Below are 121,896 nucleotides of genomic sequence, written 5' to 3' on the forward strand. Positions count from 1 at the left end.
CAAGTTAAGCGATTGAGTGCTGGACAACAATCAAGAAACGCATCATCATCCCAGCAATCTGAGTACTGACTTTCAAGCTACGCACACAACCGCCGCAGTTGCACGAGATAAAAAAAAACAAAAGAACACTCATCATGAGATTCCAGCATTGTGTATCTAGCTGGGCCATTACATCTAGCTATATATAATATATAATAACATATATAAAAGGTTACACAAAATCTTCACTTGCATTGCATGCAACCCATGAGAGAAGACACGCCTCACCTCTTTTTATTAGGTTTTCATAATGCACCCATCAACATCAACTTTTCCATCACCATGCATGCATTGCTGGTGTCATTATCGATGGATAAACCAGTCACACCAGATAGGGTTGCAAATCCTTGTAATTTAATGGGGACACGAAACCTTTGAAGAAACTGAGGAACAAAGGGTGTGTTTGGTTTGAGGACAAGGGTGGATGGGATAAGGCCATCTATGGATTTCGGGATATGGATATCCATGTTGTCTGTTTGGTTGGATGGATAGGACGAGTCATTTTTCTGTTTGATTGAATGGATGAGATTGCATGGGATGAGAATACTTGAGTAATTATATCTATTATTTAAAAATAAGAACAACTAATTATACAATAATAAATATACATCGACACTAATCTTGTCATTATAATCACTAATTAAAAATAAAATATGCTAATTAGCACTATACTACTCTAATTGTCACACAAAACATGCGCTAATCAACATGTGGATATCCTCATCCGTCAAATTTTTGAGAGCCAGGATATCCAGCATCTACCCAGAATATTCACTATTGTGGATATCCAGGTTCAACTTGTTCATCCAACCAAACACCCTATATCCATAGATATCCATGTCCCATGGATGCCATGCAACCAAACACACCCAAAAAGAACGGATATAGTAGAGGAGACAGCCAGAAACACATGCAACATGGGAAGGTAAGCACCTTAAAATTGACAGCTTACCGGATTACGCACTGCATTGTCATGGTGTCATTCAAAGACAAATGTAGCAGATATATAGCTTGGCTTACTCACAAGTTGTCGGCAGAGATATGAATTTATTTAATTTGTTCATTCCCTTTGCACGTTTTGATCTCTGTCTCCTTGCAGCAGCAAGAATGCAGTAATGCAAGACCGGCCTTCTGCCCGCACTACTCCAGATCGAAATGAATATACAGTGAGGTTTAATTTACTATGCATTTGTTTAGTTTGAGGGCATAGCGGGATGGGATGGCCCCATTCCGGTCTTTAGAAATGACTTGATTTCATCTCATGTTTGGTTGTGTGGTAGAGGACCGTCATTGTTTTGAGTTTGGTTTGGGGACTCCAAAAGGTGGGATATATAAGGCACCTAACTCATGGGACCCACATGTCAACCTCTCTTTTTCTCATTTTTTGTCTCTTTCCTCATCCTCTCTTCTCCCTCGAGCACTTCTATTCTTCCTCTCAATGGTTCCCCTATGCACCCGACGTCCAGTCCTCCACCCTTCCACACCCGGCACTTGTCCCTCCATCTAGGCCCTTTACCCCTCCATGTCGGCCATTCATCCCTCTGTGTTGGCCATCCGCCCCTCGGCACCTAACGCTCTTTCCTAGCGGTCAGCGCCCACAGATGCCCACCACTTCGTTCTTCCTCCACACCATAACATTTCCCTACTCAAAATATGGCGTGCTTTCAGGCAATTCACAGTCACCCATGTGTTGAGCCTTGCATCCACCAAATATATAGTATTTGTGCATAGGCCCTCTGAAAAACCGTTGTACTCATGGTGCCATTGTTAAATTATTTCAAGTTTGATGGATACCATGCATGGTGGCCACTTGAGCAAAATTCAAGTACGGTAGGTACGGTAGCATATCGAGTGGACAAGGTGAGCGCCCCTACTCCACTTCATTTAATGAGCTAGTAGGAGAGCTACTCGAGTGAACAACTTAGAGAAAGAGAGGGAGATGGCTTAGCTAAGCCCTTGTTTAGTTGGACCCCAACTTCCAAAAAAGTGCTATAGTACCTATCACATCGAATGTTTGCGGCCCGTGCATGGAGTATTAAATGTAGATGAAAAAAAAACTAATTGCACAGTTTGGTGGGAAATTGCGAGACGAACGTTTTGAGCCTAATTAGTCCATGTTTGAACACTAATTGCCAAATAAAAACGAAGGTGCTACAGTAGCCCCAAATTCCAACTTTCTGGAATTAAACAAGGGCTAAATGGGAGCGAAGAGATAAGACCTTTCATTCATTTATTCTTCCTCGTTGCTTTGTGCAATCTCGTGTTAAGATCAAACTTGAGTTATGGAGGTCATATGTGTATTTTAAACAACATGATCCAATGGACACACTAGTGGAGTGTGTGAAGCGCATCTCTAAGTATTACCAGGCCGGGTTTGTTTACTTAAGATAAGTTGGTGAAGAGGATGACACTTGGTTTATTTAGGTGGATTAACCTGGGCGTGTCCTCTCAGACCCATGGTTACTTATTTAAAATGTATGATTGATTTTTTTTTGCTTTGATTGACATCACGAGCGAAACTCTATGCATAATCTTATACTAGTAACATTTTGTTCAGGAAGGAGAGAGTTCTTAGGGCATGTTTGATTAGTAACTAACCTTTGCACACCTAATCTTAGATAAACTATGGCTGTACTTATGGCAAAGTTTGACAAAAATAAATAAATATAACATGTGGGACAGGATGCTAAGAATCAAAAGTGTGGGGTGTCGGTAATTAGAGCAGTGAACTAAACATGACTAATGTGTGACGTGGCAATTTTAGACATGAACTAGACATGCCATAGTTTGCACTTTTAAAAACCATTATTTACTGAATAATCAATAAAGACATTTAAAGGGGACACATGCATGGTGGATGGTGGAGAAATTTACTATTTTTTCAAATGTCGTCATCTTCTTTCTTTTCTTTTTTGAAGGAATAGGAAGGGACAAGACCCTATATAGTTTCGATATATTTGGCACTAATTTAGGTAGAATTTGTTCTCTTGGATACTTATTTGATTTTTAATTTTATTTTGCAACTCCCAACGTTTTTTTAGCTGCGGTGGCTGCATCACGTACGCATTCCGCTTTGTTTCTTTATTCGATGTTGCTTGTCCCTTACTACAGGTATCTGCGACGTTTTGTTTCATGCATGTGGAAGATACAGTTGAGTAGCTTGTACTCCTCTAGCAAGCAACGAGAAAACACTCTCCTATATTTTCTTCTCTCGAGCAACGAGAATACCCTAATTCCGATGTAGTCGGTCCATTATTATATATTAACATCAATCCATAAAAGAAGCCTATGGTATAGTGTGCTTAACCTTTTGTGAAAACAAACAAAATACTTCAGCATTGGATACTGCTAGGAGTAGCTAGGAGCCTCGAGCCTAGGAGTAATACTAGTAGTATTTTGGATCAAGTTGGGGAACATGTACCTTCCTCGGGTTTTTCACGGGGTAGAGATCTCTGTAGATGAATTGAAATATATCTGTGCCCCAACTTTAGAGCATCTAATTAAGGGTGAAGTACATTTTCCTCTCTGAAAAAACTTATACAGTAGTCAGATTTTTAACCTTAAACTATGAAAGCGGCTAACAAGCACCCTTAAATTGTCAAAACCGAACAAGTTTGCTCCTTATGTTGCTTTCAATGGTGGTTTTCTATTCTATAAAAAAAAACTTGATTTACTACCTAAAATTCATAATTAAACAATTTATTTTCAATCAGGAAAATATGAAACTAGTACCATTATTTTAAAAAAATATATATTCTCTACTTGTTTATGATATGTGTGTGTGTGTTTGGATTTAGTTTATTTGTATTCCTATTTCTTTATTGTTCATATAGTCGCGCTCGTTATTTATTTGAAACAAGTAATATCTAAATAACTCTAAATATATCATTAAGAGGCAGATGACATTTTTAGAAGAAAATTGGAACTAGTTTATATATTTTTATGACTTAAAATACAATTATAAATTCTTATAGATCAAATCAATTATATTATTTTTTAAAAATAGACAACCACTTTGAAGCAAATTTGTACCAGTTTCAACGGTTAGAAGGTCCGTGTAACTCGGTTTCATATATAGTTTAAGGTTGAAAAAATCGAACTACGCTGTGAGTTTTAGGTTGAAAAATATACTTTACTCTGTAATTAATCACCCATTCCGTTTTCTAATCCTTCTCAATTATTTTGATTGATTTTTGCTCTTATCCTATTATTATATTAATTTCCAGCTAAACAATTATTATCCACAAAATGTATCCAACCCATGGTCGCGCGCGTCAACCTTGTTGGAGCTGCACGCATGGCATACACTACTAGGAGGATATGTGAATCGATGAAATGACAAAAGCACACGTAGGCCGTCTCCTTACATGTACTACTAGTATCTAGGGTATGGGTGTGTTTTTGTACCAACACAGTAAAGCTGTACCTGTACGTAGTTGTGTCGCCTCGTCGGTACGTGCATACGGCTCTGGTACACTTTTACTCCTCGTCGTCATGTCATGTATTCATGTGACTAGGCCGTTGGTTGTTGTCCTGGGTCATCATCACGCTGGAGCGCGAGCGAACAGGTGAAAAGTGCAGTACGTGTAAGCTGGAGTCCTACTGCTTGACGATTTTTACGCCGCCCGTGAACCCTTAGCGCGTAGCACCGTACAAAACGCATATGCATGCGTTGGCGATGTGCGGCAAAAGGGGTGGCTCTCACTCACTAGCCTTCCAATCTTTTCCGCCAGCGCCACCAGCCACCAGTCGGCCTGTGTCCGCCGTCCGGTAGACACGCATGCACTGCGCTGCACGAGTCCGGCAAAATGATCATCATGGCGACGGTGAAAAGCGTCACTTACAGCAGGTCACGATGAATAGGATACACGTACACATGGAGGTACCAGTACTAGTACTACGTGTGTGCTTCCTGCACACGCATCAGCAGTCACCAGTGTTCGCCTAGTCAAAACAAACAGTGCGTGTGACCGTCAAATTCCACCTTCATGTTTTGTTTTTAGAGTATTTGCTTCATTGTCATCGATCGGCATGCACCGCCGGTCGTCGGTCTTGAGTAGAAGCAACGCTAGCTAGCGATTGTTTTAAACCCACATGCATGAGAGGGGGACTGTCTGTACAATTCATATCATGTAATTTTAGTATATTGATGTTTTATAGGCAATAAAAACCACACCGAGCACGACCTAGAATAAGTGAAGTCGATTGAACTACTTTAGCAGTATTTTTTAGCGAACGAACAATGTTTTCTTCTCGCAACAAATCGACATAAACATCAACATAAACCAAATTTCAGCGAAACGAATAGGTCCGCCTAAAATCTTTTGTCTATCATTTTTGTGCATGTTTCAAGAAATCTTATGTATATTTTACTTATTAAGTTAGAGGAGTCTTTGGCATGGCTCCGTGCGAGCGGCTCCGGCTTCGGACTCCTGCTCCTGCTGTTACTGTGCACGCCTGTGAAGAAAGGGCTCCGGCTCCCTGCTACATTTGCTTACACAGCAGGAGCAGGCGGAGATGTGTTTCCTAGGCTCCTAGCTCTGGGCTACAGTGCTACTACAGTATTGGAGCTGGAGCTACTGAAGAGCCCAGCCAAACCGGCTCTAAAACTCGTTGGTCATCGATGCATGCCGGCCTACTGTGTTTGACTAGCTATAATTAATGGGCTGACAGCTAGAATATTTATATAAAAATAAAATATATAATAACGGGCTAAAGTTAGTACAAACTAGCCCGCTTTAGCCAGCCATATAACATGCTAACAAATAAAATAGAGCTTTTTAATTGTATCACCCTGAAAAAAATGCATCTTCTTTCTATGGCTCTTTTTCTTCAGCTCCAAAACAAAATTTTGTTACTTGTATGACCTTCTGTCGAGTAAGGATATTCTATTCTACCTGTTTGGCCACTAATTAATACATGAAAGGTCTAAATTACCCTTATGCTCTTTCTCCCAATACCGCCGCATGCACGCATCTGAGCGAGACCGAGCGGAAAGACACCTAGACCGAGGCCACTCCCAGCGTTGGTCGCCGTGGGTGAGGCGCCGCCGCTGAGCTGTTGGAGCGCACGCGGCCCCGGCTGGTGGGCGGCGCGGCACCAGGCGGCCCCTCCGGCAGCCAGCCCGGCGCAGCCGCGACCTCCAGTGGGCAGCGCGGCTCGGCAGTAGGCGGCCTCCCCGCAGGCAGCCCGACGTGGCCAGCACCTCCAACGAGCACGAGCAGCCTGGCGCGGCTAGCCCATCCCCCGGCGCAGCACCAGGCGGCCCCTCCGACGGCTAGCCTAGCGCGACCGCCACCTCCATCGACAGATATCGGGCCCAACTCTACGGGCTCCGGTCGCTCGAACTCGTCGCAACCCTAGAACGGCGGCGGGCTCTCCTGGCGGCGGCGGCGGCGGTAAGAGCATCCATGGAGACTACAAATCGATCGGCTGCAGCAGGAGCGAGTGGATCTGCGCGCATCAGAGCGGCGAGTTGCGGGCGGCTGTGGCGAGTTCGTCCGGGGATGAGGCCGTATCGAGGGCCTCGTCGGGAAGGCGAGCTTAGCCAGTGGCGGTGAGCCTGTGTACTGTGCAGCAGGGGAGGCCCCGCGTGGACGGCAAGTGCGGCCGCACGTCCTAATCGGAGCAGCAAAGCGGGGCGAGCTTGCATCAGCGGCAGCCACAGGTTTACTGCTATGCGTTCCTTGCAGTGTTAGCTCCTCGATACTTCTCCCTGCAGAGAAGGAAGGAAATTTTGTTTCGGGGCCATAAAGATAAGTTTAAAAAAAAGACCATACAAAGAAGAGGTATTTTTTTCAGGGCAATACAGGTAAAAAGCTCAATAAAATATTGATGGCAAAAAGTTAGTTCTGCTATTAGCCTCACCTATGTGGATGGGCTAATGACTAATTTAAGCTGGAAAAAAAAAACAAAAAACCAAACTGTCACGGGCCACGGCCCACCCAGTCCTTTTGTGTTGAGGCCTTGTGGGTGAGCAAAAGGCAGGCGTGTCCCCTCCGGGTTCAGAGCCGAAAGCCCCGAGCCAGAGCTGGGCAGGCCTCGGTCACGCAAAGCCCAAAGGTGCCCCGCCGACTGCCATGGACACGAGACACTCTCAAACCCCAAGAAAACAAGTCCATAATATGACCTCCCTCAGTTATTACGTGATTTTGATTTGCTCCCTTTAATTAGAAAATTAGATTTTTAGACTTCTTTATCTTTTAAAACTGTTTGATTTATCTCTCTGAGTGGTTTTGGCTAACACGATGCCATGCCGATAGTTCTATATGACACTATGTTACGTGACATTTAACAGTTCATAAATGTCAATTAGACTTCGTCTAAAAAAATGTCAATTAGACTTTATAAAAAAATTATATATATAGAAATAACTTTTGGAAATTTTATCCAAATATTTTTCTAAAATCAATATGCGATTAAAAATAACTAAAATAAAATTTAATATTAGGAAATTCATAGAAAATTTTATTTAAATTAGGAAAATATCTAAAATTATGCTCTACCTTCTTGTTCCTTGCTTAGAATTACCTAAAAATTACATGGTTTCTTAAAATTTAAAACCGGGCCAAATATGAAACAAAGGACGTAGACCAAGACAAATCCTTGCTGACCACAGTATGGACCACCGCACAAATCGCCACGCAAAATGCACAAAAATGTTTCTGGGCAGCAATGTCTTACTTAACTATCGAGACAGGCATATTAAATTCTAAATAAAAATATAATTCAAACTCTATTTGAACATTAATAACAAGTATATTGTGGTTTCACTTTTTAGCACCGCTATCTTCTTCAGGAAACATCACCCCAGTGACATATACAGACTCAATAGACCATCAGCAACAGTGGCGTGCTGCTACGAACTGTTTAGCTAGTATTAAAGTCGGTTTAGCTGTTTTGTTATGAAAGAAAAATATTGTAGATTCTAGCTGATAAGCTGGCTGATAAGTTCAAACGAACATGTCAACAATATTACGATGGACGTGATTGCTTCCTTATTCGTTGTCACCATCATAGGTCTACGCGTGCATCACAAGCACGTGATCGAGCAAGAAGACAATTTGGACGGACCTGAGATGCCGAACTTCATGCATTTACAAAAGTCATGCTCTATATTATGGCTCCTAGCTAAGAAAAACAAAGAGCATGATTTTAGGAAAAAATGAAACCGGTTTCATATTTTCCTGAGTTAAAACAAGTTTTCTTTGGAATTTTCTAGTATTAAAACCAGAGTTTAGTATTCTTAATACATATTTACTCCATGACTTTTTAGAAAGTTTAATTGACCTCCCTAGATTATCGTGAAAGCCTGATTTACCTCTCTCGTGGCTACCGTGGCGCCACATAGGATGGCTGATGCGGGCAGCTAAAACAGCTAAGAAAGATAAATAAGACGATTTCAAGAGTTAGAGTAGTCTAAATAACTGATTTTCTAATCGAGGGAGGCAAATCGAACTCATGCAATAGTTGAGGGATCAAATGGACTTTTTCCAAGGCCAAAGGTGTCACTATCAGGCCCGGTGAGAGTGCAACATTGTAAGTGCGATTGGCTGTTGCTAATACTAATACTCCTCGGTAAGAATAAAATTATGGGATTTGTGCAAGTCAACACTAACTTAAATTTAACCAAGTTTATAGTAAATAGTATTAACATTTATGTCTCCAACTAGGTTTATTACGAAAATATATTTTATAGTAAATTTAATGATATTTTTATATCATAAATGTTAGTATCTATTTATATCTATATCTATATCTCTATATCTATATCTATATCTATACCTAATACTAAAGAGGCAAAATTTTCGGCCATCCATTTTTTTCATTCACCTCTCCCTAACTAACTCACCGCGAATGTGAAAATTTATCCCTGCTCGTTTAACTACAGCCCTCCTGATTTATATATGCACAGGGCTTTTTTAAGGTAATATGGATAGTTGAATCCTAATCATAATCCAAATAAATTCGTCCGATTTTGAGTAAGAATCCTAATCCGAATAGAAAATTGGATAACTAGGAATTCTAATCCAAACAGATTCTTCCGATCCTACTTAGTAACAATCCTTATCCGAATAGAAAAGAATAAGAGTAATAATAATTAATAATGGTATTACAAGTGGTTTCTTGGTCTCTGTCTGAACCTACGCATGAGTCGTCCTCAGTTTTTTTTTTTTTTTTTTTTTTTTCCTGCGCATCTGAGAGACCGAGACTAAGAAGAGTTTCCTCTTTTGTCCGTTTTTCTATTCCGTTGCCCTGTTTGATGGATTTTTGTCAGATTTAAATTCGTCTTGTATACGCGTACACTCATATTTGTGTGTATCACCGGGCATGCGAATTAAAAATACATAGAAAATGTACGTGCTCGACATGTGCATGCATGGGAAAGAAACAAGCCATGGCTGGAAGGTACGCATGCGTACAACGTGAGCTGGCCATGGTACACGTACATGTCTCAGGCTATTATTTTGTCAACACGAATTATGTTGAGCCTACAAGACAGTCTGCGCGACTCGGCGAATGGTCCGTAACATTCTACAGGCCTGGCCTTTGGTGTAAACGGATGGCAGATACGTTACCACCAGGCAGCGTATGTCTGTCGGCCGCAAGATGTTGAACCAAGTATACGTACATATTTTGGGTTTGCTTCACGTTATTATTATGCGATGGAACTCCATCTTGCTGGGTCCACGTGTCATGGCTGGACTGCATGGGAGGAGATCCAATTGAATTCGGCAATCACCACGTACCGTCCGGCCAGAAAACATCTCAGCTAATTGGCAAGTCGAGTCCGTTTTTTTATTGAAAAAAACGCGAGTTTTCTAGAAGCGTTATCGCAAGGGATAGTTGAAAGGAACCGGCTCCGGATATCTCTCAGGCCTTAACAAATTTTAGGCATTTAATTTTTTTTATGTGCATCACGAATTGTACTTTAGCTCATTGCATTAGTGTCCGTTTGTTATGGTTATGGAGTTAAAGGATATAAGTTATGGAATCCTGAAACTAAAAAGACTTTCATAAGCAGGAGTGTTATTTTCAATGAATCTGTTATGTTTAATGACAGCTTGTCCACAGATGTTTCTTCAGTTGGTTCTTATGAGGAGCAGCAACATGTTAGCGTGCAGGTGGAGCACGTACATGATCAGGAAACTGAAATTGTTGATAACAATATTCATGATATTGTTCAGCACTCACCTCCTGTTTTGCACCCTCAAAATCAGTCTATTGCAGATCGCAGAACAAAGAGAAATTATGGATCTCGTCCACATTTTATTGAGGAATGTGATATGGTTCATTATGCCTTTAGGCCTCGTTCGGCTTGCTGAAACTGGCTGAAAAACATTGTTTTGGCTGAATTATTGTGAGAGAAAAACACTGTTCCGGCTGAAAAAAGAAGCCGAAAAAGCCGGTTTTAAGGTAAGCCGAACAAGCCCTTAGTTGTGCTAAACAGGTGGAGAACATTCATGAGCCGGCTACGTACATTGAAGCTGTTGTTTCTGGTGACCGCGAGAAGTGGATTTCCGCTATGCAAGAGGAGATGTAGTCACTCGAGAAAAATAACACATGGGATGTTGTGTGCTTGCCTAAACAAAATAAAGCAATTCGTTGCAAATGGATCTTCAAGAGAAAGGAGGGTTTATCTCCCAGTGAGCCTCCAAGATTTAAGGCAATGTTAGTAGCAAAAGGTTTCAATCATATTTCTGGTGTTGATTATAATGATGTGTTCTCTCCAGTTGTAAAGCATAGTTCAATTGGTATATTTTTCGGTATTGTTTCTATGCGAGATCTTGAGCTTGAGCAGTTAGATGTAAAGACTGCGTTTCTACATGGAGAGCTCGAGAAGATATATATGGACCAGCTAGAAGGGTTCATAGTACCTGGTAAGAAGGATCATGTTTGTAAATTAAAGAGATCCTTATATGGTTTGAAACAGTCTCCTCGTCAATGGTATAAAAGGTTTGATTCTTTTATGATGTCACATGGTTTTAAGAGGTCTAAATTTGATAGCTGTGTGTACATTAAATTTGTTGATGGATCACCTATATACTTGCTGTTATATGTTGATGATATGTTGATTGCTGCCAAGAGCGAGAAAGAAATCACTACATTGAAGAAACCGTTGAGTAGTGAGTTTGAGATGAAGGATCTTGGTACTGCTAAGAAAATTCTAGGTATGGAGATTACAAGAGACAAAAATTCTGGTTTGTTATTTCTTAGTCAGCAAAGTTACATTAAGAAAGTTCTTCATTGTTTCAACATGCATGATGCAAAGTCTGTTAGTACTCCTATTGCTCCTTATTTTAAATTATCAGCTTTACAATGTGCCGGTACGAATGAGGATTTTGAGTACATGTCAAGAGTTCCATATTCTAGTGTTGTTGGTTCTTTGATGTATGTCATGGTTTGCTCTCGTCCTGATTTATCATATGCTATGAGTTTGGTTAGTAGATACATGGCTAATCCTGGTAAAGAATATTGGAAGGCTGTTCAGTGGATTTTTAGGTACCTTCGTGACACAACAAATGCCTATTTGAAGTTTGGCAAGACTGATAAGAGACTCACTGGCTACGTGGATTCAGATTTTGCTACCGATTTGGATATGAGGAGATCTCTCACAGGTTATGTGTTCACTATTGGTGGTTGTGCTGTGAGTTGGAGGGCAACATTGCAGCCCGTTGTTGCCCTGTCTACGACTGAAGTAGAATACATGGCTGTTGCTGAAGCATGTAAAGAATCGGTTTGGTTGAAATGTTTGTTTGCTGAGCTTTGTGGAGATGATTCTTGCATTAATTTATTTTGTGACAGTCAAAGTTCTATATGTCTCACTAAAGATCAGATGTTCCATGAGAGAACGAAGCACATTGATGTCAAATACCATTATGTTCGCGATGTTGTCGCGCAAGATAAGCACACATGATAATCCTGCTAATATGTTGACAAAGCCAGTTTCTGTTGCTAAGTTTGAGCTTTGCTCAAGCTTAGTTGGTATAACTGTTTAGTCCAAGAGTCTACTTGGCACCGGAAGTATTTCTTTGTTGTTTCAGGGTGAAGGTTCGTTTTATGCTACAAGAAGAAATTTGTCTCAAGGTGGAGTTTGTTGAGTTATGATCCAAATTCAATTATGTACAAGATAAATGCTAATTTCTGACGGAGCGAAGCGAGGCCCGTCGCCGGAAGGCTTGGGCCGATTTTTTCATATTTATATATACTTTCTGTAAGTAGTCGTCTTGGGATGAGAAAAGATATAAATCCCCGATGTTTGTAACCTCACCCGATATAATAAAGATTTGCTGGTTGGTGCCCGTGGTTTTTCCCTTCTTTATTGGGAGGGTTTTCCACGTTAAAATCTCGTGTCTCCTGTGTTTGACCTACTGTTCTTCGTCGTTTATAATGCTTGTCTGGAGAGGAAAACAAAAAAGAAACCTATTATCTTTGCCATCGTTCGGTAGCAAATTTCCCAAAGTTTCTTACAACGATCTAGCCAGAGCAACATGTGGGCTCTCAGCATCCAATTTGATTGGCAAAGGAAGATATTCTTCCGTGTATAAAGGAGAACTCTTCCAAGGTAGAACCTTGGTTGCTATCAAAGTTTTCCGTCTAGAGACAAGGGGAGCACAACAGAGCTTCATTGCAGAATGCAACGCTCTACGTAAGGTGCGGCACAGAAATCTAGTTCCTATAGTAACTGCATGCACCAGTATTGATTCCAGTGGAAATGATTTCAAAGCCTTAGTCTATGAGTTCATGGCACAAGGTGACTTGCATGAGCTACTGTACTCTACTAAATGTGATGGCAACACCTCAACTCAAATCCACGTCACAATGGCTCAAAGGTTAAGTATCGCAGTGGATGTGGCAGATGCATTGGAGTACCTCCACCATGGCAACCAAGGAACCATTCTCCATTGTGATCTGAAGCCTAGCAACATTCTTTTGGATGACAATATGACAGAACATGTTGGAGACTTTGGTCTTGCAAGGTTCAAGGTTGACTCAGCATCATCATCGTCCACTCACTCGATCTCGACTTCAGCCGCTATTATGGGTCCAGGTAATACGAAGTTTCATACTGCATAATTTTCTCATGTGCATATATATTTGGTGTAAGCAATTCTTTTTGTGCAATCTGCAGAGTGTGCTACAGGTGGAGCAGTTTCGAGTGCTGGAGATGTTTACAGCTTTGGGATTGTTCTACTTGAATTATTTTTGCGGAGGATGCCAACTGACGAAATGTTCGATGGTGGGATGAACATCACAAAATTTGTTGAGATGAACTTTCCTGACATGATACCACATATTATTGACCCTCAACTACTAGAAGAGCAACAAGATTTATCTCAAGAAACTTCATTTGCCATGAAGGAGAAAAGCTTGGAGTGTTTGCTTTCAGTTCTAAACATTGGGCTTCTCTGCACTAAGACGTCCCCGAATGAGCGCATCTGCATGCAGGAAGTGGCTGCAAGGTTGCACGAAACCAAGGCATATCCAAGAGAAAACTAAGGTAATACATGCAACGTCCTCTATACTTTGATATGGTATACTTCAAAAATTGTTCTAGCTGTACCTCACTCTTTTTTTTTTCCTCTTCCAGGTTGTGTCACTTTTACCCTACTGGCTACTGCTGATATAATAAGGCTTATCTCCCTGCACCATAACGGCAGTTCAAGAAGAAAAAAAAAACGTCACACTAGCATGCAAGTTCTTGAAGTTCTCATGTTTGATTTCTGGGAAGAAAGGATTTGTTGTACTGTTGCCAAATGTGATTCTGACATTTGGTGAATTTTCTTGTGTTTGCTTTTTGAAAAGAAGGGACTTGTAGTATTGCCATAGCAATACCAGTTGTGTTCTGACAGTTGGCACGTTAGAGTTGAAACCGTTGTGTGATAAAGCTTCTACCCATGGAGTTTAAAGTTTCATGAATCTATCCACCTTAATATGAACTGGCTGTCTGAAAAGATCACTACAGAATTTCTGAGGCTTCAGTTCAATCGTTCTGCAATAAGCTGACACGGAATAAACAGCAGGGCAAATTAAAGATCGAACTTGGCTGACCAGACACACTGAATAAAACAGCAGGGCAACCTAGGGGAGATTAACTCTAGGTTTCATAGTCACAGATGCACACATCGTAAATTCGTAATACAACATTCCAGACGATATTTTACTTGCAGCACCGCCACTTAATATGTGATGATCAATAAATAGTAGTAACAACCTCATATTTCACCAAATTAGTGTGAACTGCAAATTCTTGTGAAAAGTTGAAGACCAAAGAATCTCAACTCGGGATCTGATCACCACATAGGCGAGATTCATTCTTGGTTTTCTTGCTCAGAGATGCATATACATGGTTACAGGATTACTTGAGACATCACTGAATTCATGGTTACCAACCATGAGGGTTACATATTTCACCGCATCATGTAACTGCGGGTACTTGTCAAAAATGAACGGGAAATACCATATCATAGGCTTCCCTCCCACCATAAGAACTGACTTCAGTTAACTGGGGAACATGACATTCAGAGTCAGCGCATTTCTCTTGGACCAACAATGTAATCGAGTGTATATCGTCATCAGCCCATGATTACTTCACTATTACCCTTCTCATGAGCCAAAGTGTGTGATCCTTCTATGCGTATTAGTTGTATATATATAGCTTTGCAAAAGTCTTTGTTCTCCAGAAGTTCAACCTTTCGAGTGTCTCAAGTAAACCATCACAGCTACCCCTGTCAGAGCAATCACACAAGCCATCAATCCATAATGAACATGCATCGACTGACTTCCGTGGGATGATGATACCAGCTCTGGCAATGGCTGTGTTACTTCATTGCTGGAATCTGAGTCGTCAATATGCAACCTCAAGGCCTGAAATTGCAAATTTAATTACAGCAGTTAGGAAATGGAGGTAAACAATGCCAACTAGACTGTTACTGAGCAACCTGGACTGAGACTTTCCAGACTGACTCGTACAACCTGATAGGCCTGTTCCATGTGTCCATTAGCCTAGGCCAATTTAGCCCAAAGTATTGGTGTAAATAACATTTAATGTCTACACATACAGGGCATCAGCATTATTCTGTATAGAAAATGGATACAACTGAATGATCTACACATAAGTTGGCAAGTGTTTGGTTGGCAACTAAAAGTTAGGCAAGATTCCTTGGGCTCCACATGTCATCGTAGAGTAAAAAAAGTGTGGCAAGATTCCCTTAGTCATGGTAAAGTGTTGCTCCAAATTTCTTAGTCACACTTTCCTAAGGTTAGTTGCGCAAACTATGGTTACGAACTAAACAGCCCCACAGTATGATAAATACTCAAATGGTAGTTTTTTAAGCAAACAAAAGGGGGTCCACATCAGAGAAGTGAAAGACCTTCAATCCAGATGATTTCGCATACAACACAGCACTAGTAAGATCCGAATTAGTTGTCAACAGCACCTTGTCGCCTTCATCATCTTCATACTGCATAGAGCAACACATGGAATTTTAGGTGGTACAATTGTTCAGTATGCAGGGTATTCTAAATAAGCTAAGCTCACAGATAAATTCAACAGTGCTTGGCAACAACAGGATACTGAATGAGATACATGATTGTTCCATTAACATTAAAACAATATCTTCTATTTGAAGGTGATAACAGAACATCCAATTCTTACCATGAAATATAACTTCTAAAAGTTGGAAACAATGGGATGTCAAATTATTCAAGCTTACCAGCAGTTGAATCACACTCTTCTCATCACCCATGCCTAACCTTTGGATTACAGAAGACATCAGCTCATCTAAACTCTCAGAGTCTGAAATCGAACAAATAAGCTGTTAGCTGAAGCATTCAGCCACAGTCAACTCTCTGACTAACATCATATTCAGTACCTACCACAAGTAAATCTATGCATACGTCCCTTCTTGTCCTGAAGCTTAAAGACAAATGAATTATCAACAGCAGGAGGATAAATACTACTCCTGCCATCCCTGGCATCTGATGGCATCACTAAAGATAATTCACTGTACAATGCAATAATTCAGGCAAGCATTGCGTTTGAGAGGGAAGACAAATAAAAAGAACACAAAAGAAACATTAACTAAACCTGTGACTATCAAAATCCTCATCTTGAGGCTCTAGAGCAAGTGCAGAGTCCCAGAATTTCTGCATTATCGTGTTTGCCACATCATTTGCAGCACAAGGACCTCCTTCAACCTTCAGGGGGAAAAAACATTTCAGATGGACTAAGATTACTAGGATGGATTAAGAGATGGAGGGCATGGGCCATGGAGAGGGAGACCATTGAAATGGCAGCATGGGTAATTTGCAGAACGTCCAAACAAGCAGCAACCCGCCCATCTGTTCATGGAAAAGGAAAATCAGATACACAATAGAAGTATCAAAGGAGGCAACCATAGGCTGGAAGAATCAAAGTTTACCTCCATCAAGAACAGGAATATGCAAGAATCTGCCATCATGCATGATATGTAGTGCATCAAGGATTGTTGTATCCAATGTAGCACAGTCGGGGTGTGCAGTCATTACCTGGATCAAAATAGTAGCAGAAACTGTGTCTAGGATGAATACAAAATTCAACAACTTTTGGAATAGAGAATCATAAATCTCAAGAAGAAACCTTTTCTACTAGAGTTAACTCAGGAGAAAGATTTTGGGCCACAACACGCATCAGCACATCCTTTGAGCTGAAATTCACGACCATATATTCATTATTAAGTTCCAAAATATCTAAAAAATGGGAAAATTAAAGGGTACAAGGTTGGAATTCTTACGTAAAGATCCCATGAAGCGAATTTCCAGCAGTAACAATGACTGAATTAACTCGTAACTCACGCATTTTCCGTGTTGCTACGCAAACAGGATCCGAAAGGGAAACGGTTGCTACTCTGCAAGTAAATACAGACATAAGCATTCTTATCTAGATCAACTTTTGCTAAAAATTTACAGAAGAATAGCAATGAATAAAGGAAAAGTGACAACATACTTTGTGTTCTCTGTGATAATGGTTGACAAAGAAGGTTTAAACATCCGTTCTCTCAGAGTCTCTATGAGATTGTGTGGACCTGCATCCAAAAACAGTTAATTGATTCTCTAGGCAAGTGCATAAAGCAATAACTAGTTTAGTACATGTACATCCAACTGGAAAGACACATATACATTACAACATTCAAGTTCACAACAAAAGACTTGGCTTCAAGTGATTGCAAAGTTAAAACCTAACTTACTGATGAAAATTGGTGTATATGACTAAAATATGCATGCTCCAATGTTCAGTGAATTCTTGTGCATTGGTGAACATCTGGTGATAAAAAAGAAAAAGCAGGGATGAAGCAAGAGCTGACACAACAATATGGATACCTGAGAAGTTGCCACCCAACTGGTGCTCAACCCCTTCTACAGCAGCTGCTAGTGCACTTCCTTGCTCTGCTGCCTTTTCCAGTCTAGATATTGCATCATAGAGGCATTTTGCAATGTCCAGCATCGCAATAACCTCACCATTTTCCACAACTGGAAGGTGTCTAAATTTCCCTACAAATAAGAAAAATGCCATATTAACTTCAGAGAGAGGAATAACATATCTCAAAGTAAGTTTATTCAAGGAACATGGAAATAATGAGGGTTAGCCTATGCAGCACTAAATCTTATGATGCCATTAGGACGTTCAAGAAATTTGGATGCTGGACCACATTGAAAAATGCTGGTCCTCCTTTTCCTTATAAAACACAGGAGCAATGGAAGTTGTCATTACTTCGCCCCACTAGACTAATACAGTTGCTAAGATATAGCGTGATCTGTTAAAGTAAGTCCCAAGTCATTGCAGTAAGCAGGAACAAAATAATAACTTTCTACTATTAATAAAATAATATGTTCCTTTACCTGTAAAAACAAAATTAAATAAGGCATCTATATTTTCCATTATTTCTTTTCTTGAATGTGAAGTTATATTAACAGTAGTCCACATATACCTTGGACCATTTTCTGCAGTGCCTCAATAGCAGGTGTGTCCCCCGTGACATATAAAGGGTTCCTTGTCATAATCTTGGAGATGATTGTTTGCTCAACTCGCAGCCCCTCAGCAATGACCCTTGTAGCTATGTCCTATATCTCAGTTCAAAGGAAAAGAATGAAGCATGAGGTTATACTGACTAACAGTTAGATACTGCTGAGTCAGTGTCAGATTTGTTCAAACCAAATACAGATGAACACATAACAAGCCAACTGCATTACATTCAATGATTCAAGCAGTGATATCCATGTATACACAGTTTCAGGTCCAGAACAAATAAGGACATGCATAGTGGCATCAGCTGCAAATTTCAAGCATATAGTAATTTAAACAAAGAATATAGCATTAGCTAAAGTTGCAATGTTGCAAAGCGTCCAACACTAAAGAAATGCATTCTGTTCAGGCACTTGATTGAGACACAAGCAAGCTTTATTGGAGCGAGCGGAGTACAGTCCAAAGCAGCCACTACCATACTATGACATTTTTACATATAAAGATGATACCTTTTAAGCTCCAACCCACTTAACAGTCAATCATAAGACATCTGGCACCATTAGATTCGAAACTGATGTAACTGAAGGAACACGATACCTTGTCGGTGACGATGCCGGAGAGCAGGCCACCGGCGTCGGTGAGCAGCACGGCATCGACCCGCCTCGCCGCCATCCTTCGGCACGCCTCCGAGACCGTGGTCCCCTCCGGGATCGTCAGCGCCTTGGACAGCCGCAGCTTCTTGACCGTCCTCTCCCCTCTGACGAAACCAACCAACCCAGCACCCTTAGTGACAGCTGAGGCGGAGGGAGGAGAATCCGAAAGAGGAGAAAGCTTATGGCGGGCTTACGAGGCGTGGTCGGGGGAGGCGGGCTTGGTGGAGACTTTGCCGTTGCCGTTGGCGGTGGCGACGGCGGCGGCCGTGGGATCATCGGACCTGCTGCGGGAGGACGCGACCGACGGCGGCCGGCTGCGAGTGCGGCGATTAAGGGGCACAGCGGCGGTGGAGCTCATGACCGCGGCCGCGTAGGTGGCGGCGGATTCTCGACGGGGTAGGGAAGGGACGGCGGCGGCCGGGATTGTTGGAGGGGAACGATCGCTGGCTCTTTTGGGCTTCCTTGCCTGTGGGCCCCCTGTTACGCTTCGGTCCCTGCTATACTGCAAAACTGCAAATGATTTCCTTCCAGACTTTGCAACCGTGGTGAACTTGAACTTTGCAACCGTGGTGAACTTGAACATAGATTATACTCCAGTCTATTCAAAATTCTGGAATTTGAGAAAGAACTAAACTCATTCGTTTGTTTTAGATTATACTCCCTTCGTCCTAGAAAACAACACGTTACGGGGTACGTGCAGGTCAAACTTTATCTACTTTGACTAAATACATAGAAAATATGTGCAACATTATATCTTGTTTATTACAAAAATATATTCAACAATCTATCTAATGATACTAATTATATATTATGAGTATTAATATTCTTTTATATATAATTGGTCAAAGTTAAAAAAAGTTGACTTCTCGAGAAACGAAAACGTCTTCTATTTTAGGATAGAGGGAGTATGTCTCTCTAGTTTTGTCCTAAGTCAAACTTTTCTAACTGACTATCTTTTGAAAAAAAATGATTACATCTCCATAGAGAATTTAAAGAAACTAATTTAAATTTGAAGATGTTTACTCATTTTTATAAAAATAATCAAAATTAGAGAAGTTTGACTAAAATAACCTACAATTTAGAACAAAAGAGGGGGAAGTCATCCTTTCGATAGGAGAAAAAGCTTAAATCTACACTAAATTTTTCTAGCATTCATACTATAGACAATGATATGTGCTTTTTTTTATCATGTGTTTATGGCAATATAAGAGTTTGTTTCCTCAGTACCGAACGTCCAAACCCAAATCGTGCAAGACCAAAACAAGCCTAAAGCAAGCTATGCTATGTGAGATCTATAGGGGCTAGGCCCAGGGGCGGATCCAACGGTGGGGCAGGGGGCTCAAGCCCCCCCTACCCATATCGGAGCAGTGGAATCTCCTGTGGAGCTCTTATGAATTTTTAGGCAAAGTTCTATAGTGTAGGGGGGCTGAGACTTAAGATCGAGTAGCAGTGTTGTTCAGCTCCCCTGAAATATTTCCTGGCCGCTGGCTAGGCCCATACCAATTTACTAGAAAAATGCTGTGAAACACCCAATGCTTAGAGTATGTCTAAGAGTCTTTCTTAAGCTTACTCTTTAAATCATCACTTCAAAAGTCATTTGAACAAAACTCGCTTTCTTTCTTTCTTTTTTTTTTTTGCTATCCAACAACTTTTTAGTGTGCACTCCCAATTCCACACAACATCTTTGGCTATCTTTGTTAATAAAAGCCAGAACGGGGCAACCCCTCCCGTTTCCATAAAAAACATCTTTGGCTATAGAGAAATCTGAAATATCGGATAACAGTGTTTGCAGAACTAATAATTAACAAAAGAAGGTCTTTGGGACCATTTTTTTTTTCAAAATACCTATTTATATCAATAAGGAAGGATATAAAAAGATTATTGGAGTTGCGTTTCCTTTTCTTTTGTTCTTCTATTACTCTTGATGCAAACCATTATGGAAATGCGAGACCTAGTTACCCAAGTCTAGAACCAATTCATTTCGATGCATTTATGCTTGCTTGAGAATGAGGATTGATGAATACTATTACTACTAACTTAGGGTACGTTTTTTTTTTCAAAATAAAAAGGCCGAGCTTTTCCAAGGATAGGATGTTTTTCTCCGTTACGGAACTTGCCCTAGAAAACAACAAAAAATGGTTGTTGGTGATCACAATTCACAAAAGGACTCGTTTGGATTAACGTCATAACAGATGGGGTTAGACGAAATGTCCTACAGCGCGTTCTCCTCGTTCTTTCAACGCTGACTACGACTGCGGCCCGCGGCCGTGTCGATGTGGAGGTGACGCCGCTGGCAGGTGGGCCAAGTTCTCCGTGCGTGTGGGACCTTGGTCGCTCGTGCGCTGGCCGTTCCGGATTCGAATCTGCAATCTCGGCCACGGTCCTCGACATTCACGTGCGCGTGCCATCGTGTCGTCGCCACCTTCTGTAGTGGGATGCAACTGATGATGACGGGCTAAAAAAGGCCCGCCGACGAGTGCAGCCCGCCTGTAGCATCGACTGTGGACAACTCCCACATTGGGCCTCCTCACTTGGCCCCAACACGAACAAAAAGGCCTTGGAATACACTCCCCCGTCCCCCTGTGTGTGGATGAAAAGGCTGGATCACCATCCCAGGCATGGTAAAAAAGTTGAATGCTACCTCTCACAGAGCATCTCCAAGAGATTAACCAAATAATTTTCTAAAGATAAATTTAGTTATTATTAAAGGAAGAACATCAACAGACTCTGTAAATGACTCTAAATTTAGTAGCTCTCCATCCCACATCATTTGCTCTTTACTTTTAGATAACCTACCTCAATAGCCATCTAGCCTCTTGGTTTTACAGTCTGTTAAAGTAGTCTAGTATTTTTTTTGTCAAATCTATTTTAGAGTGTAGCTAAATTAGTAAATTTAGCTAGTCTTTTTTTTTTGCTAGTCTTTTGGAGATGCTCAATGTTCTGTAGTTGTACCGTCTAGGGGACAAACACTAGGGAATTACCTTGGCGAGTAAAAACCGCCGACGAAAATACCAAAAACATTAAAAAAAAAATAAACTTTGGCAGCCAACTGCCAAGAATAGAGCTCTTGTGTGAACCACATCAACATAATTTGGTGTGAAGAATAGAGTATTAATAGATAGATACGGACGCCTTAAAGACTTCCGTCTCTGTTAATGATTAATACAGGTGAGCCTTTTCTCTAGACGGCCTTCCAATTAACAGATGTGGCATCTACTTATGCCCATCTCTGTTAATCTAGAGGTCTGTCTTCTAAAATCCTTTTTGGTAGTGTCTTCTTCTTCTTTCTATCTTTCTTTCTTTTTCTTTCTTTTTTTGGGGAAGAAACTACTACCAACCTAGCAGGTTTGCAGGAATCTATAGAGAAACAAATCGCATACTACAAAAACAGCTCAAACTTCTGAACCAAGTTCTTATATATGTTCTGGCGCGTCTTGCTACCACACAATAATATTAAAACAGGGACAACACAACGCGGGCACAACTCATGTGACAATGATACAATCAGCAGTGGTTCGTCCAATCTTCAACGACACCTATCGGTTTCTGAAACAACTGAAGCATGAGCAACCCTGCAAGGAAGCAGCAGAACAGTGAATTCAACAAGGTCCTATATAATGTTTCTTTCAACATATGACAGTGTTTCATTCAACATAGTCAAATTCTAGAAAGTTACTTCTAAAAGCAGTTGTGAAATACAATGTAGTGGGTTTTTACTTGGAACTAAACAACAAAAAACAGTGGATAGTCAATACTAGTATAGCTACTATAGCACTGAACTTTATTGCTAACAAAAGGTAACAATGCTATCAGTAATAGTTTAACATTACTCTGTTTCTGCTTAGAACCTGTAGCACGCGCCATGTTTTGCTGGAGTGTATTACTCAAATTTCAATTATTGCTGAAGTAATCATGAGGCAATGAACGCTAAAACCAGTAATGGTGTGTTTAAGCAGTTGAATTAAGGTGGTGTTTAAATCCAGGGAGTAAAGTTTAGGGATGTCACATCGGGTGTCATATGGGGGTGTCGTATGAGGTGTTGAGATACTAATAAAAAAACAAATTACAGAATCCGTCAGTAATCCGCGAGACGAATTTAGTAAGCCTAATTTAATTAACCCGTCATTAGCACATGTTTACTGTAGCACCACGTTGTCAAATCATGAACTAATTAGGCTTAAAAAATTCGTCTCGCAAATTAGTCGCAATCTGTGCAATTAGTTATTTTTTTAATCTATATTTAATACTCCATGCATGTGTCCAAACATGCGATGCGATAGGAACTAAACAGGCCTAAGTGATTTTGCTACTTGGTGCTAATGAGGGTCAGTGCTCTGAAATCAATCGGCACCAATTTTCAGTTTTTTGGAAGGACATCAAACTGCAAGAAAAGTCAAAACTATAAGAAGCACATGCAAATAAATGCTTTAACCTCAATATTATATCAAGAAATAGTTTTTAAGTCAGAAGTGGACTCACTGAGGATTCGTGTTTGCGGATTCGTGCAAACTCGAAAGAACCATCGTCCGACCGTTTCTCCTTCCTCACTTTGGTAAATATGCCGGTGAAACCTTCACCTGTGGGCAAGACTGATCCTCTCTGTATGTGAAAGAAATAACAGTACATCTCTTCAGAAATCATACAGATAAGACAATTTCAAATGCAGTTTTAACTTAATTGCTTCAGTTGCCTTCACACTCAAAGTATCAATATATAATAAGCACATTACGAATTATGTTTTACTTAAAAGAGATTAAGATTATACCATTTCATCTCTGCGGCAACTTGATCTCATTTTGGACCGTCCAGGTGTGGTTGCAGTTCCATGGTTTTCTTCAGATGAATCCCTGCGTTCCCATGAAGGAGATTTATCCTTACGAGCATCTCCAAATTTAGGAACTCCTTGATGCTGGTACAATAGAATAAATAGATCCACATCAGACACTGGTTGGCAAATTGATCTAATACCTAGTACCATATTAGGTGAAGTCGTCTACACTGCCATAGTTCCATACTAAGAGAATCTATTGATCCATCAAGGCTGCAGGGAGCCACTGACAATACTAAATATAGGAGTGGAGTGGAGAACAAACCATTACTAGTTTTCCAGCACGTCATGGTTAAGGTTAACACAATCAAATGGAAACATACTACTAACATGCAGCCATCATTGAGATTGGGAAAATCCCAAACACATAGGTAAACAGACTCTATCACACCCCACATTTCACAAATATGGCACCCCTTTAGGCTTTATTAACTATCTCCCACATCAGTATGGAGGGCACACGATCACAGTTGATGCTACCACAGTCTGGTGCTAGCTGACGAAACATCATCAAAAGACAAAAAAATAAACATACATATAAGTTCTTAGTGATAAATCAACATCATTGACTGGGCTATGAGCCTATGACACCAAGCATTTTAAGGGCACACTATGACACCAAGCATTTTAAGGGCACACGTTCGGCGGCTATCACAGTCCGGAGCTAGTTGACGAAACATCATCAGCCTAATCATAATACATTTCCCAACAGCTATGGTGTGCCTAACAGTGCATATAGTATACGGTTGTTTTCAGACGGTGGAAACCAAAACAAATCAGTCTACCTGCATCAGCCAATCTGCTTCCTGTTCTCAGCATGTTCATCGTGCCTATGTCTGTACAGAGCAGTACATGTGGTGTGGAATGTGGATTGGCAGGAGCTGCAGGCAACAGTAAACTGCTGCTGCAAGGTCTGCTGACCGTACCCTGCCTGATTCTGCACCGTAAATCGTGTTGGAATATAATTGCTGATATGATGATGTGCTATAGTATATTCTAAGTTGAAAGTTCTTTTAAGGTCAGAATTGAAGAACGTGTGTGTGGCCAAGGCCAATGGAAACACAAGAGTCTAGGATCATCAACATCAAGAATTTTAAGAACTTATATGTACGTTTATTTTTTATCACAGTCGATGCTCACTCGATCCACGAGATGGATCCAGTCGATGCTGTCATCATTAACTGGGCTATGACAAAGAAACAAGATGTTCCAACATATATTGTCAAATTTACCAGGTTTGTTTGTATGTCTCGATCACTTGTCACATTGTCATCATTGAGTGGGGACACTTGTGGGACCGGAACCACTTCTATCTCACTCGATTGTCTGGTGACATCCACCGTAGTAGGCATATAAAGTAGGCCATCTGAAAAAAGTAACATAAAAGGAAATTTAGTTGTTTTCACTTAGAATTATTAAATTTTGTGAAACCAAAATATTTCAACACATAGGCGCACTGGATCTTATATTCATTACAAATAATAACAGAGTTTGGATAACTTTCTATATGTAGGAAGAAAGTGCAATTTGGTTAAATTTGTGTTTGTCATTGATTAAATAATTGTCTAAAGATGTAAAATCAAATATTTTTGTGTGCGAAATCCTATTGTACTCTTTCAGTTGTGAACGAGAGACAACATCCTAATTGCTTCAACAAATTGAACTAATTAGCAATGTTTGTAGTAGTAAAGAACAATATAAAGGACATTAGGACAACATGAAATTGATTATAATAAATATAAACAACAGTTACTGATCAATCCACAACAACAACATATCCCCATGTTTGATTAAGGGGAAAACAAAAATCACCAAAAAAAGAACTCTGAATCTACACCAGTTATTTTGGGGACATTGTACTTTTAACCATGTATATTAATTAGTGATAAATCTATTGTATATTAAATATTAATAAACACATATTTTCAAATGTTGGGGCCATAATTTTAAAGAAAATACATATTTAAAATAGATACGAAATTGTGTACTTTAAAGAAATACATTATCAGACGAATATAAAAACTGAAACTATATTTTAAGGACTCTTCTGGAACAACTATGTGCTCCATTTAGTTTTGTTATGTATCTGATTAATCTCTAAAATTAACCTTGCCTGTAAAATGTATTTTTAAACAAAACAAGACAAGTTTTTTTTGGAGTGAAGTATATGTACCTGAATGAGATGAAGTTGTAGCTAAACCAGGAGCTTGGGGAATCCTAAGAAAATAAAGTCAGTTCAATTAAAATAAGTAAAATAAAAAGAACAACAATTAAAAGCATCCCATGGTGTCTACCTCAATGTCAAATATACAAAATATAATCGAAGTAGTTGGCACTAGAAGTCCAAATCTACTAATCAATAATAATAATAAACTTAAATATATATATATATATATTATAAATCAAAATTGTGCACAAATTTTATGGTTTGGTTTATTTTTTTTGGTTAGTTATTGGATCGCCTCACCCTTGTACTATCTTTGATAAATTTATTTAGGACAAGCATATGTTCTATAGACACTTTTTGGTTAAATATCTGTCATAATGCAACTACTACTCTTTCTGGTTAAATATCTGTCATAATGTCTAGATTTTGGATAAGTCAATTTTTTCTAGGTTTGACCATGTTTATATGAAAAAGTATCATCATTTATGTCTCCAATTTGGTTTACTATTCTATAATCAATATAATAATATTTATTCAGAATCAGAAATATCAGTAAGTGTTTTGAATAAATTTGGTCAAACATAAAATTATTTGACTCCTTGGAAAGTGAGAATTGCATTCTTTTTAGGACCGAGTAAGTAACTAAAAGAAGATTGCAAAAAAAGGTAAATGGCAAATAATTTTTAAGACTTTAAAAGAGTTTTTGAATTAAATATAGGCACTTACTGATCTTCCTCAATGAAATCAGCCCTTTGTACGTTGAATCTCAGATGCCTCAAATGCTTGCTAATGATGTCCTTGAATACAGATTCTGCTGCCATCTTGTCAAAGTCCTGTGCACCAGGAGCTACCCCAATTCGTACATTAATCTCTTGGAGGCTTAACAAGTGATCAATGCCGGCAAGCATATCACTGTACTGCTCTCGACTGTGGGCATTGAATTCTAGCTTGAGCCTCCGGAGGTTTGGAATTGCTTCTGCCTGAAATGCAAGGCGTAGGACGGAACATCTTAATTTGAGATATTTCAGAAATGGGAACGACACGCTGTTGAAGATAATGCTTTCTGCAGTTGGTTGCCTGACGTCCAACGAGAGAACAGTGAGTTCCTGTAATCCAGCAATTCTGTTAAGATCATCCCTCCTCAGTTCCCTAACAGCAATTTTCAGAACACATAGCTTTTGGAGCTGTCCAAACCATTCAGGAAGTCTTGAAAATATGCAAATGGGTGGCAACAACTCGAATTTCTCAAGAAAAACAGGTGGAGAAGATACTATACTGGAGCAGTCCGTGAAAATGCTCGGGCATGAAACACCTGGAGCAAGAGTAAGAGATTTTAGGCTTTCATGTTTCCCAATCGAAGAAGCCAGAGTTACCAAGTTTCTGTTCAGACGATCAGACGATGTTGTAGAACAGGTTATATGAAGATCACGCAGGTTCGCCATCTCACTAAGGCTCTTTACATTGTCTTCAGAGTTGCTGCTCAAGTCAAAACTCTGCAATGTTCGTAGGGATTTCAGTTGGCCAACATAATCGGGCAGCTTTATATCACCTTGAAGGTGGAGATGCAGCAGTTTCGGGAGATGGACAATATCTGATGGAACTGTCAATAAACTTGCATATATTTCCAGTGTTTCCAAATTTTTTAGTCCTTGCATACGGACCGGTAGCTTTATGACAATATCAGTTGTAATCCGCACATATCTCAGCTGACATAATACAAAAATTCCACTCAGGTCGAACTCTTTTCGATCGCCCCAAAATTGAAGGATTAAAACTCGAAGGAGCTTAAACTCCATAATGGAAGGCAGACACTCAACAAGTCCATAAAATGTGAGTGATCGAACTGGTGATAGTGTGAAGCCATCAGGTTTGGCTGCATATTTAGCATTGCTGAAGCTGAGAGACAGTCGGCGAACCTTTGCAAAAAGCTTTGGAATAGTTCCGGAGTAGTCTATTACAGTGGTGAAATTCTCTTCTATGGACTTGTGCTTAATAACTTCAAAGATAGTGGAGTGCACTGTATAGAACATCACCTCATCTGAGAAATTGAGATTAGGCTGTACAAGTCCCCTGCCAACAAGCTCATCAAAATAGCACTCTGCAACTTCGTTAATATCTTTACCTGCCACTGGAGTGATAAAACCTTCGGCGGTCCATTGCTTCATCAAATCAACCTTCATGAATGTGTACCCTTCATGATACAAACTAAGATATAGTAGACATGTCTTCACTTGTTCCGAAAGAGTATAATAGATGAGTCCTATTATTTCTCTTAACAAGTCTTCCGAAGATATATTATTTCTGGAAGATAAGAATTCCTTAATATGGGACCACCGCTCTGAGTTTTTTGGTTGACTTGCCAAAACACTAGCTATGATAATGATTGCTTGTGGCAAACCACTGCATTTTGTTATGATCTCTTCTGCATATTTCTTCAGGTGTTCAGATAATTCAGTCTTGCAGCCTACTTTGTTAAAGAACAATTCCATGGAGTCATCTGTGCTCAGTGGCTCCATCTTTAAAATGCCTACTTGAGCAAGGAAATGAGAGTCCGAATCCAACTCAGGTGCCCAATTAACACTTGCATTAGTTAGATAATCACAGCACTCCAGAGCAACTTCTTCAATATCCGTCGTTATTAATATTCTACTACCTTGAGTACCCTCCGGAAAAGCCCTTCTAATAATATCCCAAGAAATTGTTTCCCATAAACCATCAATTATAATGAAATACCTGCCGAGGGCCGAGTAAACCAAATATAACAATTATGTCGAGAAGGACCAGCATACGCAAGTACAGAAATACAACAATGATGCATGGTCAACAAAAGTCTGAAATTTACTCCATAAGGAATTAAGGATAATGTTTTCTATTGGCTCCTTGCGTTCTAGTAATAAGATATATTCACTACCTTTAGCTCTAACAATCTTGGATGCATAGGAGTTTGTAAGCTCTGAATGCTGGTTTGAACTCAAACAACTAAGTTCTCGAGCCCAAACAAACTGGGTATTTTAACACGCTTTAAGATTCCCTTTTCAAATACAAAATTTGTGAAAAGAAAGAAACCATAGGTTTCGCGTGATCAGTCTGATCTATGTTCTTTATTTTCAGTATTCCTTCATATTCTCTGCTGTCAGAAGTAACCATTGCCACTACTCCTGGAATAGACTGAAATACTGAATCTGCACCTTGGGATTATATGTACATAAATCTAGTGAATGTGGATTAATATGTTTGGCAACGCAGAGCCAATTGCTTTGTAGTAATATATATGTCCAAATAGTATGACATGCATTCGAGATAAGTGGAAGAACGAGCTTATAACATACATAAGTACAGAAATACAGTACCTCTTCTGTTGAAGATGTGTTCTAAGGTTGTCTACGAGCTCTTGCACGGCGAGACCACAAGGGAGCCGTTGCTGGCGCCGGACTTGAGAGATCATGCTCCGGAGAAGCCTCCGTGTATCAGGAACTCTTGACGCCCGCACAAAGGCTCGACGCTCGAACTGCCTTCCAATTTCACGATACACTACTTGAGCAAGCGTACTCTTACCAACTCCAGCAGGTCCAAGAATGGATACTACTTTCAGCCGCCCTTGGGCCTCGTCGGCGTTACTGAGCCACTTGATGAGTTCGCCCCTTGCTTCACTGATGCCGACGAGGCCTGTAGCCTTCCCGTTGAAAGACGATGGAAGCTGGTCTTGCGCATCCACCATGTAGCTAGGATTCGATGCCCAACGCTGAAGCTCGTACCTCTCGTGCCGCTCACGGGCCTGCCTCACAAGAGTCCTAAATTTTGTGACCACGGAGAGGATCTCTTTGTTCATACCGCGGTTGGACACCATGTCGGAGCTCATCGTGATGTCGATGTAATCCTCCATGTCGTAGGACAGCTCGCGCACCTCGTTCATCCAGCGCTTGACCATGGAGTTGGGACCTTCCACCGTTGACAGATTCACCAGCAATCTGTTTATTTCTTCTAGATCTTGTGTCAGGTGTTCGATTCCTTCCTTCAGTGATTTTGGCAGCTGAATCTCCGGAGAGACAATCTGAGCATGGAGCTTCCCAAGAAGGGATCCCATGGCTCCCAAGGATGAACTCATCGCCTGCTCTTCCATGTCTACTTGGAAGAAACCAAAGCATCGAGGGGAGGCCTAGCTACTCACTCGTTCCACACCATCTTGTCCACAGGTGCAGATCTGAGAGCTGAAAGGGTAAATGGGTGGTAGGTACGACTTAGGAGTGATGGCAATATGAAAGAAAATTTGGGTTTGTTTGCTTGAACGAGTGAACAACAATGCCTCTGAGGATTGATGACCCCACTGCTAACGATGCTTCGGCCTTACAGCGTCCGCAGTGGGCGGATCGTAGCCGGTTCTATAGGATAAATGCAACGATAGTACCGGCTTCTATACACTGTGAGTTCGAGTCGATGGAGAACATGCTCTCATCTATCGAACCCAGCTCCTTGGAATAAAGAAATCATGCACTCTCTCTCACTCTCTTTTGTCTCTCTTGCCATTGCTGCTTCTATAGATCCAGGGTGGTTACGATACATTGTGGCTTATTTACTAGATGGAGTCATATCATACTTTAGGAATAGGGCCGATTCGATACACTACGGGTGCTCTTAGACATCACACTGACGCCATGTAAAGATGATTGACGGCACTTGTGCTACCGGTTTTCCGATGGTACTTTATTTAAAACTAGCAGAAATGTATGTGCATTGCGACGAACGTACACGTGGTCTCCTAAATTACTTGTGGTTTGAAGATTTATATTTTTTCATCTATTCCAATATGTATGGAAACTCCGCCTACGTTGTCTCAATATAGCAGGTCCCAAGTCCTGATAAAGAAGGAGGATTGTGATAGGCGTGGCGAGCCAATGTTAAATCTAGCCATTCTAATGGAGATGAAACCCGAAAGAAAACCGTTATGGCGTAACCCTCTTAGCGATGCGCCATATCGGAACCCGGGTATGGTGTTAAATGGGTAAGGGCCGGGTCGGCACCCCCTTAGTGACGCGCCGTGTCGCGATCTGGATATGGTGTCAAGTGAGTAAGGATCGGGTCGTCGCTTCCTTAGTGGTGCGCTACATCGGCGCCCGGGTGTAGTGAAAAATGAGCAAGGGTCCGGTCTTCACATCTGAGTCGATGGGTGCGAAGGGTAAGGAAGCTAGTCGAACCAACTAGGATCCGTTTAGGTAGTTGAAATGTAGGGTCGCTTACAGGTAAGTTAAGAGAATTAGTTGAACTACGACTAGGAGGCGTGTAAATATATTATGCGTTCAAGAGACTAAATGAAAGGGTCAAAAGACGAAGGAGGTGAATAATACAGGTTTCAAGCTTTGGTACACAGGGGTAGTCGTGAATAGAAATAGAGTAGGAGTTTTGATTGATAAGAGCCTCAAGAATGGTGTGGTGGGAGTGAAAAGGCAAGGAGATATGATTATCTTAGTCAAGCTTGTCGTTGGTGATATGGTCTTGAACGTAATTAGTGTGTATGCCCCCCAAGTAGGCCTCGACGGGAGTGCTAAGAGACAGTTTTGGGTAGACTTAGATGGACTGATTAGAGCTGTACCTAGTAGTGAGAAGCTTTTTATAGAAGGAGATCTTAATGGGCATGCATATACTACAAGCGCAGGTTTTAAGGCAGTTTATGGAGGCTTTGGATATGGTAGTAGGAATCAGGAGGGGGAGGAAATTCTGGACTTCGCGGTATCTTTTGACCAAATGATAGCCAACACTTTCTTTAGAAAGAGAGAATCTCATCTAGTGACCTTCAGTAGCGGACAACACTCTAGCCAGATTGACTTTGTCCTCGCAAGAAGAAAGGACAAACGAGCATGCTTGGGTTGCAAGGTGATACCAGGAGAGTTTATTATTTCTCAACATAAGCTTTTGATGGCAGACTTTCGTTTTGAGGTGCGTGCCCGTAGGGATAAACAAGCTAAGATTGAAAGAACAAAGTGGTGGAAACTGAAAGGGGAGACGTCAGATGTATTCAGGAAAAGGGTTGTCAAAGAGGGCTCTTGAAAGAAAGAAGATGGCAACCAACATTCGGAAGGTGGCCTCAGAGGTGTGTGGAGTAACCAAAGGAAGTGGAGGCGAGGCTAAAGATACTTGGTGGTGGAACGAGGAAGTCCAAAGGGCTATTAAGGAGAAGAAAGAATGCTATAGACGCTTGTACCATGACAAGAGTGTGGACAACATAGAGAAGTACAAGGTGACAAAGAAGACTACAAAGCGAGCTATAAGTGTGGCAAAGGATAGAGCGTACAAGAATCTTTACCAATATTTTAGTACAAAGGAAGGAGAGAAGGACATTTATAGGATGGCTAGGGTTCATGAGAGAAAGACAAGGGACTTCAACCAAGTTAAGTGCATTAAGGATGAAAGGGAGCATCTCTTGGTGAAGGAGGATGAGATCCGACATCGACGACAAGAGTATTTTGACAAATTATTCAATGGTGAGAATACGGACACAACCTTTCAGTTGGATGACTCTTTTGATGACACCAATAGGTGTTTTGTGCGGAGAATCCAAGAATCTAAGGTCAGAGAGGCGTTGAAAAGTATGAAAGGAGGTAAGACGATGGGACCGGATGGTATCCCAATCGAGGTGTAGAGATACCTCGGGGACATAGCTATAGTATGGCTAACCAAGCTATTCAACCATATTTTTCGATTGAACAAGATGCCTGACGAGTGGAGGAGAAGTATATTGGTACCGATCTACAAGAATAAAGGGGATATTCAAAGTTGTACTATTTACCGAGGAATTAAGTTGATGAGCCATACTATGAAGCTATGGGAGAGAGTTATCGAGCATCGCTTGAGAGCAATGACGCGGGTCTCTATGAACCAATTTGGTTTCATGCCCGAAAGGTCAACCATGGAAGCCATTTTCTTAATAAGACAAGTTATGGAGCGGTATAGGGAGAAGAAGGACCTACACATGGTTTTTATTGATTTGGAGAAGGCTTACGATAAAATACCAAGGAATATTATGTGGTGGGCTTTGGACAAACATAAAGTCCCAATGAAGTACGTCGGGCTCATTAAGGACATGTACAACAATGTTGTGACTAGTGTTCGAACAAGTGATAGAGACACGGATGACTTCCTAATTAGGATAGGACTACATCAAGGGTCAGCTTTGAGCCCATATCTGTTTGCCTTAGTGATGGATGAGGTCACAAGGGATATACAAGGGGACATCCCTTGGTGTATGCTTTTCGTGGACGATGTAGTGCTAGTTGATGGAAGCCGGATAGGAGTGAATCAGAAACTGAAGTTATGGCGGGAGACTTTGGAGTCCAAAGGTTTTAGACTCAGTAGAACTAAAACTGAGTATATGATATGTGACTTTGGCACTACTACTCGGGAGGAGAAAGATATTAGTTTAGAAGGTCAAGTAGTGCCTAGGAAGGATACCTTTCGATATTTAGGATCAATGCTATAAAGAGACGGGGATATTGATGAAGATGTTAGCCATAGAATCAAAGTAGGGTGGATGAAGTGGAGCCAAGCATTTGGTGTCCTATGTGACAAAAGGGTGCCACAGAAGCTCAAAGGCAAGTTTTATAGGACGACGATTAGACCTACTATGTTGTATGGTGCATAATGTTGGCCTACGAAAAGACGACATGTTCAATAGATAAGTGTCACGGAAATGCGTATGTTGTGTTGGATTTGCGATCATACAAGAAGGGATCGAGTTCAGAACGATGATATATGTGATAGATTAAGGGTAGCACCAATTGAAGAAAAGCTTGTCCAACACCGGTTGAGATGGTTTGGACATGTCCAACGGAGACCTCCAGAGGCACCGGTGTATAGTGGAATCCTAAGCCAGGATAGTAACGTGAAGAGAGGCAGAGGAAGACCAAAGTTGACTTGGATAGAGGCAATAAAAGGAAACTTGAAAGGATGGAATATATCCAAAGACTTAGCCTTAGATAGGAGTGCTTGGAAAACAACTATTCATATGCCTGAACCTTGATTGCTTCTGCTGGGTTTCAACTCTAGCCTACTCCAACTTGTTTGGGACTTAAAGGCTTTGTTGTTGTTGTTGTATTCCAATATGTATGGAATTGGATTTCATACCATCACTAAGGCCCTGTTTGGCATGACTCCAACTCTGGGTGGAGCTGCTCCACTCTAGAACTCCAGGTGGAGCCAGCTCTAGGTGGAGTTGGAGCTGTCTGATGAGGGTGTTTGGCTGGGAGGGTGTCCCCAGCTCTAGAAAAGATGAGTTTGAGGGTAGATTGCCATTCTTGCCCCTGGTTCGACTTGAACTACTTCTCACAAATATGAAATGAAAGTACATGCAGTGGAGTCCAAAATAATAATAAATTACATGTCATTTGCCTAGAACCGAAATTACGAAATAAGTTCATAGTTCCAAAATAAGGTCGTTACAATAATCATTGCACTAATTCCATGCTAGGGCGATGGATGTAGCCATATTATCACGAAAGGTGTCCATAGTCACAAAGCTTGATTCTGAAGTTGATCCATCGGAGGCATGTTGAGACACGGCATACTTGTCGTACCTTTCTAGAATAGTAGGCATGTAGGTAGGATCTCTATCAAAATTAGCAAAGTCCACATCAACACTAGCATGTTCACGTATGAAATTGTGTAGGACCATGGTAGCGGCTACAATCTTCTTTTGTGTGACCATTGAATAACCAGGCATCTTGTAAAGGATTTGCCATTTCATTTTTAATACTCCAAATGAGCGCTCAATAACATTACGAACAGATGAGTGTATATGGTTGAACTTCTCTTTTGGAGTATTTGGTTCCATACCTCGATGCCACTCGGGTAAGTGGTATCTTTCACCCTTGTATGGAGCTAGGTACCTCGGATGATTAGGATAGCCCGCATCTACAACATAGTACTTGCCTACACATATGTAAAACAAGATAAGTTTGTGCATACAAATATGAAAAAGAACGTAAGCAAAAATATTTACCTTGAGGAGGATGTGGGAAGACATCTACATTTGCTTCCAATGCATGGTACAATACACTAGTGTCATGCAAAGAACCCGGTTGACCCGCAGCCACATACGTGAGGTGCATATCAAAATCACAAACGGCAAGCACATTTTGAGTTGCAATTCCAGTCTTACCAATATATCTCACTTGTTCTTCAGGTGATAAAGACACACGAATATGGGTTCCATCAAGTGCACCAATGCAATCCTTAAAATGTGGATATGCTCTCTTGTCATTCCTAATCCTCTTGTGCACATTGCAAAAATTAGGATCTGTTGGTCTCAAGAAATCTTGTGCCATGGCAACCACACAATCTAGAACTTCATGAAAATTTCTACTAATGGTTTCACCTGAGTGTTTGAACTTATTTTGTCATCTTCTATTTGACTCACACCCACCACATGTGAATAGAAAAATGGCCAACATTTCATATGTACTCATGTGTTTCCTTTTCCAACTTGTTCGACAAATAACATACACAACACTCGAGTGTTCTCCGAGTTCCAATCAATTTCAGGCATCTATCGAACTCACAAATTTCATATTAGAAGGCAAGTTACTTAATTTCTGTTACCCAATGTATATAAATTTCATATATGAGGTTCTCATTATGCTGAGCAATTTCAACTGGAATATACTGAACCGCCAATAGGCTAATGCATCGATCTATCTAATGAATTGATCTATCCAACAGGCTATTTTCAGCAATCTAGAACTACAACAGGTTCTCATTATGCATCGATCTATCCAACAAGCTAATTTCAGCAAACAAGACTCTAATGTTACAGAAGCTAGTGCACACTTCAGTTGCTACAATAATGCATCGATCTATAACAGAGCATGCAGCCCAATTCCAACAGCATTGAACGGTGGCCAAAAGGCACCATACATGTAATTGCAGAGCATGTAACAGCGGCCGATAGCAAAAACAAAGCAGGCACCATACCTTGTGAATGGCGGCGGGGGATCTCCGGACGGCTGTTGGTGGGCCTCTGTGGCCGTCGGTGGGGGGCTGCGGCCGGTGGGGGATCTCTGACGGCGGGGGGCTGCGGTCGGCGTCGGGGCTTCTACGGCGGGCGGAGGGCCTCGTGCAGACATGGTGGGATGCGGAGCTAGGCGGCCGAGTGGGGCTAGGAGACCGGCGGCGGGCCTAGGGCAGCCGATGGCGGGGCTCGGGCGGTCGGCGGCGGGGGTGGACGGCGGCCGCCGGTCTGCCTGGCGACGGCGGAAACCCTAACGGTGGCGGTCTCGCGAGAAGAGTTGGGACGGAGGGAGGCACGGGATGGGGAAAATGGGATGCGCGGGGGAGACTCGGAGAATAGAAGTGAAACATTTTTTTGTGTAACCAGTGGCATTGGTGGGTAATTACCCACCAACTCCATGAGGAGGTTCAAAAGAGAGGATTCTGGAGTAGCAAAAGAGGTACTCCAAAACTCCACCTCCATTTACACTACAGCTCCATAGAGTTGGCAGCTCCATGGAGTTTTGGAGTTGGGGTGTTTGGCTAGATTTTTTTGGTGGAGTTGCTGGAGTTTAGGAGTGGAGCCATGCCAAACACGGCCTAACTAGACACACAAGCGCACGTGGTCCTAACTCATATGAATACATGTTGTTAGTCTGGGTCAAATACAAATAAGAGGCACGATGGCACTTTGGAAAGTAAAATAGACGAATGAAAGAATCACTTCACTCTTTAATCTTAGGTATATATAATATATATATATATAGAGAGAGAGGTGACGCCCAGGGCCTCTGCATCTATGGGTATGTTTGGTTTCCTGGTTAACTTCTAGCATGACTAGAATCTTAGCCTGCTCCCATCGAGCCAATCCCTGGTTGTTTGGTTGTCTGCACTGTCTAAGCCTGGCTAGCCTAAGTGTGTGTTTGGTTGCTTAGTTTGTTTTGATACAATCACCTCTTCTTCAAATTGGTAAGGTTACCCCTTTGAGGCATTTCGTCGAAAGTGGTGGGCGAGCTCCGCACACCGCAGCAGCGCCAGCAGGGCGGGGAGGGCAGCGAGCATGACGAGCTGAACACACTACAGCAGCTCCGAGCACGCAGCACCATCCCCAGCGTGGTTGTTTGGTTGTCTGCACTGTCTAAGTCTGGCTAGCCCAAGTGTGTGTTTGGTTGCTTAGTTTGTTTTGATACAGTCACATCTTCTTTGAATTGGTAAAGTTACCCCTGGAGGCATTTCGTCTAACAAGTGGTGGGCGAGCTCCGCACACCGCAGCAGCGCCAGCAGCGCAGCGAGCATGACGAGCTGAACACACTATAGCAGCTCCGAGCACGCAGCACCATCCCCAGCGTGGTGGCGATGGCGCTCTTCTTCCTCGTCCTCGCCTCTTCATGGGAGCACCACGCCCTCCGCAGTGGCTCTGAGCCTCCCGTGTGCCGTCCGCAGCAGCTCCGAGCACGCATCACCGTCCCCAGCGTGGTGGCCATGGTGCTCTTCTTCCTCATCCTCGCCTTTGCACGTCAGCCCAGCCACCTCCAGGAACATTTTGCATGGGAGCACCACGGCATGACGCCAACGCTGGCTGTCGGCCGACCTGCGCGCTTGCCAGCAAAAAATGGATCCCCATCTCATTTTCTTGGGGCCAGGCCATGACCTCCAGAGTGGCTTAGTTGGGTCTGACTTCAGGCTGTTTACAGGTACAAAATAGCTGAAAGTTGGCTTCTTGGAGTCTGATTGAGGGTTAGCCACCCAACCAAACATGCCATATATATCACCACTATTACTAAAACTAATTTTCAGAGACCTACTTTTATTTGTCGCAAATTTCCACCATCTATATATGTAAATATCTAAGAGCCTGAAGGACAAAACCCACATCTAAAAATCATTTTCATAGGTGGTTGGATTAAGAGGACCATCTCCATAAATGAGCTTCCCTGCCCCCTCATCGCTCTCTATCATATTTGTCTTCTTCCTCCTTAGTTCCCAACCGCAGACACCAGCCAGTGCCTCTCTTACTCACCGCATGTCCCTCCCCACCGCTGCCCCCAACTCTTTGTCCATATTTGCCCATCACTACCACTGCCTTCCTCCCGCCGTCCACATCTTCTCCTCTCCACCCTCTCTTTCCCCGCCGGGCTTGCCTACCTCTCAACACCACCCATGCCCACTCGCCGCCCTAGCCTGCCTCTCTACATCCGAAAGCGTCCTCATAGGAGCAGACTTGTCCCGCGATGTAGATTGAAAGCGTGTGTCTAGATCCAATGGCAAGGCTTCTACATTCGGTGGCTAGACAGTGGAAGATCTTGGTGACTCGACTTCGACCATGACAGATGTTTGGTCCAGCAAGGAAAAAGTCACTATGCACAAGTTGGCGTTATATGCTGACTTCTGCTTTCTTGATTCCTATTCACTTTGGATATATCCACTTTGTATAATAGGGCAGAAACATAAACATAACAGAGCAGAAATGCAAACACCTTTACAATGACAATGGATTCGGAAACATCTTATGGAGACATGAAATGAGTTTGTTGTCTTTCTTCCAAATGTCAGTTACATATATGATCATGACAGTCCTCCAAAAATATAAGAGTAAAGTTTATAGGTAACAAATGATAGCCATAGAAGAAGTAACAGTGTAACATCCTAACAAATAAGAGATAAGGCTTGATGCATACACATTGTGAAGTTTCGTATTACAAATTAAGTAACTAAAGGCAGAGAGCATAACAATAAATAATAACGTGAAAATAGAATACAATCAGGAACAGATAGCTTCAAAACAATATATATTAACCTATTATCATGGCTAAAGATGCATAACAGTTATAGAAGAGCATCTAAAATATGGACAATGTCCACAAAAGAAAATAAGTGTGGCTATAAATAAACAAACTAAAACAAGTTATCACATAGACGGATGGCATGTGCACATGTATCATTATTTCATCGACATAGAATAAAATATTGCATATGAATATTTCCCATGTGTGGTGTGTGTGGGTTGGGTTGAGGGGAAGACAAGAATCTGCTGTGGCACCCAAAAGACCAAAAACCACGATAACAAAACCATGAGGAAAATGGCTTCTCAGATACTCAACTGACACCAATTCATGATAAGGAAATAAGAATCCAGAAGGATAATACCATCGATACATAAAACTATTGAACCCTAAGAGGAGAGAAGGTATACCATTTGTTTAATCCTAAACTCAAGCACCGGAAATGGAAAATGGGCGTGTAACTTGCAAGAAAAATGTAAATTACAGGGAGAGGACCCAGACAAAAAACTCAATTGCGGTCACAAAATTCATGGGCAATTGGGCTCAGCCTACTTAAACATAACCAGAACAAAAAACTGACTCGCAGTCCTATAAAAAAAGATGACGACTCACTGAATTATGTAGTGTCCATATTTCCAAACACGATTCAGCTGTCCTACAGAAACTACTAAAATGCGATTCATGACAAGGATCCAAAAGGAACTACTCAGCAAATAACAATACACAACAAGCAACCATATAAATTTTGTTTGCAAATACTATTAGAAGTTTTAATGAACATGGATACACAACATGAAAGCAAAATAATTGTAAAGTAGAAGGGATCCAGACAAATTGATGTATCAGTCCATGTCGGTGCAGAAAGTGACCAACTAGTGAATATTTGTAGTTTTGCTGTACGTTGTGATCGAAGGTGGCCTAACACTCAATGACACAAGATTTATACTAGTTCGGGCAACGTGCCCTACGTCCAGTCGGGGTCGGTCGGTGACTTTATTCCTGAGCCCAGGTGCTTGAAGTTTGCAGTGGGGTTACAAATGAGGGAGAGAAAGATGGGGTGTATAAGAGGTCCGGTCGGCTCCGACTGGAAGGGCTGAGAGTGACAGGAACTTCGCTGCGAGCTAGGTGTTCGAGCGTGTGCTTGCGGTCGGAACTTGATGGTTCTGCGGTTGTGAGGTGTTGATGTCGATCTGAGGAACTCTGGCTTCCTTGAATCGGTCCGTTTGTTGGAGGGAGCGCATCCCCTTTTATAGATGAAGGGGATGGCTTTACAGGTGAGAGGGAGAGGGTATGGATGTCTTCAAGCCTTGTTGCCACATCACTGTTGATGTCGCTGTAGAATGTCAGATGCGCACAGGAAGTCGTGCTATCTTCTTTAGGAAGGATGGATGCCGGTACCTGCAAATACTCTTTGATGCCTAGTGGCATGTGAGGAGTCGCGCTATGTTCACCTGGTATGGCAAATCCTGGCGCCCATACCGCTATCGATGTCCAGAGACACACGGGGGCTTACCATATGGGAGTTTTAGCGGCCCCTACAAAAACTGTGGGGGGAGATGTCGGTGCCTGCTATACTGTTTGTGCCAGGGTGGCGGCAGAGTACTGTTTCATGCAGGGTATGGTCCCTGGTACAATGGTTTTGACTTGTGAGCCTTGCCTTGCCTTTCTCCGCACGTCTTCTGGTTCCTTTTGAACGGGGTGCCCCTGGTTGGATGGCTCCAATCGGCTCTGAGTGCGCCGGTCGGAGTAGAGCGGTGAGCAGGGCTCCTACGAGCTCCCGGTCGGAGGGACGCGGGGTCGGAGTTGGAAGTAGGGCTCCTATGAGCTTCCGGTCGGAGGGACGCGGGGTTAGAGTCGAAAGTAGGGCTCGGGGCAGGCCTTCCGACTGGAGAGGCCATCCAGAGGCGGCTGAAGCCTGAATTGAGTGCTCCGGTCGGATAGGTGTGCCGAAGTAGCCGAGGAGCGGGCGTTGCTCTTCTTGGGCCTGGCCTTCCGATCGGTTGCTGGACCGTTCCTTTGCCCTGTTGTTTTTAGACTCTTGGACCGAGCCTTGGCGTAGAAGCCAGTCCCCGAGGGACCCCAGGTTTATGAACCCGACAGGAGCCCTCGAGCCCCTGGGCGATTCAGGTAGAATCGTCCGGGGGATTTTTGTTTTGTCATGGGTGCGCGCGAGCGCACCCGTGGGTGTAGCCCCCGAGCCCCCGGGTGGTTCCGGCAGAACTATCTGGGGGGTGTTGTATCAGCGGGCGTGTGTGTTTTTAGTTTTGAGATGGGATTTTGTCAACCAAGGTGATGTTCTGTAGTCGAGGCATTTTTAGGCGCGAAGATCGGATTGAAATAGAACTTACTGATCCTGGTGTTGGTGCGTGCCGTGGTTTTGAAATGGTTAGTTCTGGAGATGGATGAGACGGAGCCCGTGGGTCCTGATGTTGGTGCGGCCTGGGTAGCCGAGGTAGTTAGTTCATTTAGTTTTTACGCGAGTTCGGAGTTGTGGTCCCTGGCTAGGGTTTCTTGGAGTGCAGTCGGTAGTGAAGCCGTTATGCGTGTTCGGAGTCGCGGTCCCAGGCTGCAGCCGAATGTCGTAGATCCTGTCAATGCGAGTTCAGGGTCGCGGTCCTAGGCCATAGCCAGATGTCGTAGATCCTGTCGACGCGAGTTCGGGGTCGCGTCCCAGGGTTTTTATCGGAAGTGAAGCTGTTATGCGAGTTCGGAGTCGTGGTCCTCGGATTTTTTTGTAGCACAGTCGGAAGTGAAGCTGTTACGCGAGTTCGAAGTCACGGTCCCAAGCCATAGCCGGATGTCATAGATCCTGTCAACACGAGTTCAGAGTCATGGTCCCAAGGTTTTTGGCATTTGAGCCCCTGAGCCTTGTCGGGCCTTCGTGGGGGTCGATGTGAGTTGTTTTGCGCTACCCCATCTGGTTCCTCACAACCGGACGGGCTGAGTTTCGTCGCTTATCCTGATCGCTCGTAGCTCGGTGAGCTCGCTAATGGGTGTGATCGAGCGGAATCCGGGTCCGTCATTCGTGATGGGGTCAGCATAGCCCTCTTGTGGCATTCCACTACTCCTTTACCTACAACCCGGTAGATGCCTAGGTCGTTTCGGAGACCGACCCGGGTGGCCTAATGGCCTCCCCTCGATGGAGATTCTGTGGGCTTGGCGAGAGGTTCAGGATTGAACGAGAAGGTTGAGATGACCTGGTTTGCCAGACTGGGCGAAGGCCACACGGTGCTCATCTATGGTTTTCTCCCCTGGCTCTGTTGTTTGCTCATGTCGAATGAGGCAACCGCTGCTTTATGGCGCAACACGGAGCGTTCTGGTGCATTTCGCTACACGTGCGATGCTTAGTTCCCGAGCCCTCGGGCAGTTCATGCCCTAACCGTCCAGGGGGTTTAGGCGTATGAGATGAATGCGCGTATGGATGTATGAATGATTGTAATGAAATAGATGGGGTTTGATAGTACTTACCTTGATGATTGGAGTGACAGGGTTCGGAGAGCCTCAGTCGAAAAAGTCTGACTAGGACCTTGATGGCCTGAGTGATGGGGTTCAGAGAGCTTCAGTCGGAAATGTCCAACCGGGACCCGTTCTCGTCGTCCACGACGGAGTCAGCGTGGCCTACATGGGGCACCCCTTCGCTTCCTTACCTATCATCCGGTGTCTATCCTTACCTATCATTCGGGTTCCTTTAGGTCTGGCCTAGGGAAGTGGGGAGCTGCCCGCGTGTGGTGGCGCTTCGGTTTCTGTGCCCATCGTGTGGTAGTGGTTGATCGTGCGGTAGTGGTGGGCCACGGCCAGGCCATGTCCCATCCGATCAGGAGCCGTTCCATCGAGCGGGGCGCATCTCATCGGTTCAGGGCACGTCTTATCTGCATTAAATGAAAGAAAGAGAAAATCTCGCCCCGTCGTTCCGGCTTCCCCGATCGGCGCATCCCTCCATAACCGCTGCTCCCTTTTCCTTAAGTAGGAGAGGGGAGAGGGTTTTCATTCTGCTCTTTTGCCTGTTCTTCATCTGCCACCGCCTTCTCTCTTCCTCTTTGCCGTGAGCGTTCCTGAGAGCCACGGAGGTTTCTAGGAAAGAAGGGGAGAGAGCGAGGGAGAAGAGAGGAACTCACCGACATGTCAGACTAGAGGTCGTCCACCGTGAGGGCATTGGTGCTGGAGGCGTTCGTCATGAAGGGGTTCCTGCTGCCACAGGAGGTGGCGCACTGGAGGGTCCCCGGGAAGGAGGAGTTCCCACAACCTCGTCCCGATGAGGTGGTTTCTTTCCTTACCTTCCACGAGCGTGGATTAGGATACCCCACGCACTGGTTCCTGCGTAGGCTACTCAACGAGTAGGGTATGGAACTGTAGCACCTCAATCCAATGGGGTGCTGCACATTGCTGGTTTTGTGATCGTCTGTGAGGCTTTCCTCAGGATGGAGCCGCACATGGATCTCTTCTGGCTCTTCTTCTCTAGGAGAGCTATGGCGGATTAGAGTTCGGTCGATATCGCACTGGTCGGAGGCTTCGCCCTGCAGGGGAAGCTGTGTGTGGGAGGCTCGTATCCCGCGTATTCCCCATGTGACTCCAACCAGGGATGGCATGGGGAGTGGTTCTACATTAGGAATCCGACGGGGGCACCATTTCTAGCATTTACCGGTGGGAGGCCGGTGAAGCAGAAGAGTTGGTCATGGGGCTGCGCCCACACGGAGAAGCACAAGGTGGAGGCCATCGAGGAGGAGCTCCGAAAGCTCGTAAGGGGTGGCCTTGACGGGGTGCGGGTGTTCCACACCCTTTACCGCCATCGGGTTGCGCCGTTGGCGGAGAGGACACACCCGATGTGGACGTACGGCGGCCGGTCGGACCCAGACCGCACGTCGTCGGAGGAGCTGCCGGACGACGAGATCTGGAGTCGCATCGTCTGAGTGCTGCAGCTGAGGCCCAGAGAGACGGTGGTGGGAAAACCCATACCGTTTAATGCCTCGATCGTGCCCACGCTGGTATGCTCCCTTATTTTGTTCATGCTTTTTTCTCTGCCCCCTTCTTTTTTTGATTTCGGTTCATTCGTTCCGTAGGGGCTTGGGAGGTACAAGTCCCGGCCACACCTTCCGAAGGGATCGGCTGGCCGGGCCCGGTAGGCCGCCCAGAAGGAGGCGGCAGACGCCCAGAAGAAGAAGAAAACCAAGGAGGTTCAGTGGAAGGAAGAGAAGAAGAAGGAGGTCACCCGGCGCGTGAGGGCCGGGGAACGTATGAGCGATGTCAAGTCGGAACTCGCGTCGGATGATCCTACAGATTTGGACGACATGGTCTTCTTCGACAAGGAGGAGAGTCGGGAGGTCGTTGCGACCTCGGTGGTGCGTCGCGACCCTATGGCGACGTCCACTGGTGAGGAGCAGGAGGTCTTGCGACGTGCGGAGGTTCTTGCGTCGAGGAAGCGTGTGGCGAGCGCGGATGCCATTGGCGAGCGAGCGGTGAAGCGAACGCGGTCACCGTGCCTCTCGGCGGTGTCGCCAGTCCTGTTGTTGCCTGTGGCAGATGCGGCTAGGGGAGCTGGGCGGTCTGAGGAGCGGACCGGCGCTTGTGCGGTGACGGGGCCGGTGCCAATGCTAGACTTGCGGCCGGAGGAGGCCCCGCCTGCCGTGGGTGCGGTCGAGCAGTCCGGGCAGTCTGAGGGGCAGACTGGCGCCTAGTTGACGCGTGACTCACAGTTGGGGGACGCCCCGCTCGCTGCTCTGGTCGGGGAGCCCCAAGCCAGAGGTCGTAGCGAAGCCAGTTGGGACGACTCCGACCCTATCTGAAGTGAGGGGGCACGGGTCACAGTCTGGGAGCGGTCCTCATCCTATGGGCCCATCGTCGTCGGAGCCTGCCTTCAGAGTAGTGCCGCTCGCCACCCGGTATGTTTCCTTTTGTCGCTTCTTCGACTTTTGGTGGTTGAGTCTTTTTTGGAGTGTGGCTTACCCGCGATTTTTGTCAGTGGTCGGAGGATGCCGGGGTTGAGCATCGCCCCGACCCCCGTGCGGGAGGTTTGGAGGCCCACTCTGCAGCGTGTTGCGGCGAGCGAATGGGGCAGCAGGGTGGCGGCGGCGAAGCCTTCCCTCCCGGGAGTGGTGCCCCCCCGGGGCGGCTGCTAATAATGTGACAGCGGCGGCGATGTTGTTGGTGGCGATCCCGGTGCCGATGGCGGAGGTGGCGTCGGAGGTAACCCTTGTGGCCCCTCCTCCGCTGGTCATGGTGGAGGAGACGAGGGGGGGAGCTCCCTACGTCACCGGGTGGAGGGCTACACGACCTATCCTTGCCGTCGGAGCCGAAGGTGCCAGAGGGAAGCATGGCTAGGACAGAGTTGGGATGCCCAGCTACATCCCATGCGAACGTGGTGGTGAAGATCCTGTCTGACGATGAGGCGGATACCATGGCATAACCGCCGGTGTCACCGCAGGAGCTGGCAGTGGTCCGTTCGGAGGCTGGGCCCTTTGGTGGTTCATCGGAGGGTGACCTGGAGTGGCCCTTCCCCGAGGACCCGTCGAAGGCGAGGTTCATCCTCCGGGATTCTTGGGAGCACCAGCTCTAGGACATTTTCAGGGGGCAAGGGCATGCCGCAGTGTCTGAACTCACCAAGCTGTCCACGAAGCTTGATAGTGCCCGGAAGCAGGCTCAGTTTGCCCGGCAGCTGGTTGAGGTCGACCTGCAGCTCGCCGTGGAGGTGAGTTTCTGGTACTTATCCTTGCCCTTTGAATCTTTCATTGGTTGTTTTTAGCATGCCTATTTCTCATAGGAAATAAGGAAGGTGTCGTCCCGTAAGTCTTAGTTCCTCCGGGCGGAACACGCCCGGATGGCCGAGCTTGAGCATCGGGTGGAGTCCACTTGCCACGAGTCCCAGGTCCGAGTTGCGGAGGCGGCCACAGCATGGGCGGAGGGACAATGTGCAGCGGAGCGGGCGACTGCCGCCGAGCAAGGGCTCGAGGCGACGAAAGCCCGCCAGGCGGAGACTGAGGCAGAGTTGCGGGCATCCCTGGCGAGCACCGAGACGGTGCTTCAAGATGCCTTGGCGGCCCTTGAGCTGGAGCGGAGTGCTATGGCGTCGGAGCGGGTCACCATGGAGTAGGCACAGAAGGCCCTAGAGGCGGAGTAGAGGGCCTGGTCAGAAGTTGATCGGGAGGTGCTCGCGCTCTGGGACCAGGTGATGGGGATGGAGGACGCGAGTGCCCGACTGCGCGAGCAGGTGGCTCGGCAGGCAAAGGATCTCTCCACCCTTGAGGCCTCTCGCATCGATGCGTACCTTTTTGTTTTCTCGTGGTGTTGATTTCCCCCCCCCCCCAGCCTGTTTCTGAGCTTGTCGCCCCTCTTGCAGAGCTAGGTGAAAAGGTGAAGACGCTGGAGTGAGACCTGGAGATGACCAAGGCAAACTTCAGCCAGAATGTTGAGGAGCTGGCCAAGTCCCATGAAGAGCGACATGCTCTCGAAGGGGAGCTCGGCCAGATCCACAACGCTGCCCAGCTCGTCGTCTCGAAAGTCTTCGGGTCGGTGCCAAGTACCAGCGCGCCCGCGATTCAGCTGGTGGAGGTCTCGGATGCGGTCAAGGACCTTGTCAGGAGCGGGCTGTTTTATGGAGCGTTGGGGGTGCTGACCTCGGTGGCGACGTACCACCTGAATCTAGACTTTGCCAGTATCTACGGTGGGTATGCTAAAGGCCTAAGCATGGAGGACATCCAGTCAATCGGGGAGAGCCTGCTGCCGCACGCGTGGTCGGTGTCAGAGCAAGTCTCCGCCGAGTGGGTGATGGATGTTCGCCGTCAAGACATGGCCTGAAGCATGCATGGAGAGGATGCCTCCGAGCCTGCAGATAGCATGGAGCCTGGTTTGGGGGGGAACATCGCCTCGGCCCCGATCGAGCCAAACGTCATGCTACCGGGGAGTGAGCAGCCTAGGCCTTCGTCGGTCGCGCCGTCAGCAGATGCCGCCTAGTCAGTTTGATACCTTGATAAATATAAGTAGTTAGTAAATATAAGAAGTTTAAGTTCATGGGGGGGGGATCCCCTGTGTAAAACGTTCGTGTGTGTTTTAATGACTGCAATCGGTTTTTGTTTTTGTGATGGAGTTGCTCCGTTCGGGGAAGCTTGTTCCCTTTCGTTCCTTAGTTCTCCCTGCATAATTTTGTTTTAAATTTCTTTCTCTCTCGTACCTGCCCATTTGTTCCATAGGCTGCAACTTTGCGAGCCTAGGGCATGGCCCGCGAGGCTCGGCTAGTCGTAGCCATAGGAAAAGGCGGGGTGCGATCAGTTGGAATGTTCTAAAGCAAAGTTACGTAAGGTAAATCAAAGGAACGAACTACCCTTTTGTTCGAGTAGGAAGGAGTTTCTCCATATGAAAGTAAAATAGTACTCAAGGTAAAAACAAAAATAGAGGGGTAGTAGAGCCCCCTAGTGGAGCCCCCGAGCGCCCTGAGCCGAAAAGTGTTCGGGTCGGGGTGCTCTTATAGGAGCGTTCGCTAAGTAAAGGTAAGACTGAAACTTAGGAAAAGAAGAAACGACATAGCTATTCCAAGGTCCTCAGAGAGAACGTCGTCGTCGTTGTCCTTCAGTCGGTAGGCTTCTAGTCGGATCACTTCATCCTTTAGTGGTCTAGATCCTTGCCCGCTGCACCCCCTTCTTCGGTTGCTGCTTCCTCGCCTTTTTCTTCCTTTGGCCTGCCGATTACCTCAGCAGACGCTTGAGGAGCTGGCAGTCCTTGTAGAGGTGTTTGACGGGGTAGTCGTGGTTGGTGCACGGGCTCTCCATGAGATCGTGGAAGTGGCCCAGAGGGTTTTGCTGGGGCTACGTGCCCGCATGATCGGCCGCGGCGACCGACGCAAAGTTAGCCGGTTGGCGGCGATCCTTTCTATTCTTTTTCCCCTCTGCGTGGAGGGGCCCTCGTCTTGATCCTAGCACTTGGCCTTACCTTTGTCGCGGCCTCCATTGAAGCGTGGTGGGAACGACGCTTGCTGGAGGTGTTGGACAAAGGTCCGTGGTCCCAGGCGGTCAGGGCTAGGACTTCGGTCGATGCTGCGCGTGTCTCGGTTCGCACCGAGTCGCGCGTAGACAGGCGGTCAGCATGGGACGGTCGTCAAGTCAAGGTGAGGTGCCATTGCGGCTTCCTATGCTGCACTCTGTGGTCGTTGCGGTGATAGGGTGTAGTGCCCCATCTGCTGTGTCCCTGTTCCCTAGATGGGGAGCGAGGTCGTGAGTCGGCGTCGCGATATGGAGTACTCCGCCTATTGAACGGTGGCGGTCTCTAGCAGTGCCCAGAGGTTCTGGTGGATTGCCCGTTCGTGAGGGTCATTTGGCTCGGGCAGGTCGCGCAGGAGCATTGCCGTGGCAGTAATGTTCTGACTGGCCCGAGAGAACTGCGGGGGATTAGTCCTTTGAACTGGGACATTGCGCTGGGGCTAACGGACGCGACCCCGAGTGTCATTCGCCGGTCTATGCGCACGGGGCGTGGCGTGGTGCGCCAAGCGTGCTAGTGCAGTCGGTGGCTGATGTAGCCATCGTTGTCGCAGTTCCTCCCCGTGCTCAGGTGTGAGCTTAGGGGTCTCCGCATGAGGGCCTGGAGGGGCGTGAGTCCGTGAGAGCTCCGCTTCCGTCGGTGGGTGTCCTAGAGGGTCCGCCATGGTGCACTCTCAGGACGGACGGTGGCTAGGTGCCATGTCGTCAATGCTGGAGCCGTCACTCTCGCCATCGTCATCCATGAGGTCGAAGAAACAGGTGGGAGCATAGCTCGCCATTCCCACGAATTCGGATGCGAGAGGAGGCGGTGCGAGCATCCTTCGGAGCCCCCAGGCGTATGCGTCCGCGGAAGACACGAGGCCATAGGGGAACTGGCCGTACAGTGGTTGCGTTAGGGACAACGGGGTTCCGCTGGGTAATCGGCGGAAAATAGAGAATAGTAAGTACATAACAACGTGTATATTACTCACAGCGGGGTTTAAGCAGAGAGTTTGCTCAGAATGAAGCGCAGATGCCATGTCGTCGAAGTCACGCGTCCCGAAGTCGATGGAGGACGTCCCTCCGACGGGTGCCGGGTCGCGAGCCTTCTCACAGAGGTGGAGTACGCCGAGTCGGTTGGTGACGAAGTCCAGGCTTCCGAAGAGGAAGGCCTAGGATGGCTCGAAGACGGGTGGAACCCACATCCCAGTGGGCGAGAGTGCGGGAAACTCCAGCGAGCCAAAGCGAATCGTATCGCCCATGCCCGCCACGACGGGGGTGGCAGAAAAATGGGCCATCTGATGACCAAAAAGTGTTGAACGTACAATGTCTTCCCCACGGACGACGCCAACTGTCGGTGCAGAAAGTGACCAACTAGTGAATATTTGTAGTTTTTGTAACACCCCGGGTGTTTAAATATTAAAAATAGGACATGTCATCATATGCATTGCAAGGCATTTGGTCATATTGCAAACTTTGATATGCATTCACTAAAACAAGTTTACATTTATGTTATGCGTGTTGAATTGAATTGTTTGAATCAAGTTCAAAATTTGATTTGGATTTGAATTTTTCCAGAAAACCCTGATTTTCAGTATTAAAATCCTACCCTGAAAACTCATTTCAAAATCTAAGAATATTTTGGGGTTGAGCCCAAAAGCAAAAGTGTAGAGCTTGTCAAGTTATACAAAGTTTGTTTTTGGAGATTTCAAAGTTGTTATGAAAAATTTGGAGTAATATGAAAAGGCATAATTCGTTAAATGTCACTTATTTGAATTCAAAAGTTCATTTCAAAATGTAAACTAAATTTGGGTTTGGTTATAAAAGCAAAGTTGTAGAACTTTTGATTTTGAACAACTTTTATTTTTGGAGATTTTTGAGTTGTTATACAAAATTGGGAGTAATTTGGAATTTAAAATAAATGGCAAATCTGTAATTGAGGTGAACAGTGGGCGCCGCTCTTGCTACACCGCCGGCGACCTTTGGTTTGCTTCCAGGCGCGCGCGTGGACGTCCTCGGCTTCGCGCTGGCGCGGTGAAGTCTCCTGCGTGGCTTCCTTGCGCTTCTGAGCCGTGCTATTTAGCCTTGGCCGTCGCCGTTTGCCCCCGCTCTCTTGCTCTGTTTTCCTGACGCCACGGCCATAACTCCGGTGAGCTCTCACCATCACTTTAGCGCACTCCCATCGCTGCACAGCTTGCCACAGCTCCGCCTCATTCTTACGCGCCCAGTCAACCCACTAATTCGGCTTGTCTTCACCGGAAACTCGCGGTGCGCGCTCTTCTTCCTCGCGGCCGGCAGCGTCTCCGTCGAGCACGATTCGCCGTGGCTGGAGCTTCACGGTGCATCTTTGTCATTACTGAGCGTACCATTAGCTTCGCCTTGTGCTCGTGATACTTTATCACCGGTTGATTGGTCTTTTTGTCCACTACAGTCGCTGGAGCATCATCATCACCGTCGTTTGCGCCGCCGTGGTTGCTGTACACGTCGACCCACCTCTCCGTTGCTCCTCCGATCACGGTCTTTGCTCCAACGTATTCGGGGTGAGCTACTGATACTTCTCGTGCACTTTGTTCAATCGCTACCGGGCTCCTGTCGCTGGCGTAGCACAGCCGTGCCACCACGTCCGCCATGGCCGGCGTTGAGTTAGTGTAGAGCCGTAATCAGTGCGACTAAGGACGTCTGTAGATGCGCATAGTCGTGGGGAGCACGTTGGTGCGTTTGCCTTCGCCGGTAACCTCGTCGTCGGCGAGTTATCTCCGGTCAGCGCGCGTGTCGTCGGAGTGAGCGCTGGAGGTTGAAGATGACAAGTGGGGTCCGTTTGTCAGTGACTCAGCGTTCAAATGGAATTTTTCTATTTTCATATTTGAATGAATAGTGATGTAATTTGTTATTTTTGTGTAGATTTATTTAGAGCTCCAAAAATTATAAAATTTTTTGTGTGACCTCTCTGTGATGTATATTATTTAAGAAAAATATGAAATGTTATTTTTCAGCACTTTTTGAATGTGATGAAAATTGCTCAATTTATTAATAAATGGATTTCCATGATTTTTCTAGGCTTATTTAATTGTCCAAAAATTTTGAAATTTGTTTTGCCACTTACTTATCATGTAATGAACATTTACAAAAAAAATTTGAGGTCAATTGGAACAAATTGATTTATTTCATAATTCTTAATTAATTAATTAATTCATAAAAGCAAATAGTAACCTTTAGTAATTTAGGTTTTGTTTGAATTTTTGATTGAGTGATGTCCTTAGGTCATTAGTTGGTAATGATCTTTGGCAATTGATGTTAGTATTCTGGAAAGGTTTAGTTAGTTTGACTTGTAACTGTACCGCGAAGGAAAGTTGTATTCCAGTTGTTAACTTTTGCATCCATCATCCAGCATCATGTTTCGTATTCCGCATCATGTTAAACATGGCATTGTTACTACATGTAGTGAACGAAGGTGAACACGTGATAGTTAATCAAGTTGTTGAGGAGGTTAGTCTGTCTGTTGAGGTCAAATCGAATACTTGTGGAACGTCGCAGGAACCGGACTTTTCCGTCAACGAAGGCAAGCCCCGGATGCATACAACCCTACCTTGTGTTTTACAAATTAATTTCGCTTTTGCTTTTCTATACTGCATTAAGTGATTAAGAGTTAAGTAAAAGCCTAATTGGTGCATTACCAACATTGTTTTTCCATATCTACCTTGATTACCTGTTTTATTCGTAAATGTCTAGATATGCTTAGTCATGCTTAGTTGGGTGATTACCTATCACCTAAGAATTTTAAATGGATTTTTGGTTACTTATGTGATCATAAAATATGAGCATGTGGAGTAATAAATCTAGACCGGGCGGACTCGGTGTGAGAGAGCCACAAGACATGGAGGTCTTGTGAGCGGCTTTGTTCTGCCTGTGTCGATTAAGGTCCGTCCGTTGTTGAATTGCATGAGGTGAGACTTTGTAGTACTAACCACATACTCTGGTAAGCCTTAACTTGGCGATTCTATTACGAGAATGGCTAATCGCGCACTGGGAGTGGAGAGATGGCGGGAATAGCGTGTACCCACGTGGCCATGGGCTGGAATGGTGGAGTACTGTATTCTCGGGTGGCGCGGACCCATTCCTATTTTAGAGGATCCGAGAGTAGGTTGGTATATGTAGGTCGGGGACCTGCATATGTCGTGTGGTCTGGAATCCCCAGCTGGGTTTATAATCAGTTCGAATCATCGTTGCTCCTTGGTTATGGAGACTCAACTCATTGTTCATCATTGTAGTATTAATAACTAGAACTTGAGGCTGGTTTGAGAAAATGTTGGATATGAAGTTTCATGGTCTCCATACTGATCGTGTCAGCTTTGTATATGATTTTATGAAGTTTTAAATGTCGAATTAAAGAATTTTTATTAAAAAGCTTTTACGCAAAATAACTTTGATTATTGCTAAAGCCATACCTTGAATCCCTGAGCCTGCATTCCTGAGTCTTCTCAGTTTTTATTTCGGTTAAGTCTTGTTGAGTACTTTTGTACTCAGGGTTCGTTGACCCTTGTTGCAGGTGAGCCTCATGAGCAGGTCTGTTTTGGACCTTGCTGCATGACCGTTGTTCAGGTCGATGACGATAAGTAAATGTGTGATCCTTGGGCAGGATGCTTATTTTATGTGTTATGTTTATGTTAATTATGCCACTCCACTACTACTATGGTTTGTAATAATTATCGAACTTAGTTTGTAAGGTTTGAAACAACTGGTTTGTAAACTATGTTATCGTAAGACTTTCGCTAATTTACTCTGATGTATATATTTGAATAAATGTTGTAATACTGCAATGACTCTGTAATGTGATCCTGCTCAGAAATCGTGGATGATTCGGGGTTCCCCGAGGACACCCGACAGTCTTCTTAAGTTACCTGGAACATATGCATAGATGTCAAAGGTCGTTGGACAGGGACAGGTGCATGTGGGCCCTATAATTTAGGAGGTTCTGCCACAGTTTTGCTGTACATTGTGATCGAAGGTGGCCTAGCACTCAATGACACATGATTTATACTGGTTCGGGCAACGTGCCCTATGTCCAGTCGGGGTCGATCGGTGACTTTATTCCTGAGCCCAGGTGCTCGAAGTTTGCAGTGGGGTTACAAACGAGGGAGAGAAAGATGGGGTGTACAAGAGGTCCGGTCGGCTCCGACCGGAAGGGCCGAGAGTGACAGGAACTTCGCTACGAGCTAGGTGTTCGAGCGTGTGCTTGCGGTCGGAACTTGATGGTTCTGCGGTTGTGAGGTGTTGATGTCGATCTGAGGAACTCTGGCTTCCTTGAATAGGTCCATTTGTTGGAGGGAGCGCATCCCCTTTTATAGATGAAGGGGATGGCTTTACAGGTGAGAGGGAGAGGGTATGGATGTCTTCAAGCCTTGTTGCCCACGTCACTGTTGATGTCGTTGTAGAATGTCAGATGCGCACGGGAGGTCGTGCTATCTTCTTCAGGAAGGATGGACGCCGGTACCTGTAAATACTATTTGATGCCTAGTGGCATGTGAGGAGTCGCGCTATGTTCACCTGGTATGGCAAATCCTGGCGCCCATACCGCTATCGATGTCCAGAGACACGCGGGGGGCTTACCGTATGGGAGTTTTAGCGGCCCCTACAAAAACTGTGGGGGGAGATGTCGGCGCCTGCTATACTGTTTGTGCTAGGGTGGCTGTAGAGTACTGTTTTCGTGCAGGGTATGGTCCCTGGTACAGTGGTTTTGACTTGTGAGCCTTGCCTTGCCTTTCTCCGCACGTCTTCTGGTTCCTTCCGAACGGGGTGCCCCCGGTCGGATGGCTCCAATCGGCTCTGAGTGTGCCGGTCGGAGTAGAGCGGTGAGCAGGGCTCCTACGAGCTCCCGATCGGAGGGACGCGGGGTCGGAGTCGGAAGTAGGGCTCCTACGAGCTTCCGGTAGGAGGGACGCGGGGTCGGAGTCGGAAGTAGGGCTCGGGGCAGGCCTTCCGATCAGAGAGGTCGTCCGGAGGCGGCTGAAGCCTGAATTGAGTGCTCCGGTCAGATAGGTGGGCCGAAGTAGCCGAGGAGCGGGCGTTGCTCTTCTTGGGCCTGGCCTTCCGATCGGTTGCTGGACCGTTCCTTTGCCCTGTTGTTTTTAGACTCTTTGACCGAGCCTTGGCGCAGAAGCCGGTTCCTGAGGGACCCCGGGTTTATGAACTCGACAGTCCAGTTAACCAAAACCAGAATATAAACATTTAAAACTAAAGCGCAAAAGACAATTAAAGCTAGATTTGCAGAGCCCAATAGCACAAAGCAAATCCTATGCCAAATCCAAACCCCATGCCACGCACAGGAGTCTAGATCTGGCGGCAAGGAGCTCCCTGGCACAAAAAGATCCATTTAATTTGTATCTAAATTGTCTATCTCTGTCTACAAAAAATAATCTACTCATCACATTTATGTCTAAATACAGTAATTACACAACCTTAAAGTATGGTATATATGTTTAATAGCACACTTTACTACTTTAATAAAAAAAATGTAATATGACACCATGTTGACTAAGTAAACATTCCTGCATTAGGATTAAATTTTATTTCCTAATAAACCACGTATTAATTGCACTGACAATTTATTTTTAATTATCTTATAAACATAAGTTTGTAATTAGTTAATTTAGATTAGATTATACATTTAAACCAAAACATACTGTTAGTTTTACTCTAAGCACTCTTTTTCTATAAAGGAATCTACTCCCTAAATTCCAAATTATAAGATTTTGGCTTTTTTTTTATAATAGATGCATTGTTTTTACTAAAATATAATTTATATCTAAGTGTACAGAAAAAGTTATATATTTAGAAAAGTCAAAACATCTTATAATTTAGAATGGAGTCCATAGTTACTCTTTGATAGAAGAAATTGATGAAACCTTCGGTACTTATTATACATCGTAAGATCTAATAATATGCCAGAGAAGCAAGGTTGATAGGTTAATTTTGTACATATTCCAAGACATCTCGATAATGGAAGCAACAATAGCAGCAGGAGCCACCGCCGCACCTTCAGGCTCCTTGTTGCCACCATCTAGGGCCTCTCTCCTTTTTTCTCTCTCTAGCTAGTCAACCGGAAACAAGAAGAAGGGCCTATCTTTCACTAAGAGTAGTTTTTAGATCTAGCTTGTTTTGGTTTATTCTAAATAAATCCATCAGTGAAATTAGATAAATTTTTGCCGGGTGTTTATTAGCTGTGATTACCTAGGTGATTGCTACGACGACATCGCCAGGCATTGATGTCATCTATAGGTGGTTAATTTATGGCCATTATCTACAATGGGAGGGGTGCTCATGGGCACTCCCCACCAAGACTGTGACTCCGGATCATCGATCTCATCATTGATGGTCACGGAGAGGAAATCAGACATCACGATTCAACTATCAAGGGTTGAGCTAAGCAATTTGCAACCTATGCTGTAACCAAATACTTTTGTTGTCGATGTTGTTCAATCCTCTAGATGTGTTTTGGACTAGTTCCAAAACCTGGGATCTTGTGACATGTCCAATATTTTGGGTTGATCTTTCGGCGCTCCTAGCGCCTAGACGCCCGGCTAGCTGCGCGCGTCCGGACACACCTCGACTCGTTTCGATCCCGACCAAACAACGGAGCACCTAGCACCTTAGGTCCGTCCGACTCGTTTCGATTCCGACCAATCCACGTATTCAGATACAATACGGCGAACCAATCCGGACCGGGCGTCACTCGCCAGTCGCGGTGGCCCGTCCCACGCTCGTGCGCGGCCCGACCTTCCGCCGCGCCGCCATCCCGCCGCGCCGCCCGTCCCTCCGCCATCCCGTCACGCCGCCCATCCCTCCTCCGCGCCCCGCTAGGTGCGTCGCATCCTCACCACGCTCCCATCAGAAGTATTACTTGTTTGAAACATCAGAACAAGTCTACTGCAACATCAGAACAAGGCGACTGCAACAACAGAACAAAGCTACTGCAATGCGAGATGCAAAGATCAGAAAAAGGGACTAATACAATAAAGAAATATTACTTGTTGCAACATCAGAACAAGGCTACTGCAACATCAGAACAAAGCGCAATGCGAGGAAGCAACATCAGAAAAAAGACTAATGCAACAAAGAAATATTACTTGTTGCGACATCAGAACAAGGCTACTGCAATGGGAGATGCAACATCAGAAACAAAAAAAGACACTAATATAACAAAGGAATATTACTTGTTGCAATAGCAAAACAAGGCTACTGCAATAGAGCTCGTCGGAACCCTAGCCGCCACCGCGTCCTTCAGATCTAGTGGAGGAGGAGGAGGAGGAGGGCTCAGATCCAGAAGAGGAGGAGGGGGAACGCTTAGATCCAGAGGAGGAGGAGGAGGGGGAGGAGGGGGGGGGCTCAGATCCAGAGAAGGACCGACCTTACCTCGTCGGAGCCGCCGCGGTCGTCCTCATCTCCAGTGGGAGCGGGGTCACCGGGGAGCGCGGGGTGGCATGGAGGCCGCGCAGAGGGGAGGGAGGGAGGGAGCACGGGCGGCCAGGGCGCACAACAAGCTCATGTGCGTGGGCGCAGCATCCCCGTCCCGGGGACGGCACGGAGAGCGAGCGACGTGGAGCGGGGGAGAGCGAGTGCGGGGGAGAACGGGGGGAGAGCGAGTGCGGGGGAGCGAGGTGTGGAACTGTGCGTCCGGCTACCCGGTCTATTTCAATATCGTTGATCTTTGGATTGAGCGTAAAGACAACATTATGGCTTCAGTGTTTAACAAGACTCTATTCAATTATAGCATTGTCCGCATTTACCCTGTTCGTTTGGCTGATAAGCCATGGCGAAAGTACTGTTGATTGATTTATTGTGAGAGAAAAATACTATTCATTGGCTGAAAAAGTACGGCTTATAAGCCAAGCGAATAGGGCTATTGAGAAAAGACACCAGAAAAAAAATGATAGAAGAATCTAAATAGAATGTTGTGTAATTTGAGATGTACTGTATGGAGTTTACTAAAATTTTACTTTTCCTTATGAGAAAGACCATCTCGATAATGTCAAAAAAAAATCAAGGTCGGTTATAATTTCAACCTTTGGTGAGAGAGGGCCATCTCGATAATATCAAAAAAGTCAAGGTGTGCAACAATTTCAGCGTTCGGGAGGTGAGACATCCCATCAAGAGAAAATAGCCCTTTAATACGCCAGCTATCCACGAAAGGGAAGGACAAAAAGCAAGAATTGACCCACAATAAGAAGGCCCCGTTCGGCTCACCAGAAACCGATCCCGTTTGACTTACTCAGAAACCGATTTGTTAAACAGTTTTTTTTTCTCGTAATAATTGAACGAGAACAGTATTTTTCGGTCTGAGAAGCAGAGCTCTCACGGTCACGGCAGCCCGCTCTCACACGGCTCTACCGCGTCGTCTCCACCGAGTCAAGTCTCTCTCCCCACTCCCCTCACGGCCTCTGCTAACTGCGTCGTCCGTCGGCAGTCGACAGGTATGTTCTTCCTTCGGCCTGTACATAATAGATTAATAGTGCTCCAATCCGATTATCCTTGCCTAGACGTGATGTATATTGTCTAGCGGCCCTCCGCCCTCTGGCTCTGGGTTGAATTACTTTGGAAGCCTTAGATTCTCCAATTCGATTTACTGCTTCGGTGTGTATGGGAATTCTACTCTCTCGTTCGAGCTTCGAAGCTCGCTGTCGTGTGCCTGTCTCTTTGTATATCAAGATTGCTACAGCGGACTAGAGTATCTGCGAAGATTCTGTCTCTCTCGATCAGGAGTAAAATTAACTAGGTAATTTTCGTCGGGTTCCATCCTTTCTATTCGATTTACATCTCGATTGCAGGAACTGCTTCCTATAGCAAAATAATGAAGGGAAAATATTTTATTTCTTAATTGCATTTGGTTCTTTAATCCGATTCACTACCAATTAAAGATCTCGTGAACTCTTCCCACTGCTTGTATATCTTAGTTATACAATCAAGCTTCCAAATAATGATAGCAACAGGTTATGCCAGAGTTCAGATCTGGCTCAACCAAAACCAATCCCGTAACAATTCAGTGTCTGCTTTTCTTATGTGAGGAACTATATTATCTCAGTGCAATTGCACAGCTAGATTTGAATTACTGTTGTCTTAAGTACACATTTCAATCTCAAGTACACAATGGCTTAATGAATTCCCAATTCATCAGCACACTATAACATGGTGTTCTGCTCTTGCCACACATTTCTTCGTCTATCTTACTCATTCAGAGATTTTGTACATAGAAATTGATATTAGTTTACACTTCAGTGTGATTTTCTGAGTAGCAAGGAGGCCCGCACAATTAGCCCGATTGTATGTCACTCAAGACTCAAGCCTAGTGCAACATTGCACAGGTCCTCGCCTATTTCACTGCTGCTCAACCTCTCTCCCTTTTGCGTAGCAGGGTGGTGACATTGTGGTCAGCCCTGCTGTCCATCCTAGTCGCAGTAGCAGCATGGCAATAGGACGTGCCTGTAGTGGCTGACTTCAGCCATGTAGAGTAGTTGGGCTGAGATCAGCCTTATACCTTTGTACTAGGAGTAAGTAGGAGTTGGCGCACTCGCCATACTCACATGTACCTGGTAGAGGTACTGCTACTTGTATATATACTAGGCAAAGGCAATGGAGAAAAGTAGTTTAGTTTGCCACATTTGAGAGTTCAATGCTGGTGCTTGTGCTGTGCTCGTGGTGCTCTGTTCTCAGTTTCATCTACCTCTGGACGTGAGTAAGAGTGAGGGTGTTGGTGAGCTAGCTGCTCACTTGTGGGAGATTGAGGGCCAACAAGTGGTATCAAAGCCAGGTTACCACAAGGCTGATCGCCGGCGATGGCGCAAGATGACGAGACGGGGACGACGCACGGTGGCGGTGACAAACATGGCTGTCCCGTTCGCCTACGCGTAAGGAGGTCGTCGTGCAGAGGACCGTGCGGGAAGTTGGCGGGGCCAACTGGTCCGTCCTCACCCGCACTAACTATGACGAGTGCGCGGTGTCGATGAAGGTCAAGCTGCGAGCGCGAAAGCTGTGGCGGGCCATCGAGGAAGGCATTGAGGATGAAGAAGAAGACTGCTCGGTGATGGAGGAGATCATCTCCGCCGTGCCTCATGAGTACGTGGAGTCGCTAGGGACGAAGGACTTCGCCAAGGCCGCCTAGGACTCCCTCAAGGCCATGCGCGTCAGCTCTGACTGCGCAAAGAAGGCGAAGGCGCAACAGCTAAGTCGGGAGTACAAGGCGCTGGCGTTCCGTGATGGTGAGGTAGTGGAGGACTTCGCACTCCGGCTGTAGTCGTTCATCAGCCAACTAGCGGCGCTGGGCATCATCATCATTGACGAGGAGGCAATCGCCAAGTACCTGTGGGTCGTGCCCGCCAAGTATGGGCAGATCGCGCTCTCTATCGAGACGCTGATCGACCTATCCACTCTCTCTCGAGGACGTGACAGGGCACTTGAAGGCAGTGGAAGATCATGTGGAGACGGCGACGACAACGACAACGGCCGACGACAAGCTGTTGCTAACCAAGGAGGAGTGGGTGGCTCAGATGCGCGAGCGGCGGTTGGACGATGAGGATCCCACCCTCCTGATGGTGGCATTCTGTGCGCTGAACGATGTCGAGGCAGAGCCGGTGTTGAGGGAGGAGTTGGGGCCATGGAGCAGGGGAAGGCGAAGCAAAGCATCCTACTCGACAAGTCGCGCGCCCAAGCCCATCTCGGACGCGTGGGCGGTGGCATGGAGCAGAGGTGGTATCTGGACTCTAGGGCCAGTAACCACATGACCGACGACAAGGAAGCGATCTCGAAGCTGGACGACGACGCAGTCGGCTCCATGAAATTCAGCAACGGTTCGATGAAGAAGATCTGTGGCTGAGGCACGGTTGACTTCAGGTGCTAGAACAAGGAGCACCGCACGCGGACGGATGTCTACTACATTCCTCAGTTGCGTTCGAGCATCGTTAGCATTGGGCAACTGGACGAGCGTGACTGTGAGGTCCTCGTCAACAATGGCGTTTTGCGCATGTGGGATCGAGAACGCTGACTTCTCGCTAAGGTACAATGTTCCAAGAATCGTCTGTACATGCTTGACTTGAAGGTTGAGCAGCCGGTGTGCCTGCTGGCGGCGTGGGACACTGAGGAACCATGGCTGTGGCATGCACAGTTTGGCAATCTGAGCTTCGACGTGCTCAGGAGGCTGGAGAATATGGTGCGCGACCAGCCTCACATCGAGCACGCTGGCGAGCTGTGTGACAGCTGCTTGGCAGGGGAGCAGAGGAGGCCGCCATTCCTGAAGGCGGCCAAGTATCACGTGGGGGACGTGCTGGAGCTCGTCCACGGCGACCTCTGTTGGCCAATCGTGCTGGCTACGCATGGCAGGTGGTGCTACTTCCTGCTGCTCCTAGACGACTGCAGCTGCTACATGTGGCTGCAGCTCCTGACGAGTAAGGACGAGGCGACAGAGGCGATCAAAAGGTTCCAGGCGCGGGCTGAGGCAGAGTCCGGGAAGAAGCTGCGCGTGCTAAGGACGGATCGCGGCGGCGAATTCACGTCGGTGGAGTTCGCCGAGTACTGCGCCAACAACGGCGTGGCGCGTCATCTCACCCCGCCTTACTTACCGCCGGTTGTCTCATAACCGTTGGTGAAAGCCCCGGCGGTGATTAAAGTTTTTGTAGTAGTGAATGGATGAATCTCTCGTCGGCGATCGGGGATCGGGCCCCGTTGCCATCTCTAGTCACCAGCGATCCTCCCAAGGCTCCAACTGCCTGACACACTAAGGATCACATGGTGTTTCTACAAGAACCAAGACATGCTCACAATCTCTCTCTATGATGTTATACTCTGTTTCTAGATTTCCTTGGCACTTTGCACTGGTACTGTTCCATAATCGGGTGCTTTGATTTTCTTCACCACTGGATAAACCAGTGCTCTCCTTTCGTTTCTTCTATCGGTGCACTATTGCATACTGCGGTCCTTTGATTTTCTGGCATAGGATCATTCAGTCCTTATCTTTTTCATTTGATGTTGTTCACTAATTCGACCTTATTCATCATCTCTTCTTTGTGACTTCTTATGTTTACTTCATAGGATCTATAATCCATGTAAACGATATTCTTGACAAACTGGTTTGTCCTAATAAATATGTTATTACTCGATCACCAAAACCATAAAGTACATAACTGATAACTGAGAGAAAACATTTTCGCTACAGTCCTCTTGCCTAGAACCAATCCATCCTTTTCCCTTGGTGCATAGTCTACACCATCTGGTAGGAATTGATTGATAACAGCAGTGTGATGGTTAATCTAAATGATTATAATCTACAGATCCAGATATCTCTGCGTTTCAAGTAATAGAATAAGAAAGGGACAATTGTGTACATCTTATTTGACTAAAATAATGATAGAATGTCATTTGAGGTTGGATGAGCGTATGTAAGCAGCAATCCAAAGTGTGAGAGAGCATGGGTGCTAGACATTAATGAAGTGCAAAAGTGTAGGTGTGTCAATGAGATCTACAACTTTGTAGTTAACAAAGTTTTCCATTTGAAGCTAGCCAAAGGCCCATATATTTGTTGAAACTTTCAGACAACAAAGGTAATATAAGGAAATCTAATTGTAGATATAATGTACATGAGGTTAGTGGGAAAGGTGTGTTTTTCCTTTTTTGGGACCTGAAATAAGTTGCTTAGAGAATATTTAAACCAATCAGCTCCAAAACCAACATTAACTAGTAGTATTTAGTTTGGAACTGAGAACAATTATGTTTAACTAGCTATAGATTATTAGAGATGCCTTTTGCCCCCAAGTGCGCATATGTATATAGACTTCATTTCATATTAGTCCCTTTGTTGTTAAATAGATTATGTTTAAGTTTGCATGCATGCATGCTAACTTTTAAACTTCAACCACTAATATATAAAAAATTAAAAAAGTTCACAAGGAAATAATAATAGCAAATTTCAAACAGAATAAACTGGACCTGTATTTCCAACAACTTTAAATGACAATTTAATTTCATCAACTTCTTATGAAAGATTTCAGAAACAACGGCATCTGTAAAGGTGTCATGTGGATGCAACTGAGTCTTTGATACTTTTTCTACAGCATCCCATTGTGTCATTTTGTGCCCTCTTTATTCCTTCATAATTAATTCCTCAGGAAATACTTTGGATGAAAATTAGAAGTTTCTTAGTATCCTTACGATGAAAAGATTATGTATTATACTCCTTCCAGTAACTAACAATGTCTTGGGGCATCGATATGTTTTTTTCAAAACATAGCTTTAACTGGTAGTTTTTGTTATAAAATATTTATAAAACGTAGCAAAAGATACTCTACCATTTTCAAGTATCTAAACTCAACGTATTAAATGTAACATGTAACTAGAGTTTAGAGTTGACTTAAAAGAAACATCACCTCAGTTGTGTTTGGAGGAGTAAGTAGTAGTAATTGATAGCTGAAAGTGGACAGATCACTAGTTAGCATTTCCATGTTTAAAATTTTATCCTTTTCCAAATTTGCAGGAAATGGTATCAAACTTCAGCTACTGAATCTGTGTGGTCATTAGCTCATTCAACCTGCTTTGTCAAGAAACGCTGAACACGAGGTGGATGGACGCTGGCGTGTTGAGTGCATTTATAAACAATCTTGTGGCAAGGTTGTTTGTGCTCGCGGATGAGAACTACAAGCTGTACAAGGACTTTGAAGAGGATGTTCATTTCCTAACCGAAGAGCTCCAGATGATCACTAGTGCCATCGATGATCAGCTGTCAGGGCGGAGTGATCGCGCATTGCAATTTATGGTCAATGAATTGCATGAATTGGCCCTACAAATGGAGGACTGCATAGACCGCATCATGTACCGTGCCTCTAAAGAACAGCAACCATGGTACCATATAAATCAAGCATCCGGGCGCAGAATAAGGTCTCGCTTGCAGTTAGCAAAAGAAATGCAGCGGCTGAAAAAGAGGTTGCTAGAGGCCCACCAGCGCAAGGAGAGATACTATGTGCCCCGTCTGTCCCATCCTGAGCTGCCTCCATCGGCCTCAGATCGTCACATCGCTCGGGACGATCTTGTCGGCATTGACGCACCTCTGAAGGAGATTCTGGAGCACTTGTCAGAAGCAGAAGGGCAACTGGAGCAACTGAAAGTGATCTCCATCGTTGGGTTTAGTGGACTGGGGAAGACTGTTCTTGCCCAAGAGTTGTATGACAGTGAGGTTGGCAGGCAATTCGAGAAAAGGGCATGGGTATCCGCAGGGCAACGGAATCTAGAGGAACTCTTAACCTCGATACTCCGGCAAGTGGATGAGCCACTATCACTAGTTAACTGCAATGCTCGTCAGCTTAGCACTAATCTCAGGAACCATCTGAATAACAAGAGGTAACAAAAATCTCTACTTATTTGTCTCATTAATTCAATTTTACTATCATTACATTACTGGAGAGGGGTATATATCGAATAAGTGATGCAGAATGCACTCCGATGTGAAAATACCTTACCTTCCTGTGCACATTTATTATTGTGGTTGTGGAATAGGAAACTAATGCTACCTGTATCCGCATTTCAAATTAATGCAGGTATTTCATTGTAATTGATGACATGCGATCAACAGATCAATGGAATAGTATAAAATCCTCCTTCCCACGGTCGCGTGATGTTAGCAGCAGAATTGTGGTGACAACGAAAATCCAGTCAGTGGCTAATACCTGCAGCTCTACCAATGGCTACATGCACAAAATGCGAAGACTTGACGAAGAATACTCAAAGCAACTGTTACTAAAGGAGTCGTGTCTGCAGGAATATTCGGCTTCGCATCTGGATTCCAAGGCAATATTGGATAAATGTGATGGTCAACCACTTGCTTTGACTTCTGTAGGCCAATTCATTCAAAGTAGAAATTGGGCAGAATGGGATGGTGTTTGCAAGGAGGTACGCAGTCATCTGGATAGCGATGATACCTTGAAGAGAATGTACCAGATGCTGACCCATGAATACAGCAGCCTGCCAAGCCATGAACTCAAAGCTTGCTTGTTATATTTTGCTATGTTCCCCAGTGATTGTCGAGTCAGGGTGAAAAGACTAATGAGGCGATGGTTAGCTGAGGGATTTCTAATACCAACAGTTTTATGCAGTGATCCTGCAACTCAAAGTTTAAAGGAGCTCATGGATCGCAACATCATCCAGTCCATTGATGTAATAAGCAACAATATGAAGGTAAAAACATGCAAAACCTATGGCATGATGCATGAGTACATTATGTGCAAGTCTCTGTCTGAAAAAATGATTGCTCTGTTTTATGATGGGAAGTTTCAACCCAGAGCTTCTCGTCGCCTTTCCCTCCATGACAGCAATATTACAGATGCCACCAAATTGGAATTTGATCTCTCCCTCGTCAGATCTCTGATAGTGATTGGACAGGCAGGTAAAGCTATTTTGGATTTCAGAAAGTATCAGTTGCTGAGAGTCTTGGATCTTGAACAGTGTACCGACTTGCATAATGATCATCTCAATGAAGTATGCAACCTATTACTTATAAAATATCTAAGCCTAGGGGTCGGGGTTACCAGGCTTCCAAAGGAGATAAAAAGACTAAAACTTCTGGAGACACTTGACCTAAGGAGAACAGATGTAAAGATCCTATCTCCAGAAGTTATCCAGCTGCCCAACTTAATTCATCTCTTTGGAAAGTTCAAGCTTCCAAATACAGTCGTGCTAAGCAAACTGCAGAAATTTCTTTCTTCACGACAATGTAAGTTAGAGACGCTAGCAGGATTTATGGTTGATGAAAGTGAGGGATTTGCAGAACTTATGGTTCATATGAAAAGACTACGGAAGGTGAAGATCTGGTGTGAATCATCCGCAACAAGTAGTAGCTTGAGTAATGTTGAGAAGGCCATACATAAGTTCATTCATGATGTAAACGACTCAGCGGATGACCCTCGTTCATTGTCAGTGCATTTTGATGGATGCTCTGAAGATTTGCTAGAAGGCTTGAAGGCTCCCTGCTATCTCAAGTCCTTAAAGTTACAGGGTAGGTTACTGAAATTGCCTGAGTTTGTCACGGCTCTTCGTCGACTCAGGGAATTGTGCCTTGAATCAACTAGATTGACAGCTGATCTTCTAACAGCTTTGGGTGATTTGAAAGACCTGCTATACCTGAAGCTGATTGCAGATGAACTTGATCAGATCACCTTTAGGAACAGTGCGTTGCCCAAACTGCTCTGCCTTTGTTTTGTGGTGAAACATCCAACATTTCCAAACATTGAAGGAGGTGCTTTGCCACATCTCATATCACTTCAGCTGATATGTGAAAAAATGGATGGCCAGTGCAGCATCCAGATCAAAGGCTTTAAATGTCTGAGGGAAGTAGTTCTTGACGATGAAGTCAACACTGATACTAAGGCAAAATGGGTACAGGCGGCCAAGGAACACGAGAACAGGCCAAAAGTTCTTCTGCTCAAAAGGGCTGCTCCACCCCAGGGGGCAACCGAGACTGAGATTACAGAATGCTCAGTTGTATCAGAGGGACCAGTACAACAAAATGACATCCAAATGCCGCAACAGGATCCGCTGAGTGCTCCAGTCACGGTGGGCCCTGGCGCTGGACTGCAAGGGGCCCAGGCGGCGGTGTCATCTACCGTGGCTCCAGCGCCGGTACACGATGACAGTTACAGCTCCAATGGTTCAACAGCATTGGTTCCATCTGTTACGTCTACAGCTACAGCTCTAATGGGTCTAGGTGTAACACCTGCGACACTAGTGGCTGCCCTGGATGCCGCAGAGACCAAGGACATGGACTTCCCCGAATCCTCAGCGCAAGGTGCAGCAAGAGAGGTGATTCCATGTTAAACATGGGACTCGAAACCTCGGTCGTTTGCAGATTTGATATTGGACCCATATTCATAGACACAGATGGACCCACTTGTCATCCATCCGAGTGTCATCCTAATCAAGGAGTCAATCTTTCGAGTGTCATTTTTGCATTTTTTTCTGCCACTACCACTTGGGTAGTCAATCTCTACTGGACTCTATTCTCTATTACGGTGTAGGGATACCTTTTATATTTGACTTGTCGGGACGGAGTCCGTGGAGGATACATTATTCTGCTGGCTGTATATATATTACACATAAATAAATTCTTTCCATGTAAATATATGTGATCAGTATAACCTTGATGTGACAATCTTGAAATCAATAAAACTTCCCTTTTCGAAAAAAATATATGGGATCTTGTACTTGCTGTCCAAGTATTCCAAACACTACAAGACAGGCGGTGGGCCGGTGGGGTGTCTTCCAATCTTACCTTTTCTTAAAATGCATTTAGATGCGCCAAATACTTGAGTACATGACGTGCAGCATGTATATGGGCTCCATACAGGACCTCTGAGTCTTTGGTAAACCAACAAACGCTCGTCTAGGAGGGACCTCGTCCAGACAAGCACACTTTTAGTTGTTCTAACACCGGTTTACCAGTTAGAACACCGTTATTGTTGTTATATCAGACGGTATAATTTTTTTTTTTTTTACTATTGTGGCCAGGCTAGCTGCTCGCCGACCCCAGCCGGAATATAGGTTTAGGTATGAAGGAACAAGAGATTGTGGTCTGGGTAGAGATAAATAAAGAGTAAAACAACTAAAAAGAGTAATAGGTCAATTTTGTGTGTGACTGAATTCCACAGTTGACCGTGGCTCTTTATATTTATAGAGTGGGGTGAACTTGTCTCGTTAGGGATCGAAAAATCCTTACAAATCTGTGAGAAAATACAACTTCAATTCAGTTTCAGGATAACCAGAAATGAATTTACTACAGTTAGCATTTATAGAGGCGACTGTAGATGCTTTGCAAAGGCAGATTGGCTAGTCGCCTCTAGGCTTATGTTGCTAGAAATAAGTAATTTGTAGCGGCTACTCAACCGCCCCTAGAAATCGGATTTGTAGAGACGGCTAGCAACAACAGTTGCCCCATAGAAATGAATTTCTAGAGGTGGCTGGCAACAACATCAGCCCCTACAAATCGTTTTCTAGAAAGAACTTTTTTTACTATGGTTGGGGAGGCATCAGGAAGCGTTAGATGTGTCTATGACTGGTGGGCCCATACGAGGGAAGGCGTTGGGAGGCATCAATGAGGGAGGCGTCGGGAGGCGTTAGATGTGTCTATGATCGGTGGGCCCATATGCGCCGTAACGCCTCCCAATGCCTCCAACGTTAAGGGGATTATGACTCCAAATAAAAGAGTGATAATTCTATTTTTGTAGTTCTTTTATTTAATCAAGGGGAAAAGGGTAAATTCATAATTATAAAATTAATGTTTTGGATAGTATAGTTAGGGTGTATGATTCAATTAATATAGTTAAATGAATATTTTGTTGAGTAGTATAGTTAGGATGAATAAAAGTAGTATAGTTAGATAAACATAACATTTTATTTTTAGGGTTCATCCACGCCACCGCCTCCGCCGCCTCCTACCTCCGCCGCCGCTCCCGACCTCGCGCTAGGACATCCAGGCCACCGAGCTGCATGGCCCGCTCAGACGGCCTCCTCCGGGCGGCTGCCGGATCGGGACCAGGCTGCCGGGGGTGCTGTACTGGAGTAGCGGCGACGAGGGCAGGCTCCTCGCGCGCGCGGGCGCACGGCAGGAACAGGTTCGGTGGCGGAGGGCGGGGAACGACCAAGGACGAGGCGGCGGAGGAGGACGAGGAGCAGGCCACCGATGTGGTGATCGTCGGCGCAGGGGACGACGAGGAGTACGCCTCCGACGAGCTGTATGGGTTCAGGGGCCTCGTTCTTGATCTCTCTTACAGGTGCGATCACAAACACTTCCTGTTAGTGTGGTTGAGTACACAAAAGAACAACAATTGCAGTGCATCATTATTTGCCCGATGGATTAAGTGATACAGAAATGCTATACAACACACATGTGTTTTAGCAAAAAAAAACACATGAATTTTTTTTTCTCTCTCTCTCTCCCTCCGTTCTGCTGACGCCGCACAACGCACGCACGCGTCCTCCTCAACGTACGCACGCGTCTGCTTGCCTGCACCATGCCGCTGGCTGGACGAAGCTGTGCCCGACACGCGACTGCTTGCCCGCACCGTGCCGCTGCCTGGACGAAGCTGTGCCCGCACCGGGCCTCCAGATAGGTCTCTCCTCCTCCTCCTCTACTATCTGTGATTTGTCCTTCCATAGAAAAAATTATTTCTTGTGATATGTGGATCTGTGATCTTGTGATTTGTGATTGTCTGGAGGTGGAAGAAGGGTGGAGGCTAGAGGTAGAAGAAGGGTGGAGGCTGTTGGATCTTAATTCTATGGTGCAAAAAAATTCATGTGTTGAAATTGCATAAAACACATGGTTGTTGGGTAGACAGACTCAAGTGATATGCTTGCTAACGTGGCACGCAACCTCCAAATGGAGGAGGATTTTATTGCTGGTTCTTGGTACCAATTTTTGTACCATAAATTCTTGCGATAGAGTATTAGACCATGTTTTCTGTTTGACCTTTTCTGTTTCATGCATTTTTCCTGTTTCGGTTGTTGAATGAGTGTTCTCAAAAGTCTGAGGCTATGTATCTGTGTTGATTAACATTTGCAATATGTTTTTCTCCTTAGTTTTATAGGAATAGGATAATTGAAACAGCTCATCTCATGAGGGATCTGTATTACAAAAGGAATCCACCAGCAAAAGGTTCAAGCTCTAATATTTTAGTAAAAAGTTACTTTGAGATGCCTGCCATGGATGAGCATGCATCATCTTTCTCTAGAGGACCTGCTGAAGCTTTTCAGTGGATTGGGCACCCAATACGGTAAGCACTCATGTTATACCTCATATATATGGTGTACAATGACAGGGTTCCCATTCATTGGGTGATCAAACATCATAAATATTCTCTACTATGACAAATCATACTATACTTTTTACCTATTGTACATCATTTGAGAAGTGGCTCAATATTCATATTTATTTTCTTTCAGTTTCTTACTTTTTATTTCAGGGCTACCTTGTGCCCTATGAAGAGTGGTTCAATTTTAATTGGAGTTGGAGATAAGGTGGGTGCATCTACATGTAGTACACCTACATGCTTACTGTATTGTACATTGAATGGTTAGGGAAGCTAAGGATGATGACCTTTTCTTACTGATCCAGAAACTGTGAAATTATTGTTGTCGATCATCCAGCAGTTTTCTCCTGATCACTGCTGTTTATCAGAAATATTTCCTTGGCATATTATGATTTGAGGTCGCATTCATCATTTTATCTCGAATACGCACAAGATTTGTGCATCATTGTATTAAGAAGAAGAATTTAACCATACAAACCACTCATCAAGAAGAGTTCAATAAATTGAAGAGACCAAGCTGCTGAAGAAGAATTTAACCATAGAAACGGACTCATCAAGAAGAGTTCTGTTGAAGGTTGTTCCTTCATAATGGCAAGGGCAATACAAATGGAGGCATTGGCATTACTGAAGAATCTGATCTGGAGGATCAGGTAATCTCTAGATTTACCGAAAAATAGTTTGTCCATGTGACCTTGTTTCTCTAGGACTTTATAAATAGTGGTGACAAGCAAATGACTTCCTATCATTGAATTTTGAGAAGACAAACACATAATTAGGAGGCAGTATATTCCTGTAGTGTTATTTTTACATGAATGAAGCTCCATTGTTGATAATTTGTTGCTTACTCATACCTTGTTTGTTTTATGGTTCTATTTTTGGGTGCCTCCTTGTGTCACATGCTGAAAAGACAAGCATTTGTGCTCAGGTTACTTCCTGTAAGTCAAAAGCTTAGTCCAGGCTGATGCAAACTGCTTTGATTGAATTGCTCCTATTTTTTTGCATTCCCTGACCAGCTTTGTGTGCATTGTACACTTCATGTCCATGAATGTGATATTTCTTTGCAAAGCATGTATAATATTCTCTTCTTTGTTCTTTCAGGAAAAACAGACTCATATTAGTTCAATTTTGGTTTTGCAGATGTCTTGAAAGAGCTATTATTGCAGGCCTTTCCCATGTTAGCCATGACAACAAATTTTGTAAATGCCACAGCTTTGGACACTGCTGCAACTCAGAGCCACATTGACATCATTTAACTGCAATCTTGGAGTTTGTGCGAATCCTAGTGTCTAATTGTTTTTATGTAATCAAGGGTGAATCCTAGTGTCTAATTGTTGCTGACTTGCTGTATTGTCAGAAAAGTTTGGCAACTAGACAAAATCTGCTGTGAATCATTGTTTTGTACATAAATGTGTTTAAAAATGTGAGGTAAGCATGGGAATCCCCCTTCTCTGTCTGTCATTATTCTGACTTTGTGACGAGAATCACACACAATGTGAGGTATCCCTATAAACCCGGCAGCAAACGAGCTAACGCAATCGTGGGTTGGGTTGCATCCAATCGTGGGTTGGGTTACATCCTTCGGGGACTAGTGGGTTGTTCAAAAAATTAGACATTTATTAGGTCCATGCACTTTTTATACATTAATTTTTACAGATAAATATAACTTCACTTGATTGAGCGTCCAATCATAGCTTAGTGGTAGATCTTGTAGCTTTAACTGCAGAGGGCGTAGGTTCGATCCCTACCACTATGGCCATTTTTTCAATTTTTGTTTTTTTTTCTATTTGACTTATTAAGCATTACTTGTCCGTGTTAACTCTAATTAGCGCAATTTTCCACATCTAGGTGCACAAAGGTCCCGTTCGCTTCGCTGAAAAAACAAGCCGAAACACTGTTCCAACTGATTTGTTGTGAGAGAAAAAACACTGTTTCGGCTGAAAAAACAAGCTGAAAAGTACGGATTATAAGACAAGCGAACAGGGCCAAAGCAACAACGTGATGAATAATTTGAAAACCTTTTTATTTTTAATAGCCACGACGAGATAACAAACCAGTCGCCCACTCTCACGTCATGTTCCAGTGAACCACTGGCCACCATGCAACCAACCACTCTCATATCTTGTCCAAGTGAACTAATACCCGCCACTTGATAACTAGTCAACCAACCACTCCCATTTTGTCCGAGTGACCTACTAGCCATCACGCTATAACAAGTCAATTAGCCACTCACACATCTTGTTCGAGTGAAGTACCACGCGATAACAAATCAATCGACCACTCTCATGTCTTGTCCGAGTGACATATTAGTCACCACGCTATAACAAGTTCCAATCACGAGAAATGACCAAAACAAATAAATATTCTAGAACACGATGTAGGAGTTTAAAAATTTAGAATTCAGAATTCATTTATTATTTTTCAGCAAAATATTTGCAAACCAATCATAGCACTACAAAAAAAATAAGGGCGGGGTTGTGGGGGTGGGGGGGGGGGGGGGGGGGGGGGGGGGAATGTGCCACGCAGGGTTCGAACCTGCCCCAATAGCTACTGGCAGCAGTCAGCAACAGCCTAACCACCAACTCCATCATCTAATTCTTGGCAGGGTGTACACAATATTGTTATTAACATGTATCCATAGCTAGTAGGTACATCCAGACAAAAATGGGGAAAAAAATCTGTACGCCACACATAGGAATCGAACCCTGACCACTCTACTCGTAGTAGAGATGATTAACCATTGAGTTATAAGGAGTGTTGTGTTAGTTGCCTCAAAAGACTATTTTTAAAACAGAAGTGAGTGAAGATGTTAGCAAAGTGGTACAACACATTGTTCACAAATGGTACGTCTCCCACATAGTTTATATGAAACTGTGTGAGAGATGTATCTAGTTGTGAGCTATGTATACTCCCACTTTATTAAAAGTGCTTAAAAATTATATGGAAGGCTTATGAACCCAAAATATGTTGTTGTGTCAATTTGTAGAATTTTCTAACCAAATTTAGTTATTATTACTATTATTTTGTAAAATTACATAGAATAATTAAAAAATATTTAAATTTAGTTAGAAAAATCTAAAAACTTGCATGAAAACATGTTTTTAGGGTATAATCATTTTATAAAAACTTCAAATCATTTTAGCAAAGCAATATTGTCTGTTGTTCATAAATGAACACATCTCTCACATAATTATATGAAGCTACGTGTGAAATGTATCAATTTGTGAACAATTTATAGTCCTAGTATGTCAAAATGATTTGAATTTTTTTATGGGAATCTTACAAACCTATATTATCCCACCATGCCAGTTTTTTGGATGTTCTGACTAAATCAATTTGCGTCGTCTTTGTGCTGCATGCGCCGAGCTCTCCGTTTAAGGAAGGGCTTAACGACTATACAACTCTCTTTGGAGTCTCTGAACAGCTGCCACGTAAATGGCCTGTCATCGAAGGTTTGACTACTTTGTCGGGTCCAATCATCACGGGCATGTCGGCTGGCTGACTTTAGGATTGGAGAGCAGGCCGGAGTTCTTGAAAACGCGAGAACCCAGTCACACGGTCTTCTCTCTGCAATGTCCTCAGAAAACTGAACTTCAGAGCTGTGAAAACTTGTAGCAGCAACAGATTTAGCTGGGGTTCCACCAGTGAGACCAGGCCCTTTTTATTATTGAAGCTAATGAAATTTGACTCCCAGACTCAAACTTTGCTTGAAACGAAGCCCAGCCATCAGTTTGGAATGTTAGATGAGCGTTGATCAGGGTTGCAACAAAAAGTGGCTATGTTTCGGGCCAAAGAACCATTGTATGAGGTACTAATTCTGAGAACTGGACAAAGAGTTGGTTTTCACATCAAATGTCCCCAATCTTTGTTAATTTCAACCGTTGAAATTCAACAAATTCAGATCAGACTGAAACTCCTCGTTCAGAGTTTGTAACAACTAACAACGCCCGTCTAGTACTGTAGATCAGGTATCAAGGCATCAGGCTGTCAGCAAACAGCAGTGCAGTATGCCAGTAAAATCGTAGGCACAAAAATCAGAAATGCAACATGCCACTAAAATTTGGACGCTCACACAGAGACAGACACAGACACACACACATATACACAAAGACTAGTCATCTTGACGATCTGGTGAGCTATCAGCTTACAGTTACAGCTCTGTAGTAGTAGAGACATCGATCATCATACCGCTGCTGATTATCATCATCCCCTTGATTTCTGTGACGACATGATCCGTCAAGCCTTTCTGTGTGCCAGCACCCCTACTATGCTGAGACCGTCTGCCTGGATTCAGCGACGTTCTTTCTTTCTTTGACGGGCTTGCCAATTACACCGGCGAGAAGCTAGGTGTGGCATATGCCGTCATGAATGTTGTGCCAGAGGCTGGCACTGGGAAGGATGGAACAGCAGTCTTGCTGCAAGCAATCTTGCAGTCTGCATCACCTGTTGCTGTGAAATGTTCAGCGTGTATGTTCAGCTCATCGATGTTCAACAGATCGTCGATGCGGGTGACAATGTTTGAAGCCAAACTTTCTAACACCCTCGAATAGCTCTCTAGGATTGATTTGCCCACATCCTGAAAAATGCTCACCAGCAGGAGCGGCATCAGTTATTGACCTGTAATTTGGTAATGGCTAGAATATTCGGAGAAACAGATAGAGATAGAAACCTTGTTGTACTGAATTTTGCTCATATCCAGGCTTGTCTGTGTCAACCCAGGAAACCTTTGCTTCAAGCATATTAGCAGGAAACCTTTGCTTCAAGCACAGTAGAAAAGGTGGACATCCTCTGGTTAGAGGTCTGAGAGATGGGAGTAAACATAAATCTGGTAGAAGGAATAAGGCCATCTTCATCTTCTTACAACAAACTGATCGCCTCACAGCCTAGGTGGAATGCTGTTCTGAGTAAACAGAATGAATCTTATACAGCAACCACTGTGGCCTCTAACTCTTCTGACGAGGACATGACACCCATGCAAATGACCATGTTTGGCACATGGTATGGAGGGGTAGGAGGTCAGCAAGGGTGTCCAAGTCAAGAAGGAGGCCTGAGGCTAATTCGGTTCGAGTCCCTGAGGTGGAGGCCTAAAGCAACTCAAGTTCGAGCCCGTATCGGAGTGCAGGACCAGTCTGCCTTAAACTGGTCACCCAGGACGCATCCGGACTCCGTTTTCAACGATCCACATATGGATGAAAAGTTAATTAGATAAGGAAGCCAATGCAAGTGGTCTCATATCAAAATCCCTTTGGAATCAACAGGAATCGTCGAAACAAGTCAGCGTCCAGAATCTATCAAGGTGCTACGACACCGTCTTTTGGTCCGTTGGACCGTGTATCGTGTTTGGACCCATTAGGAGGCGCGTCCAGGGAGGGTGACGCCCAAGACTCTATAATTAGCAGCCGTCGCTCTCCTTATGGTTTGGGGTTTTGTTTAGTTCTTGATTTCATCGTGAAACAGACATCGTTTTGCTGCAACTGTGCCGCCAAGGCTGCTTGCTGTGAACCAGGGCCCCAGTTCTTGATCTTGTTCGCCTGTGGGGATTAGTCCTTTTGAATAAAGACTTGAACTCTTTCTCGTTATCATAAGCCTCATATTTATTTACAATTTCAGATTGCGTTCATCCCGTTCTTGCTTGTATTCTCGATTCACTTGCAGGAAAGCCTTCTCGGCGAGGTCAATCGCGTTCTCGTGGTTGATAACCAACGGAGCAGTGGTGTAACGGTTGCGAGGGTGCGAATCAGTCTTGGTTCGAAGCTTAGATCGTGAACGTCGAGTCTCCACCAATCGACGCTATCATACCTTTCGGAAGATCAGACCTAGTCTACATCATCTTCCCTGTCAGAAAAGACAACCTTCAGTGCCTCTCTCGCCCCTTCACAAAATCTGAGGACAGCTATCACTATCACAGCCCCATCCTTAATCATCACACAACCACTACAGTAGGCATCTTCATCCTTCTTGTCAGCAATGATAATCACTGACTTTCTTGCTATCTTAGAAATTCTTGGCGTCATGTCTGATATCCTTTCCTGCACAAAATTAGAATGGTTTAGTAAAAAAAAAAAAAAAGACATTGTCAACCAAGTTACAGACCAGGTAACATGCTCCTAAAATTTGTGAGTTAGACATGGGTGAACCAGTGATACTATTACTATACGGCTATTTAGTATGATAAGACTAAGCAGTCGAAACCAGTGGTCATGTTTATGGGATTTGTGTTCATCCGAAATGTGCGTCAAAATCAAATCAGACCAGGTACTACTTGTGCTTTATATTTTCTAAGGGTGTTTCAGTGACGTGAAGCTGCTTAGTTCTGATGTCTTCCTCAACTATTGTTTCCAGGCTACAAAGAATTTTACACTAAGAATTATATGGGACATTAAACTGGTTAATTACCCTAGCAGCAAGCATACCTTTTCTTAGAACAAACAGGGGCCTCAACTACTGTATCAAGGCCATATGTGATCCCTGCCATATGACTGTCTAAATGTAATCACATAAAGTAATGTCGTACTTCGCATGCGTGCAAACAAACAGTATGACGTTAGATCCGAAAAAATGCAGTAACGACGTCATGTTTCATAATCTAAGGGGGTGTTTGGTGCTTTAGGCGTTTCTAAAATTTATGTCACATCAAATGTTTAGAGGCTAATAAGGTGCATTAAATATAAATTAATTACAAAACTAATTACATAGATGGAGGCTAATTTTCGAGACGAATATTTTAAGCATAATTAATCTATCATTAGCACATGTTTACTGTAGCACCGCGTTGTCAAATCATGGACTAATTAGGCTTAAAAGATTCGTCTCGCAAATTAGTCGTAAGTTGTACAATTAGTTTCGTAATTAGTCTATATTTAATACTCCATGCATGTGTCCAAATATTTGATGTGACAGGAATTTTAGGAGGAGGGGAAGGAACCAAACAGGCCCTAAGTTTTGGCAAATACTAAAATTGTTCAAACGGCTATTTTAGCAACAGAAATCCTTCTCACACTAAATCAAATTCACAAACAAACATTGTTTACCATGTGCATCAATGCCATATAGCACATGTTTAAAACTGTGCCACCAACAGATTGCAGATAGATAATAACACATCAAAAACAAGTTCAGTAGCAGAGCATGTAGCTGAAACCAGATTTCACCGGATTATATTATCACTGCTGGAAAGGATCTGACACATTTTTATGATTTTTCAGTTTAGATGCTTACTAACTGTGCTTTATCTCAGTAATAACCAAAGTACAGTTTACATAATCCTCCAAGCAAAGTATGTTTGTTTAAAATGACCATGTCCTAGCAACGAGCAATGGTTTATCCTGAAATCAGGATATCATTCCGTTGACACTGTCCGCAAGTGAGATGGATGAAATTTAGAATTTATGAATCTATCGTTAAGTGCAAAACAAGTGCCTCGATCATACAATGGAAACAAATGCACTGCTGCATTCCCAATTCATGCTATATGAGATAAATCAAATGCAAAACAAGCGCAGAGGACGGGAACCTTGGCCTTCTGCGATTGGAGCTCGATCGGATCCGGATCAGAGAGTTCTCCACGGCAAGCGCTGTCGACGGAGGGCACGGAGCGACCGCGAGGGGGCCAAGCACGTCTCCTCGGCAGCTGCGATGACGGCGCCGGCGGGGGCACGGGTCGCAAAGCGCTAGGCACGGGCGTAGGTGCCGCTCGCGTCAGGCGGCGGCGCCGGGGAGGAGGGAGGAGCGACGGCGCTAGGCACGGGCGAGGGCAGGCCGGCGACGACGGCGCCGCGCGAGGGCGAGGGCAGGCCGGCGACGGCTATGGCTAGCGCGAGGGACGGGTGGCGGTGTTGCGGGGAGGCGGAAGTCGGGCAGGCCGGCGCCGGTGTCGAGTAGGAGCTCGGGTGCGTGGGCGGGCCGGGAGGTGGGCCGGCGGGGCTGGTGAGTTGGCTTTGCGAAATGACCATAATGTCGACGAATAAAATCAACAAAAATAGCTATTTTGGGTAGGCATTAGAAAACGTCAACAAACGTCAGGAAGCGTTTTCAACCATTGTAAAAGGGCTCAGAAAGAAATATAGACTGGTTTTAAGCGATTAGATAGAGGAGCTTTTAATTTGCAGATGCTCTTTTTGATAGAATCCGGCAGCAACGTAGATGGATGCCAAGCGCCTAAAATACAATCCGATATAGCCTTTTTAAGATGGTGACCACGATCGTAGAAAAATGAAAAATGAGCCGGAGGCGGTAAGAATCAGGTATTCTCAGTCAGAGGGGTGTTTTACTTGAAGCCCTCCTGCTCCTAGGTTGTGTAATCCGGCTACAGGAACCCGGAATTGGACACCTGAGAGCCATGCTCGCGATAGGAAGTTTTTTCTTTAAACAACCACAGGCAGTTTTGCTTGAGAGTGAAGCAAACAGTCCCCCCTGATACGTGAGACCGGGACAAAGAACAAAAAAAAAAAAAACTGAAAACCTCGTTGCTGGAGCAGATGCCGGGGACCAGAATAAGAAAGGGGGAAAAACATACAGGGAAGTTCAATTCATTGCCAGACGGTCACCCCCCATTCTTATATATACAGTACAAGTTTATTAGCTCGGTTTTTGCGTTGCTTTTGTTTTAGCATCGTCACTTGCAGTTGGGTATGTGACATAAACAGACGAGCTTGACTTTACCAGGTGTGACAAAACACATCCCATCGTCGTAGCTCTTCTGCTTGCACTCTTTCTTGCATGCTGCTATGTCCTGCTTCGACCAGACAGAGCAAGATATCATCTTACCTAACAGGGTCCAGCAAAGCAGACTGGAAGGATTAGCCTCGCAATCTTCGAAATCTTCTCCCGGGGAGTTGGGGGTGTGCAGGCACAGGGACAAGATCACAGAATCAATATTTAGTAACACATAAAAACGATGGAAAATAAAGATAGATAAACAAGATGTGGTTGTGTCTGTGCTAGAGAGAGTACTTGATGCAAACACCAGTATAAGAAGCATGCAGCACATCGCATGCTTCGTGGCTGCCATCTCTAGATCAGCTTAAGAAATTTGTGTTGGATCACTAGTACTGTGTTATCGGTCTAGGCCAAGAGGTCCTCAATTTATAATGGGGGACAAGCAATATACTCATTTCTTTAATTATTAAAAAAATATACACATTGTCATTTAATTTTTTTTAGATTGAGACTTCATCTCTAGCATATTAGAGATATAGATGGAATTATAGCTTCTTCTATCTCTATCTCTATATCTATCTCTATCTCTATCTCTATCTCTATTTTTTAGATAATATAAAATTTCAGCTTCAGCCTTCTTCTAGGAAGAAGAAGCATCGGTCCAACTTTATTATAGTAGCACACCCATAATTAAAACTTATTATAGGTTCAGAAGTAAGTTCAAGATGGTAAATGAAGGACCATAAAAACATGTTCGCTTATCTACACTACTCGGTGGGTGAGCAATACTAATGATGCATTATCTCAACAATGCCTTAAGTACATGATTTAAAATGAAAATTGATAGTAGCAGATGTGATCATGCTTACTGCATGATTTAGGACCGGTTCGTCTCCTACGGAATCACTCCCAGGAAGAATTTCTGGCCGGAATCGTTAGTCAATTTATATAAGTTTTCATTAGCCGGATTGATTCCTGGTGACATTTTGCCCAAACTGAACGAGCCGTTCAAATTAAAATCAAACATATTTTTCTGAAAATTAAGCCGTAGGTGGACAGCATTTCATCTCCACGATCGGAGCCATCAGTGGACAGCGACTGGAACGGCCGGTGAAGGCGTCGGGTGGCTGCCATGTGCTCGTGTGACTGTGACTGAGATCGGTGGATGTTGACGCGAGATGTGGACGTTCACGTCTGATCTTCGCACACGATACGTTGACGCGAGATGTGGACGTTCACGTCTGATCTTCGCACACGATGGATAGAAAGGGACAGTGATTTTGTGATCTGAATATCAAAACCGGCAGGGAAGTATCGTCCGGCGGTCGAGAGCGTGTGCACAAAGCCAGATGTGGACGAAATCATTTGACGCTTTTTAGATTTTATTAGATTATTAGATAGATTAGATTAGATTAGATTAGATTAGATTAGATTAGATGTAGAGATTGATACTAACAAGTTTCTGCAAGTTAATAACATAAAACTAGCATGGTAATAAGCGCATAATTTTACTGCTGGTGTTGAGAAACAATACCGAGGTTTGTGGATACGGTCACCGGCTTGGGAGCGGCAGCCTGGCGCGTGGCACCCCATTCAGCCTTCTTGGGGAAGAAAGACGACTTGAGGAGAGTAGCTGATGCCGGTAACGGTTATGTAGCATGATTAGCAAGTAATAGCCCATGATCTCCTTCTGCGAGGGAGGACAGAGCCGATTGTATAACACTATTCTCTTAGTGTGCCATTCGTGGTGCGGCGTTGTAACTTTGACTATTTCTCGATCTTAATATAAAGATGTGCAAACATTTTGCGTATTCGAGAAAAAAAGGAGAGTAGCTGATGCCATTGCTCTGGTTCTGAAGGCGAACGGGGAGATCAGGTGCTAGTGCTACCTCTCTTTGACACAGTCTTTCCTCAGAAGGGTTGAGGAGTGGCGCAGCAGCTGAAATAGAAGGTCGTGCACCTGGAGGCACACAAGGTGACAAGGGATATGAGTTGTGAGGTGGAGACTGGCCTTTCTGCATTTGAATGGCTGTTCTTTGGTTGCTGCAATCAGCCAATCCTCTTGTCACCCTCTCTTTTGTCCTGTCTCTGGCAGATATTTCCCTTTCTCTTCTTCTGTGTACCGTGTAAAACTTGCAAAAGAAACATTTTCCTCTTTGCGCGACGGCGACATTAAAACTTGCAAAAGAAACATTTTCCACTTTGAGCGACGACGACGTGAACCGTAAATATTGGATGTTCATTCTTGACCTCAAGATGTATCCTGCCTGATGAGGAATTCTGGGTTTCTGTGGGCGGATTTCACCACCAACCGTTGCCCGTTCGTGTCTGTGTCCTGGTAGATTGCATCCATGAAATTGCCCCGTTGTCAGTTATTCCATGAAATATACAGTACATTATATTTTTTCCCGTCAATATTTTGGTGGTAACAAACTCCAGCTCTGAGTTGTTTGCTGGATGCCGAGTCCCTTCTGGTGACACAAAGGCAGAATTAAACGGTGCTTCTTCTTGGGCCTAGGTGCACAAGGGACAACCACCACTCATTTTGAAACCTCCCAACCAAGATGCCAACATGAGGATTCCAACCGTACAGCAGTATAGCATTCTGGAAGATCATTTGTGATTTCAATATGTGATGATTTCCAAGGATTTTTTTTTTCTCATGGCCTTGCAAAAGAGAACTGACATTGTCTAATGCTATACCATAAAAATTAATAAACCAGCTAGGAGATAATAGAGAAAGAAAATACAAATATCATATTTTGAACAATAAAAACTGTTGCGTTCAGTAAATGAGAGAAAGAAAATTATAACAATTGCAAAAAAAAAAAAAAAAAAAAAACTTCTATACCAGCGAGCAAAAAACTTTGATACCAGCGAGCAAATTGGCCACATGGCACCTATTGATCTCCATGACAACGAAAGAAACAAAGTGCCATGAAAGTGATTTCACTGTTGACTAACAAGAGCTGAACAGTGACAATGTTTACAAGAGCAAATTGGCCACACATGGCACCTATTGATCTCCATGACAGCGAAAGAAACAAAGTGCCATGAAAGTGATTTCACTATTGAATAACAAAAACTGAATAGTGACAATGTTTACAAGAGCAAATTGGCCACACATGGCACCTATTGATCACCATGACAGCGAAAGAAATAAAGTGCCACGAAATTGATTTCCCTACTGTCTACTACAGTTGGCCATACGAGGGAGGTTTTTATGTGCTGCATTTGTGTTGTAGGGGAGTGAGCCGAAGAGCGTGCTATAAGTTGCATAGTAGAAACATAACATGATGATCTATAGAATCAATCTCCATCTCCTACCCTATGAGTTTGAGATAGGCTTATATGAACTTAGGAAAGTTGTGAAATGTCAAATCCCAAGCCAAATAGCCTAGCCCATTAAGGAGATTCCAATTCCTCCAATGAAATGAACCAAATGGCCTCAGGGTAGAAGTAAAATTGCAGTGTATTTTTCCAGCTGAACCTGCAATGGCAGACTGCCTACAGTGCCCTCGAGGAACGTACTAGCAGCAGTGGTATCGTCGTCTTAGTAGCTGTAGTTCTTGACGAACATGCCCTCCTTGGCCGCAGCGGCCTCACCATCGCTGGTGTACTTGCCGAGCTGCGCCAGGGAGTTGGCCTTGGCACGCAGCAGCAGCGCTTCCTGTGCTGCCTTCACGTTCTCGGGCCTGCCACCCCATGTCTTGAGGCAGGTGTTCTGCAGCGCCCTAGCGTAGGAGAAGGACACATGCCACGGGTTGGGGCTCTGGTTCATGGCGTTCAGGTTCTGGGTCGCCTCAACCTCAGACTGCCCACCAGACAGGAACTGCATTATATTGCACAAAATAATAGCAGTTGAGAACACAGAAGACCATGGCATGTGCAACCGGAGAGAAACCTGTTAGCAAGAAGAGAGCGCTGACCATGATGCCAGGAACGGCAGGAGGGATCCTTCTGTGGAGGAGCTTGAGGGTGTACTCGGCTACTTGCTCAGGGGTGGCCTTCTCCTCGCACTCAGCACCAGGGGTGATCATGCTGGGCTTGAGCAGGATGCCCTCAAACATCACATTGTTCTCAGACATGTAGTAGAAGGTCTCTGCCCACACCTTCTGTGCGACCTCGAAGGTCCTCTCGATGCCGTGCTCACCATCAAGAAGGATTTCGGGCTCCACAATTGGCACCAGACCATTTTCCTAGCATTTCATTTCGACAGATATATAAGGGTGTTTTTATATATAGGAGTACATACATATTGAAAAGAAACCAATATGATGGTCCTTTTTCTAGGATATATACCTGTGAAATGGCGGCATAGCGGGCAAGGCCCCAGGCAGCTTCCTTCACGGCAAGTTCAGATGGACCGTTGGGGATGCTGACAACAGTGCGCCTGTGACAGAACTTCACGTCACACTCACACATGGGATCTATATATATATGTCACCACGTACATAACGACAGAAAGTAACTGCCAATGCAGCAGGGGCCACGTTTCTCACCACTTGGCGAAGCGGGCACCAGCCTGGTAGTAGGCTGCTTCACGTGAAGCAAGGCCATCAAGACCTTGGCACCACGACTCGTTGTTGGAGCCAGCAAGTGGCACAAGACCCTGAGATTGAGCATAGCTTCAGAGGTTTGCTGTTGCTTTCGATCTTGAAAGAGACTGTCACAACACCAACAAATCTAGTTTCTAGCTAAGAACCTACACGCATGTCATCTGTTGGTTTAAAGTCTACAACATACCTTGTCGACCTTGATACCAGGCACGATTCCCTGCTCATTAAGGACGTCAACAATCTTCTTGCCATCAACAGTTGACTGGTAGAGGGTCTCCTCGAAGAGGATAGCACCAGAGATGTACTGTCCCAGGCCTGGGGCACTGACAAGGAGGGTCCTGTAAGCCTGGCGGTTGGCCTCAGTGTTCTCAAGGCCAATGGAGTCAAGCCTCTTGCCGCAGGTAGCGTTTGACTCATCCATGGCAAGGATACCCCTTCCTGGTGATGCGATGGTTTTCTGCAGCAAGAAGAATAAACTTGTAATATTCTGAACCATAACTGAAATGATCATCATAGCTTTCCTTTCTCAATAGAAAAGAGCAGTTACTTTTTCCAAGTTGATGAAATGTTCTTTCAGAAGTTTGAGACCATAGCAAGTCATACATATTATGAACCTTTTCAGATGGATCACAGAACTTAAGCAGGACCTTTCAAAGTAATCTAAAATGTAACTGAACTAGCTTGTAGTCATCAAAATTATGAGTGGCTATACTGCTGCTTGGCCTATACTGGTGTTGACATGTGCCAGCCCAATATACATACTCCTAGATGTCTAGTTCACAAATTCATCTCCCTGAACATTGCAAGTTCCTAAACCAATGCAAGGAGACAATGCTGATTTAGACTAGCGTGTGTGCATAAATGAGTAATAATATGGGATCTAAACTGTCAAATGGGTTACCTTTCCTAATGAATCCTCAAACTTGCATTAGTTAAATCATGATAAACAAAACTGAAGTTTTCATGGTTGAAATAAGTTGTTTCAAACAGGGCCATATGTCATTTTTCTATTGATACTAACAAGCTTCTGCAAGTTAATAACATAAAACTAGCATGGTAATAAGCACGTAATTTTACTGCTGGTGTTCAGAAACAATACCGCGGTTTTGACAAGCTCATCAGCATAGGCGCTAGCACGGACAACCATGTTGACAGTCACCGGCTTGGTAGCGGCAGCCTGGCGCGTGGCACCCCATTCAGCCTTCTTGGGAAGGAAAGACGATTTGAGGAGAGTAGCAGATGCCATTGCTCTGGTTCTGAAGGTGATCGAGGAGATCAGGTGCTACCCTCTCTTTGATGACACAGAGTCTTTCCTTAGGGGGTTGAGACTTGAGAAGTGGTGCAGCAGCTGGCATATAAGGTCGTGCACCTGCTGGGGGCACACAAGGACAAGGGATATGAACTGTGTGGTGGAGACTGGCCTTCTGGAAATGAATGGCTGTGCTTTGGTTGCTGCAATCAGCCAATCCTCTTGCCACCCTCTCTTTTGTCCTGTCTCTGGCAAATATATATTTTCCCTTCTCTTTTTCTGTGTATACAGGCAAATATATATTTTCCCTTCTCTTTTTCTGTGTATACCATGTAAAACTTGCAAAAGAAACATTTTCCTCTTTGCGCGATGACGACATCGTCCAAAAATATCGGATGTGAAAAATATCGGATGTGCATTCTTGACCTTAAGATGGATCCTGCCTGATGAGGAAATCTGGGTTTCCGTGGGTGGATTTCACCACCAACTGTTGCCCATTCGTGTCTACCAACGGCAGAGATGTCCTGACAGATTGCATCCGTCAAAATTGCCCAGTTGTCAGTAATTCCATGAAATACATTATATTTTTCCAGTCAGTATTTTGGTGGTAACAAACTCCAGCTCTGAGTTGTTTGCTGGATGCTGCAGGGTTCCTTCCGTGACACACTTCTGGTCCTAGCTCCCAAAGGCAGAATTAATGGTGCTGCTTCTTGGGCCTAGCTGCACAAGGACAACCACCACTAATTTTGAAACCTCGCAACCAAGACGCCAACATGAGTATATTCCACGTACAGCAGTATAGCATTCTGGAAGATCATTTGTGATGATTTTCCAGGGAATTTTCTTTTCTCATGGCCTTACAAAAGAGAACTGACATTGTCTATCGCCATACCGTAAAAATTAATAAACCAGCTAGGAGATAATAGAGAAAGAATATACAAATATGATACTTTGCATAGTAAAAGTAGTTGCGTTCAGTAAATGGGAGAGAAGGAAATTATAACACTTGCAAAAAAGTTTATTTGATACCAACAAGCAAATTGGCCACATATGGCACCTATTATTGATCTCCATGATGACGAAAGAAACATAGTGCCATGACAGTGATTTCACTATTGAATAACAATGATCTCCATGACAACGAAAGAAACAAAGTGCCATGAAAGTGATTTCATGGTTGAATAACAATGAGCTCCATGACAACATAAGAAACAAAGTGCCATGAAAGTGATTTCACTATTGAATAACAAAAAACTGAATAGCTACAAAATGTTTACAAGCACATAATTTTGGTCTGACAGGGATTTCAGAATTACATAAAAAATTGGATGGACCGCTACAACTCCAGACTTCGGAGAAATATCACTTTCAGGGCTGATTTGTATAGAACTTTTAAATGAAAAGAAATAATAGTATAATACAAAACAAAAAAAATCAGTTTCACCAAGATGCTATGCATACCATTTTTTAACACACCCAAACATTGGATCTGAACGCCTCGCTTTGTGTAACTTCAACTTGAAGCATCGAAAAGCTCATCAGTCATCACAGCTTCCAATTATGGATGATGAAAAATTTGCACAAAGACCTATTTTTCTGCTGTATTCCAATTATCAATATTTGGAACTTATGGGAAATCGAATCACAAGAAGCACAAATTTCATCCTTGAGATAAATGTAACCATCCCTTTAGATGAACATACAACCAGTGAAATAATCCCTTCACACACTATCTTCAGCATCAACTGAAGGCACCGTAGCTTGAGCAAATTCAACTGCTTCACAGGTTAACCAGGCAGTAAATTCATGCGAAGTACTATGGCATATATAACCAAAGAGGTTGGCATCTGAACGAGTAGCGCAATCTTTGTAGGATGTCTCTGTAAATATCAATCAGAAACTGGCATGCAGGTAACCAGGCAAGTCAAAGATTAACCCATATTTCACATGCCTTACGCTTGCCTGTAAATGTCAATCAGAAACTGGCTCGCAGGTAACAGGGCAAGCCAAAGATTAACCCATATTTCACATTCCTTATGTTTGCCGCTTCCAAAAATTTTCTTCACCTCTCTCTTGTCATTATACAAAACCTAAAGCACCTTCTGTTTCCTCTTTACAGGCTTACGAAAGTTTCAAAAACAAGGAAATCCTGATGAATAGGAGCTGAATTCATTCCTCATAGAGATGGTTGTGACTACCATAAATTACCTGCATGCTTCAGCAAATTCTCTTGTTCAATTATGTTCCTTTAGAAACCTCATTGATTCACTTCCCACAAGCTTCTTCAGCCGCCTCACAAGTATTAGATAAAAATGCCAGAAGCTTTTGCCTGAGCAACGGTGATAACTTGTCACAACCTGTCAATGGCTCCAATGACGGAACCACTCCCTTCTTCACTAGCACCCCAAACGCACTCCTCACACCGTGTGCAATCGCCTCCTTCCTCTGCACATCATAGTTGTCAATCAGAAGAAACAAGAACTCAAGCAGCATGTTCGTGATATCCGTGTACTGAGACACTGAGTTCACCATCAGGAGCATAGCAGGTTCAATATTCATAACACTACCCCTCCCCTCCTCGAAGAACAACCAGTCATAGAACAGCGCCAGCTTCGCATTCGCCACAACATAACCCTTGCTGCAACTCGTCAGCAGCCAACCTACGACCGCCCAGCGAGCAATGACACCAGATTGCATGACCTCATTGGTCGGGTGGTACCCGCAGCATATGAACCGCACAATGTCAGGGATCCTCTCCTCCCCTCCAGGAACCACCAGGTGCTTCCTTGCAAACCACAGCTGGTATCTCTTCTGATCCCCCCACTTCACATTGTTCATCATGAACAAGAGTTGCATCTCCATCTCTGACGTGATGGCCACAGCTGAGCACCATCGGGGTGTGCCGATCTGACAGACGTTGGCAGCACGGTCAAGTATCAAATCTCGCCACAGCACCTGGAACTCTGGCACGAGCGCCAGCTCGTGGAGCGACCTCACAAGGTCCCTTCCGAGCAGTGCGCACACTTGGAAGTGATCCTGCAGCATGGAGACGCAGAAAGACACCAGCATTCCCCTGCATTCTTGCAGATTTTTGGCACCCTTGCACTCCTCGCAGTCCTTGCACTCGACGCTGCCTGCGGCCGGAGCGAGGCGGTTCCGGGAGAGGAGTCGGAGGAAGGCGAACACGGCGGTGGCGAGGAGCTGGGGCTCTTCGTCGGCGAGAAACGAGGCGTGCTCGTGCAAAACCTCGAGCAGGCGGGCGTCCCCGGGGAACGGCACGCGGCGGAGGAGGGAGGCGAGGAGGGGCGCGAACCCCGGCGCCGCCGCGCGGGCGAGCTCCGAGGCGGCGAGGAGGAGGCGGGTGCGCGGGTGGGGGAGGAGGAGGGGGAAGGGGAGGGAGAGGAGAGCCGACGCGAAGGCGTGGTAGAAGGCGGGGAAGCGGGCGCCGGCGGCGTGGAGGACGACAAGGAGACGGCGCGGGAGCGGGGAAGGCTGGGTGAGGAAGGCGAAGGCGAGGGCGAGGGGTAGGTGCGGCGAGGAGAGATCGGCGGGGGACGGAGACGGGGAGGGGAGGACGAGGTGCGCCGAGAGGAAGGGGTGTTCCGGGGAGGAGGCGGAGGTCGGGGGCGGGTGGTGGTCGCCGCCGGCGAGGAGACGCGGGGGAGGGGGAGGGGGAGACGGCGGAAACGGCGGCGGCATTGGGGAGGACGAAGATTGCCCGGCAGGCGGCAGGAGGATCAGATAGGCCTCGTGCATATCGATGGACCAAATTTCTTCGTGGGCCGGCCCAAACGGCACGCCAAGACAACTGGCTGTTAATTCCTGAACGGGCTTTTACCACAGGTGACAGAGATAAGAATTGTGGATGACAATGAATTGAAAAAAAAAAAGGATGTGGATGACAAGTGATCCTAAAAAAAGATGAAGATGACAAGTGAGTTGTCAAACATTCAAGCTGCATGTACAACTCACCAAATTATACCAAAGAGTAAATTTTATATTAAGATAATAAGACAATGTACTATTAAGACTACGGCATCCATAATTTAAGACCTTGATTGAAATCATGTACAACTCAATCAAGGTCTTAAAAATATGGACTATGACATCCATAAAAGTTTTTAAGACCTTGATTGACTACGACATCCATAATTGAAGTCAATCATTATCACAGAAATATCACTCGCAGATATATCATAATTTTAATTTTCATACTATTGGTATAAATAAATATTAAGTTCCATGACTTACTTTGAAAACCCATGAAAATCTATAATTCTAATATCTATTCAAGCGGTAAGGAGTTAGCTGCTGACATGTTAGGGACTGGTCTGTTTGTTGATGATTATGATGAAGACCTCTTTCGATTTTTCACATGGCATCTCTCGTCGAGGATAGAACTATTGTATGTGAACAGCTTGGAGTATATTTATTTACATTATATATTGCATAACAAAGTACTCAATATTTCAGTTCACAGTTTGATTACTTGGATCATCAGCTGATCCCGTTTCTAACAAAAATTAAGTTGTGTTCCTAATCAAAACTACATCAATAATTTAGTGGTATGAATATTTATTTATGATAAAAATGTCAAATGTTCGAGTACCTATGATATTACCTTTATTATTGATTTTTATGTCTATATAAGAAAAATGAGAAATACTAAAAATACTGAAAGAGGTAGGTGGAAGGGTGCCCGTGAAAAATGGGCGCAAGAAAAACAAAAAAACGGATGGACCGAAAAGAAAAAAAATGGAGCCAACATGCGAAAACAAAAAATGGATTCAAGAAAAACGAAAAATCCCACATGCGGAACACGACCACAGAAAAGGACCCCAACGGAGGAGACATGAAGAGGAATAAACGTACGGACGTCGAAATAAATTGCGACATGAGATATTAGTTGGGCTCGGTTCAACATACTTTAATTTATATGTGAACAGCTTGGAGTATATTATATATTGTATAACAGTGTTCACCTAAACGGTCGTTTAAACGGCCACTAAATGATAAACGGTGGTAAACTGTTTTGTTTAGAGGGTAAACGGAAATTAAACGGTTGACCGTTTAAACGGTCTAAATGGCCTAAATGAAACGGAGATAAACTGTATTAAACGGGCTAAATAGCTGTTTAAACGGCTGTTTAGGCGAATACGAGGTAAATCTAGTTCAGTTTTGTATGGATAAATTTGTATACTTAAGTTTATTATATTTATAAATATGTACACTTGATATGTTACATGCATAATATATATATTTGGTTCTTTTCACATGCATAAATATATATACATACCAAAATAATTGATTTTTACTCGGATAAATATGTATAAATGCTAGAATATTTATTTTTTTTACATGCACATATATAATTATATGTGTTTTTTTAAGTACAAAACCGTTTAACTTTGTTTAAACACCGTGTAAACAGCCTAAACGCTAAACGAAGGGCGACCGTGTAAAGACCGTTTACCGTTTAGGAAAACATTTTATATAACAAAGTACTTTCAGTTCGCGATTTGATTAGTTGGACCATCTGCTGATCCAGTTTCTAACAAAAATAAGTTGTATTCCTAATAAAAAAACACATGAATAATTTAGTGGTGCGGATATTTATTTATGAAAAGAATGGCTCAAGTGCCTATGATATTGTATTTATTATTTATTCTTATTTTTATGTTGAAAAAAGAGAAATACTAAAAAAATGCAACAACAACAAAAAAAAGAGGTAGGTGCAACGGCGCCCGTGAAAAGACGAACGCAAGTAAAACGAAAAAAAAAAAGATGAGCGGAAAAGAAAAAACAAAATGAACCCAACATGCGGAAACAAAAAATGGACTCAAGAAAAACAAAACAAAAATTCCGCATGCAGAACGCAACCACAGAAAAGGACTCCAACGGAGGACATGAATGAAGACGAAATAAACCGACAGATGCCGAAAGGAATTGCGATATGAGGTACTCCCTCGTGACCCCGGCGCCGGGGTCGTCGCAATGGACAAATCGGGCGCGTGCAGCGTGCTGGACCGAGGACGTCGTCGCGATCGACCACGCGCTGGAGGCCATGCATGGCCGCGACGGCTGGGAACAAGCCAGTGGACCAAGCCATCACCGGCAATGCAGCGGCCGTCCAAAAATCACCACGTCCTCTCAGTGCGCTCTGCCCTGCTTTCTCAGTTCCTTGATTAGCACTTAGCAACGGTTAATGCACCATCTTGCGAATTGTTTTTGCTTCGAATAGAATGCGTAGCATAGGGCTTAGGTTCTGTTTGATCCTATGGCTAATCACTAGCCAGCTAAAAGCTAGCCCAAATTAACTCTAGTCCATTCAAATAGGAAATTAATTGGTGAGCTAATTTTTGGTCAAACCCTCGACTAGTCACTAGCCAACTAGCTGAGAAACCACCAGCTATTTTGAGCTAAAAGCGTAAAAAGATCAGATACATCGTCTTCCTCCTCCGTCCGCCCCACCTGTGCCCCTTCGTAGCTTCGCCCGCTTCCATGGCTCCATCCCACCTGCCAACGCCACCTCCACATCTCGCCAGCTGCCACCGCATCTACCCAGGCACACACCACGTCCTGCACATGGCGCACCCGCCCCACATCCTCGTCGAGGTCACCTGCACGCGCGCCGCCATCGACGACTTAGCTCAGGGCCACCTTCAGGATCTATCTGGAGCTACACGGCAAGCCACCTGAAGGGTCGTAAATCCAAACTCCTTTAACGCTCTGATTCCTCTGTGGCCACAAGCATTTTATATTCAGAGCAACGTAACAACTAGCGGTATAACACAGTGCACAGTGAAGAGCAGCGAGTACAGTGAAGAGCAGCAGTGAATCTACTCCAAACAGCTATGGGCTAATTTCAAACATTGCTAATGTTAATCATGCTCTAAAACATACATATTTAAATCAAGTAGCAACAGAAAGGTAACATAAAAATCCAAGGCAGGTGCACTCCAAGCAAGGCGCGGCGATCTGAGTTTTCTAGTAATTGACTACAAACGAAATGTTACGAACATCACACTCTAAAATCATTTTTGGCAATAATAGAACACATATCTGAATTATCGTGACATTCTTTTGTTCCCCTTGCAACACACGATCATGATCCAGTATATGATTTAAAAGGTGGAGCTATTTGTCGCAATATTCATATGGATGATCCTTGCTATAGTACAAACTGTGCATATGGTTTTTTAGGCGCATGCTCGTTTAACTTAGGGTCCATTTATTTGAGCTGCGGTTTTTGAGCTTTTGGTTTAAAAGTTGATTTTTTGACATTTGGCTTCTGGTTATTGGATTTTTGCTATTAGCTTTTGTAATACATTTTTAGCTTCTCATCAGCATACTAAAAGCTAAATACTCCTCAGAACGTGCTTTATAACATCGGCTTAAAGCACCCTTCCAGCACAAGAAAGGAAAAAAGAAAAGAAAAGGTTAGAAAGGTCTGATAACGGACCAAATGTCTTAGTAGGCCTCGGTGGAGGCCCATAACGGCACGCCTACTGTATTTATACAGCCAACACACATATCAGTTGTATTTTTTTTACCAACCGTAAAAAAGTTGTAGCCTACGCGCTACCGGCCCAACATGCCTGTCTCCTCCTCTGTACGTCTCCCCCATCCCTCTCAAAAATATATTTCTCCTCGCTCGTCCATCGCACGCTTCACAACGCCGTGCAGCCGTTTGCTCGCCCCCACTCCCCAAGTCACTGTAGCGGCCATCTCCCCCGCGCACCTTCATCCTGCGCTGCTCGCTCCTCGCTCCTGCCCGTTGCGCACCCCACCCGCGCGCTCTCGCTCCTTGCTCCCGCAATCCCAACCGCCGCATGTCTACCCGCGCCATCGGGCGCGCCGCCCGCTTTTGTTGGTGCTGGTGGTGTCGTCGCGCGACTAGGGTCTATCCCTACTGAGCCAAGGGCACTCGCGAGCCTGGGCCGTGCTGGTGGTGCTCGCGCGCTGCCTCTTAGCACCGGCTCCCACTCCAAAGCCCAAAATCAACCGACCCTAGTCTCTCCCTCCCCTACGTTGCAAATATATCTTTTCAAGTGTTTCAGATGTTATCGAGGTATGTTGCAAGTGTTACATATGGATTTTGCAAAAAGTAGATTGGGATGTTGCATATGTTGCAAGTGTTCCAGATGCATGTTGTAAGTGTTTTAGAGACATGTTTTTTTTTTGTTTCAGACGTATGTGCAAGCGTTTTTTATTAGGATGTTGCACATGTTTCACACATATGTTGCAAGAGTATGTTCGAAATGTTTCAGTTGTTTCATTCTTATGTTGCAATAAGTGTTTTCATGTTACAAGTTGCAGGTGTTTTATCTAGATGTTGCATATGTTACACACATATGTTTGTAAGTGTATGTTTCAAATGTTTCATCTGCTTCAAGACGTACGTTGCATTCAAGTGTTTTATATTACAGTGTTTCGTGTGTTTAGAAGTATGTTGAGAGTCATTGGGGTATGGCCCGACGCCGAGGGAAGGGGCGTGGCCAGCCGAGGGACAGTGGATGGGGCGCAACACGCCTGGGTCCTGCTTGTGGGGCGTGCTCATCCTCATCCTGGCTCCCGGGTCCCGCCCAAGCGGAGAGAGAGGAGGGGTCAGGGGGAAGGAGCGGCGCGTGCGGGGTGGGGCGAGGCGGACGAGGGCGAGGTACACGTGCAGGGTGGGACGAGGCGGACGAGGACGGGCGCACGCGCGTGCAGCAGTGAACGGCGCAGCGGCAGGCTAGCGAACAAAGCCGGGGGCGTGCGATGGCGTTTTCTGATGGGCCGTTCTGCTAGGCCGTTCGGTGGCCGTGTGCCCAGGTTACTGTCCGACAGAATCCTTCCCCATCAGACGTCTGGTCACCAGCCCCATCTTAAAAAAAATGCAGATTACAATTTAATTAATTATTTTATATGATATATCTGATTCATCTAGGCATACCATTTTTCCTTACTGGTTATTGTTCTCGGTGTCACATTTTTATACCCATTCTTCTAATTTTCTGATCAATATAGATATCGGTGTCACATTTTTTTTATCCGTTCTTCTAATTTTCTAATCAATATAGATATATAGTTCCTCCCATCACAAGTAAAAGTCTATCTAAATTTGTCCTAAAATAAATTTCATTTAACTTTGAGTCCTTTGACCAACACATCTATAAAAATATGTTATCTAAATTAAAAGAGTTGTACATCGTAGTAGTTTTTACAATAAATAATTCTAGAAATGTTAATCCTGTGTTATCTACCGATATTAGTTATAGATATTGATTGTTATCCATTAATTATAGATATTGATGGTGAAAGTTAAAAAGTATATAGGTCGTACCATACAGAACATGAACGGTGTAAAAAGCAGTTACTATCGAGGAATTTAGTGAAAGAAATTGCCATTTAATATAAACTAAACTGACACTTAACAGCAGAGAAGTTGTACTTCTAGGGAAGTAATGTTTAGACCATGTTCAATCTACATCGACAGTCATACATATATAATAACCAGTTGATCATAGTAACCACATTGTACCATCCCTCTTCTCTAGCTGATACCACCAGTACTACGAGCCTCTCCAGCATCTTAGTACTACCACAGGACAACCACTCAACATCTCAGAATAGGCCAGCAGATCGACAACGCATCCAAAAACTTCAGATGCCATGAGAATGTACCCGACAAGGACTTCCAATACGCGCTAGGTTTTGCTGGGATTCAATAGTTCGCCGAGATTCAAGTGCAAGCTGTTCCTCATGGTTCTCCTTCCTGTTGCACCAGCATTGCCCTTCCTCATCATCGCCGTGAACTCGCTGTAGTCGATTTGACCATCCTGAAGTGAAAAACCATATCAAAATTATGTGGCGAACAATCAAAACCAAGATTTATGAATGCAATTAAAACAGAGACAGGGAAATAGATTGAATATAAAAGGGACTAACATTGTTCTGGTCAATATCTTTAATCATATCCTCAAGGTGGACGTCATCAAGACCAAATTCACGACATGCTTGTGACAGCTCATCAATGGTTATAAAGCCACTTCCATCTTTGTCAAAAAACGAGAATGCTGAAACCAAGTTTTCCTCCCTCTCCAGCTTATTCATGTGCAACGTAGCTGCAATGAATTCACCGTAGTCAATGGTTCCGCTGTTATCAATATCAGCCTGAAACAAATGTACCAAAATGAAAATCAATATCCACAGAGCATATCTGCAAGGAATTATGGTTGAACTAGTAAAAGGCTGGAGGAGCACTTACTGCTTCCATTAGAGCCTGGATTTCGTTCTCCGTTAATTCAGAGCCTACCCTTTTCAAGCCATCTTTCAGCTCATCAAATGTTATAGTCCCACTATTGTCAGTATCAATCATCTTGAACAACTCCTTGAGGCCCCCAATCTCTTCCTCAGACAGGCTATCAGCAATAACCTGAATATTGAAAATATGCCTACAGTATGTCAATTTTTTTAAGATGACCACTGCAGGTTTCATGTTATGTACTGAACATTAGAAGCATTCTGCAATTCCCGTGATGCAATAGTCCAAATTAATAAATTTGTAGCTACTAATTACGAAGTAAAATGGCGGAAAAGCAAAGGCAATGCAGAACATCATATCCAATATCTATAATGTTTTGCTTTGATAGCATGAATCAGAAAACCTGGATGGAACATAGTGAGCATTGTGACACAGACAAGAAAGCAGGGGTGGAAATAAGCATGAGATCAGACATATGAGTATCACTATCAATCTGTCTGAGCTCTACTAGATTGTATTTGGTTAGAGAATAAAGCACCACCTTCAGAGTGATTACGATAGAGGACCCACTACAGTTAAACAGTAAGATTCAATCAGACAAAATGGGAAAATAGAGCCATATGGAGCTGGCCTTGGTGTGTCAAGAAATAGAGATCATGCTAACAGTAACGTAAATGATGCCTTAACTATTAGGGTCCACTTTCCCTAAAAAAAAACTATTAGGGTCCACATAAAACCAAATGGTATAGAATCAGATATCACATCAGATAAGGAAAAGTAAATATACATACCCTTAATGCCATCTTCTTGAGCTTGTTCATTGCCGAAAAATGCTTCAACCTTGACAGAACAGCAGAATCAATAGGCTTATCAGGTGCCACGGCATCGTCAACAATCCATGGGTGGCCTGACATAGTGGCATAGACAATGCTATTATTATGAGGGATTGAGGGAATAAAAAATTGATATCCCATGTAGCACCCAGGAAATGTAGCCACACCCCAGCTACATGAGATAGATGAGGGAAGGAATGTACTTACAGAGAACCTCATGAGCACTAAATCTCTTTTTAGGATCCCGAGTAAGCATATTGCGGACCAGATCCTTAGCGCTATCAGAAATACTAGGCCAGGGTTCAGATTCAAAATCAAGTTTGCCTCGCAGAATCTGCCTGAAGATTCCAGCCTCAGTTTCTGAAAGAAGATAATCATATAACATAATGGAAAACATGTGAATTTCCAGTGACGAACGAATTTGACGGTTTGAATGACAAACACATTACCTGCCCAAAATGGGGGCACACCACAAAGCAAAATGTACAGAATTACCCCTGCACTCCACACATCAGCTTCTGGACCATAGCATTTCTGAAGTACCTCTGGTGCGACATAGTAAGGGCTTCCAACAACATCAGAGAATTTATCACCTGAGGAAATGGAAATGAGCCGCTTGCATCATCAAGAATCTTAGCACAAGGGGGCACTGAGAACATCTAGCAACACCAGAGTCAAACCGAGTACAATTTAGGATGCAAGTACCATTGTACCAAACACATCAAAATAGAAGCTCATAAATCACTATCTCGAAACCACAAATGGCTTCTAGTAAAGCTTCTATTAACAGTTTCAGTAACTCATTCCCATTCCAAAACGAAACTGGGAGCTTCAACATGGTTTTGTATCTTTTCTCTTACTATTCTCGTCAAATCAAATAATAATATTAATGACTTATCATCGATATGATAGATAGCATTCTCATTCTGTGAAAACAAACGAGCAGAAAGCACTAATGCCAAATCATCAGACTTGACCACGACATTATATCAAGTGTCATTGTTTTATTAACAAACTAAAATGGTCAATCTAACACAGCAATGTAAAAGCAAACAGCAGCAGTTGACCAACCAAATCGAGCAATGTAAAAGCAAAGAAACACGCATACCGGGCTTGTAGAACATGGAGAGCCCAAAGTCAGTGGCCTTGAGTGGGGCTTCCTCGGCGGTGCTGGCAAAGAGAAAGTTCTCCGGCTTGAGGTCCCGGTGCATGACGCCGAGCGAGTGGCATCCCTCCACGACCCCGACAATGGTCTTGATGAGCTTCGCCGCCGCGCGCTCGCTGTAGTGTCCCTTGGCGACGATGCGGTCGAAGAGCTCGCCGCCAGCGCAGAGCTCCATGACGATGTGCACGAAGAGCGCGTCCTCGTAGGCGCCGCGGATGCGGACGACGTTGGGGTGCTCGGAGAGGTGGTGCATGATCTGGATCTCGCGGTACACGTCCTCGTAGTCCTCCCGGCACAGCAGCTTGCGCTTGGGGATGGACTTGCACGCGTACTCAGCGCCGTCAGCCTTGCCCACGCACTGGTACGTGGTGCCGAACTGCCCCTGCCCGAGCTTCTTGCCGATGCGGTAGTGGTCCCGCACGTTCGCCGTCTTGTACGGCAGCACGGACGCCGGCCGCCCCGACGACGGCGCCGGCGCCGTCACCGGCTGCGGCTGCGGCAGCTTCGCCTTCGCATTGCCGGCGTCCCCGCTCGGGTCCGGCTGCATTGGCGCGCCCCAGGTGAGCTCCGCGGATCAAGAACCGCACGGAGGCCGCCGCCGCAGGAAACGGAAGCCTGTTCTTGGACAAGAAACCGGAAAACCCGGATAAAAAGTGAGAAATTTGGGGACACGGCGATGACGAACCGGTCAAACGGGAAGAGAAATCCACCTCTCGCTACAAATTTCTGCAACTCCTCCAAGGATTTCGGCGGGCTGGCTGGAGACGGAAGAACAGGGGGGAGATCTTGGAGCGGGGAAACAGAGGAGCCCTGTCGATTGAGATCGAGAGCAGAGGAACGAACGAAGCTTTATGCGAGGTTTATCTGTGACAAACCCACGAGCAGAGCAGAACGGGAACGAGAAACGGCAGCAGCAGCAAGGGGAAGAAGAAATCTGTGCTCTCACTTTCTCAGGTGTCACATGGGGGAAGATGTGCAATCCTGGGGGGGGGGGGGGGGGGGGGGGGGGGGGGGGTGCCGAGATTGCAGCCTCTTCTATCTATCGATCCGCCGTGGAGCTACAAGCTGGCCGCGCAAGAGGACAGGATCTTGGCGGCGTGGGTGATGACTCCACCCATATTTTTTTTATAGGAATTTCGGAGGCGGCGGCTTCCAATGGGGTGAGGAGATGATGACGGTGAGAGCTCAAATATCTGCGTTTTGATTTGCGTTTCAAGGTTGGGAACGGGCAAAAGGGAGGGCAAGGTGGAGGAGGGATTTGGGGGAAGGGAAATGCGGGCGCTGGTCGCAGTGCAGCTAGGTCGTATCTAAGGAATTCTCCATGGGTGACCAGGAAGGAGGGAGGAAGGAGACGACGACGCTGTCACCATTGTTATTCTTTTTCTATATATTTTTATATACTTTTCTCCTTTTGTAAAATGTAAATCAGGCAACGGTCCATTTCTGGTAAAAATTATGTATAGTGACCAGTGAAATTGAAACACACCAAGTTGTTTTTTTTAACACGAAACACACCAAGTTAAGTTGCAAGGAAATTAAAAAAATTAAAAAACTTTAAGGGTACACATGAATTTTACAGGAACTGCACAGTTTCACACTAATCAGACAGAAAAAATGATAAATTCCCGTGCTCTAAACAAACCCTAAGTCTTACTTGAAGTCTTCAAGAGTGGCAGCTTCTATAATCCCAGGAGACTTCATGATAATGTTCTAATAAAACTTTAAAACACCCTAGGATATATACTCTTTGCTTCTTAAAAATAAAATGGTGTTCGTAACGTATACGTTGGATTTAGTGCGAGGGCAAAAAAAAAAAAAAAACGGTCTTTGTACTGGATGGAGTCTAAGGTGGTGTTTGGTTGTCCCTCCTAAATTTTCGTCGCTGTTTATCAAATGTTTGGACCCATACATAAAGTATTAAATATAGATTAATTACGAAATTTATTGCATAGTTTGCGACTAATTTATAAGACGAATCTTTTAAACCTAATTAGTCAATGATTTGACAATATTATGCTACAGTAAACATATGCTAATGACGGATTGATTAGGCTTAAAAAATCGTCTCATAGAGTACTGACGGATTATGTAATTAATTTTTTTATTAATATCAAACATCGTATACAATATCTTTCTGATACACCTCCTAAATTTTAGTTACCGTATCAAACACCACCTAACTTTTTGGCTTAGATAAAGTTTGGCCAGATGAGACATGACACCTTTTACGTGTACATTGACATTGTCTTCACATAAAAACAAGTTGGTGCCTTTTTTTCCTCGGCGGAGACTAGCTAGTCAAAAGAGCACTTACAGGACAACAGAAATTAACCACCCTAGTTATAATTAAGAATTCTTACGTACAGCTCCTAAAATGCTGAAAAATAAAATTTCTCTCAAAAGGCAAAGCGATTTACTGAAGATTCTTTTGGCCTTCTATGATCCCATCCTAGTAACAGCTGAACAATGGCGAGAAACACATATGGATTCACGGGTGTGTGTTTCACCGTTTCATTCATAAAGAGGCAGCGGATGACGAGGACGGCAGTGAGAAGAAGTGAGCGATGAATACAAACGTTTTCTTTGGAATTGTCAAGCACACTTGGTTGTTTTCTACGTACCTCGTGGGCTTTGTTTGTTCCTGCAGTGACTCATTCCATTGGACAAATTAGAGCGAGGCATATTCCTCGGGACTTGCACTTTTTAATATACCACCTTTTTTTCAGCACATGAGCACCCTGTTTTGCATAGCCAGACTTCAGTAATGATGGTTACGGAGACAAGCATACTGTTCCCCACATTTTAAAATGTGTGAAGCTTAGAAAAGGCTAATCATGTCACCCATCTATGAAACTAAGGATGGGTAACTAGTAAAAAAGAAACACAAACTAGTACCTCCATCACAAAATAAATCAATTCGAGAATCACATAAAGTCAAACTATCTTATCTTTGATTAAGTTTGCATTAAAAAGGTAACATCATCTATGACACCAAAATAAGTATATTATGGAAATATATGACACTAATTTGGTGTCACAAATACCGGCGTACTTTTCTATAAATTTGATCAAACTTAAAATAGTTTGAACATTTAATGTGGCTCAATTACAGTCCTTCAGCACGTTAATGTGCCTGCGTGAGTGGGCTGGTCAGCACCAACCCACCCAGCCAGCCAACCGAACAGGCGGTGAAATTTTAGTCAAGGTTAAACTGTTGTTATCTTGACTGAATTCATAGGGAAAAAATGTTAACATACATTCATGACACCAACTAGGTACTAGTATATGAAACTACTATATAATACTATAATTGAATGGTGCTAATTTAATTAGCATCATAATTATGGATATGTTTTTAAAACTTAGTCAGACTCACAACCGTTTGACTTTGACTAAACCTATAAAACGTTCCTTCTCCGAGTGAGACGTAGTGTTTTTAATCCATCTTTAAACCCCTAATGACGTCCTTGCATGAATTTGGCACTGTTGTCTTCCTCGTTGACCAATGCAAGCGGCGAGTTGCGTGAGATATCGGCGCTCCATTGGGCCCCAGCGGAGGACCAACGAGCGTCTCTTTGTAGCACTGCACTGGTGGTCCTTGTAATCAGCCACTCACAGTAGTGTCTTGGCTCTCGATCCGTTCGACAAAGAGACACGCATCTTCCTTCCTTGGGAATTTGCATTTTCCTTTTAATATACACGTACTCCCTCCGTATATCTTTTAGGGGTCGTTTTGGATAGGTCTACGTATATTAAGGTGTGTTTAATTTAGGTTTAATCTTTCATATTTGCCCTTATTAAATAGGGTGTTGAGTAGGATCCTAACAGAAATCTCTCTCTGTTGGATTGGTTAGTGTAGTTTGTGTTAATGCTGTGGTTCTGAGTTCAATTCCCTGGGCTACATGTTTCTTTGCTTCGCTGCCTTTTTTGCATGGTTTTCCAAGGTTTAAGGATTTGTTTAACATTGTGTTCATTGATGAAAAATGGTTCTACCTCTCTTAAAAATCTGAAAAATATTATTTGCTACCCGAAGAAGATGATCCCCATCCGACTTGCAAGAACAAGAATTACATCCCTAGATTCATGTTCTTATGTGTTGTTGCTCGACCAAGGTTTAGGGATGGGAATTGTATTTTTGATGGTAGGATTGGATGTTTTCCACTTGTTACTTATGAACCGGCTATGAGAGGTAATGGGAGAACCGGCCGTGTCCGAGGAGACTTGGTTATGAAGCCCATAACTTCGATCACAAGAGACGTGATTAGAGATTTCATGATCAACCAAGTGTTGCCTGGCATTCGAGCCAAATGGCCAAGAGAAGATGTGGGCAAACTAATCTTCATTCAACAGGATAATGCACATTCCCATTTAAAATTGGATGATCCCATTTTTTGTGAGGCTTCTAAGCAAGAAGGATTCGATATTCGCCTAATTTATCAACCACCTAATTCTCCAGATTTCAACATTCTTGATTTGGGTTTTTTCCGAGCTATTCAAGCAATTCAATACAAGAAGAATACAAAAACAGTAGAAGCTCTAGTTCCAGCAGTGCAAGAGGTAATTTGATCAAATTGTTCACATATGTTTCATTGTTTTTGCAACAATAAATTTGCTCATTCATGGACACTTTTGTAGGCATTCATGGAGTACTCGGTTGAAAGGTCCTAATATGGCTAGAGGGGGGGTGAATAGCCTATTTAAAAATCTACAAATTAACTAGAGCAATTTGATTAGTATGACAAATAGCGTAATGCAAACTTGCTCTAGCTCTACAAGGGTTGCAAGCCACCTATCCAACAATTCTAGTTGCAATGATTACTTAGGCACACAAACTTGCTACTCCAAAGAGCTCAACTAGATGAATGTAAATAATAAAGCAAGCTCTCAATTCTAATTACACTAAAGAGCTTGTATCAACTAGTTTGCAAGAATGTAGACAAATAAGTAGGGTGATTATACCGCCGTATAGGGGATGAACCAATCACAAGATGAAGATCAAGCCAATCACCGGGAGAATGCAAATGACAAGAGACAACCGATTTTTCTCCCGAGGTTCACGTGCTTGCCAACACGCTAGTCCCCGTTGTATCGACCAACACTTGGTGGTTCGGCGGCTAAGAGGTGTTTCACAAACCTCGTCCACACGATAGGACACCGCAAGAACCGACCCACAAGTGAGGTAACTCAATGACACGAGCAATTTACTAGAGTTACCTTTCGGCACTCCGCCGGGGAAGGTACAACTCCCCTCACAATCACCGAAGGTGGCCACGAACAATCACCAACTCGTGCCGATCCTTCACCGCTGCTCCAACCGTCTAGGTGGTGGCAACCACCAAGAGTAACAAGCGAAATCCGCAGCGCAACACGAATACCAAGTGCCTCTAGATGCAATCACTCAAGCAATGCACTTGGATTCTCTCCCAATCTCACAATGATGATGGATCAATGATGGAGATGAGTGGGAGGGCTTTGGATAAGCTCATAAGGTTGCTATGTCAATGAAAATGTGCAAAAGTTGTCCCTTGAGCCGGCCATGGGGCTATAAATAGAGCCCCCATCAAATAGAGCCGTTATACCCCTTCACTGGGCAAAACGCGCTCTGACCGGACGCTCCGGTCAAAACTGACCGGACGCTGAAGCCCCAACGTCCGGTCGTTTCCAGTAAGCTCCCCGAGGCATGTTTTTTCGACCGGACGCGTCCGGTCCACCTTGACCGGACGCAGCCAGCGTCCGGTGCTCAACCCTTAGCCACTGTACAGACCAGTCAGTTTGACCGGACGCAGAAACCAGCGTTCGGTGCATCACAGGTCTAGCGTCCGGTGCAACACCGAAACTGGCGACTTCTCTGCCAGCTCGACCGAACGTAGCCTTTCAGCGTCCGGTTGCTGAGTGACCCAGCGTCCGGTCAGTAGACCGACGCCAGCATCATTTCGACCAACTCCATTTCAACTCTAACTTCTTCACCCTTACTCAAATGTGCCAACCACCAAGAATTTTGTATCCGGCGCAATAGAAAATAGACATTTCATTTTCCCGAAAGCGCCTTGCAAACACCTTGCGCACATGTGTTAGCCTTTTTTCACAAATATTTTCAAGGGTGTTAGCACTCCACTAGATCCTAAATGCATATGCAATGAGTTAGAGCATCTAGTGGCACTTTGATAACCGCATTCTGATACGAGTTTCACTCCTCTTAATAGTACGGCTATCTATCCTAAATGTGATCACACTCACTAAGTGTCTTGATCACTAAAACAAAATGGCTCCTACATTTTATACCTTTGCCTTGAGCCTTTTGTTTTTCTCTTTCTTCTTTTCCAAGTTCAAGCATTTGATCATCACCATGCTATCACCATTGTCATGATCTTCGTCATTGCTTCATCACTTGGAGTAGTGCTACCTATCTCATAATCACTTTGATAAACTAGGTTAGCACTTAGGGTTTCATCAATTAACCAAAACCAAACTAGAGCTTTCATCGGTACACAAAGCAAACCGAATGTTTCTAACACTACAAAGTGTTTTGATGGAAGCTATGAAGGTGAAAGGATGCAACAAGTTCAAGATTTCTCACATGCAAAAAGAAATATTAGAAAGAGAAGATCGTCTGCCAATTAGTATCCCTTGTGAACCATCTTTGCTACATGATGCCAAGGCTACACTTGCTGCATCAAACAATTAGAATGATGTTAGTTATCCTTGATTACTATAGACATCCTTGTAACAATTATTAAGAACTATCTTATCGATGCTTTGGCTTATTCCTTCACCGCAGCGAGCTCACACTCGCGCTTCTCGTCGAGCATCTTGAGCACTTGTGGAGGTATCATGAGAGTGTTGCCATCCATCACGACATTGTCAAGATCGGGAATGAAAAGCTCGCAGTCGAATTCATCGAGGCCGTGAATCATGGCGCTGAGTCTATATTCCGCATGGACGAGACCGCAGCGAGGGCATGGCCATCTCCGCGAGTGCGCACGAGTCCATGCTTGGCGGTCCTCATGGACGAGATGACAGCGAGCGCATACCTCCTGCAACTCCGGCGTCATCTGCGACTCCGACTCCATGTCCGAGACCAACGCGAGCTCCATGTCCGAGACCGGCGCCAGCTCCATCTCTAAGGACTCCGACGCGAGCTCCATCTCCATGTCCGAGCAGGCGCGGCGAGGCGAGCGGGCACAACGGCGAGGTGAGCGGGCGCGGCAGCGATGTGAGCGAGCCCGGTGGCGAGGCGAGCAGGCGCGGTTGCGAGGCGAGTGAGCGAGATGCCGAGGGCCGCAGCGCTAACGAGGGTCAAAACAGATTTGGAAACCGAGGGCCGCGGCGTGAACCGAGGGTCGCGGCGTGCATTAACTCGAAACGGATTTGGAAACCGATGAGTCAGGGGCAAAGCCGTCTCCTTTGGCCAGCGCGGGGACGAACGACTTGTATTGTGCAACTCGAACGAACGCCCAGAACGACCTCTAAAACATATACGAAGGGAGTACTACCTCTGTCCGATAAAGGAAGCAATTATGGTATGCGTGCCAGTTAAAGTGCTTCACGTTTCACCATGTTTCTAGTAAATAGTATTCACATTTATAACTCTAAATTAATTTATTATAAAAAATACATCTCGTAATTAATGTAATGATGTTTATTTGATATTATAAATATTTATATTTTTTAACTATAATTAGTCAAACTTGAAGTACTAAACCATCATACTGTTTTAGAATTGCATTCTTTTATGAACTGAGGGAGTACCATTTTAGTCAGATATAAAACTATATATACGGTATAATAGTAGTAACACTCGTAGGCCATGAGCATCCTGTCCTGGCTTGCATAGCCGGAGCTGAGTGACGACAGCCACGGGGAGCTTAAAAGCACCGTTTGTGCTATCCGCTGTCAGCCTGTTTGCTGTTTAATTTCTAGACTAATAAACTTAATTGATATTAATTTATTATAAAAAAAAACATTATTGATCGACTAATAAGCCCTAACCGAAGCTAACGAGCGAACCGTCCGGAAAAAAGACAGAGACGCCACCGTTAGTAGTACGTTTGAACTATAGTACTTTGTACTATGCGCTGCTAGCGTACTACGTGCTACAGTTCTTATGAAGATTTTTAGCCGTGTGCCCTCATTTTTACGAGAAAAAGTTGCAACTTGCAACAACTTGTTGCATGTATGCATGCATGCAACAAGAGAATAGAGAGCGTGTGAAACTGTGATAATTTGTTGATTGCATTTTTGAAAGGGTAAATTTTCATTAATCAAAGACAAAATACATGGACGAGGCAAAACGCGCGTTTTTTTTTTGTTGATTGCATTGAGTTGATGTGAAACCAAAGGCAAGTGTACCAGCGACCGTCTGAAATGTAGCACAGATATTTTGTAGTCCGTACAACACGAAGGGTTCAATTTAATTTGTTTCATCGTCAATCTGAAGCTTCGGGGCTTGGGGTTAGCGCGCTTTCCGGGGCTGACCGAGCTCTGGATTACGATTTCCGCGTCGTGCTACACACACGACTTGGTCAAACAGCAACTGCGAGTGGGAAACGGAGAGAGAGAGAGAGAGAGGGGGGTTAAGTCATCGTCAGATCCGTTGACCAAGAGAGCTCCATTCGTGCCGTCCGCCAGTCCGGTCCCTCATCACAGTCAAAACCGTGTGTACAATTATTACTGCCAGGAGGCACTGTGGTTCTCTCATTAGCCGGGCTCGTAGCTTTGACCGTATCTTATTATCCGGCTTATAAGATATGGTATAATATTTTTCTTTTTCAACAAATTAGCTATACAAACCAATATAAACGACTCTATGAGCAGCTGAACAGTGCGCGAGTTTACGTGGGGCTGGCAAGGCAAGCTGTAAAACTTAGGCCTTGTTTAGTTCCAACCCAAAAACCAAAAATTTTCAAGATTCCTCGTCACATCGAATCTTGCGACACATGCATAGAGTACTAAACGTAGACGAAAAAAAAAACTAACTACACAGTTGGCCGAGAAATTGTGAGACGAATCTTTTAAGCCTAAATAGTCCATAATTGGATAATTTTTATCAAATACAAACGAAAGTGCTACAGTAGCCAAAAACCAAAAATTTTCGGAACTAAACGCGCCCTTAACATTGTTACCGGGACGACGCAGATATCCATGGGAGATGACACACGGTACTCTCGTACTGCTACAAGATTCATGCTATGCGCGTGCAGTAAAGCATGTCAGACATACAGGGGCGAAGCTACAGGGTATGCTGTATATGCTCCAGCATACCCTGTGTTTCCGGCGTGAAGTGGAGTACATATACGTATTTATCAAAAAAAAAATCCCTCATTTATGAGACCAAGGAATCAGCGAGGCACGAGCAGGCAGGCAGGCAGGCCGACTCGCGAGTGCAAGCAAGCGTCCGTCAGGCCCACGCGGACACGGCCCATGCGGCCAGCTACGCCAAATCAGACGGTGGACCGTGGACGGATCGAGGCAGCGGCGCAGCGAACGGTTGGACTTCGATCGCCTCGAGTCTTCGCGAGTTCGGCGTGCGGCGCCGTGCCGGCGTGCCCTACGCCAATCGCCGAGACTGTCGCCGACGCCAATACTCCGTCCGTCAGTCGCCAGCCACCAGCCGCCAGCCGCCCGTCCTTGTGTCTTCTCGTCCGATTGAAAGCAAAGGCACAGGCACACAGACTGACAGACGAGAAGCATCGGCATCAGAATTGTCCAGCCGTTCAGGTGACATTTTTTGTTCTTTGTTTTTTTTTTAAAAAAATCATGTGTACTTTAATTGCTAATTGCTTAGCGCTAAAATTATAGGATCATCTATCACACAGCAAGGTGGAGGATTTTTCCCAACATCGGAGTTGACCTAGATTGATTTTTTGTTCAGTACTCGTATCATGTGAGTGATCCATAATCACATATGTCAGTCCAATCATGCAAGCACAATTTATTTAATTATTTGGCATTGTGTTCTTTGTAATATTTTTGCAATCAACAGTTATGAAGAGAAACGGGGACATTGCATCTCTTTTTAAGAAGCATGAAGCAAAGAGGAAGGCAGCGGCAGCTGGTGCTACTTCTAATCGCTCTCCTGATCCGGTTGTACCTATGGTGGAAGAACAGACTGATGAGAGAGTAGTTGAGGAAATTGAAAATCGTATGCTACGGCCACCACCGCCACCACCGCCACCGCCACCAGCACAGCCATCTTCACTGCCACCAGTTTATGACATCAATCGCCTTCCACATGATCCAGGTGAAAGACGTCCCATTCTTAGTTATCCTGTTAATGATCAAGATGCAATTCGAAGAGCATATATTACTAAAGGTCCATTCAAACCTTTTGCACATGATTTTCCAAAAACAAAGATTTCAGGACAAAATCGCCAATTCACTTAGGTGTATCAAGTTTCTTTTGCATCAAGGGTTGGCATTTCGTGGACATGATGAAAGTGAAGAATCTAGCAACAGAGGGAACTTCATTGAACTTTTGAAATTTCTTGCCGGAAATAGTGAAGAAGTAAACAAGTATGTTTTGGACAATGCTCCAGGTAACTGTACATTAACTAGCCCAGACATACAAAAGCAAATTATTCACTGTTGTGCCCTAGAAACTAGAAAGAAAATAATTGAAGAACTTGGTGATGAGCCCTTTGCAATTTTAGCAGATGAGTCTAGTGATATATCACATAAAGAACAACTAGCTCTTTGCTTGCGTTATGTTGATAAACTGGGAAGGCCATGTGAGCATTTTATTGGAGTTGTTCATGTAGATGATACTACTTCTTTATCACTAAAGAATGCAATTGAAGCTTTACTTGTTAGTCATGGCTTGAGTTTGACTCAAATCCGTGGTCAAGGATATGATGGGGCTAGCAACATGAAAGGAGATATTAAAGGGTTGAAAACACTGATCATGCAAGAATCACCTTCTGCTTATTATATTCATTGTTTTGCTCATCAACTCCAATTGGTTCTTGTTGCTGTTGCTAAGGGAAATACTGATTGCAGTTCATTTTTTGATCAAGTATTTATCTTGTTGAATATTGTTGGAGTTTCTTGTAAGCGTCATGACATGCTTAGAAATGCTCGGCTTGAGAATGTGAAGAAAGCACTTGACTGTGGTGAAATTGTATCTGGAACTGGATTACATCAAGAGATGGGTTTACCTAGGCCTGGAGATACTCGATGGGGATCTCATTACAAAACTATATGCAGCATCATTACTATGTATGAATCAATCCATGATGTACTGGTTAATCTTGGGGATGATCCGACATATAAGGATGATTGGACCAAAATACATTTTGTGACTGGAGCATTTGAGACCTTTGAGTTTATTTTCTTTGCACACTTAATGTATATTATTCTTGGATACACAAATGAGTTATCTGAGTGTTTGCAAAGAAGGGAGCAAGATATTCTTAATGCAATATCACTTGTTAACGTGGCAAAGAAAAAAATGCAAGAATTGAGGTCTGATGGTTGGGATAATTTTCTTGAGAGGGTCACTTCATTTTGTGATAAACATGGTGTTGATGTTCCTGCTATGGATGGTGATTATGTTCCTTACGGCAAATCAACAAGGAAAGCTCGTGCTCGAAAGCAAACCAATGATGATCACTTCAGAAGAGAAGTATATATTGGTGTCATTGATCAAATAAGTCAAGAACTTGATAATCGGTTTGATGAGATTAATATGGAGTTGTTGTCTTGTATGGCAACCTTCAATCCTTCTAATTCATTTGAGTATTTTGATGCAAAGAAGCTACGCAGACTAGCTGAGTTCTACCCAAAGGATTTCTCAAATAATAATTTGCTCAGACTTGAATTGCAGCTAGATAATTATATTGATGACATGAGGCAGGATGATAGATTCAAAGGTCTAGAAAATATTGTTGATCTCTCAGTTAAGCTTGTTCAAACAAGGAGGCATAAAGTGTATGATATGGTTTATGAGCTTCTCAAATTGGTATTGCTTCTACCCGTGGCAACGACAAGTGTTGAAAGGGTATTTTCTGCAATGGTTTTAGTGAAAACAAAGTTACGAAATAAGATGGGAGATAGTCTTTTGGATGATTGTCTAGTCACTTTCATTGAGCGAGACATTTTCTTTGAAGTTGATGAAGATGATATAATTGAGACATTTATGTCCCTTCGAAAGCGTCGAATAAAAACATCAGCAAAATAACATAGTAAGTCTTTGGTACTCTATTATGCATATATTTCAATTATCGGTATGGCTTTTGAAACTATTTATATTGTATTTAGTGGATATGGTGTCTACTTAATTCATGAATTTAAGCCTTATTACCGAATTGCTAAATGGATTTACCGAATTGTGTATGAATTTTTTGGGGAAGCATACCCTCACCTAAAATCCTAGATTCGCCACTGCAGACATGGTCACAGGCGCGCACATGGAACTACCAGTCTTCTTCATTTTAAAGGAACAATTGATAACGACAACGTACCACTAATTTCCTATGCGAAATTTAGGAGAACACAAGCTGGCATGGGCATGAGAAGACCTTGCCTTCCGTGGGCAACGGAAGGTGACCTGTGACTGTGATCTGTGAGCCTGCTACACACGCGAATGCGATGGGGGCGGACCGGATCAAGGGGTTTAGTTCGCGTCATGTCTGCACGCTCACTAGCCTCCTCCTAGAGGCTAGACGGTAGCCTAGCCGCTGCGTGGCCTGGGTGTCCATTGTACGGCTGACCCATTCAACAACATTAACAAACAGTCCAAAAACACGAAGGAGAAAGACACTGCCTGCCCGGGGCTAGGCTATCCATACCCCCACTACCAGCGCCTTCTTTCTTTGACGCGATTTTTAACTAATCTCCGGCACACGCACGGCGGTGCTTCACGTGAAGCCCCAACAGGCTACAGCTCATGGGGTATGGCACGCCAATTTTTCTACACAGAAAGACATTCCTCGACAGTAAGATTCTGCTCGCAGCAACACGATATCCGGACCATTCATTCATTATTCTACTGCCGCCCGTCCTCGTCACAACCAAACCGTACAGACATGTCCACGTGCGCCGCGCCAGCTCTTGCCATTGCAAATTTGCAATCCCGCAGCCGCAGCCTAGCGCGCCGGAAAAAACTCCAGAGCCTTTTACGTTTGCGTTTGGCTTACCTTATAATTTATACTATTCAGTTTGTTTTTTAGCTGAAACAGTGTTTTTTTTTCACAATAATTCAGTCAGAACAGTATTTTTCAGTCAATTCAGCAAAGTTTCAGCAAACCGAATAGGGCCATAGTCACGGCTTACGTGTCATTAAAAAATTCGAACGCATCTATGTGTCGTGACGTCAGGGTCGGGCGGAGCCTAGCCGCTCGCAGCCTCGTGCCTCCATCGCCGGCACTCCCACCGACGGCACCCAACGATTCCATCGCCCCGGCCACCGCGACCGACGCGTGCGATGGTCGTATGGCCGCGTTCGCCCCTGCGCGGGCCGCATAGCCGCACCGCGCGGCCGCGAGCTCCCTGCCCACCTAAACTCGTCGGACCCAGCCCAGGCCTGCATACGCCAAGGCCGCCTCAAGCCGAGGACACGCCGCCCCGACCCTGCGCGCCTCGCCCCAACCCTGCGCGCCTCCCGGGGCACGAACAGCCCGAAGACGAAGACGGCGACGGTGCGACATGAGCGGGCGGAGATGGCGGAGACGGCGAGGGCGAGGAACACGCAGAGCGGGAGGAAGGCCGCCCGGGCGCGGCGAGGAGGAGGAGCTGGCAAGGCACGGGCGCGACGTGGTCACCGGGGAGCGTGCCAGTGGAGGCTCGGCGGGCGGCGCGCGACCTGGCTGCTTGGGAGGAGCGCGGTCCCTTGTTGCCGGAGCCGCGCTGCGCGAGCTGCGACCTGCGAGCGAGGCCTCGACCGTGCGCCGTCTTCTCAGGGCCCGACGACGCGTCGGGGCTGGGGCTCGGGGCAGGCGGCGGACGTTGGCCGAGCGGACGCCGGCCCATCAGGGCCAGGCCGACGCATCGCGAATGTGAGAGGGAGAAGGGAGCCGGGCTCGCCGAAGTCGGGAGGCTGGCGCATCGTGGAGAGGGCCGCGCGGTCGGATGATGATGCCGATGGGGAAAAATATAGAGAGCAGTTTACACCTTGACAGAAAGGCATTTTGGACGTTTTTACTGACTGGGCCCACGTGTCAGGGCTTGGGAGGAAAAAAAAAGAAGTAAAGTGTCATGAGTGCGTTCGAATTTTTTAGTGACACGTAGACCACGACCATCTTTTATAATAGTATACAGGCTCAAAACTCAACCCAACTCAACTCATCGATGGCCCAAACGAAACCACTGACAATGTTCTGTTGAAAGTCTGCCCACGGTTTCCCTCGGCATGGAAATCATGCCCAGCAAAAAACGCTACCACCGGCAAAATAACTCCATGTTAAAAAAAAAAACCCAAGTCATTCCCCACAAGCGAAACTGCTGCCCCTGGGCCCCGGCCCGGCGGCCCCGAGGGTCTCACTCTCACACCGAGGCGAGCGATGCCAGCAGTGGCGTCGTCTTGTTGACGGCGGCGTCCGTCGTGGCCTGCGCGTACAGGGAGTTGTGACGCAGGATGAGCTTCAGGCCCTTGGCGGCCTGGGCGGGCCTCGCCGGGACCACCCTCCGCTTCATCGCGTGGTGGTGGCTGTTGTAGTAGTTCTCCGCCAGCGCGGACGCGTCCAGGCACGACCAGGCCGACCCCCGCGGCGCGCTGGCCGCCCACATGAACCGCCTGGACGACGGGTCCATCAGGGACTCGCGGAACTCCTTCGCCCCCTCGCAAGGCAAGCCCTGCGTGCGCAACGCAACAAACACAACCAGTTTCAGTCCGAACGCGCAGCAGACAGACATGGTTACGCACAGCAGACAGACATGGTTATCAGAATGCATCCTACTATGATGGTACCGTACCTCTGCCATGGCTTTGATCTTGAGCGTGACGCTGTTGGACAGGACGACGACCTTCTCGCCGCTCCGGAGCCTGCTGAACTGGAGGGCGCAGTAGAGGACGCGGTCCTCGGGCCTGGGGGAGGCGATGTCCGCGAGCGCGGAGCTTCGCGGGGAGAAGAACGACGCCATCGGGTTGAAGGAGCCGGAGCCGATCTCGATCTCCTCGTCGATGCGCTGCGCCGAAGGGGTCGCGGGCGGGGTTGGCGCCACCGGGCACATGTCGGCCGAGCTCTGGACATGGATCCACCAGCTCTCCATTGCCATGCACTCCTCGATCCATTGCAGGATGGAGGTCGCCTTCGTGGACCGTCGGAACAGGCCCTCCCGCTGCTTCATGGAATCCAACTCCCTGATCACTGTGGAGACAGTCAAGAGAAACGTAGTACTACTTCAGTTAGCAACTGGAAGTAGCACAAACTAGTAATTCAGTCGGCAAGTGCAAGTAGAGCTGTGCCACAATCAAACAGGGGCACGCAATGCAGATATCACAGGCAAGATGGATTAAACCAATTGGTAAAATGTGAGGTAATAGCATTCAAAGCACATGAAGCATCGGTTAACAGCCTGAAAGGACAGTTAAGATGTAAAAAATGCAGAAGCGAGCAGCCCTTAAGTTGTTAACATTATAAGCATAGGTTGACTGTTGCGATGGAGTAGTGAGTATCATAATCAACAGTAAGCAAGCAAACAACAGAATAATGATACATGCAAGCAAGCATTTGTTCAAGCTTCAAAACATTTGGTGATTGGCAATGAACTTACCAATCCTAGGTATGAACAGATGAGTTCCTTTTAGGCCTCTTAACAGCATAATAGCCTTCCTAGATTCGTCATCAAGAAGACTGTCTGTATTAGCCACCATGGTCCAGGTTTTCATACCTTGTCCAGCACTACCTGATTCTTGGTTATTACACTGCCCAGCATAAAGATTTGGTCATGTCAGATGCGATACTAAAACAAAAAGGCATTCATATGGAGCATACAGATATAATCACTCCAATAACTTACTGAAAGATTGTTGAATTTATCTTCCAACTTGACCACCAAGTCACCAGCAGCAATGTCAGCTGGCCTAGCAACAGCACAGGTACAATCATGCGACCTAGCAGGTCTCAAAGGAGAATTTAACAGAAGAGTCTGGAAGGGGAGCCTATCAGCAACCCTTTTCTTCATGATTGCACTTTCAAGACGTGTACGGTTTTCAGACATATCCCTTGTTTTCAGAGCTGCAGAAGATACTGGTGTCAAGTTCTCCTTGTCTGAGCAGAATGCTTCCTGATCTTGATCTAAGTCGACTGAGAGGTCCTTGGGAAAACACTTCCTTGCTTTCACGCCTCCTGAAGCTATAGGGGTCAAATTCTCCTTGTCTGAATAGAAAACATCAAAGTCTACTGTGTGGAATTTTTCAGACTTTGATGATAATTCACTGCATTGCTTCTTATTTGAACTATTCTCTGTTGACACTGAATTATCCACCCTCGACCCAAGAACTTTTTTCTTATTTGAAGCATTTGCTGCTGACACTGAATTATCCATCCTTGTACCAAGAACTCTCCTAACATTGGTCTTCACCTTAGAGGCTGGAGTCACATTCTCCTTGTCTGAGAACAGATTTTCCTGCCTCACAGGGAACATAGCCTCAGACTTTCCCAGAGCCGGCACCGAGTTTTCCATATCCAGAAGGATGCCATCTTTGAATTCCAGATGTGAAATGGGCATTAATGCGTTAAGATTCTCAGAGACAGGTTCATTTGATTTCATCTGATCTCCAGTGTTCAGCTTGGAGTTCTCATTTTCAGAAAAGTCGTCATGATCTAAATTGAGAGGGGAAATGGAATCCATCAACTGTTGGGAAATGGTAGGCTTCAGACCTCTATCTCTATGGCTCCTCTCCATTATTATGTTACCTGATACATTGGGGGTGATTTCATCCTTGTCCCGTGGGCAGATCTCTTCATCTTCAATTCCTTCAGTATCCAAATTGTCAAATAGATTCCCACAAATGGTGCCTTCAAGCCCACAGTTCCCAGGACCCTCAGCACTGTTATTTGGGTCCATACTCTCGTTTTCTGAGAGACCTCCCTCCAAGTTAAGATGGTTCAAACCATCGTGCTTCATTTCTGGCATTATAAGATTTTCTGAAACAAGCTCAGATTCTGTATGAACAGTAGCACCATTCCATTGCGGAATTACTTTGTCAGTTAATGCATCATCTTTGAAATGCAAAGGGAGAGCAGAATCTAACAAGCCTAGTTTCTTCTGCAGCTTTGCATCAACTGGATCTTGTGGGATATAATTCTCAGTTTCTCTCTCTTTCATACTTCCCTCCATGATCATGCTGGCTGGGGGATTCATGTCAACCTTATCTTCAGCAATCAACTCTTCCTTTTCTTCAGCTCTTTCAACTTCAGAAATACCAAATAAAGCTATACAGGCAGCGCATTCTGTCCCACAGCTCTGAGAACATACAATAATCTCATTTTGGTTTCCCTTCTGAATGCTATGGCTCAGAGTGCTGCTTCTATCCCTGCTCCTGCCTGTGTCAACACGAAGTGATTTGACTGACTTCAACTTGGACCTCTTGGACATTTTGTTTGAGGCATCCTGCTTGTCTGACTGGATTGATTTTCCAGCATTTGTCAGTGTGCCTGCCATTTCCTGTATGATCAATGAACCAAAAGATTCTGAAATTTGATTCTTGTCAACCAACTTTTCCTCTGTCACTCTGTCTCTTTTCTCATGAAATTGGGAAAGTGAAGGCTCTTCCGCAAAAAAAGGATCAACAAAGTCAGACAATGGAGGTGCTGAGGGGGCCACTTTGCCTGGAAATGTAATGTCTTCTGACACAATTTGTTCACTTGTATTCTGGATATTAGATAAGACAGTTAGCAATCAATTCCAGAAAATGGATCCAAAGTTGAAAATCTCTATGACAAAAAAAGGAAGAAAACAACAGAACAATATAACTCATGTAAACAATTGAAGACATGGAAGGAACAGTAACACCCCAAAGATATTGAAAACCAAAGAACTGACATACATGTTTACAAGTGGAATTGGATAATGGATATATATTGTCAGCTCATCACATAGATAGTTGACTTGGTTTACACTAAATTAAGGTCACAAAATTTGGTTTATATAATGGATAGCCCATTTAAGTGTTGATATGCATTGACTTCAACATACTCCCTCCGTTCCAAATTATAAGACGTTTTGTCTTTTCTAGATACATTGTTTTTACTATGCATCTAGACATAGTGTATATCTAAGTGCATAGCAAAAGCTATGAATCTCAAAAAGCCAAAATGTCTTATAATTTGGAACGGAGGGAGTACAAAATAAATGCAAGAACAGAGTGTTTAACTTGTGAAATACAACATTCAGAGAAGCAGACAAGCGAATTCATATGTGCACAAACGGTTGCTTGACACAAGCTGAAAATTACGCACAGCTACCATTAAAAAAGCCATTTGTTAAGCTAGAAAGAAAAACTCGGGGGTAAACCACCCCCAGGCTTTTAAAAAAAATCATTTGTCAAACTAAGCAAACAAACAACTGGAATGTCATCTCAGAGAAATTTAACTTAGCACAACACTACAACAGAATCAGGAGCATAGAAAATAATATGTACCAAATAGAGGTTCGCACTTATTCTATGGCTCTATGCACATGCACAATGTGTTTCGATTGGCATGAAGTGCCCAAATAATAACAAATCTACAGCAGTACAGCATGAAAAAATTTCATTTAGGCAACAGAATTATTTCCAATCAAATTTAGCACTAGGCAGGCATGCAGCATTCACAAGGCATGGAAAAAAGTTGATAATATTTATAGGAATTAGGCAACCGGGTACCGCCAAATGGGAGCATCAATGCAGTAAACAACTAAGAAGAGAATGTTGATTGAACAGTGACGATTAACAGAACAAATCTAGTTCAAGTGGCATGTAGGAAATCCTGTAGCACAAAGTGGATCTGAAAATAAGACGCTATATATTCATAGAACACGCATACAAGGATTACTACAGTGGAGGAACTAGTCAACGCATCAAATATTGGAAACAATTGAGGCAATCCAAATTGCTGCATTTGAATTTGCAACCTAGCAGGTCCATTACTTAGATGCAAAGAAGAGCATACATAACCATACTAATACCAAAAAATAAAAAATACATCAGTTGCCACTTTGCAGTTTCAGGCTATCAAATCAATAAACAAGGATTGCCGCTCTAAACATACTGATAAGCATTTCATACAAAGTTTCAGGTATTCGGTAATACGGATTTGCTGTGAACAAACCTGATGGGTCTCCATGTCCACTGAATCCCTGTGCCCAGGCACTAACTGGCTGCTTGGTTCCTGCGCATTTCATCAAACACTTAGACCACAAGGAATCAACAGGTAGCGCCAAAACAAAAAAGCAACTTATTCTACGAGCATATAAACGAGAATTAGCTAGTTGCTACCTTAGCATGGGGCTCCTCTTTGTCCTCCTCAGGGAGCGATGGCATATACAGCAGATCGTCCATCTCAAATGCCTCACGCAGCGATAGCCAGAGCAGCCTATACTCCCTCTTAGAGGCCCCGAGGCGTAGCGTGTCACCGGTGGCCAGATCCACCGGCGTGTTGGGTGGGATCCGTCGCCCCGACACCCATGTCCCGTGCACTGCATCAAATGAAAACCCCAACGATGGGAAAACGCCGAGTTAACTTCCACATCGTTTCAATCGAAAATTGGAAGACTGTGACACTAGAATTCTGTACGAAATTTTGAAAGGGAAATTTGAACCCAAATCCGCAACAAACAAGGCAGCGTTGATCCTATCCCGAGATGATCCAAGTGCAATAGGGTATTAAAGTCCTAGTGAAACCCCCAAATACCACACGCCACAGTCGAACGAGCAGGAATCAATTGAAACGAAGACTAACAGCCCAGCCCAGTCCGCGGAATCGGATCAACCGTGCCAGCGCCGCGATCACGAGCTCAACACGCGGATGCAGAGGAAGGGGGAAAAGGAAACAGAGCGGCCGGCGTCTCACCGGAGCAGAGGTCGGTGACGGTGATGAGCCTCTTCCGACGCCGGCACCGCAGCTCGAGGTGGAAGCGGCTGACGCTGGGGTGGTCGACGAGCACGTGGTTGTCGGGGTGCCGCCCCACCATCACCGGCGGGTCCTCCTCCTCGCCGTCCCCGCCCTCCACCCCTCGTCCGCCAGCGGCCCCGCGCGTCGTCGTCGCCTCCTGCGGGGGCGCGTTGAGGAAGATGTGCTTGAGCACGACGCCGCCCTTGGCCACCGCGAACGCCGCGATCGGGGCGTCCCCATCCGTCGCCGCCGCCATGCCGTGGGGAATGATCTCTATCACTTCTCGATCTACGTGCGCGTGGCTGTGTGCCCACCGCTAGTGTGAGGTCGAGGAGACGGGGCGCGGGCTGCGGATCTCTGCGAGTTTGAAGGCTTGGGGGAGGGGAAGGGGAGGGGGGATGTGTAGGGGATGAGCGCCGGCGGAGGAGAGACGTTGGAGGCGGCTGGGGAGCCGGGCGGCGGATTTGGATTTTGGAACCTTCCGTTCGGGTCGCAACGGTCAGAAATTGAACCGGCGTGTGACGCGTGAGCGTGGTGGGCCGAGAAATAGAACGGGGGCGAATCGTCGTGGGTAGTAAATGTTGGGCCTCATGCGTTTGTGGCGAGAAAGGATTGGGCTGGGCTGGATTTCATGACGCGCGGCCTTCATTCAAACCGAGAGAGAGAGAGAGGGAGTTTGCCGGCTACGTGCCACGTGTCAGGGAGGCCAATATATATAGATCTAAAAAATATCTAAAACATTGCAGGTTATAACCTTTTTCATTTGAAATAATCTATTATCCTAAAATTCAGTTTTAAGTGCTCACATTTTGAAATTTGAATTTTGAATGACATCGGATCGAGAAACGACAAAATCCAAAGATGTAGATCTCAAAGAGCTATACAACTATTAGCCTGTTCGGCATGCCGTAAACGATCGTAGATTATAAGCTGGAACAATATTTTTCTCTCACACCAAACCAGCCAAATCAGCCAGCAGTAAATAATCCACGATCCAGCCCAGCCAGCCGAACAGGCTGTATGTAGTTGACAACTTTTTTTATTTGGAATTGTTTGTCCAAGAAAAATCATCTTTGAATTCCTCAAATTTTTAAATTCAAAATATTCAAACAACCACGGATGGAGAAAACGACAAAAGCCAAAGTTGTAGATCTCAAAGAGCTATACAACTATTAGCCTGTTCGGCAGGCCGTAAACGATCGTATACGATCGTAGATTATAAGCTGGAACAGTATTTTTCTCTCACACCAAACCAGCCAAATCAGCCAGTAGTAAATAATCCACGATCCAGCCCAGCCAGCCGAACAGGCTGTATGTAGTTGACAACTTTTTTTATTTGGAATTGTTTGTCCAAGAAAAATCATCTTTGAATTCCTCAAAATTTTAAATTCAAAATATTCAAACAACCACGGACGGAGAAAACGACAAAAGCCAAAGTTGTAGATCTCAAAGAGCTATACAATTTGTATTTAACAATCTTTCATTTGAAACCATGTATCCCAGGAAAATTATGTTTGAATTTTTCACGTTTTAAAAATATAAAAATTTCAAACGACATCACATGCAAAGACGACCAAAGCCAAAGTTGTAGTGCTTGATAATACCTATATAACTTTATAGTTCAGATCTTTTTCATTTGAATTCATTTAGGATCCCAAATATTCATTTCAAAATCCAATAAAGTGAATATGAGAAGAATGTTTTTGTCCTTTAGTCACAAGTGCTTTTAGGGGGGAGTGATTAGAGGAGGTAAGCTTCACAGCCGCACCCAAGCATATTGTGCACTACTGTTTGCTTGGTTGGTGACTAACCTTGCCACACACCCAAACCTAATTAAGTATGGCGAATAAAATTAAAGCTACACTTGTGGCAAAGTTTGGCAAGAAAATAAATCTACAACATGTGAGACATGATACTCAAAGTATGGCCTGCCATAGACGGCAGTAAACTAAACAGCTGAAAAAAAGATATCATAACAAACTTGTGGCATGAAAATGTTAGGCACGAGCACGAAGACATCTTTGCCAACAACCGGTGAGCCGGTGGCTACTGGCTACAGGCCTACAGCCGGTTTTGTATTCAGTGGCTTGACCCCTCGGGTGACTCCGTTTCTTCTTGAAAAGTTCAAAGTCGTTCAGCCTGCTTGTTTCGTCGTAAACGATCGTGGATTATTTACTGCTGGTTGACTCGGTGTGAGAGAAAAATACTGTTCTAGCTTATAATCCACGATAGTATACGAGCAAGCGAACATAATGCTTGTCAACCGGCGGCTGAGGGAGTAATCATGTCAGGCTGATAAGAGCCACTGCCACTGGAAGCGGACCTCTTTAATGGCTTGACCATGGACAGAAGAGCAGCAAGCAGTGGGATTTGAGGAAGGGTGCATCATGACTTCTTCGGACGACTTCCAACTTGCAAGGTGTATGCTATATTTGCCATCGAGAGGTAAGCATCAACTCATCGTCCCAAACTTGCTGGAGCGCTCTCTCTCTTATTCGTGTGGCTATCATCATACTTTGTTTTACAAATACGATATAGGGAGAGGCTATTCAGTAGCCGGCTACAAAATAAGTTATTCTGTAGCCACCTCTATTTACCATAATTTTATATACTAATTTACCATAATGTCAATACATATTTACGATAGTTGGGTTACTATAACACATGGGGATATTTACCATAACATTATATTAAACCACTTAGTAAGGAGTTACTATAATCTCGTAAATTAACATAGTAATTATCATAACTCAAAGTGGCTACAGAATAAGTTATTCTGTAGCCAGCTACAGGATAGTAGTTCTATATATATATATATATATATATATATATATATATATATATATATATATATATATATATATATATATATATATATATATATATATATATATATAGAGATAGAGAGAGAGAGAGAGAGAGAGAGAGAGAACTACTATCCTATAGCTGGCTGCAGAATAACTTATTCTGTAGCCACTTTGAGTTACGATAATTACTATGTTAATTTACGAGATTTACAGTAACTCCTTATATATGTGTGTGTGTGTGTGTGTGTGTGTGTGTGTGTGATGCAGAAGAAATTGAGGTCATCGATCGTCAGCTAACTGACATTAACATAAAACAATATCGGTACACGCATCTGCAAGCTAGAAAACATTGACAGATGTATAGACCCTGAAATTGCAAGCCAATACATTTTTGTGACCATTCGAGTTCCTATCCATCAACGACATCCCGAAAAGTGAATATGCAGCTATGAATATAGATGATAGAATAGGACTCAACATCTCCAAAAGCTCCTTAAAAATTACTTGCCTGCTATACTAATAATTATGTCAAATGAACAAAATAAATAGTTAGCCATGTTTTTGCCTTTCCCTAGTTTTCAATGGTTTATATGCTACTCATAAAATTGGAAACTGGGTGGGTGGAGGGAAATAAAACTAGGAAAGAGAGGGGAAAAACCATGCAAAACCGTTGCAGGAGGTGCTTAGTCGGATAGCAACGTGGAACACACGCACCCAGTGGCAGAGCCAGAACCAAAACATAGGGGGGCCAATTTGCTAATTAAACCCATGAGTACATAGGTAGTAGAGAAATTAATCTTACTAGTTACTACTTATAATCAGGCCATAGTAAACAAAATACAGTTGACCGTGTGGTCTACCACTCAATCAGCCACTTATAGTATATATATAGCCTATCGATTTTAGTCTAGAAGCAAAAAAAAAAAAAAAAGAATCAATTAGAAATCAAATATACATGTATGGCTGTAAGCATGTAGCCTATACGTAGAGCAACAAAGGGCAGATGCAGAGGAGTAGAAGACTGCTATGTGGGGGGAACGAAGCTGACGCTAGCTGCTGGTCGACGGCCGGCTGTCTAGGCCTCGCCGCCCCGCCGGCTCGCCGGTCACTCGCTGGGGCGCTGACTCGACGACTCGCCGCTCACGGACGCAGAAGGCAGCCGGATATGATGGTCTCGCAAAGAAATGCGGCTTGCGAGTTTCGAGCGTTGGGTGCTGCTGCCTGCTGGCCTATTGTGCTGGACGATTTGAGCTAGATTGAATATGGGCTCCTTCAAAAATCACAGAGGCAAGGGGGGGCCATGGCCCTCTATGGCCTCCAACGTGGCTCCGCCAGTGCACGCACCCACACATTACCTTTTTGATGAGCACATCCGAGAGCTTGAGCTGGACCCACAAAACTTGAGATTGGCGAAGTCATCGCAATCACCTCACATGATGGTATAGAAAATTACACGGGTATCTGTTAGTTGATGGAAGATTTACCAAGTGCTTATGTTCAAAATTGTTGTTGGACTGTTTTTTTTCTTTATTTTTTTTACCAGAAAACCGAATTAGTGAGTTGTTTTAAGGAGCTATCGGAGATGCTCAACATAAGCGGACAAGACTTACATATATTTTTGTCTCCATGTATATATATTCATTCATCAACTGTTACCTGAAGTTTTATTTCCATCTTGTTCTTTTCTCCATGTTATGAATTCAACCAAAACAGCAAAACTGGACATGAAGATTACTGCAATGGGACAGTTCGTCCTTTTACTCATGGCGTCCTGTACGCACGTTGTCATCTGCTCGTCGAATGGAAGGGCCTAATCGGCGTGGGGTCGTAAGTGTTGGGCCTCATGCGTTGTGGCGAGAAAGGACTGGGCTGGGCTGGATTTCATGACGAGCGATCCTCATTCAAATCAAACACAGAGATAGTTTGCCGGCTACGTGCCACGTGTCAGGGTGGCTATCGTCGTTCTTGACACTCGTCAAGTTGCTCTCTGAGTCTCTGAAGTCTGAACACAGAGATATATCCGGTGCATTGCTACGGTAATTCTATATATTATATAGTGCTTTTAGCATAATAATTTATAGAGTTAGAAATATAGGGCTTTGTGTTAGAAACTCGTGTGACGATATAGCTGTGCAATCTTGCTAATTTGATAGCACAACAGAAGGTTGATGTTTTATAAAGGATGTTTGAAGATAAAAAATAAATAGAAAAGTATTGTCAATGATAAATCATGGTTGCACTTATTCCACGTCGCACAGGACGGCGAACTATAACACCCCTGGTGTTACGAGTTTGCTTAGCACCGAAATTTAGGTCCGAGAAGGATTAGCCTAACAAGTTTTCGGGTTTTAAAAATTTATAACGCACGTGAGGCGAAAAACAATTTCTAGGAATAAGGATCGAACATAACTTGTATTTAGTACTTAAATAAAAATTGAAGTATAAGTTTAGTAGATGGAAATGCAACTTTAACTTTTGGAAAATAGATATTGTTAACTAGTGTTTTGGGAGCTCAAAAATCAAATTTGACATTAAGATAAACTCTTTTCGTTAAGTCGCCAAACACTTGAACTATTGTTAAAATACCATTTTTGGCGAATTATATTGAGCAAAATAGTTAAATTGTGCTTAAATATTTTGCTCCTATGGGTTAGTATAAGGTATGGACTATTGCATAAAGTATTTGTTGGTTGAAGTTAACAAGGTTTAGATCTATTAAAAATTACGACAAAAGAGTTAATGGTTACTTAGCCTCAATTGAAATCCTTAACTTCCTAAGTATGGAAAAGTAGTAAGACAATGCTATTTTGACATTTAATTTCTAACAAAAATGTTTAAACACTAGCTGCATGTTTTGGTATTGTTGATTACATCAAAGTGAGTACTTGAGCATGGCATAGGTGGTTGTTGTGTTGGGTGTCACGTTGCTCTTGTAAAAATTCCCCAACTTGGTTGGAACACGCGGTAAACCACGTGTTGGCGCTCTGTCCGTGAACTGGCATTCCGCGCGACGAGCTCATATTGGCATCCATCTATCTCCTTCCCTGGTTGCTCTCTGGTCATGGCGATGGCGTTGCTAGGTCGTTGGCAATGTGGACCTTACGATAGGGGAGTTAGTTGAACCTCAACTGTTATCGTTAGTAACTTTGCTATGCTTCAAAATTCGTGCACGTCAACGCTCATCGTTGCGCAGCCTGTGTTTGCAGTCACCACGCGCGCGTGCGCTGTCGCTACCTGGCCGTTCTTGGTCATGGTCGTGCCCGTGGCCGGCCTTGTGGGCTACCGGCCACGCGTCAGGCTGAGTTTGGCCTCAGCCGCCTCCGCGGGCCCGGATTGCACCGTAGGGCTACTGTGGCATGGCCGTCGCGTGCGCGCTGCCGGCCAGGCCGTGCGCGGGCTAAGCCGATGCCGCGACAGCCGCCGTGTGACTGATGATGCATTTGTTGCCTTCTCTTCTTCTTTCTTCTTCTTCCTAGCTTCTCTTCTTTTTCTTCTTGCTTCTCTCTTGAACTTTCTTTCTTCTTTTCTTTGCTTTTTGTCTTCTAACCTTTGCTGCTCCTTCTTCTTCTTTTCTCTTGCTACTCTTTTTGTCTTTCTAGCTGCCTTCCTTTTTCTTCTTTCTTCATCATTTAGAGCTTTCTTGGCATCGGTAGCCTTAAGCTGCGGGAGTGTGGTATTGGTTGCTGTAGAAGCACTTAACTCGCTGTTGTCAGTGTCATGCAGCTCCACATCCTCTGGATTGACATCAATGGGCTTCACACCACTAGTATCACCTCCGAGCTCCATACCTCATGCGGTAAAGCGCTTACGAGGTAACCTTGCTCTGATATCACTTGTAGGATCTCTCGTTAGCCTAGAGGGGGGGGGGTGAATAGGCCTGTTAAAACAAAACTTAACCAAACATCAAATTCCACCTATGGCACTGCCGTTCTGAGCCCGCGGCATCGCCACTCTGCGGCACTACCGGACCAGAACAGTGGCACTACTGCACATGTAGACAACTTCAAGGCACAATTCAAAATCTGTCAATAGAAACTTAGATCAAAGAAATTACTGAGCTTCCTGTAGGTGTATGGATCACAGATCAACAACTAGAAATAGTAGAAACACCACACACAAGTAGATTGGCCTCA

General features: G+C 44.4%; 9 protein-coding genes and 2 long non-coding RNA genes across 16 annotated transcripts; 4 read left to right on the forward strand and 7 right to left on the reverse strand.

Moving 5' to 3' along the window:
• Positions 1 to 12,429: 12,429 nt before the first annotated feature.
• On the forward strand, positions 12,430 to 13,541 carry LOC136486419 (probable LRR receptor-like serine/threonine-protein kinase At3g47570). The gene is made up of 2 exons (XM_066483302.1): positions 12,430 to 13,090; positions 13,172 to 13,541. The coding sequence occupies exons 1-2, from the start codon at positions 12,430 to 12,432 to the stop codon at positions 13,537 to 13,539; spliced, it is 1,029 nt and encodes a 342-aa protein (XP_066339399.1). The 3' UTR covers positions 13,540 to 13,541.
• A 606-nt stretch (positions 13,542 to 14,147) lies between these two features.
• On the reverse strand, positions 14,148 to 19,187 carry LOC136486414 (CBS domain-containing protein CBSCBSPB3-like). The gene is made up of 14 exons (XM_066483300.1): positions 18,891 to 19,187; positions 18,641 to 18,800; positions 18,009 to 18,141; positions 17,401 to 17,571; positions 17,027 to 17,105; positions 16,815 to 16,928; positions 16,661 to 16,727; positions 16,464 to 16,569; positions 16,325 to 16,383; positions 16,130 to 16,239; positions 15,919 to 16,046; positions 15,756 to 15,838; positions 15,414 to 15,503; positions 14,148 to 14,907 (listed from the first exon to the last, which is right to left on the reverse strand). The coding sequence occupies exons 1-14, from the start codon at positions 19,052 to 19,054 to the stop codon at positions 14,728 to 14,730; spliced, it is 1,644 nt and encodes a 547-aa protein (XP_066339397.1). The 5' UTR covers positions 19,055 to 19,187; the 3' UTR covers positions 14,148 to 14,727.
• A 2,790-nt stretch (positions 19,188 to 21,977) lies between these two features.
• LOC136486411 (disease resistance protein RGA5-like) lies at positions 21,978 to 30,024 on the reverse strand. 4 transcript variants are annotated; one of them, XM_066483297.1, is made up of 7 exons: positions 29,042 to 30,023; positions 26,418 to 28,424; positions 25,698 to 25,741; positions 24,757 to 24,890; positions 23,462 to 23,605; positions 23,176 to 23,295; positions 21,978 to 22,268 (listed from the first exon to the last, which is right to left on the reverse strand). In XM_066483297.1, exons 1-7 carry the CDS (start codon positions 29,809 to 29,811, stop codon positions 22,233 to 22,235), a joined length of 3,255 nt encoding a protein of 1,084 aa, XP_066339394.1. In that variant the 5' UTR covers positions 29,812 to 30,023; the 3' UTR covers positions 21,978 to 22,232. The 4 variants fall into 4 exon arrangements, 2 of the variants coding, with proteins under 2 accessions (XP_066339394.1, XP_066339395.1); XR_010766792.1 differs by lacking the exons at positions 21,978 to 22,268; positions 23,176 to 23,295 and having other exon boundaries at positions 23,467 to 23,605; positions 24,757 to 24,902; positions 25,696 to 25,741; positions 29,042 to 30,024; XM_066483298.1 differs by lacking the exons at positions 21,978 to 22,268; positions 23,176 to 23,295; positions 23,462 to 23,605 and adding an exon at positions 23,735 to 24,461 and having other exon boundaries at positions 29,042 to 30,024.
• Positions 30,025 to 34,134: 4,110 nt separating this feature from the next.
• LOC136488298 (uncharacterized) lies at positions 34,135 to 35,005 on the reverse strand. Its single transcript, XM_066485281.1, has 2 exons — positions 34,681 to 35,005; positions 34,135 to 34,610 (listed from the first exon to the last, which is right to left on the reverse strand). Exons 1-2 carry the CDS (start codon positions 35,003 to 35,005, stop codon positions 34,135 to 34,137), a joined length of 801 nt encoding a protein of 266 aa, XP_066341378.1.
• Positions 35,006 to 56,725: 21,720 nt separating this feature from the next.
• Positions 56,726 to 65,579, forward strand: LOC136486421 (disease resistance protein RGA4-like). Of its 3 annotated transcripts, XM_066483305.1 has the most exons (4): positions 56,862 to 57,157; positions 61,901 to 62,760; positions 62,958 to 63,594; positions 63,688 to 65,579. In XM_066483305.1, exons 2-4 carry the CDS (start codon positions 61,988 to 61,990, stop codon positions 65,227 to 65,229), a joined length of 2,952 nt encoding a protein of 983 aa, XP_066339402.1. In that variant the 5' UTR covers positions 56,862 to 57,157; positions 61,901 to 61,987; the 3' UTR covers positions 65,230 to 65,579. The 3 variants fall into 3 exon arrangements, with proteins under 3 accessions (XP_066339401.1, XP_066339402.1, XP_066339400.1); XM_066483304.1 differs by lacking the exon at positions 56,862 to 57,157 and adding an exon at positions 56,726 to 56,855 and having other exon boundaries at positions 62,958 to 65,579; XM_066483303.1 differs by having other exon boundaries at positions 62,958 to 65,579.
• A 2,743-nt stretch (positions 65,580 to 68,322) lies between these two features.
• LOC136484702 (uncharacterized) lies at positions 68,323 to 69,645 on the forward strand. Its single transcript, XR_010766177.1, has 2 exons — positions 68,323 to 69,151; positions 69,354 to 69,645. It is a non-coding gene; the product is annotated as an uncharacterized lncRNA (long non-coding RNA).
• Positions 69,646 to 79,920: 10,275 nt separating this feature from the next.
• Positions 79,921 to 82,794, reverse strand: LOC136486423 (fructose-bisphosphate aldolase, chloroplastic). The gene is made up of 6 exons (XM_066483307.1): positions 82,530 to 82,794; positions 81,618 to 81,887; positions 81,374 to 81,483; positions 81,174 to 81,264; positions 80,801 to 81,070; positions 79,921 to 80,703 (listed from the first exon to the last, which is right to left on the reverse strand). Exons 1-6 carry the CDS (start codon positions 82,674 to 82,676, stop codon positions 80,425 to 80,427), a joined length of 1,167 nt encoding a protein of 388 aa, XP_066339404.1. The 5' UTR covers positions 82,677 to 82,794; the 3' UTR covers positions 79,921 to 80,424.
• A 146-nt stretch (positions 82,795 to 82,940) lies between these two features.
• On the reverse strand, positions 82,941 to 86,378 carry LOC136486422 (uncharacterized). The gene is made up of 2 exons (XM_066483306.1): positions 84,141 to 86,378; positions 82,941 to 83,399 (listed from the first exon to the last, which is right to left on the reverse strand). Exon 1 carries the CDS (start codon positions 86,376 to 86,378, stop codon positions 84,945 to 84,947), a length of 1,434 nt encoding a protein of 477 aa, XP_066339403.1. The 3' UTR covers positions 82,941 to 83,399; positions 84,141 to 84,944.
• Positions 86,379 to 92,085: 5,707 nt separating this feature from the next.
• Positions 92,086 to 95,910, reverse strand: LOC136486424 (calcium-dependent protein kinase 24). Its single transcript, XM_066483308.1, has 8 exons — positions 95,634 to 95,910; positions 94,867 to 95,538; positions 94,208 to 94,351; positions 93,966 to 94,118; positions 93,717 to 93,832; positions 92,929 to 93,096; positions 92,610 to 92,834; positions 92,086 to 92,500 (listed from the first exon to the last, which is right to left on the reverse strand). The coding sequence occupies exons 2-8, from the start codon at positions 95,468 to 95,470 to the stop codon at positions 92,369 to 92,371; spliced, it is 1,542 nt and encodes a 513-aa protein (XP_066339405.1). The 5' UTR covers positions 95,471 to 95,538; positions 95,634 to 95,910; the 3' UTR covers positions 92,086 to 92,368.
• Positions 95,911 to 104,271: 8,361 nt separating this feature from the next.
• Positions 104,272 to 105,059, forward strand: LOC136486577 (uncharacterized). Its single transcript, XR_010766872.1, has 3 exons — positions 104,272 to 104,640; positions 104,722 to 104,806; positions 104,906 to 105,059. It is a non-coding gene; the product is annotated as an uncharacterized lncRNA (long non-coding RNA).
• Positions 105,060 to 109,099: 4,040 nt separating this feature from the next.
• Positions 109,100 to 115,280, reverse strand: LOC136489903 (uncharacterized). The gene is made up of 7 exons (XM_066486411.1): positions 114,915 to 115,280; positions 114,341 to 114,540; positions 114,174 to 114,233; positions 110,878 to 112,734; positions 110,632 to 110,782; positions 109,831 to 110,225; positions 109,100 to 109,710 (listed from the first exon to the last, which is right to left on the reverse strand). The coding sequence occupies exons 1-7, from the start codon at positions 115,210 to 115,212 to the stop codon at positions 109,402 to 109,404; spliced, it is 3,270 nt and encodes a 1,089-aa protein (XP_066342508.1). The 5' UTR covers positions 115,213 to 115,280; the 3' UTR covers positions 109,100 to 109,401.
• Between the last annotated feature and the right edge of the window lie 6,616 nt (positions 115,281 to 121,896).

Source organism: Miscanthus floridulus, chromosome 10, assembly GCF_019320115.1.
Source record: "Miscanthus floridulus cultivar M001 chromosome 10, ASM1932011v1, whole genome shotgun sequence".
NCBI lineage: Eukaryota > Viridiplantae > Streptophyta > Magnoliopsida > Poales > Poaceae > Miscanthus > Miscanthus floridulus.

Bases quoted from the DNA above. Each gene is read 5' to 3' on its own strand.
- LOC136486419 (XM_066483302.1), top strand. From the start codon at position 12,430: ATGCTTGTCTGGAGAGGAAAACAAAAAAGAAACCTATTATCTTTGCCA. The intron at 13,091-13,171 runs GTAATACGAAGT...TGCAATCTGCAG, and splicing joins AGCCGCTATTATGGGTCCAG to AGTGTGCTACAGGTGGAGCA.
- LOC136486414 (XM_066483300.1), bottom strand. From the start codon at position 19,054: ATGAGCTCCACCGCCGCTGTGCCCCTTAATCGCCGCACTCGCAGCCGG. The intron at 16,384-16,463 runs GTAAACTTTGAT...TTCCATGAACAG, and splicing joins TATTCCTGTTCTTGATGGAG to ATGGGCGGGTTGCTGCTTGT. The intron at 14,908-15,413 runs GTCTTTCACTTC...TTGCAATTTCAG, and splicing joins CGAAATCATCTGGATTGAAG to GCCTTGAGGTTGCATATTGA.
- LOC136486411 (XM_066483297.1), bottom strand. From the start codon at position 29,811: ATGGAAGAGCAGGCGATGAGTTCATCCTTGGGAGCCATGGGATCCCTT. The intron at 28,425-29,041 runs GTACTGTATTTC...GGCCCTCGGCAG, and splicing joins ACACATCTTCAACAGAAGAG to GTATTTCATTATAATTGATG. The intron at 23,606-24,756 runs GTAAATTTGACA...CTATTGTACCAG, and splicing joins GAGACATACAAACAAACCTG to CATCAAGGAGTTCCTAAATT.
- LOC136488298 (XM_066485281.1), bottom strand. From the start codon at position 35,005: ATGGCACAAGATTTCTTGAGACCAACAGATCCTAATTTTTGCAATGTG. The intron at 34,611-34,680 runs GTAAATATTTTT...ACATATGTGTAG, and splicing joins CTTCCCACATCCTCCTCAAG to GCAAGTACTATGTTGTAGAT.
- LOC136486421 (XM_066483304.1), top strand. From the start codon at position 61,988: ATGGACGCTGGCGTGTTGAGTGCATTTATAAACAATCTTGTGGCAAGG. The intron at 62,761-62,957 runs GTAACAAAAATC...AAATTAATGCAG, and splicing joins AACCATCTGAATAACAAGAG to GTATTTCATTGTAATTGATG.
- LOC136486423 (XM_066483307.1), bottom strand. From the start codon at position 82,676: ATGGCATCTGCTACTCTCCTCAAATCGTCTTTCCTTCCCAAGAAGGCT. The intron at 81,888-82,529 runs GTATTGTTTCTG...TTCTTGCTGCAG, and splicing joins ATGAGCTTGTCAAAACCGCG to AAAACCATCGCATCACCAGG. The intron at 81,071-81,173 runs GTATATATCCTA...ATGAAATGCTAG, and splicing joins GCTATGCCGCCATTTCACAG to GAAAATGGTCTGGTGCCAAT.
- LOC136486422 (XM_066483306.1), bottom strand. From the start codon at position 86,378: ATGCCGCCGCCGTTTCCGCCGTCTCCCCCTCCCCCTCCCCCGCGTCTC.
- LOC136486424 (XM_066483308.1), bottom strand. From the start codon at position 95,470: ATGCAGCCGGACCCGAGCGGGGACGCCGGCAATGCGAAGGCGAAGCTG. The intron at 94,352-94,866 runs GTATGCGTGTTT...CCATTTCCTCAG, and splicing joins CTCCATGTTCTACAAGCCCG to GTGATAAATTCTCTGATGTT. The intron at 92,835-92,928 runs GTAAGTGCTCCT...CATTTGTTTCAG, and splicing joins TCCAGGCTCTAATGGAAGCA to GCTGATATTGATAACAGCGG.
- LOC136489903 (XM_066486411.1), bottom strand. From the start codon at position 115,212: ATGGCGGCGGCGACGGATGGGGACGCCCCGATCGCGGCGTTCGCGGTG. The intron at 114,234-114,340 runs GTAGCAACTAGC...TGAAATGCGCAG, and splicing joins AAGAGGAGCCCCATGCTAAG to GAACCAAGCAGCCAGTTAGT. The intron at 110,783-110,877 runs GTAAGTTATTGG...TATGCTGGGCAG, and splicing joins ATAAATTCAACAATCTTTCA to TGTAATAACCAAGAATCAGG.